Here is a 128,289-nt window from a genome sequence, read left to right as displayed (position 1 = left end):
CCAGGGTGGGAGCCTACTTGAGTTCAGTCGGCAAGATCTCAGCGGCCAGGTTGTCCATGGGAGAAGAGACTCCGTCCAGCAAGGCATCTGCAAGAGGAAGGGGGTGGGGGGGTTTTGTGTGGAGGAGCAGGGACCAGCCCTGACTTGGCAGAGCTCTACTAGCCCCGAGCATTGAGGGGGGGGGAGAGGGATTCTCCTCTGCCCCCGGCTGGGACTAGGGACGCAGAGATCCCAGGCTAGGATCACAACCAGCAGCCTCCTGCTCTGGGCTAGTAGCATAGGCCACTCAGGAAGCTGGAACAACGCCCCCCGTTCAGTGGGAGAAAGTTGAGCCCAGGACATGGCTGGCAGGGGCCAGGGAGGAAAGAGTAAGAATGCCCGCCCCCAGCAGAGAGTTATGAAAATCTTGCTTATGTGGGGAAGGGTCTCTTTCCTAGTGTCCCCCCTCCCCCAAGTTAATGTGCGGTAGCATGGGGGGCTCACTTAGGAATGGGATACAGTTCTTGAATTCAATATCTTGTGGCAATGAGTTCCACAGATTCTGTATCACAGTTAAAAAAAAACAACCCAATGAATTAGAGTTGGTCAGAAAATGGGCTCCCCACCCCAGGGTTGGGGCAGGGAGGAGTTTGAACTAAAATAGATTAACAATTTCAGGAGGTTTGGCCAAAATATTTCAGATTTAGAAGTGCCACTGCAGTGCCCCATGGGAGTTGTAGTTCTGGTGCCTTGTTCTACCACTCGGGCCACACTCCCTGATGGGACTGCATATCACCCACCTGCCCCCATGAGGTGAGATCGGGATGCATAGTCAGAGAAGTAGGCTGGCTGGGGAGCCCAGCCCATGGAGGAAAATAAGGAAAAAGAACTATATCTACACGTCCTCATTCTTCTCTCTTGGCCAGGTTCCGCAGCTGGCCCACATCCCTATGATGCACCTTGACCTCGCCTCATGGAGAGGGCGGGCGGGTGCATCATGGGAGATGAAGTCCAAGGAGCTCAGCCCATAGAGGAGAACGAGGACATGAGGAAACCAAACTTCAGCTCCCACAAGGCACCATGGCGGTACAGCCAATCCGCCTAGTTTGACGGCAATACACAATTTTCCCACGGAAAGCAGGTGCATGTCCCAAAACAAATTTGTTTTGCCCAAACTCCCCTTCTCCACCAAAAAAAAAAAAAAAAAGTTGACCAAAAATTTTTGACCAGCCCCATAACAGACGCTTCCAACAAGGAGCTGGCTCAAATTCCATTCTCCAGTCCCTCGCACCCAGCCGACGAAACGGGAGCTGGAACGTTCCCAGTGGGAACACGCCGTGCTCAGGAACGAATCGAGGTGGATGTGCCCTGCTTGTTACCACTCGCCTTCCATCAGCTGATAAGCTGTCGAGTGTAAAGTTCAGACACAAGGTTGCCACGAGTTTGTGGACGACAACGCAGCTTGGAAGGAGAAAAAACCAAAACATCACGTTCTTGGCTGTGCAGATTCCTGGCCTAGGGAGCGGAGCCGAGTCATGTGGAAACGCAGCCTCTGACCAAGGCCTTGACTGTACTTGGCTTTATTCCTGATCTCAGCTAATTGTCTGAGGCTACATCGGGGGTGTTGGTAGCTGCGTCTCCAGCTCTGGGCCTGCTGCGGTTTGTAAGGGCTCTGAATTACAGCGAGGCCCTGTGACAGCGGGTTTGGTTTGAACTGCGGTTAGAGCAAGAGGTTTGACAGCTTTTTAGGCATCACACGTTTGTGGGCGCTCAGCACCTTGGGAAAGTCAGACCCTGGGTGTTGTGAGTCAGATCCCCAAAAGTCTGAGGGGCCTCCCCCAACCCTCCAAACAGAGGCAACTTCTGAGAGTTTCCCAGCACTTACGGCTTCAAGGGAAGCCTGAAGAAGCCCCAGTGCAGGGATGGCTGCCTGAGTCTGCAGAGAGCCTGAACCAGCTCAGAGGCGCGAACAGACATCTCGTTACGTCTGTCCTCTCCCTGCTCCAGGCCAGGCAGGAGAGGCAGCTGCTGCTCCCGCCCCCAGCCCCCGCACAGCTCCAGACTGTTTCATTTCCAGCACAGCTGCACCCACCTGCTTGGCTCAGGTACGTCTGCTGCACTTGGATGCATCTCAGCTCCTCGTTGGCCTCGCGGAGGGAGTGCCGCTCCTCAATCAGGCGCTGCGGGGTGAGGGAGCAGCGGGGGTCAGCAGAACCCTTCACCCAGGCGGAGAGCAGGATCGCCTCGCTCCCAAACCTGGGACTCCCCACGCCCAGGCGGTTGGCTCTAACTGCTATGTGCCACTCCCCTCCCGGAGCTGGGGATACCGGGCAATTCCAACTCCCAGCCCCCAACCCCCCCCGTCTCCCCCTTTAACCACTAGACACCCCCTGACCCCGCTCCCGGCCTCACCTCCTTCTCCTTCACCAGCGCCTCGAACTTCTCCTTGAGGTTCCTGAACTCAAACTGCCACTTCTCGGCCTTCAAGGCCTCCTCCGAGTGTTTGCTGTGCAGCTCGTGCACCTGTGGGGCGACAGGGATGGGGTTCGACGCAGCCACAGCTTCTGGGTGCAGACCTCGACCCCCCAGCTGGGACGCCAGCAGATCAGGGAAACCCCTCGCACCCCGCAGAGAAGTGGGGAGAACCTCTGCTGGAGACGCCAGCCCCCCACTCTGCCCGGAGAGCCCCAGCCCCGCCACCCACCTGTCTCTTGTGGGTCTCCAGCTGGGAGCGGACGGCATTGGCCTTGCGCAGCTCCTCCTCCAGCTCGCAGGTGCGCTGCATGTAGACAGTGTTCCGCTCCTCCAGCAGCCGCACCTGCCGCCGCAGGTCGCCCAAGTCCTCCAGCTTCTTCTTGTACGTGTCCACCGCGGCCTCCAGCTTGCCCACCTTGTCCGACGAGTGCCTGCCGGGGGCGGAAGGAGCTCGGCCGTCAGCCAGGGGCCCGGCTAGTGCCACCCAGTGGGGCTGCCACTGTACGTGCAAGTTCTAGGCCCTCCTCTGTGGCTGCAGCAGATCACCGGGTCATTGGGAGTGGGCTGGGGGAAGAATACGCTGAGCCCTGGCTCCCAGCTCACCCCCCGGCTCTAACCCACTGGACCCCAGTGCCCCCCAGAGCCAGGATCAGAACCCAGGAGTCCCTGTGAGGACCGCGGCATGCTCTCCATTCCAGGGAGAACGGCCACACTGGGTCAGACCAACGGCCCATCTAGCCTGGTAGCCTGTCTCCCGACAACGGCCGGTGCCAGAAGCTTTAGAGCAGCGGTCCCTGCCATGGTGCCCGCCGGGGCATTTTTGTGCGCCCACAGGACACCGCGCCGCTGAAATACCACCCACCAAAACACGTTGCTGTTTCTCGGCGGCATTTCGATGGTGGGGTGTCCGGCGCCTGCCAGTCTTCTGCTTTAGAGGGAACGAAGAGAGCAGAGCCATTCTCAGGTGCTCTGTTCCCTGTCCCAGAGATTTAGGGACACCCAGAGCGTGGGGTGGTTTGAACAGCTGCTGGGTCCAAGGCCAGCAAACCCAACTCGAGAGCACGGAGCCCTGCTTAGCTCAGTGTGCCAGCCGCGCCTCTAGCCCCATCTGGCAAGTGGGGAATCTAACCAAGAATCCCTGGCACCATAAACTCAGCCGCTCCCTCCGGAGCTGGAGGGGCTCCTCTGTTAGCTAGCAGTAGTAGGCTCTTATCTTCAATGTGGAGTGCTCCTGTGCACACGCCGGGGGTAGGAAAAGAGGAGAGAACAACATGCCCTTAACCAGTGAGATTGCATCAGAATCCCGCAGGGGGAGACTTCCTGCCTGACCCTTGCCCTGGGGCATGAGGGTTACCTCCCCCCACCCTCACACCCTCAGAGTCTTAGGATGCTGTGGTTACCCACCTGCTGGGCAGGTGAGGGGGGGAATCTCATCAGACCCAGGGCTCTCACCTCAGCACATCCATCTCGTCCTTCAGGGCCTGGGCCTCCTCGGCCAGGCTGCTCAGCGCCTCGTTCCGATGCTGTAGCTCCTGCACCTCCCTCTCCAGCTCCTCACAGCGTGTGCGGAAGTCCTCCTTCCCGCTCTCCAGCCTGCGGGGGGTGGGCAGCCCCAGACAAGACACTGAACCTAGCTCCCCAGCTCTAACCCCTAGGCCTCACTCCCCTCCCAGAGCCAGGAACCGAACCCAGGAGCCCTGGCTCCCCAGCTCTAACCCCTAGGCCCCACTCCCTTCCCAGAGCCGGGAACCGAACCCAGGAGCCCTGGCTCCCCAGCTCTAACCCCTAGGCCTCACTCCCCTCCCAGAGCCAGGAACCGAACCCAGGAGCCCTGGCTCCCCAGCTCTAACCCTTCAACAGCACCCCCCTCCCAGAGCTGGGAACCGAACCCAGGAGCCCTGGCTCCCCAGCTCTAACCCCTAGGCACCACTCCCCTCCCAGAGCTGGGAACCGAACCCAGGAGCCCTGGCTCCCCAGCTCTAACCCCTAGGCACCACTCCCCTCCCAGAGCTGGGAACCGAACCCAGGAGCCCTGGCTCCCAGCTCTAACCCCTAGGCCCCACTCCCCCTGCCAGCCACCCACCTGAAAGTCTCCTCCTGCAGCTGCGTGATCTGAGCCTGCAGCAAGAGCAGTTTCTTGCCACCTGTATCTGACTCGAGCCGGTTCTTCTGCTCCTTCAGGGTCTTGTTCTCCAGGGTCAGGGTGTTCTTCTCTTCCATCAGGAGGGAGATCTGCGGGCCGGGAGAGGGAGTCAGACCCCCCCAGCCAGTGGGGACAGGCAGACAGCCCCCCCTGCAGGGCCCAGGAGATACCCCTCGGCCCTCCCTCAGGACATGAGCCTTTGGACTCGGTGCTGTCCCAGAGCCAGCGGCTTCCGCCCACCCCATGCTCTGTGCACTAGTGTAAACGGGGCTCCCGAAAGGGCACACCTGAGACCAGTCAGAGCTGGGGAGGGAACCCAGGAGTCCTGGCTCCCAGCCCTGTGCTCAGACTGGGCCTTTGCAATGCAGAATTTGTGAAGCTTCCACGCTACAGTGGGGCCCTCGAGTGTCGTACCTACCAGCGCGGGGGGATGGCTCGGGACTCAGCTGTGTGGTCCCGGGCTTCCTGGTATCCTGGATTCAGGCTGTCTATGGCCACACTTATGCTGGAGCCCCCCACCCACAGGAGTAGATTCCAGGCGGGGGGGGATACCAGCTCTCCCAAGGGGGTCAGAGCTCCCCTAAGCCTGGCATCCGAGTTAGGTCCTTGACTCAAGGCGTCTAAGCAGAGGTGGCGGGGTGGGCTGTACCCCTTTATGAAAACAACAGATGGGGATACAAAATCAAGGCACTCCCACCCTTTCAGGGCAGGGTCACAGCTCTCCAGGGGGTCACGCCCAGGGCAGAGGACACGGCAGGCTGCCTGGCATGTGCCTTGAGTAGGTGAACCCCAGATACTGGATGCCCTCCACAGCTAGGGAGGAGTGGCCCTAGCTGCTCTAACTCTGGCTACCCTTGTTAGACACACAAGAGGGGACTGGATGCTTCCGATTCCTGCCCAGCTCTTGGCCTCAATGCCATCATGTGGCAGCGAGTTCTACAGGCCAACGACTGGGAAAGAGCACCTTTCTGTTGATCTGCGAAACTGGACGGCCATAAATTCAAATCCGAGCGCCCCGTCACTCTGGTGCTTCTGGAGAAGGGAGAACAGACACTCCCTTCTCTACCCCAGGGATTTTAGATTCGATTTATCACAGCCCCCCTCTCACTGCATCTCATCACTGAGGAGCATCCCGCTCTTTCCACAGAGTTTTCCCAGGGCCTCAGATAATTCTAGTCCCCTTCCTTGGAACCCCAATAATTCAGCAGTATGCTTTTAGAGACGTCGACGCCCCCGACTCTGCAGAGAGGGGAAGACAGTTTGGAGCCCAGAGCTCTGGAAGGATGTGAGTAGGTAAGTGAGCCGCGCCAGGGCCGTTTCAAGCAGGTCCATGACACACATGCTCATGCAGAGGAAACGAACACGACGGGGTGTGCAGCTTTGTCAGTAGCTCTGTTACTGCAGGGGAGAGAGAGGGGTGGGGGCGAACGGCGAACTCACCTTCCCGCAGGGGAACTGCGTCTCCAGGGATACGTTAGCACCTTACGGGAGCAAAGGGGGCGGTTTATGGAGAGTGGGTGGCTGGGGGACCACTGCACTTTGCACCGCAATGGGGGAGGCTCTTGCTATATGGGCATCCGAAGTGGAAACCCACCCCAATACTCTGTAACCGGGGAGCGAGGATTCCCCATCTATCCTGGTCAGTAGCGGGGGCTTTAGAGCCAGCCAGGAGCCCTCTTCATTCTGGAGTCAGACACCTTCCCGCACGCACCCAGCTGGGATCTTGTGCCCCAAAGCTGACAAACCGCTAGGATGGCTACAGAGGCTCAGCTACCTGGGGAACTCCTTGCTGCAGGAGGCGTACCCAGAACAGAGCTGGGTTTCCTTCCCCCCAGTTCAGTTTGCTGCCTTCACATCGTTGAGGATCCGTTCTCATATTAGAGGATGAAGGTAAACAAGAGCCCAATTGGCATATTGCTGCTAATACCGGGTCTCTCCAGCCACTTGCTACCCGACGCCTGGCTCTGCCGTAGCCATGTTGGACCCCCGAGGGGCAGGGAGATGGCCAGGGTTGCCCGGCCACTCAGCGGCAGAGCCAAACAACAGAACCCAGCCACGCAATCTGTGCTGAGGGCACCCCCACCAGAAGGCCTGGGTTCGATTCCTGGCTCTGCTACCGCCTCCCTATTGGAGTCACTTCATCTCTGTCTCAGTTTCCCTCCTCTGAAGCCGGGAGAACAGTCCATCCATTCACCCCACCCTTTGCTCGGCTATGTAGATTGAGCAGCTGTCTCTGCTCAACGTACGTACAGAACCAAGCACAACAGGGCCCCAGCCGTACAGAGAACTCAGGGGTCCTGACAATCTCATTTACATCACGCCAGACCTGATCTAGCCCCCGTCGGATAACCCGCCCCACCCCTCCCAAAACATACCCAGCTCCAAAAAGCAGAAGAGCTACACCACTGGGTGGGGAGAGATGCAGAGGCCCACACACCACGCAGCCCCAGAGCAGACACACTGCAACCACAAGCCAGCCGGAGAGGAGACACCCAGAGAGCACAGACGGGACCATTGGTGGGTGGGCAGGCGGGTTCCTTGGGCCCGCGCGACAGCTGCTGCAGCAGGGATCAAACCGGGGACGCCCGGAGCCCCTACAACTTCAGCTGGAGACTCAAGGGTCTGGAGCCAAGAGGGCAGCTGACCCTCTGGGGGCTGGGCCAAGACACAGCTGCGTTGCCTGGGGTCCTTTTGAAGCCAGCTAGCCAACCCCCCAGGCCTGAGCCGGGTGAGATTAATTCTGGCTGCCCCCAGCCCAGAGCCAAGCCAGTGAGGAGCCCACCTGTTGCTCCAGTTCCTGGCAGCGTTGCTGCATGTCATCCGGCTCCTCCAGGTCCTCGCTGAGGAAATAGTACTTCCGGGACTGCAGGACAGAGGGGGTGACGTTAGAGAAGGGGATCACACAGACAGATCCCAGCACAGCACCTTTCCCACCAGGGGCGGGGATCAGGAGCCCTGGAGCCAGAGATGCTCCACCCCCTCCTGGCAAGTCACAGCCATGGCCCCCGAATTCTCCCCTCTTTTACAGGTGGGGAAACTGAGGCACGGTACCTGGCTATCGAAGTTGCCGTACGTCTCGGAGGCCAGCGTGTCCAACGGGTCCTTGGTCATCAGCTGCAGGAGAGAAAAGGTTACAGATGTTCAGGAGGCGGCTGGCAGGAAGCAGATGGGCCAGCACAAAGCCAGGCAGCAGCTCCACAGTGGTTTGCATTTGGGGGGGGTGAGAGAGCAAGGGGCTGCGGGTCGGGAGGGAGGAGCACCATTGGCATCAGTCTCATACCCATGAGTGCCAGCCCCAGCGAGCCCCCCCATCCCCCAGCAAGCCCCCCCACCCCACTCTCCCGACCCAGCTGGCCGGCCCCAGCTCACCTCCTGAATGGCAGCCATAACCACGTGCTGGACGGACTCCTCCAAGGTCATGATCTGCTGGATGTGCTCTGGGATGGAGGAAGGGCAGTGGCTGAGTCCCTGCCCCTCTTCCACCCGCCCCCCAACCACGCCAGCCTCTCCTCCAGCATGAGCCCCTTTCCCCCTGCACAGCGTGGGGGCCAACCCCCATCCCAGAGGTATGGAGGCCAGCCCCCCGCCCCCCCATGCCACATAGGCTCCCAACCCACATGGCACAGATGCCAACGTCAGAGGCCTCTGTGCCAGGCGCCGTGGGGCTGAGGGCAGGAGGCACAGAGCAGCAGCCCCCAGGGTAATTCCACAGGGGGATCCCTGTGCTGCGGGGAGGGGGAGGAAGATTGAGGGAGGGGAACGCGGGGAGGCCACATGCTCAGGCTCAGCAAGGAGAAGGCTCCTTTGCCAGCCACCTCCCCTGGGGTTCCTGGGGGGGGGAGGGGAGGGATTCAATCCCCTCCCCAGCACTAGCCATGCCACTGGGGAACAGGCAGAGGGAGCTGGGTCTGTCCTGGGAGGAAGGAGGGGGGGGAGATCTGAGCTAGTTTGTGGGAGGGGACTCTGCACATGGAGACCATGGAGCCCTTAGGCGGGGGGAGGATCATGCTGCTTTTTGGGGACCCCATAATGGCACCTTCCAAAAATCACATGCAAGGACACCCCACCCCCTGGCAGGGAGTAACCACCTGCCTCTCCCCCACACTGAGCCAAGCCCCCGTAGTCTCACACCTTGCTTCTTCTCACAGCTGATGGCACACCCCAGCACCAGCTGCAGCAGCTTGCCCAGCTCTGAGGTGTCCGAGAACTCCCCGATCAGGTTGACGTCTGGCAGGTGGCGCTCTGAGATCTGGTGACCCAAGACCTGGGGGAGAGATGGAGGGTTCTGGGGAGGCAGCAAGGGGGCCCAGAGACACCCCCTGCCCCCCACAGACACCTGCCCCTCCTCCCTATGTGCTCAAGCCAGTGCCCAAGGGGGTCGGTGCATAGACCCACCAGACTGGGGCTTCCAGGCTGACCTACCAGAGCCAGCTACAGAGCCCCCCCGGGACCAGGCCTACTGGGGCAAGGAGGCGCCCAGAGGAAAACAGACACTTTAAACCTACCTCAAGACATACAGGGTGAGTGAGGGCACCATCCAGGGGCTGTTAGAATACCCCCCCCCCCCCATCAGAAAGGGCAGCGTGGTCTAGTGCACAGGGCATGGGCTAGGAATCAGGACATCTGGGTTCTAGTCCCAGCTCTGCCATGGACCTTGGGCAAGTTGCTTTCCCTGTGTGCCTCAGTTTCCCCTCCCATCCTGTAGGACTCTAGACCATGAGCTCCGCAAGGCAGGGGGCTGATCTCAGCCGGAGCCCTCTAGGTGCTACCGTAGGGCACCTAATAGCCACCCCCCCGCTTCCCTCGGGGACACTCACATCTTGGGAGTACTCCAGCACGCTCTGCAGGATCTTTTTCAGGTTGCTCACCTGGAAGAGAGAGTGTTGCAGGGTTCTCTTGCCACACGCACCAGATCCAGGCAGAACCCCCCCGCCCCCTCCAACTGGGCTGACGCTGATCTCACTGCGGGCAGGGCTGAGAACCCACAACTCGGCTCAGGCAGCTGCCAGACCAGACCAGACCGGCGCTCAGCAGGGGACTGCAAGGTGGGCGTTCGGCCTGGGAAGGGCACACAAGGCAGCACCATGGCTGGCTCGTAAGCAGGGTGAGGGGCAGCCAAGCCCCCAAAGAGGATGGGAACAGCCTGCTGGGAAGCTGCAGAGTGGGGAGGGGATTCAGTCACTTCGTGCTCGCCAAACCCCATGGCAACCTCCTGCCTCCCAGATCCTACAGTCCCGGGGGAATGGGAACAGATTGAGACTGTCCACACCCAGCCCTGCTTGAGAGGATACCAGGGCCTTCACAATTGGGGTGGCAGGGGACGGGGGGGGGTGAAGAGATGGTTTAAAACTCTCCCCCCATCCACATTCAAGCCAGTTACCTTGAGCCTCCAGTTGTCGCTGGTGTCGTCTTTGATCCGCAGCAGCCAGGTCTCATTGAACCAAGAGGAGTCTCTGAAAGGGAGGAAGGGACAGGGCAGGGCGGAATGGGGGGGGATGTGGAATGGGGGGGAATTCCTGGCCTGACTGGAGCAGCTGCCACCTCGGGGCAGGATCCGGTTTCCCTGCTGGCCGCCCACGCCCAGGGTGGGCCGTAGGCAGGGATCTGGAATCTTGCTGGGACAAGGGGCAGATGTGGGCACAGGCTTCCTGTCAGCTCCACTCTGCCCTCCCTACAGGCCCCTTGCTCCAAAATCCTCCCCCCACCCGGGAGCCCAAAGCACCAGAGATCCAAGCCCAGTTGCCCCCGGGTCTGGTCAGAGAGGGATGAGCCCCAGTCTAGCAGCACCCCCACCCACCCAATCAGCCCTGCCACCCACTCTAGCTTTAGACGACTCCTGTCTCTGGGGGCTGCAGGCCGGTACTTACATCCTGTGCAGGACCTGCGCAATGGGGACCCCGCTGGTCAGATCCTGGTAGGTATGGCACGGAGATGGGACGTGGAAGGTCTGCAGCTGGGGAGGAGGACACAGAGGTGGGTCAGCAAGGCAAAGAGTGAACGAGATTTGCAGGGGACAGGAAAAGCCACCCAGAGACCCAGCAGGGGTAACCCCTGCACACTGGGCAATTGGCCAGGGCTGAGGATTGAACCTGGGACCTCTGGATTCTTAATGCCAGAGCTAGCTGTTAGCCAAGGCAGGAGCGTGGCACCATCCCTCCCTCGCACCCAACACAGCCCCACCCACCAGGGAACACTCCAGAGCAGGCACAGTCTATGGGGCTGATGGTTCGGGACGTCCAACCCCAGCAGACGCTGGAGGGAGACACAAGGAACTCCCCAACCCCCAGGGCAGCCAGCCAGCACCCCCGCCCTCGGGCAGGTTCGGAGCCAGTGCCCCCTAGAGGGGAAAGGCCCCATAGCCCGGTTCAGGTGTCACCCAGAGACAAATCCAGATCCTAGTCACTCACCCTCCCTGCGGGCCGGTCGTGCCCAGATCCTACCCCCCGCCCCGCCCCCCAACCGGCCTTCCCGGCCACGGGGGCACAGACCCACCCTCTCCGGCACGCCGCACAAGACAGGTGCTAGCCCCGTGTTACAGCCTCCCCCGGATCACACTGGGCCAAGGGATGGGACCAGCCACCCCTGACTAACCCAGGTGCTGAAATCCCCCCCCCCCCTCCATCCGCCCCCCTGCCCCACATAAAGCCGGCACCCCACACCAAGAAGGAACCAGCCGCTAGCCCAGCAGCCGAGTAGGATTTCACATTCAGGGCAGCGACAGGACGCTCGATCAAGCTAGTGTCCTCCCACCCGTCCCCCCATGCTGTGACTCCCTCTGTATGCGGCAGGTTCCCCCTTAAACCTACCCCCAGCCTCCTAGAGAGACCCCCCACTCCGGCCTGGGACCCAGCTTCAGTTTCTAGCCACCTGTTGCAGAGGCTTCCTGAGGCCCCCTCCCCCTTTGGGGTGGTGCTGGAGGGAGCGAACTGCCAGCAGCCCCCACCACTGGGCAGGAGCTCCCCCCACCGAGCCCGCTGGCTGAGTCACTGCACTCAGCTGCCAAGCAGGGGCCGGAGGGCAGATCGGGCTACAAAGCCACAGGGCAAACAGGGGCAGGGCCCCTTCATTCCCCTCCCCCCCCCCCCGCTTCGGAAAGGGGTAGAAAAGACACACACCCCCAGCAACAACAGCCCCTCCCCGGCTGGCTGGCTACAGACTTAACCAGGCAGCATCAGCACTCCTGTGATCTCCAGGTCAGACTAGATAATCGAACAGTCCCCTGCAGGTTGGAGAACTACGAATTGCTCCCCCTGGCCCCGGCCCCCACACCTTGGCCCATCCCCAGAGGACCCCCCCACTCCCACTCCTCTAGCCAGGGGCAGTTATCAGTCTCTGGTGCCCCCACGGCCTCACAAAGGTGACCTATGCAGCTCCCGCCCCCATGAACTCCAGCCATGCTGGGGAGTTCGCACCATGGGTTCCTGTCTCACCAGGAGACAGGCTGAGACCCAGAAATTTGTTTAATAGATGGGCCACTGAGCGGTCATCAGCCGGAGTGATTGTCTGTCGTGTTCCCCCCGCGCGCCCCAACAACTCAGAATCAATGCCCCAGAGGGGAAGGCCCAGTACCCCATTCCCCATCCCCTGAGCCAGCCAGCTCCCTTGTCCTGGGGCCAGATCAGAGCCAGCATTCCCTGGAGGGCAGAGGCCCCATACCCCATTCTCCACCCCCGCCCTAAGCCAGCCAGTCCCCCGCCCTCTAGAGGGCACCATACCCCATTCCCCAACCCACCACTACAGCGAGACTCCCCCCGGCCCCAGGCAAATTAACTGCCCTGCTACTGCAGCACGGTCATTAGTTAACAGGGTTATTACAGCAGTGCCTAAGGGCCGGCCGAGATCACGTGTACAGCTCCTAGCGCACCCCTAGTAGCAAACCCCCCCCCCACACACACACACTGAGGAGCTAACCAGCTACGGGATGTTGCTGCCGTGGTTTTATGACTGAGGTGCAGGGCAGTGACTGGCTCGCCCGGGGATTGCTGGGGGTGGGGGCAGGGGGGTTAAAAGGCTGCTGTCAGGGCAGAGTCCGAGCCATTGGTACTGTGTAACTGCCCCGGGATGGTACCAATGGGTTGGGAAAGGTCTGGCTGGAGCTGCCCCAGCTCAGGGGAGGATCCGGTACCTGGCCCACTGACAGGGGTGCCCCAAGGGACCATTTAAGAGTAATGCACCGACCCCATGAATCCGTGACTCCAAGGTGGGGGAGAAGCGCAGAACACACAAGCCCCGGGTGGCAGAGTCCCCGTGGCCGGATCTCCCCTGAGCAAGAGCGGCTCAGCCGTGACCTCCCAGCGCCCCAGAAGCCTGAGCAGGTCTGGCCGGGTTTTCCCAAAACATAGTACTTGAGCGGGGCAGCTTTGATCTCCTGGCCTGATCTCCCAGTTCCATAATCCTCCCTGGCAGAGCTGGGCAGAGACACAGGAAGGGCCTTCGGCTCAGGCTCAGCCATGTGGGCCTTAATCATGGTCAGGGTGGGCCGCCTTGTCCCCCGTCTTCTCTCCTCTGTCCTGGTACAAGTCACCCCTGCTTGTCTTGCCACCAGAAGTATTAGCCAGGGCACTGCTGCAGGGGAGCTCGCAGCGCCAAAGTCTGCGGTTTGAGCCATTGTCTTCTTCCTGCAGACCTGTGCCGAGCTCATCTGTTCTGCCCGCTGGGGGTTGGGACGGGAGGTATCAGGTGTTCGGCCCTTGGAGCTCCCACTGTCTGGCCAGAACCTCCAGTGACCTGGGCCGGTTTCAGCCAGACCTCTCGGCCTATTCACCCCATCCCATCCCATCCCCCTCTCAGACACCTCCCGCCCCGGATCTCCCCCAACAGCAGCGTCCTAACCCACCACGCTCCCCGAATAGCAATCCCTGGGTGAGCCAGTCGCTGCCCTGCGCTCCAGAAAACGCCCCAGCATCCTGGGGGCCAGCCTGTGGCCGGGGGTCCCTGCTTGGGTCCACTCTCCCTTCGCAGCTCCTGCTCCAGCGAGGTGCACCCAAGGCTGTAAACATCAGCAGGCAGTGCCCCAGGGTACTGGGGGGAGAGGGGTGCAGGGGGAATCGGGGAAAACCGATGGGTCTGGAGCACTGTAACTGGGCGCGGTACGGTAGGGCTCTAAGGGAGGAATGGAGATGTGGGGGTCTGGAGGGATGGGGGGGTTGAGCGTACAGACCCCCTCACCCTACACAGGGGGGCGCCCCACAGGACTGGAACTTGGCTGTGATGCTCAGAGGGGCAGGGTGGATGGGGGGAGGGGAAACTGGGGTATAACATGTGTACAAGAGGGGGTCTGTGTAGGGGGGGCATTGCCCATGGCAGAGAGCAGGGGGCTGGAGGAGACCCAGCTCATGAAGGCAGCCAGTACAGACCCATAATACCCAGGGCAGGCAAAAAGGGGGGACGGGGGAGGGGAAAAGCCCAGGATTAGCCCCCCCCCACTGATAGAGAGGGTACAGCCATAAACCAGAGGCAGCCCCCCCTTCCCAGCTCCCCCCCCAGCCCAGTCCTCCCCCCCACAGCGTGGGGGCCACGCCCTCCCCCTAGAGCCCAGGGGGCCACCCCCATAGCCTAGTCCCCCCCCACAGCCTGGGGGCCACGCCCTCCCCCCCACATCCCGGGGGGGGGCGACCCCCATAGCCTAGTCCCCTCCCCCCACAGCCCAGGGGGCGACCCCCATAGCCTAGTCCCCTCCCCCCACAGCCTGGGGGCCACGCCCTCCCCCCCACAGCCCGGGGGGGGGCGACCCCCATAGCCTAGTCCCCTCCCCCCACAGCCCAGGGGGCGACCCCCATAGCCTAGTCCCCTCCCCCCACAGCCCAGGGGGCGACCCCCATAGCCTAGTCCCCTCCCCCCACAGCCTGGGGGCTACGCCCTCCCCCCCACAGCCCAGGGGGCCACCCTCCCAGCCAGGGGGCCACGCCCAGGGGACCAGCCCTCACCCAGGTGAGCAGGGACCCGCAGAGCTCGGCCTTATCCACGCTCATGGCTCCGGCCGCCCCCCGGGGCCAGGCACAATCCGGCCGCCGAGCGCCTCGGTCCACCAGCACCATAGACACCGGGCCCCGCCCCCCGCCTAGAGCGACCCCGCCTGGCGCACGTCGTCCGCTCCGCCCACAGCCGACATCTTTAGCCCGGGCAGGCGGCGCTCTAGCGTAGCGCTGGGCTGCGAGTCTCTATGGCGAAAGACGTTCTAGGGACGTGGAGGGTTGTTCTCTGTGGTCTCTTTGCTGGAAATTAGAGGGGAATATTTATCATAGAAGCTCAGGGTCGGAAGGGACCCCGGGAGGGTCTAGTCCAACCCCCTGCTCCAAGCAGGACCAACCCCAACGACATCATCCCAGCCAGGGCTTAGTCACGCCAGGCCTTAAAAACCTCTAAGGATGGAGACTCCACCACCTCCCTAGGGAACCCGTCCCAGCGCTTCCCCACCCTCCTCGTGAAACAGTGTTTCTAATCCCCAACCTAGACCCCCCCACTGCACCTTGAGACCATCGCTCCTCGTTCTGTCGTCTGCCACCCCTGAGAGCAGCCGAGCTCCCTCCTCTCTGGAACCCCCCTTCCGGGAGTGGAAAGCAGCTATCAAATCCCCCCTTACTCTTCTCTTCCGCAGACGAAACAATCCCAGTTCCCTCAGCCTCTCCTCCTAAGCCATGTGCTCCAGCCCCCTCGTCATTTTTGTTGCCCTTCGCTGGACTCTTTCCAATTTTTCCACATCCTTCTTGTCGTGTGGGGCCCAAAACTGGACGCAGGACTCCAGATGAGGCCTCACCAGTGCCGAGTAGAGGGGAACGATCACGTCCCTCGATCTGCTGGCCATGCTCCTACTTATACAGCCCCAGATGCCGTTGACCTTCTTTGCAACAAGGGCACACTGGTGACTCATATCCAGCTTCTTGTTCACTGTAATCCCCAGGTCCTTTTCTGCAGAACTGCTGCCTAGCCACTCGGTCCCTAGCCTATAGCAGGGCCTGGGATTCTTCTGCCCTAAGTGCAGGACTCTGCACTTGTCCTTGTTGAACCTCATCAGATTTCTTTTAGCCCAAGCCTCTAATTTGTCTAGGTCCCTCTGTATCCTATCCCTACCCACCAGCGTATCTACCTCTCCTCCCAGCTTAGTGTCATCTGCAAACTGGCTGAGGGTACAATCCACACCATCCTCCAGATCATTAATGAAGATATTGAACAGAACCGGCCCCAGGACCGACCCTTGGGGCACTCCGCTTGATACTGGCTGCCAACTAGACATGGAGCCCTACACTCATCTATCTATCTATCTATCTAACTATCTATCTATCTATCTATCCTCATACACCCCCTCTATCTATCTATCTATCTATCTATCTATCTATCTATCTATCTATCTTCATACACCCCCTCTATCTATCTATTTATCTATCCCCATACACCCCCTCTATCTATCTATCTATCTATCTATCTATCTATCTATCTATCTATCTATCTATCCTCATACACCCCTCTATCTATCTATCTATCTATCTATCTATCTATCTATCTATCTATCCCCATACACCCCCTCTATCTATCTATCTATCTATCTATCTATCTATCTATCTATCTATCTATCCCACCTTTTCAGAATCCAAAGAATCTCATACCCAGCAATGAGCGTTAGAGGTAGCATTTGGGAGCAATACCCCGCACCGACACTCCCAGCCCCTAAGGGTGCATCCACACTGCATTGTAAACCTGGGTTTCCAGTTGCTGGCCCCAGGTCTCACAGCCGTGCTGACACGGTCACACTGTGCTCCGCAGCCCTCGCTCGGGTCTGTGGCTCGACCTGCGTCCACACTGCATAGCAACAGGGCTTGGCCCTGAGCCACAGCAGGACTCGCTCTGAGACACACACCCCCAGCAGGGTCCTAGGACCAGGGTCCGAGTGCTCGATGACTCCTCGTGGGCTGATTTGTGTGTGGACAGAAGCTGGTCTTGGGCTCAAACCTGAGTCAGAGCCCAGGTTTAGTGCGAGGTGTAGACAAAACCCCGAGGATCTCACGCTGCCCTGTGGAGTTTGGAGCTCAAGCACAGGGCTGGGGGAGGGAAGGGGGGTGGACACTTCATAGCCTGTTGGTGCAGGGGGCTGTGGGCCCATTGGAGCACGAGGGGGCGCCAGATGCCTTGCAAACTGCCCCAGACAGCAGCAGATAGGAAAGGGGTAGCCGACAAGGAGCTGGTGCTGTGGGGAGAATAGAGTGACACAACGGGGGGGCTCCTTCTCTGTAGGCCCCCAGCACCCCTCCCCTTCCTGCCCCCCTCTGGTGCCAAGTTTCCGAGCGGGGGTGGGGGGAGCTGTGGTTCTGGTGCACTGTGTGTCCCATGGCAGCACCCTGCCATTGGCCGTGGGCTGTGTGTGTGTGAGAATATCAGCTCCTGCCAGAGAGATATTCCCCATCGCACCCCACAGCTCCCCTGCACTGCCCCCATACCCCTCACTGCTCCCACTCCTTGGCCATTTCCGCAATGGTGCACCACCCCAGAGGTGGGTGCATTGCTCTGGCACTCGCCCCAGCCACAGACCAAAGGCCCCGTTGCTTGCAGCCACAGCAGTGAGTCCAAGGGGGGGAGAGTACATGGGGTCGGGGTGGGGCAAGCGATGCTTGCCTAGTGCAGGGGGGTCTTTGACGGCAAGATGCCCAGGAGAGGCTAACGGTTTTGGGGAAGTGGCAGCCCTGGGACTCCCCAGCCTCCTGATTTGCATAGCTGGAGGGGTGAGTCCAGGTTGGGGGGCTTCCCCCAGGGAGCTGTTTTGGGGAAGCTGAACTGCAGGAGTTCCCCGGCAGATGAATCAGAACCAGGTTGGGACTGACCCTCTGCAGGCTCTTCCAGCTCCCCAGTGGGGGCTGGGTGTGTTCTGAGTCCCACTTTGGCCTTGTTCTGTTCTCCAGCACCAGGGGTGTTTGCGAACAACAGAGGGGCAGGGAGCAGGGTGCGGCGGCTGTGGGGTGGGGAGGCGCCTGGGGGCTGGTTACCAATATTCTGTGTGCTGGGACTGACAGATGGGAAAAGCAGGTGGTGTTAGCCAGGGCACTGCTGTGGGGAAGCTCACAGCACCACCAAGTATCAGGGGGGTAGCTGTGTTAGTCTGTATCCACAAGAACAAGGATGAGTCCAACACAGCACTGGGATCTGGACTGATGTTAGACAGGGTACTGCTGCAGAGAAGCTCACAGCACTGGGATCTGGACTGATGTTAGACAGGGCACTGCTGCAGGGAAGCTCACAGCACTGGGATCTGGGCTGGTGTTAGCCAGGCCAGGGCACTGCTGCAGGGAAGCTCACAACAGTATATAGAGAGGCCCTATTTATCCTGGGCATTTAGGGATCCCTATAACCCCCTCCCCCTTCACCTCCCCTGCAGCGCGGCTGGGGGCGGCTGCGGCCCCCGAGAGGCCGGTGCGGAGCCTTGGAGCCCTGCAGGGGGCGCTGTTGGGCAGCCCAAGGCTCCACGCAGAGACAGACAGTGCTGAGCGCTGGCCGCCAGAGGGCAGCACAGCACGGCGGATCGCGTCACTACGGGGTAGGGCCCCGTTAACCCTTCACACACCAGCGTGGGCCACCGCTGCTGGTACAGCCAGTTTTCCCTTACTGCTCTCCCCTCCCCGGCGCTGTGAGCTTCCCCACAGCAGTGCCCTGGCTAACACCAACCCAGATCCCGTTGCTGTGAGCTTCCCCTCAAGAGTGCCCTGGCTAACACCCAGATCCCATTGCTGTGAGCTTCCCTGAAGCAGTGCCCTGCCTAACACCAACCGATATTCCAGGACTGTGAGCTTCCCCATAGCAGTGCTGTGGCTAATATGAGCCTAATCCCGGTGCTGTGAGCTTCCCTCCAGCAGTGCCCTAGCTAACACCAATTGAGATCCCAGCACTGTGAGCCTCCCTGCAGCAGTGCTCTGGCTAATACTAGCCCAATCCCAGGGCTGTGAGCTTCCCCACAGCAGTACCCTGGCTAACAGCAGCCCAGATCCCATTGCTGGCCAGAGGAGACTGCTGGAGGGGGTTTCCATTTAGAGCTGCCTGAGGAAATGGAGGGATGCCCAGAACCAGGGTCTGGGCTCCCTACCCCCCAAGATGGACCTGAGTGAGGGGTCCTGTTCTCTGTACCTACAAGCTCTGTTTTAGACTGTGTTCCTGTTGTCTAATAAACCTTCTGTTTTACTGGCTGGCTGAGAGGCATGGTGAATTGCAGGAAGTGTGGGGTGCAGGGCCCTGACTCCCCCACACTCCGTGACAACTGGTGGCAGAGGTGGGATGTACTGCACCCCGTGGATGGCGCTTACTGCAGTAAGTGACTGGGGAGCAGTAAAGTGAAGGGGGAGTAATGTGAACCAGGCGAGCTGAAGGCTCAGAGAGGAGCGGTTTCTGGAGGCGGAGGAGCTGTGCTTAACCCCGGGAGTGTGTGACCAGCGAGAAGGACTGGTGCAGTAACGGGGTCCTCCTGGGGACTGCGATGAGCAGTTCCAGGTCGGAGTCGTCTGCAGCTTGACCCTGGGAGAGAGGTGATGACCTGGAGAAGGGCTGGCACAATAGGGGTTTTTCCTGGAAACCCTGGGGAGCTGAGAGCTCCCAGGCCTGTGAGTCCAAAACAACTTGAGAACAGCAGAGTGATGGCCTATCACCATCTCCTTAAGAAGGACATTGTAAACCTGTGCAAAAACAGAGGGTTACACGTTGGAAAGTTCACCAAAGCACAGTTAATCGTGCAGCTGGAGGACGATGACCATTCTAAGGAGCAGATTCCTGACCCAAATGGGGCTTCAAGAGGATCTGGGAGCAGCTGGAGTGGTAGCCAGGCATCCCCAAGACTCCTGTCCCCAACCAGACGGGGGTCTCCATGATCAGGTTCCCCATCGGGGGATCGGAGATGGATGGGATTGGAGCTGAGTCCAAACGAGCGAGAGGACTGTGAGAGACAGTGAGAGCCCGACAAAGAGCTGCAGGAGAAGCAGCAGCAGCGTGAACTGGCGGTGGTGGAGCGGAGACGCATAGGGGACCTCCCCGGGGTGAGTGGGGATAGACCCCGGGATGCCAGTTCCGCAGGGAACCTCGATGCTAAATTGCTGCCCTTGGTTAAGGAGGGGGTGTGTGGATGCCCACCTCACTGCCTTTGAGCAGGCTGGTGATTTGAACCAGGGGGACCCTGCGGAAAAGCCCCAGTATCTAGCTCCCTTGCTGGGTCCCAAGGCCAAAGACACCGTTAGCCAGATGGGTGGGGAGGTGGACAGGCTCTCACTCCTGACACCAACCTATATGTCTGCGTGGAGTCTCCTGGGCTCAGGCCCCTTGGACTCCCAGTGGGAAAGGAAGGTGATGGTCAATGGGGAGACATTCCTGGGGTGGCAAGACCCTGGGACAGGGAGAACTGTTGTCAGGCCCTGGGTGGTGCAGCCTCACCAGATGCTGAGGGGCTGTGTGAGCTGGGTGAAGGTCCCAGGGATGAAGCCCCTCACCCTGCCTATGGCCCAGATCCCTGTGCAGACACAGGAGGGGTCAGGTTGGCTGGTCTTTGGGGTTCTCCAGGATATCGGCTGTGAGGTCCTGTTGGGGGATGACTGTGTCTCTCTGGGACAGGATCCAGGCCCTGCTCCTGTATCGGCCGAGGGTTTGAATTTGAATCCAGGGAACCAATCAACTAAGACGGAAATTGCCAGTGAAAATGCAAATGACCTGGCTGGCAGGGATGACCTGCTAAGTTGGGATACCAGCCTGCCTGTAACCAGACCCCTGGGGCTTAGTGGGACAAAGAGATGCTCCCTGCCCCCTTGCACACCTGGGACAGCAAGGGCAGCGCTGAGCCGGGGGGCGCTGAGACCCCAGCTGAGTGGGGGACCCACAGGCAGGGCAGGTCGGCTGCCAACCAGGTTTGCCTGGTCCAGAGGCGCTGCTGGGAAGTGAGTCCACGGCAGGGAGGGAGCGACCAGGGACAGGGCTCAGCGGGGCTGTGACCCCAGGCCCAGCCCGCGAGAGGGAACAGGTCCCACTCCCTCCCCAGCAGCTGAATTCCAGACCGAGCCACAGAAGGATCCCTCCTTGGAGGAGCTGAGGGGACTTGCTGGCCACAGGCTGCAAACGCCCGTGGGGAAGGCTGCAGGGACAGATTGCCGAGGGAGAAGGGATTCCTGTACCGGGAAGGGGCTCCCCCAGGGGAAGTAGAACTGTGGGGGATCAGGAGTCAGCTGGGGGTGCCCCAGAAGTGTCACCGCAGGCTCTTGTACCTGGCCCACGATGTCCCTCTCTCGGGACACCAGGGGATCCAGGCCCCAGGCAGTGGCTGCTGCAGAACCGTGACTGGCCCAGAGTCTGGGACACGGCCCAGCGGCACGGCAGGTCCTGTGACCCCGGCCAGAGCGGGGGGAAGGCCAGGATAAGGGTGAAGCCCCCTTGAGACCCCTGCCCATCATAGAGGAGCCTTTCCAGAAGGTGGCCATGGACATAGTGGGGCCCCTCAGCAAGGCGACCTGGACGGGGAAGAAATACATCCTGGTGGGGATGGATTTTGCCACCTGCTACCCAGGGGCGGGGGCTCCGTCCTCCACCGAGGCAGACACCGTGGCAGACGCGCTGCTGACCAATGTCATGCCAGCCCTGCTCCGGGGCTTGTGGGAGAAATGGGGGGTCTGGGCCCCTGCATATCACCCTCCGTCCAACAGGCAGGTGGAGAGAGTTATGGGACCCTGAGGATGATGCTCCACAGGACTGGGACAAGGACCTGCCCCACCTGCGCTACCAGGGAAGTTCCCCAGGAATCCACAGGGTTCTTCCCTTTCGAGCTGCTGTGTGGGAGGAGAGCGAGGGGAACCCTGGACCTGGAAAGGGACGATTGGGAGGAGAAGGGGGAAGACCCCCTGGTGGATCTCTTCCCTGAGGTGGGAGCCAATCCTCCCATCAGGTGTCCCCCGTCCAGAGTCACTGGGAAAACAGCCCAGAACCCGGAGCAAGAGGTCAAGGACATGCTGGCTTTAGAGGTGATCCAGCCATTCAACAGCCCATGGGCCTCACCCGTGAGGCTGGTCCCCAAGAAAGACGGGTCGATCTGATTCTGTGGGGACTATCAGAAGCTTAATGCCATCACCGTGTCCGATGCCTACTCCATGCCTAGGCCTGGTGAGATTCTAGACAAGCTGGTGGAGGGGGGGCTCATTACCTCTGTACTACGGATCTCACCAAGGGCGACTGGCAGGTGCCTTTGGACCCAGATGCCAGGTTGAAATCTGCCTTCACCACCCCCCTGGGGCTCTTTGCGTTCCTGGTCCTGCCTTTCGACCTCAAGTGGGCGTCAGCCACCTCCCAGCGCCGAGTGGATCTGTTACTGAGGGGGATGGAGAACTTGGCCCTGGCGTCCATTGATGACATCTGTGTCTTTAGCCAGGCCTGGGAGGAACACATGTCCCAGGTGAAGAGGGGGCTGGGCTGCCTCAAGGAGGCAGGACTGCCAGTAAAAGTTGGAAAGTGTAAGGTGGGGATGGCAGAGGTGTCGTACCTGGGCCACAAAGTGGGGAGCAGCTGCCCAAGCCCAGAGCCGGCCAAGGTGGAGATGATCAGAGATTGACCTTTATCGGGATGGCGGGGTACTACTGGAGGTTTGTACCCCCCTCTAGATCCCTAGCTGCCCCCATCACTGAGCTGTGTAAGACGGGGAAGCCAGATGAGGTGGTCTGGACCGAGCCGTGCCAGAGGGCTCTCTGTCGCTGAAGGAGGCTCTAATCCAGGGCCCGGTAAATCTGGTAAACTCAGACAGTGCCAGGCCCTTCTCCGACGCAGGGCTGGGCGTGGTGCTGATGCAGGCCGATGCTAAGGGGGAGAGACACCCCATCGGGTACCTGAGCAAGAAGCGGCTGCCCCGGGAGCAGAACTATGCGGCCATAGAGAAGAAATCCCTGGCCACGGGGCAGGCCCTTAAAAAGCTGCAGCCGTATCTATTGGGCAGCGCGTCACTGGGTACACTGACCCCTCTGCGCCAACGCGGCTGCATCCAATGAAAGGGGCTGATGCCGAGTGACGGGGGACAGAGACACCTGGTTAGAGGGTGGCCAAGGTCAAGATGGGGGCTCTTAACCAAGAGAGCCCGAATCAGAGCCCTCCAGACTGGAGCGCTGGGAGAAGGCCCGATCCCAGTTTGAACCCCAGGGGTTTTGGGGTGGCAAAAGGGCACGAGCCGCATAAACCTTCCCACATGCGGCCTGGGAGTGCCATCGAGCACACCTGACCTAAGGGTGGGCATGAAACTGGAAGGGCCTGGTGTAACTCCCACCAAGGAATGGGAGAGATGCCGGGGCATCCATGGGAACGTTGGTGGGTTTGAACTTCCCGGCTAAAGTGACCCCGCTCAGTTCAGTCTCGAAGCGGGGAGAGAGGTGACGAAGTGGATATGTTCTTAATGTTCTCTCTGAATACTGCATGTGTGCCTCAGTTTCCCCTATGCAGTTCTTAACTATCTAGGTGGTGGGATAAGGGGGTGTGATTGTTGCAGAGCCCTAGAGGGCCAGTGTGATGGTGTCTGCACAGAGAACGGCTGACACCCTATTCCTGGCAACTGATGGCCTGGGCCCCTCCCCTGCAAGGTGCCCACTGAAGGTGTTGGAGAACAAAGAGTTCAGGTGCCCTCCTTGCCCAGGAAAGAGACAAAGGCCAGAGGAGGGGCTGGAGGGGGATTCAGTTTAGAGCTGGCTGGGGAAACGGAGGGAGGCCCAGAACTGGGGTCTGGGCTCCCTACCCCCAAAGGTGGACCTGACTGAGGGGTCCTGTTCTCTGTACCTACATGCTCTGTTTTTGACCGTGTTCCTGTCATCCAATAAACCTTCTGTTTTACTGGCCGGCTGAGAGTCCCGGTGAATCGCAGGAAGTCGGGGGTGCAGGGCCCGGACTCCCACACCCTCCGTGACACCCTGTAACACCCCTCTCCACTTGCAGGAATGGGGGAGGGGCTGTCTCTGTATCAGGATCCCTGCCCTGGGGTACAGGGGACTCCAGCTTTGCCTGCCTGCATGGGGGAGGGCTCTGCAGAGCTGGGGTGAAGACGGGGGCTTGGTCCCTGGGGCCTGTATGGCCCTGGGGGATTTTTAGTGACATGGGGGCCTCTCCCACTGGGGGCCGAGCTGAGATCCAGCAGCTTCACCCGCACTACTGACCTGGGGCTGGTTTGGGCTGGTGTCCCCTGGGAGGGGAAAGGCCCCATGTCATGTTCCCTGACACCCCCCACCTGATTCTGTGCTTGCCAGGCCCGGGAGCAGGAGGAAGGGAGAGGTGGCCCGTCCTGGCTGGGCTGGTTCCCTTTGGCTCTGGACAGATGAAACTAAAGTCTGGCTGAGGCAGAAACCGTGTCCGTCAGCCTGGAGAGAGCTCTGCTGGACCCCACGCCGTCCTGCTACCCCACCCCTGGGCTGCCCCACACCCCAGCTCTGCCGGTGCCCCTCACTCCCAACCCACAGCCCTCTCCTCCCAGCTCTGCCAAAGCACCTCAGTCCTAACCTGCAGCCCCCCAAATGGGAACCTGGTGTGTTAGATACCCCTGTGCCCCAGCTCTCAGCCGCTGAGGATGGAAAACAAACTCCAGGGGGGGCGCGTTGGCTGGGGCTATTTCGGCTGCTCCCAGGGCGGGACGTGTTATCGGGTGCCGTGACTCACGGGCGACTCAGTGACCGTCTGCTTCCAGCTTCCCTTTCCCTGCTTGGGCAGTGCGGGGGTAGCCACTCCAGCACCAGGGGGCATGGCTGCGTCCGTCCCCCCCGCACAGTGATGGGGCTCAGCACAGGGTGGGCTGTAAGGTGGGGATATGGACTGGGCCTGGTGAGGGACAAATCAGCAGCCCCCAGCCCCTTCACCAGCAGCCCCATGTGACTGGCCCCCTCTCAGCCCTGGAGAAGATCCCTGTAGGGCTGAGGCCCAGTGGGCCAAATGAGGTATTCGCCACCTGACATCCTACAGGGCCCTATCACCCAGCAATGAGAGGCAGCCACCTCTGGGGTGGGGCACAGCAACTGGTTGACAGAAGTGTGGCAACAACACGCGACAGCTGAGGACAGGAAGTGAATAACCCTGGGTCCAGTTCGAAGCCCGGGGAGGAATTTCAGGGAACAGGAAGAATGGAATTAGCTCAGTCAGTGTGTGGCCAGGACAGCGGGGTTCACACCCCAGCACTTACAAAGATGCAGCGTCAGGCCCTCAGGTTCACCCCCACAGCGCCCCCTTGTGCCATGCTGGGGCATTGGCGGTTAGCATTGATGCGGGGGGAGAGCGCCCCCTGCTGAACAGCACCCCCTAGTGCCCCAGGGAGGCATGCACTGACTGTAGGGGAGAGCGCCCCCTGCTCAGCCCCTGCCCCGCTCCCTGTAGCAGGTCTCCCTTGGGCCGGCCCAGCCAGTCTGAGCTGAGGGGCGCAGGCCAGGGTGGCAGGCGTCGGAGCAGCGGGTGCTGCAGCCCCAGCAGCCCAAGTCGGCCAACGCCCAGGTGATGCCGCCAAGGAGCCGGACGGGGCTGTTGGGGCGGCTGGGCTCCTACCTGCTCATTAGCTCTGGCTCCATAATGACCTTGAATTGCCTCTAATTACAGCCCAGGCTGGGGCGAGAACCAGGCAGGGATCCAGCAGCTCGCACGATCCCCACATGGGATATCTGGTGGGGCTGGGGGGGGGGCGAATCTGGGGGGGACTCAGAGACGGGGAGGGGTGGGGGAACTGGCCAGCCCAGTGCAGGGCCAGACTCTGGGGGTGTAGTTGCCCGCAGGCGCACACACCCACAGAGACGCAGACACATCCCCTGTCCCCCATCCGGGCATTTCCAGCCCAGCTGGCCTGAGATCCCAGACTAACCTCCAGACTCAGTGGGCGAGGTGATGCCCCCCCACAAGTCAGGGGGAGCTGCTCATGCCTTGGAGAGCTGGGGGGGATTGGGCTCTGTACCCGGCTGCTGCTCTGGGGTGAGCCCCCTGCTCCCCATAAGCACCCCCTCCCTCCCCCTGCACCCTCCCTGCTCCCTCTTCATCCCCCTACACCCCCCGAGTGCCTGCGTGTGGAATGAGTTCGCTGGGCCTCAGCCTAGCTGCCAGCTGGACACCCAGGGGGATGCTGACAACCACACTGGGGGTGGGGAGAGCCGGTGGCCTTGCCCCTTGCCCAGAGGTGGGGCTGCAGGACCGCAGCCAAGTATCCCAGCATCCTCTCTCCCGAGCGGCAGGGATCAGGGTGGGGGTGGCCGCGGAGACGCCAGGCTGGGGAAGTGGCCGCACTTTGCCCTGTGTGTCGGGACCAACCTCTGAGCGAGCTGCTGGCACGGGCAGATCCTGCTGGGAGGGGGGCACCGGCCCCGGCCCCACGGGCCCATCAGCCTCCCTGAACGCCGCAGGCCTCACACCCCCAAGGGGCTGGGGAGAGGACCAGGAATGGGGGAGATTGGGGAGATAGAGGGGTGTGTGGGGATAGATAGATAGATAGATAGATAGAGGGGGGGTGTTGGGATAGATAGATGCATAGGTAGATAGATATGGGAACAGACAGACAGAGGGGTGTGTATAGGGATGGACAGACAGACAGCGGGGATTGTAAGTTGGATGGACAGACATGCAGAGGGGTGTGTATGGGGATAGTCAGACAGAAAGAGGGGTGTGTATGGGGATGGACAGACATACAGAGGGGTGTGTATGGGGATAGTCAGACAGACAGAGGGGTGTGTATGGGGATAGTCAGACAGACAGAGGAGTTTGTAAGTTGGAAGGACAGACATACAGAGGGGTGTGTATGGGGATAATCAGACAGACAGAGGGGTGTGTATGGGAATGGACAGACAGACAGAGGGGTGTCTGGCTGGCTAGATGGTAGTGTCTGCAGCAGAGGGTGCTGGCTGACTGGGGCCCATGCCGGTGGCTGGCTGGGGAGCGGGGGCATGTTTGGGAGATCCAGGCCCAGGGGTTAATGGAGTGGGGGGGTTCTCCCTCCTCTTCCCCGACTCACAGCTGTTTCCCCTGGAAATTCCCACCCTGGGATAATGCCTCCCCCCCGAGCAGGCTGAGGCCACTGGAGAGCTGCAGCGACCCGGTGCTGCCCCGGCTGGCCCAGCCGGCGGATTCCAGGAAGGCAGCTGGGCCTCCTGCCCCGGCTGCTGGGAAGTCTGGGAGCCGTGACTCACACGCTGCCCCCCCTCCAGCCTTGTTCCGTTCCCCAGAGACTGGCGGGAGGGGGTACAAAGCTGCTTCCCCCCAGACCCAGCCGCAGCTGGGCAGCTGGCCAGGCCCAGGCTGCCTTTGAAGTGGTGGCAATGGGAGCCCGGGAGGCTGGGGGTGTGTGTGTGTGTGTGTTTACATCATCTGGGCGGGATGCCAGGAGGCCATATGAGAGGGGACCCATGGGGGGACTTATGGGTCTGGAGGTGAGCAGGACCAGTGCAGGGGGAGGGGGGGGTATGGGGCCAGCTGGACTCAGCCCTGGATCTCCAGAGTGGAGCTGGAAGGACCCACTTCCAATCCCAGCCCCAACCCTGGGTAAACCCCAGCTGGACGCCCCGTCCTGCCCAGTTCCTTCTCTGGCCCTGGGGTGGCGGGGCACGTGTCCAGGGGGGGCTCTGGCTGGAGAGGGGGCGGGAGCCAGGGCAGGCGGGGGGGAAGGGCCTGTGCTCATGGTGAGGGATAGCGAGGCGTGTGCCGCTGGCATGGGGGGGGTGTTGCTGGTGTGTTGTCAGTGTGTGCACTGCCATTGTGTGTGCATGCTGGGGGGGTGTGGCGCGCATGCATGTGTTATGTGGGTCTCCAGGGCTGGTGCGTGTGAGTGTGTGTGTTGTGCCCCGTGCATACATGTGTGTCTGTTGTCAGGCCAGGTTGCCGGTGCGTGTGTGTTGTCTGTGTGCACTGCACTACACGCACGGGTGGCCGTGCGTGTGCCCTGCTGGTATATGTGTTGCTGGTGTGTACTGTGTTACAGTATGTGTGTGTGTCGGCGTGTGGATCCGTGTCAGTGTGTGCGTTGGCATGTGGGTGTGTGGGTCAGCGTGTGTGTTGGCATGTAGGTCTGCATGTCAGCGTGTGTGTCGGTGTGTGGGTCTGGGTCTGCATCCGTGTCGATGTCTGGCTCTATGAGCGCGGGAAGCTCCATGTCTGTGTGCAGATCCATGTGTGCATGTGGCTCTACGTGTCAGCGTGTCGGGTGTGGAGCTGTGTCGGCAGCATGTGGGTCTGCATGTCAGTGTGTGTGTTGGCATGCGGATCTGTGTCGGCAGTGTGTGTTGGTGTGAGTCTGGGTCTGGGTCTGGCTCTGCGTGTGGGTCTGCACCTGCGTCCGTGTCTATGTCTGGCTCTGTGTGTGCGTGTCAGCGTGTGTGTTGGTGTGTGGGTCAGCGTGTGTCGGGTGTGGATCTGTGTCGGCGGCGTGTGTTGGTGTGTGAGTCTGCGTTGTGGGTCCGCACCTGCGCCCCTGTCTATGTCTGGCTCTGTGTGTGGGTCAGCGTGTGTGTCGGGTGTGGATCTGGGTCGGCAGCATGTGGGTCTGCGTGTCAGTGTGTGTGTTGGCATGCGGATCTGTGTCGGCAGTGTGTGTTGGTGTGAGTCTGGGTCTGGGTCTGGCTCTGCGTGTGGGTCTGCACCTGCGTCCGTGTCTATGTCTGGCTCTGTGTGTGCGTGTCAGCGTGTGTGTTGGTGTGTGGGTCAGCGTGTGTCGGGTGTGGATCTGTGTCGGCGGCGTGTGTTGGTGTGTGAGTCTGTGTTGTGGGTCCGCACCTGCGCCCCTGTCTATGTCTGGCTCTGTGTGTGGGTCAGCGTGTGTGTCGGGTGTGGATCTGGGTCGGCAGCATGTGGGTCTGCGTGTCAGTGTGTGTGTTGGCGTGTGGATCTGTGTTGGCAGTGTGTGTTGGTGTGCGGGTCTGGGTCTGCGTGTCGGTCTGCACCTGCGTCCGTGTCTATGTCTGGCTCTGTGTGTGCGTGTCGGCATGTGTGTTGGTGTGTGGGTCTGTGTGTGGCGTGTCTGTCGGGTGTGGATCTGTGTCGGCGTGTGTGTTGGCCTGTGGGTCTGTGTTGTGGGTCAGCTCCTGCGCCCCTGTCTATGTCTGGCTCTGTGTGTGCGTGTCAGCGTGTGGGTCTGTGTTGTGGGTCCGCACCCTGCGTCCGGGTCTGTGTCTGGCTCCGGACCCGTGTGTGCCGGTGGCCCGCGTGTGCGTGTGGACCTGGCTCCGTGCGTGCGTGTCAGCGGGGGGGTGTCTCCCCCTCCGGGCTGGGATTGGTTAACAAACCTTCTCTGACGTAGGCAACCAACCCAGTGACTCCTGTTGCTTAACCCTTCGCGGCCCGGGGCCTGGGCGCCTCCCCTGCGGGGGCCTGCGCAATCCCGGACTGACGCACCTCCCCGGGGGGTCCCAGGCTTGGGGGGGGGCTCCCCCAGCCATCCTGCCCCCCACATCCGTGCATTTATCACCCCCTGCCCGCCCCAGGGCTGCAAGGGCGGCTTGAGGACCCAGGCGTCCGGGCCGCGGAGACCGCCCCCCCGCCCCCGGCGATGGCGCAAGGGGGTGTCACGCGCCGTCACCATGGCAGCAGCTGCTTCCTGCTTTGTCTGGCAGCTTCCAAGAGCTTCCGCCCACATGGAACAAAGACACTTCCCGTTCCCTGCAAGGGGGGGCTGATCCCCCCGCCCGGGGGGGGGGGGGGCTGCCTGGGGGGGGTCCCATTCAGTGCCCCCCCCCAGTCCGTGACCTGAGTTTGCCAGGACTCAGCCCAGGTCAGGGGTCGGAGGGGTCAGCCACCCCCCCTTCTCCCCAGGCGGGGGGAGCCCCCCCGGGGAGGAGGCGCAGGTGGGTGGGGGGCTGCGTGTCCCTGGGCTGGCCCCTGCCTGCCTTCCCCACCCCCCCGGCCGTCTGTCTGGCCACCCCCTTGGGGGCTGATTCACCCCTGGCCCATTTCTGGCCAAGCCGGTCACCAGGGCTGGGGAAGCCCCGAGACCCCCTTGCTGGCCCCCCCCCAACCCCCCCCCCCCGTGACTCAGGCAGAGGGGGGACGACAAGAGGGGACGAGCCCTGTCTCGTGTGACCCATAACTCTCGGCTTCCCCCAGGTCGGGGTGACTCAGGGGGCGGGATGGGGTCACCCCACACACCCCTCTACCCTCCCCCCCCCAGCTCAAGATCATAGCAGCAGCTACAGAGAAGTCCAATGGGTCCATCCAGCCCCATATCCCCCCTCGCCCCCTCCCCACATCAGACCATTGGGCCCAGCCAATCCTGTATTCCCCCCCCATCAAACCCAGGTGCCCATCCAGCCTGGTACCCCTCTGCCCTCCCAGATTACCCCCCTCAGCTTGGTACCCCTGGCTCCAGGCAGGAGCCCTGCAGGGCTGTAGGTTGCGGGGAGAAGCCTGGGGTGTGGGGAGCAGCGTGTGTAGGTGCAGGGCGGGCGGGGGGGGGTGTTGGCCCATCGTCCCAGTTCACCCCGCCCCCGCCCGGATCCACTTCCCCGCTGCGGTCAGCCCACAGGATGCGCCGGCTCCCAGCTCTGGGGGCTGAACTCAGAGAACCCCGCGCCCCCCCTCCCCCGCTGATGCGCCCCCCCGCCGCTGCTGGGAAAGGGAGCGGAGCTGACGCTGCCAGAGGCTGGCCTTGGCCCTGGGCCCACGCGCGCGTAGCTCTTCCCTGGGCAAGATGCTGCCTGGCCTCTGATCCACACCCCATGCGGGGCCTGCTGCCCGGAGGGCCCCAGCTGGGGGGCAGCTGGGCGACTCTGGGCCTGGAGCCCCACTCCTCTGGCCAGGGCCAGCCCCACGGCGTTCGGCCCCCCCCTGCCCCACATGGACACCCCGTGGAGGGCTGGGACGCTTTCAGCCCCTGGCCTCAGGCTCTGGGGCTGGAGCAAAGATGGCACCCCCTAGAGGGGAAGGGGAGCAGGGCAGGGGGCTCAGCAGAGGACACCCACCCTGTGCAGTGGGGCTGACCCCAATGCCCCACTGCGCACTTGGGGGGTCTATTGGTTCCAGCCGACCTCAGTGTCTGTTTCGTAAGTGCTGGGGTGTGACTCCGTGTCCTGGCCAAGTGGCAGGTTGGGAAATTCTAGACCCCTTCCTAAATCCTCCCTGTGGTTTCAATTGGACACAGGCAGCTGCTTCACTTCCTGTCCTAAACTGTTGTGTCTTATTGCTGGGCAACTAGCAAACAGCTGGCCACGCCCCACCCCAGAGGCGGCTGCATCGCCCTGCACTGGGGGAGGGAGCCCGGTATCATCCGCCCTTGCGGCCTATCCCAGAAGCAGCTGCATCCCAGGGCCCGGCGAGGGAGTCTTTTCTAGTTACCCAATTTTGAGACGGGAGTGGCTGGAGTTAGACCCAGTATGGTCAATGCTGACGTCAATCCCAGGGACCAAGCCCGGTGCCTCAGTTTCCCCCCTCCGCACGCGCAGATCCCCCACCCCCTCCGCTGCCTTCCAAACCGTCCCCATCTGCCTCTTTCTATTCCTCTTTCTACACAGCGGGAGATTTCGTCAGTGCCTGTTCGGGGGAGCTTGTCCCATACAGGCTTCCGCGGCAGCATTCCCGAGGCTAGTGGTTAGAGAAGCGGGGGAAGGGGGGAGTCAGGACTCTTGGGTTCTCTCCCCAGCTCTATCACTGACATAGCCTGGCTGCCTCATCCCTGTGCCCCACCAGTGCCCCATAGGGCGGGGTGGGGGGATGCCCTGTCCTTTCAGCAATGTCTGCTCCTTCCCCCTCGCTGGCCTGCTGTGTCTGGGGGTGGGGGGGAGGATGGCCAATGTGGGGTGAAACCCTGTGCGGGAGAGGAGGGAGAGAAGCTAGCTGTGGCCGGGGGGGGGGGGGGGGGGAGGTGCACACCGCCAGGGATCTGAGCGAAGGCTCGAAACCCACAAAGGCAGCCTGACCTCAGCCATTCATAGCTGCCTTCCTGTGCCCCAAGCCTCAGCCGCATTCAGAGAAAGAGCGAGCTTCCAGGAGACGCTGCGGGGCCCAGCCCTACCCCCAAACCCGGCCCTGTGCCGCATGCAGCCCCCACCAGTGCTAGGGGGTGTCGGGCTGCGGGAAATGGGGCGGGGGGCTCAGCAGGGGGCGCTGGGCTGCAGGGAGTGTGTGTGTGTGGGGGGCTCAGCAGGGGGTGCTGTGCTGCAGGCAGTGTGTGTGTGTGGGGGGGCTCAGCAGGGGTTGCCGTGCTGCGGGGAGTGGGGGGAGGGGGGCTTGGTGGGGGGGCTCGGGCCCACTGCTGGTGGGGTACTATGCTGCAGAGTGAGCAACTGAGGGCTCTCTGTGCCCCCAAACACAGGGGAGGCAGCTATATTTGGGGGGTGTGGGTGTCCGTCCTGTTTTGCTCCTTTTCCCCCTTCGCCCCTCTTTCCTTCCTGTGGGAGATATTCCCACAATGCACCACTTCTGAGTTACTTCCCCCGCTGCCCCCCGCTCCCATCCCTGCCCTGTTCCAGAAGCCTGGGCTGCTCCTAGCTCTGCCCAGCAGGAGGCGCCGCTGCAGGATTCCCAGGAGGCTTGTTTGGCAGGCAGGAGAGCCAGGTTCGCCCCAGGTCGGCCACCTCCTGTCTTGGGAGCTGGCCGGGTGCGTGACTCAGCTGGGAGCAGTGGGGTAAGGGGTGAGGCCGGGACACAGATCAGAGCCCTGCCTGGCAGCGACACTTCCAGGTGTGTGGGGAGGCAGCGGAGGCCTTGAATTCCTGGGAGGGTGAGGGGCAAAGGCCGACCCCCGTTAGACGATCCTGCACCCACAGTACCCATCCGCAGGGCGCCCGTGCAGGGATGACAGTACACATGCGTGTGACATGCAATGCTCACGCAGAGCATGCCCCGGGGAAGCGTGCCAGCGGTGAAACATGGAGACAGGGATGTATTGCAAGGAACATGCATGTAGCATGCATGTGGGTGGCGTGCCAAAGATTCACGCAACACGTGTGCAAGGCAGATCGTTTTGACACACACGCTTCGCCATGCAAGAAGAGAACTAGAGAGCTGTGCAACATACATGCTGTGCCTGGCACACAATTCAGCCACGCCACGAAGCACAGAGCCTCTGGTCCAGCCCCTTGCAACATGCATGCAGTCCACATGCAGGGCACGTAACAGACGATCACACAGCATACCTGGAAAACATGCAATGCACATGCATGCAACACGCACGGGGCAGGCAACGGGCATGCACACAACACACATATATTCAGCAGACATGCAATGCACATATGAACAGCACACGTGCAGGGCACACCCAGTCCTCTCTGGCAGGGGTCCCCCATGCTCCCCGAGGGCCGCAGCTCTCTGACTCTCCTCCCTGTCTCTGGGATCCCCCCCCCCACCTCCATCGCCACATGTCACCAGAGGCCGGAAGTTCGTGCATCGAAAGCCCGGGTGGCGCCCGAACGGTTAAATCCGTTTTCTCGCCCGCCGCGGGTGACACGAAGTGAGAGGCGCAGGGGGGGCTGCGGCTGGCGGGCCCTGTTCCCCGTTCCCTTGATGACTCAGCCCGGCCCCGGCGAAGTCCGCTCGGGGTTCAGTTGTGGTCAAGAGCGAGAGGAGGGTTGGGAGCAAAAAGATTCCCACGGGGGGCTGAGGGTTACCCCCAAAAGCGACGGATGAGTGAAAGAAAGAGAGCCCTGGAACCAGCACTTCTGGGGTGACTGGGTGGGTGGACCCGGGGCGGGGGACACAGGAGCAGCTCTGTGGAGATCGGCCCCCAATGTCACTGCACTGAGCGCCCCCCACTGCCCCATCTCCCTGCACTGAGCACCCCACTCCCCCATCTCCCTGCACTGAGCACCCCACTGCCCCATCTCCCTGCACTGAGCACCCCCCACTGCCCCATCTGCCTGCACTGAGCACCCCCCACTGCCCCATCTCCCTGCACTGAGCACCCCCCGTCTGCCCCATCTCCCTGCACTGAGCACCCCACTGCCCCATCTCCCTGCACTGAGCACCCCCCACTGCCCCATCTGCCTGCACTGAGCACCCCACACTGCCCCATCTCCCTGCACTGAGCACCCCCCACTGCCCCATCTCCCTGCACTGAGCACCCCCCGTCTGCCCCATCTCCCTGCACTGAGCACCCACCCTCTGCCCCATCTCCCTGCACTGAGCACCCCCCCACTGCCCCATCTGCCTGCACTGAGCGCCCCCCCACTGCCCCATCTCCCTGCACTGAGCACCCACCCTCTGTCCCATCTCCCTGCACTGAGCGCCCCCCCACTGCCCCATCTCCCTGCACTGAGCATCCCCCACTGCCCCATCTGCCTGCACTGAGCACCCCCCCACTGCCCCATCTGCCTGCACTGAGCGCCCCCCCACTGCCCCATCTCCCTGCACTGAGCACCCACCCTCTGTCCCATCTCCCTGCACTGAGCGCCCCCCCACTGCCCCATCTCCCTGCACTGAGCATCCCCCACTGCCCCATCTGCCTGCACTGAGCACCCCCACTGCCCCATCTCCCTGCACTGAGCACCCCCGACTGCCCCTTCTCACTGCACTGAGCACCCCCACTGCCCCATCTCCCTGCACTGAGCACCCCCGACTGCCCCTTCTCACTGCACTGAGCGCCCCCCACTGCCCCTTCTCACTGCACTGAGCACCCCCCACTGCCTCATCTCCCTGCACTGAGCACCCCCCGTCTGCCCCATCGCCCTGCACTGAGCGTCCCCCCACTGCCCCATCTCCCTGCACTGAGCACCTCCCACTGCCCCTTCTCACTGCACTGAGCACCCCACTGCCCCATCTCCCTGCACTGAGCGTCACCCCCACCCCCGCCCAGCAGTTCCCTGCTGCTGATTCAGCACCTCAGCGAGTCTCCCTGCCATGCACCCCGCGACCTGCCCTGGGACTCCTTTCCCTGCAGAGGGCAACGGGTTCACCCAGGCTGGCTCCCAGCACGGGGAGTCCTGGGATCCACCCCCAGCTCCCCCGCCCCCCACGGATGTGAGCAGAGCCCCAGGAATGAGGCTGAACCCGTTGGGCCGGTCCCTGCCCCCTGGCCCCGGAACTTCATTCCCAAGTTCTGAGCCGGCTGGGGCCGAGCCTGGGACATTGGGGCGGGGGATCCCCAGAGGATGTGGGGATGGGGCAGGGGGCAGCCAGTCTGGAGTGTGGGTCCTGGCCTTGGGGAGACCCCTGCCTCTGGCCCGTATGGGGCAGTGGGAGGGCACAGCCCCCCAGCAGGGATCCACCAAGGCCCTTCGATCTGGGACCCCCAGGGGATCTGAGCCCATCATGCCAGGGCTGAAGCTCATGGGGGCTCGGATTCCTGGGTTCCATCCCGGCTCTGGGGTGGGAGTGGGGGTCTAGTGGTCAGAGCAGTGGCAGGGTGGGACCCAGGCGTCCTCCCCACCCTGGCCCCAACACTGCATCCAAGAAGGGGTTCCAGGTCTACTCTGGGAGGATCTGGGGCTCCCCGGGGGTGCGGGAAGGATGTCTGGGGGGCATCCTGTGAGGGGAGGGGGCCGGTCAGTAACCCGGCCTCATGTCTCAGTAGCTGGGCTCCAGGTGGGGCAGGGACCTGGCGGGGGGGACCCGGTGGAGCGGGAGGGGTTAAGAGAAGAAGTGATGTGATCGGATCAATCCGTTTAGATTTAGGGGGAGCCAGGCCTGGGCTAGCAGGGGGCTGCGGGTCAGGAGTGAGGGGCACCGGCCGAGCTGTGGGGGTGGGGAGCCAGGCCTGGGCTAGCAGGGGGCTGTGGATCAGGAGTGAGGGGCACCGGCCGAGCTGTGGGGGTGGGGAGCCAGGCCTGGGCTAGCAGGGGGCTGCGGTCAGGAGTGAGGGGCACCGGCCGAGCTGTGGGGGTGGGGAGCCAGGCCTGGGCTAGCAGGGGGCTGCGGGTCAGGAGTGAGGGGCACCGGCCGAGCTGTGGGGGTGGGGAGCCAGGCCTGGGCTAGCAGGGGGCTGCGGTCAGGAGTGAGGGGCACCGGCTGAGCTGTGGGGGTGGGGAGCCAGGCCTGGGCTAGCAGGGGGCTGCGGTTAGGAGTGAGGGGCACCGGCCGAGCTGTGGGGGTGGGGAGCCAGGCCTGGGCTAGCAGGGGGCTGCGGGTCAGGAGTGAGGGGCACCGGCCGAGCTGTGGGGGTGGGGAGCCAGGCCTGGGCTAGCAGGGGGCTGCGGGTCAGGAGTGAGGGGCACCGGCTGAGCTGGGGGTTGATGGGCCCTGACCTTGAGTTTGAGCCATGAGGCGACGTCCCCACCCCCAACTTCCTCTTGGTTCCAGTCAGTATTTGACTCCGGTGCAACGGGGGGGGGGGGGGGGTCGTTCCTCATCTGCCCGGGTGCAGGGAAGCTGGGCCAGGGCAGCTGGGGAGACCAACCCCCTCCCCCGCCCGCTGGCTCTGAACCAGCTGCCTCTGCCCCTGCCCGCCAGCCTGGGCGCTTCGCGGGAAATGACTCCGTCACCCACCCCCGGTGCTTCCTGGGCACGGGCTGGCAGGGAAGGGGGCGTGGGGGGGGAGAGACAGCAAGGGGGCAGCATGGCAGGGCGGCTGGCTGAGTCAGGGAGAGAACCCCGGAGTCCTGATGCTTCCCCCTCTCCCGCCGCTCTAACCACTAGACCCCACTCCCCTGCCCCCCACCTCCTACCACAGGACTCCACCCCCCTCCCAGGACTGGGGAGAGAACCCAGGAATCCTGACTCCCTTCCCTGCCCCTCCCCACAACCACAAGACCCCACTTCCCACCCAGGGCTGGGGAGAGAACCCAGGAGTCCTGGCTCCCAGCCCCCCTTCCCACTCTAACGGAAAGACCCCGCTCCCTTGCCAGAGACGAACGAGTCTCTATCCCCACAGCGGCACATGCTGGTGGAGGAGGCCGGGGATTCTGCATCCACCTTTGTTGCCTCCTGGAGCGGGCAGGGGCAGCAGCCCCGGGATCCCAACTCCCCTGGGCACCCCCAGAGCGGGAGCTGCCTGCCCCACCTGCTTCTCCCTAGGGACGAAGGGGTGTCCCCACACTCCAGTCAGCCTCTGGCCCTTCCACTGGGGCTGCCTGATGGGCTGGACTGGGCTGGGACCTAGTAACTCATTTCACCACACAGGCTGCTGTATGTGAGGGGAGTGCAGGCTAGTGGTTAAAGCGGGGGCTGGGAACCAGGACTCCTGGGTTCTATCCCCAGCTCTGACTCTGACTCCCTGTGTGACTTCATTTATGTCCCTCCCCTGCTCAGTGCCTCAGTTTCCCTAGCCCTAGGATGAGGCTGAAGGGACGGGCAACTGAACGTAGTGATGTCTGGCCCCATAGTAGAGGCAGAGCTGTGGATGGTGGGGGGTGGGGGGGGGAATTAGTTGGCATCGCTGGGGATGGGAGGAGTAAAGACCTCAGGGAGGAAGGCAGAAGTGCTTCTGGCCAGCTCTGGGGTGGGGGTGGGGGACCCTGGGCACCCCATGGAAAAGCAGCAGGCGGACCCAGCCCCACAGAGGGGCACACAGGATGGGTCCCCCAATTTTCAGCTCCTCCCCTGCCTCAGTCCAGGATGTCCTGCCCTACCACCCAGGCTGGAGACATCTGTCTGGGCTTTGACCCTACCGCCTCATGGTGGGGGGCGACACCCCATAAACCCTGATGCCTCGAAGGCCCCTCGCCCGGACTCCCCAGCCCATCGGCCCAGCAGGGATGGGGGGAGTGGGGGAGGGGCTCTGGCTGCCACCCAGCTCACAGCTCAGCAGGCTCCCCATGGCCAGGGCTCTCCCAGGGGCCTGGGGATTTGGCCAGACAGGAGCAGCACTGTGTGGAAATCTGGCAGGGCTCCCCAGCCCCCTTGCTATCAGTTATGGTGTCCCAGGACGCCTGGGTTCTATCCCCAGCTCTGGGAGGGGAGCGGTGTCTAGTGTTTAAAGTCTGGTGTGGTGGGGGGGGGCTGGGAACCAGGACTCCTGGGTTCTATCCCCAGCCCCGCCCCAGCTCACTGTGTTGCAAACAGGCGGCAGGTAAGTCTTGTCCCAGCTCCCTGCCTCAGTTTCCCCCAGTTATAACAAACCCAGCTCCCCTTATTGGCACCCGGAGCCCCTCTTTGAAATGACATTAGCCCAAGTCAAAACCCTCTCCCTGGGCCCCCCAGGGTCACTGCCAGCCAGGAGCCCCTCCCTGCCCCCAACCTTCCCCCCACCCCCACCACCGCAAGGCTGAGATCCTGGCTCCCGGCACTGAGTCACGGGATATTTATAGGGAAGGAGAAGTCAGGCGGGAGGGAAAAACACATGGCCCAAAAGCCCCTAGAATCCAGAGTGGAGGTTGGGGGGCAGGGAATGGGATGGGGGGGCTGAAGCTCCATAGCCATGGGCAGCTGTAAACCGCCTCCCTCCCCCCATCCTAGCCCAGGGCTGGCTGCAGGGAGCCCCGGATGGAGCAGGGTGGGTGCCACATTCCCCCTCCCCCCATGTCCTATGCCTGCTGGGGGAGGGGACGCCTGGATAGTTGTGAGATCCCATCAGCACAAGCACGGCTTGCGGGGAGTGGGGGCGGGGGGAGCCCAGGACTGGGCTAGCAGAGGGGGTCGGGAGTGAGGGGCACCGGCAGGGCTGGGGGCGGGGGGAGCCCAGGGCTGGGCGAGGAGGGGGCTGCGGGTCGGGAGTGAGGGGCACCGGCAGGGCTGGGGGCGGGGGGAGCCCAGGGTTGGTGAGGAGGGGGCTGCGGGTCAGGAGTGAGGGGCACCGGCAGGGCTGGGGGCGGGGGGAGCCCAGGGCTGGGCGAGGAGGGGGCTGCGGGTCGGGAGTGAGGGGCACCGGCAGGGCTGGGGAGGCAGGGAGGGGGCCGCAGACATCTGTCTGGTTTCCCAGCGGCACCAGGACACGGGATCTTCCCCGCTGGGTGCCCGGCCCAGCCCTGGCGAGAACCTGCCCGTGCAGAGGGCCCAGGCCGGGACGCTGCCTGGCCGGGCTGGGCCCAGCGTGGCGCCAACCTGGCGCTGCCACCTGCCACGCCGGGCAAGGGGCCCCGAACTGGCTGGGCTGGTGCCACGCGGGATGCAGGGGGAGGAGCTCGACTCAGCGCGTTAAACCCTTTCGCCGGCCACACCTGGCGCTGCCTCCCGCAGGAGCCGCTGAGACAGCAACAGCCCTCGCCCCCGGGGCCGTGCCAGCGCCCCTCACTCCCGACCCGCAGCCCCCTCCTCGCCCCGCCCTGGGCTGCCCTCCCACGAGCTCTGCTGGTGCCCCTCACTCCCGACCCGCAGCCCCCTCCTCGCCCCGCCCTGGGCTGCCCTCGCCCCCGGGGCTGTGCCAGCGCCCCTCACTCCCGACCCGCAGCCCCCTCCTCACCCCGCCCTGGGCTGCCCTCCCCCGAGCTCTGCTGGTGCCCCTCACTACCGACCCGCAGCCCCCTCCTCGCCCAGCCCTGGGCTCCCCTCCCCCAAGCTCTGCTGGTGCCCCTCACTCCTGACCCGCAGCCCCCTGCGACCCCAGCCCCGCTGTACAGGGCTGTCCCTGACCCCTGAGCTGGAACGTCTGGGTCTCCCCACCCAGCTGCTCCTCTGCTGGGAAAGTCCCATCCCCCACCCCTGTCCCGTCCCCGCCTCCCCCCCACCGATCCCCCAGGGACTGGGCCAGGTGCTGCCGACTCATCCCCTCATTAGCATGGGGAGACAGAGCCACTGGGCCCAGACGCCAGGCCCTGATGCTGCCCTGCAGGGAGGGAGGGGAAGGAATATTAGTGGGGTGGGCGGGGCAGAAGTGGGGACATACTGGGGGGCTGTAGAGGGCAATGGGTTTGGTGGGGGGGCTCTGTGGGGGGATGGTGTTCGGGGGGGCTTGGGAGAGGGGTCAATGGGGGGCGGGGTAGAAGGGGGGGTTGAGCAACAGGGGAGTGGGGGGAAGGCAACTCAGTAGGGGGAGGGGAAATTCATCTCATTGGCGCCTGGTTCCAATGTGGGGTCAATCGGGGGCCTGTGGGGCCATGACCCCCAAGCCCCCCCCCCCACTGTTCCTCATGCCCCCTGCCCTCCCCCACCATCTGTCCCCAGTACTGGGACGTGCCCTGGCCTGGCGGGCGGGGGAGGGGATGGGGGACCCCGTGAGCTGGGGTGTGTCTGGGAGCCTGGGCTTGGTGCCCAGCTGCAGCAGGTAGAGACGTGCCCCGGCGTGTGGGGGAGGTGGGGGAGGCGGGGGGGCACACCGGCTCCTTCCGCTGCCTTATATGGGCCTGAGTCACCCTCGGAGCAGCTCCGGGATGAGCATCCTCGTGCAAGCGGGGTGGGTGTGCAAGAGGCCGCGGAGGGGCGGGTGCGTGAGTACACGAGTGTCTCTGTGGACGGCTGGGCACAGCACAGGTGAGCGGCTCCATGTGGGCGTGTCCCCAAGCGTGCACCGGTGCGTGTGGATGTACATAGGAGTGTGTGCTGGTGTGCACACGCGTGTGCATGGGGCGTGTAAGTGCATGCGTGAAGGTGATCACGGGCACACGTGTGTATCTGTGCATTTCCATACGTGTGGCTGCGGGTTAACCCCCTTTCGCCTGGGGGGGGCCCAGCCCCTCCCCCTTCCCTTCGGAGGTGTACAGGAGCCTGGGCAGGGGCAGGAGGGCGCGGCCCGGCCCTGCCCGGGGACAAGTGGAGACAGGAAGCATCCGATTGTAAAGCTCCTCCTAGTGGCTTCAATATCACTCCTGCCCTGTGACCCCGAACCCACCTGCCCTGGCCCCTTCCCCGCAGACCCTCCTGACAGGCCCAGAGGAGGGAGTCCCTGGGGGAGGTTTGGAGCACTCTGCGCGGGGGGGGGGAGGGGGAAATCAGGCCATGTCTGACACCAGAAGCAGCAAATAAATCCAGGGCTCTGTCACTGGCTCTGGGAGGCTGGCTGGGAGTCAGGACTCCTGGGTTCTATCCCCAGCTCGGCCTCTCCTGCCTCAGTTTCCCCTCTGTAACATAGGGATAATAATACATGCAGGCTGGAGTGGGTAACCAATCTGGGATGAACTGGAACCAGCCTGAGACTTGGACAGGAGCCCCCCGCTGTGTCACCCATTCTTTCGCCCTAGCTCCAGCCTGCCTGTGCTCTGGGTCGGGGCCACATCCTGGCAGAGCTCCCAGCTGGGCGTGGGCACGGGCATGGCTCTCAGACTCTGCTCCCTGCTCCGTGCCTGGCTCTGCCATTGCCACTCCCTGATAACGGCCCAGCCCATCCTGCCACTTGGGGCTGTCTGCAAACCAAACCTGCCTGGGCTGTTTATTTCCTGTCCAAACAATCCCAGCAGCGAGGCCTCCTCTGGGCACGGCCCGCCCCTAGAGGGCACCGCCCAGGTGAGTGGATCCCCTGCATGATGGGCACCAAAGTGGATCCTTGGTCCTGTGAGCCCTGTGGGAGAAGCCAGAGTAGATCCCCGAGCAGAGCTGGGCCCAGAGAGGGTCATAATACTGTGTGGTCTCCTGCAGAGCAGATTTCCCTAGCCTTAACCCTAGGGAAGGGCCTGACGAGCCACACAAGCCCCACGCCAAAGTTGGCTGCATCCCAGCTCCAGATGAGGGATCCCTGTACAAACAGCCCCTGCGCCCCACCCCAGAGGTGGTTGCCTTTCAGTGTCTGTGATACAAACGGTACATCGCAGAGAGGAGCGTGGGAGTGAGCAGGTTTTAAGGAGAAGGTTGACCAGCCCCTGGGGGACCCGGCGCTGTCAGGGCTGTTCCTGTCACCCGCGAGCCCAGAGCACTTCCCAAACAAAGGCAGCAAAGGCCCTTTCCCACATGGGGAAGCTGAGGCACAGAGTGGAGAAGTGACTCACCTCACTTCACACTGTGAGTCAGTGGCAGGGCCAGGAATAGAACCCAGGAGTCCTGGCTCCCATGCTCTAACCCCTAGACCCCACTCTCTTCCCAAAACTGGGATTGGAAGCCAGGATCCTGCTCACCAGCATTACATCCTGTCAGGTCCTGCAGTACTGTCTGAGCTGTCGAGTACAACAGGTTAGTACTTTATTAAAACGCTGGACATACACACTCACATACTGTAGCATTGGGGTAAACACACAGGAGTGTATATGATCAGCAGTACCCCAGCCCGTAGTTAGAGCCCTGCAGGGCACTCCAGCGTATAGCGGAGATGAGCGTAACAAACTGCAGAGGGCTCGATTAGAATATTGGACGGTGCTGCGGTATATATTGAAGAATATTGGTGCACAGGAAAGTATCAGGTCCTGTAGTACGTTCTCAGCCTGCTGCTAGGTGCTGTAGCAGAGCTGGCAGAGTCCTGCAGTGTACCCCGCTCAGAGGCTGCAGTCTCTCCGCACACTGCCGAGTACTGCAGTGCACCCCGCTCTGAGGCTGCCGTCTCTCCGCACACTGCAGAGTACTGCAGTGCACCCCGCTCAGAGGCTGCCGTCGCCCCACACACTGCAGAGTACTGCAGTGCACACTGCTCAGCAACTGCCGTCTCTCCGCACACTGCCGAGTACTGCAGTGCACCCCGCTCAGAGGCTGCCGTCGCCCCACACACTGCAGGGTACTGCAGTGCACACTGCTCAGCAACTGCCATCTCTCCGCACACTGCTGAGTACTGCAGTGCACCCCGCTCAGAGGCTGCCGTCGCCCCACACACTGCTGAGTACTGCAGTGCACCCCGCTCAGAGGCTGCCATCGCCCCACACACTGCAGAGTACTGCAGTGCACCCCGCTCAGAGGCTGCCGTCTCTCCGCACACTGCAGAGTACTGCAGTGCACCCCGCTCAGAGGCTGCTGTCGCCCCACACACTGCAGGGTACTGCAGTGCACACTGCTCAGCAACTGCCATCTCTCCGCACACTGCCGAGTACTGCAGTGCACCCCGCTCAGAGGCTGCCGTCGCCCCACACACTGCTGAGTACTGCAGTGCACCCCGCTCAGAGGCTGCCATCTCTCCGCACACTGCCGAGTACTGCAGTGTACCCCGCTCAGAGGCTGCCGTCGCCCCACACACTGCTGAGTACTGCAGTGCACACTGCTCAGCAACTGCCATCTCTCCGCACACTGCCGAGTACTGCAGTGCACCCCGCTCAGAGGCTGCCGTCGCCCCACACACTGCAGAGTACTGCAGTGCACACTGCTCAGCAACTGCCATCTCTCCGCACACTGCCGAGTACTGCAGTGCACCCCGCTCAGAGGCCGCTGTCTGTTCTCCGCACACTGCTGAGTACTGCAGTGCACCCCGCTCAGAGGCCGCTGTCTGTTCTCCGCACACTGCTGAGTACTGCAGTGCACCCCGCTCAGAGGCTGCCATCTTTCCGCATGCTGCAGAGTAGTGCAGTGCGCCCCGCTCAGAGGCTGCTATCTGTTCTCTGCACACTGCAGAGTTCTGTCCCCCGGCCTGCTGGTGAGTGGGGTATTTACTGATCAGACACTGCAGCATTTAATCCGCCAGCCGGCCCAGCCGAGAGTAAGGGGCCCCTGCAGTCCTCAGGGGCCAGGGGCCCGGTGCTGGAGGAGGAGTCCCAGGGTGCTGCACTGACAGGCTGCTGCAGGATCGCCCATGACCTAAGGCCTCTCCCATCACACAAGCCAGGTCCCTGACCCACAGAGGGTGTGGTCCACACCCCACCCTACCTTCACCCCGGCACCCTGCCCCGTCTGGAGTGAGCTGGGCAAACAGGCGGTGGTTAAAGGCTTGCCAGCTCGGGATGGGCTCTTCCTGTGCTGGAGAGATGGAGCAGCTCCCCTCCCCTCTCCAGCTGGAGGAGTCAGTTCATGTGAAGGGGGGGATCCAGTCTAGCCACCTTCCCTATAGCTCCAGCTGCCCCCCCGCCCATAGGGCCCTGATCCCCCTCCCCAAGGGCCCCCCATAGGGTCCTGATCCCCATCCCCCCAGCCCATCCCCAGGTCCCACTCCAGGTTCTGTACCCCCTCCCCCCACATGATCATGGCTGAATTCACATGTGGGGGGGGGCACAGGGAGCAGGGTGGGGACCACAAGGGGGAGCTGTCTGGGCTAGCAGGGGGGCATTGTTGAGAGCCACACCCCCCCCCACGGCCCATCCCTTTTTAGGGGTGTCTGCCGGCAGATAGGGGGCCCCGGGGCTGGCGGGGAGGTCTTGGGTGAGTGTGTGCGGATGGAGGTCTTCAGGCATGCAAATGTTCACAAGTGTGTTTTGTCAGTGAGTTCATGTCTGTGCACACATGCAGGGGCCTGATGTGTGTGTGGTGTGTCTCTGAGTATGGCAGTGTGTGCGTCTCTGTGTTTCGACATGTGTGCATTGCTGTGTGCCTGGCTACGTTTCTTTGTGGTTGTGTGTTGCTGTGTCTGTATGTTTGTGTGTGTCTCTTATTGTGTGTGGTTGCGTGTCTATGTGTTGCTCTGTGTCTGTCTCTGTGAGCAGCTGTGTGTCTCTGTATGTTTGTGTGCTGCTGCTGTGTGGCTGTGTGTCTGTCTGTGTGGTTGTGTGTCTGTCTGTGTGTGGCTGTGTGGCTGTCTCTATGGCCGCATGTGTGTATGTGCGTGTCTGTCTATGTGTGTGTGTGCCGCTGTCTCGCTGGCTGTGTGTCTCTGTGTGGTTGTGTGTCCATATGGTTGGGTGTGTTGTTGTGTGTCTGTCTCTGTCTGTGGTTGTGTGTCTCTGTCCCTCTGTGCCTGGTTGTGTGTCCCTGCGTGTCTGTCTGTCTCTATGGCCGTTTCTGTGACTGTCCGGGGCTGCATGCCCATCTCTATGTGTGGTTGTGTGACCGTTCATTTGGGTGTGTTGTCGTGTCTCTGTGTGTGTGTGTCTCTGTGGACGTGTCTCTAGGTCTGTCTGGGGCTGCGTGCCCATCGATGTGTGTGGTTGTGTCAGGAGGTTCGGGTGTGTTGTTGTGGATCTGTGCGTGGGTGTGTGTCTGTCTGTCTCGGTCCGTCTCTCTGGCCCCGCCCCCTGTGACGCGCAGCCCGGCCCCGCGCCGCGCGGGCCCTTCCCAGCAGCCACGGGGCTGCCCGGCAGGCGGCGACGCGGCCACGCCCCGCGCGTGGGGCTCCGGCGCGGCCCAATGGCGGCGCGTTTCCGCCCGCCGGGCCCTATAAAGGCTCGCGCGGCGCCGCCAGCAGCTGACTCAGAAGGGGACAGAGCCGGAGCGCGATCGGAGCCGCCTGCTGCGCCCATCCCCGTAGCGCCGAGCCTAGCGCAGCCGCGGAGCCCCCGCCCGGTACGGTACCCGCCGCCTGTCGCTTCCCACGGGGCTAGAGAGCAGGGAGCCGGGCCGATCGCCCGCCACGCGTGGGGGCTGCGCTTGGGGAGAAGAGCCCGGCCGGGGACCCCCCCGCTACGCAGCCAGGAGGAAGAGGAGCGAGGGGGCGAGGAAGCGGGAGCGTTTCTGGAAGTGAAACCGAGTCGTGGACTGGTCTCCGGGCGCCCTGGGAGGGGAGTGTGTTGGATCTGCCTTAACCCCCCGGCCCTGCCCAGTGAAACCAGCTTTCCTGCCTCTGGGATCTGCACCCCCCTCTCCCTGGTGCCCCCTCTATCTGTCTAGGCCGGGGCGCTGTGTGCTGATCTGGGGTCGCGTGGCTGATGTGTACCAAAATGGAACAGCCGTTCTATCATGATGACTCCTTTCTTTCCGGCTACGGGCGTGCAGAGCTCAGCGGGCCCCCGGACTACAAGGCGCTGAAGCAGAACATGGCTGTCAACCTCTCCGAGCCCTACCGGGGCCTCAAGGCACAGCTGCACCTCCGGGGCCAGGCGGCCGAGGAAGGAGGCGCCTTCTACACCCCCGCCGGCCTTGCCGAGGCGGGGGCCAACTCTTCGCTCAAGCTGGCCTCGCCGGAGCTGGAGCGGCTCATCATCCAGAACAGCAATGGGGTGATCACCACCACGCCCACCCCGGGCCCCTATTTCTACCCCCGGGGGGCCACAGAGGAGCAGGAGGGCTTTGCCGACGGCTTTGTGAAGGCCCTGGACGACTTGCACAAAATGAACCACATGACCCCGCCCAACGTCTCCATCGGCGCAGCTGCCTCGGTGGCCAGCAGTGTCTACGGGGCCTCCCTCCATCAAGAGCCGCCCCCCGTCTACACCAACCTGACCAGCTACAACCCCGGCACAATGACCACCTCCTCCACCTACCCCACCGCCAATCTCAGCTACCTGCCCCAGACCCACGCCTATGGGGGTCACTCCTTGGCCACCTCTCTCCCGTCCAGGGTGCAGGTGTTCAAGGAAGAGCCTCAGACTGTACCAGATGTCCAGTCGCCCCCTGTGTCTCCCATCAACATGGAAGATCAGGAGAGGATCAAGGTGGAAAGGAAGCGGCTGAGGAACCGGCTGGCGGCTACCAAGTGCAGGAAGAGGAAGCTGGAAAGGATAGCCCGGCTGGAAGACAAAGTCAAGACGCTGAAGACTGAGAATGCGGGACTGTCCAACACGGCTAATGTCCTGAGAGATCAGGTGGCCCAACTCAAGCAGAAAGTCATGAATCACGTGAACAATGGTTGCCAGTTGCTTTTGACTGTTAAAATGCAATCCTTCTGAACCCCCCCCCCCCCCCCGAGCCCCATCTTATTTAAGAGACTTGCGTGTAACTGGACTCCCTGTTGGAAAGTTTACATGAACTTTAGCTGGACTTCTGTAGCGTTCTCATGAGTCGGACCAACCTCTGCATGCGACTTTGAAGATGATTCTCGGCCTCCTCCTGTTTGCTGATGGTTGTATTTTTATTTTATTTTTTTGGATGGGAGGGGGTTGTATTTTGCTCTCTGCTGGATTCAGAATATGTGCGTATTGACTAAAATTTATGTGTATATTGTGTGAGTGTATTTAAAAATGGAACAAACCAACAAACTTGTTGCATAGCTGGACAGTGCGGCAAGAGGTACTTTGGCGAGGAAACCATGTAATAAGGGAACTGTGTGTCTGAATTAAGGGGCCAGGACTTTCCTTAACTTAAAACTGAACAAACAAAAGAATCTGATACTTGACATTGACAGATAAGAGAAACTGAGTGCCACACCATAGAACTGCCTCGCCCATGAAAGGAAATATGGCTTATTTACTTTACTTTTTTGTGGTGTTTTTGTTTTGTTTTTTTTAAAACAAAAGTCCTTGAATTTGTTGTGTTTTTAAAAAGTTGATTGTATTTGTGTTTTTGACTTTATATTGACCTTTATTTAAGTTTAAAAAAAAAAAAAGTTCTCTGATCTCCTCTCTGAGGTTTGGCTTGGTTTCAAATCCTTCTTGGCCCGGACATTATTTCAGGCGGGGGGAGGGGACTGTGTCTGGTCATAAAACAGGATCTGTTCTGTATTTTTTTAGGTGAGGCTTTTACAGTCGAAAGGTCTAAACTAGAAATTTTTGCTGTCCGTTTCCCTCACCTCTTTCTACAGGACTCCCTCTGTATATATTGTTAACAGATCTCTGATTCTTCATCATCCCTTTTGTTTCTGGGGTGGCAGCCTTTGGCTCTGTGTCAGGGGCTGGGACCTCAGAGTGCTGTACAAAATCTTTACCCCCTGCCCCAGCTTGGAGGAGGTGTTTCTGGCGATTCCCCCCAGCCGGAGTGGATTTGATGGCTCTCAGCTGATCTGTGTTTTTCCTCCCAGTCTGGCTCCAGGGCCTGTGGTAGCCAAGAGCTCAGCCTGGCTCATCACACGGGGCCTTGGGGCTTCCACAGCTCGGAATCTCTCTCTAGCTCGTCCCCTCCTGCAACCCCACCCCCGCAGCCTGGCGCTTTCCCAGGGGGTCTGACTTTTTTTCGGGGGCGGGGGGGGGGGGGAAGAGATCTGTGTTTCTCCCCCCTCCTCCTAGCTCTGATGTCAGAGCGCAACGCCCTGGAGGCCCTGCGCGACTGTTTTTCGCCCCAGGCCAGGGTTAAAAATTCCCCCTGCGCGGCGCTGCTTCCCCCGCCCGGCTCCGGCGCACGGGAAGGGGGCGGGCGGCAGGCGAGGGGAAGGGTTTTCCCAGTGACGCAGGGGAAGATGCCCATATATGGGCCCGGGCTGGCTAGTGACGTGCCCGGCCCCGTTCCGGGAACCCCCGCCCACGCCGGCTGCCCGGCAGAGGGGGCTTGGCCTGGCTTCATTTCCAGCCAGGGCGGCAGGCACCAGGGAGGGGTTTTTCCCAGGGGCCGCGGGGGAGCGCAGTTGGAGGCCGCTGGCTCGAAACCAGCCCGTTCATTTCCAGGCCGGGGCATCTGCAAAATCCCCCCCTGGGTGGGGAGGGGGCAGGACGAGCCCACGGGGGAATTGGACGTGTCTCTCAGCTGAGGCCGGAAAGACCCTGCCACGTTCCCGCCGCTCAGACCAAAGGCAAAGAGAATGTTTTCCTCACGCTGGAAGTTGGAGGTGTTGTTCCGGGGGTCAAGGGAGCAGCTAGAAGCACCCACCTTTTGAGATGGGGATCTAATAGGTGCCTTACGGTAGCACCCTGCTTTTGGGGGGGGTATTAGGTGTATAATGGTAGCACCCCCGTGTGAGAGTGGGGTCCCACCAGAACGCTGCACGGGATCGGAGGAAAAACGGTTCCAGGTGCTGTTGCATCAGCCTGTGGAACTCCCTGCCACAGGACGTTGTTGGGGCCAAGAACTGAGCAAGAGTCAAAGAGGGAGATGATGAGCTTCTGGACCCCAGAGGTGAAAATTAGTGCTGGGAGATAAAGTCTAGGGCAGCGGGCAGGCCCCGGTCTAGCAGGAATGAGGCAATCTTCACCGGGGGCTGTTTCCCCTACATCTGTCTTCTGAGAGGTTCTTACACCTCTCTCCAAAGCAGCTCCTGCTCCCCTGTTGGAGACGGGACAGCAGGGGAGTGAGAGGCAGCCCCCGCCCCACAGATAATAGACAAGACAGATGCAGGGAGGGATTCTCACCTCCCATTCCACAGAGTGGGGAACTGAGGCACGGGATGGTGAAATGGCTGAACCAAGGTCATTCAGGGACATGGTGGCAGAGCTGAGAGTTGAACGCGAGAGACCGGAGCGATGCCCTGCTGAAGCCCAGTGAGCTGCCATAGGCCTGGGCCCTGGCTGAGCACTTGTGCGGGGCGGTCTGTTCATCCTTGGGGTGAGCAGATGCTCACCAGCTGCGCAAGCCCCATTCCAGGCGAATGCCTAGAGATGGGCCAGAGGTGGGCCCCCAGTGGCCTTAAGGGATCGCTTGGGACCCCCTGACCAAGCCTGGCCCTGCCATGTGCCACCAGCCTCTTAGAAACCCCACACCCACAGGGGGCTGGCAGGCTGTGATGGCAAAGGGGGGCACCGAGAATACACCAAGGGGTGCGGGTTGGGGTGTGTTAGAGTGGGGGTGCCAGCTGACCTAGCATGCTACACGCATGGGTGTGAGGAGGAATCAAGGTAGAGGCCGTGGCAGGTGCTTTGGGGTAGAAGGGGGGTCCCTGCGTCTCCAGCCCTGGGGTGGGGCAGGCCTGGGAGACGGTCACCCTTTATTTCCCAGCTTGGGGTGTTCTCAGAGTAGCCCCCTGCTGCGTGACGGCGCGAGGCAGCTTCAAAGCGCTTCCTTGGCAGCCGCTGGTCCCCGGGGCCCACGGAGCGTGCTGGCGGCGGGCGAGTTTGTGGGGGGAACGCGAGGGAGATCAAGGGGGCTGGCGTGAGTCACGGATGACACAGGCAGCTGCTGCACCAGCTTCCCCCACACAGCAAAACTCACTCCCGACCCGCAGCCCCCGCAGCGCTGCCGCAGCCCCCCAGCTCTGCCGTTGCCCCCCACTCCCGACCCGCAGCCCCCCGCAGCTCCGCCGCTGCCCCCCACTCCCGACCCACAGCCCCCCAGCTCTCCCGCTGCCCCCCACTCCCAACCCGCAGCCCCCCAGCGCTGCCGCTGCCCCCCCACTCCCGACCCGCAGCCCCCCGCAGCTCTCCCGCTGCCCCCCACTCCCGACCCGCAGCCCCCCAGCTCTCCCGCTGCCCCCCACTCCCGACCCGCAGCCCCCCAGCGCTGCCGCTGCCCCCCACTCCGGACCCGCAGCCCCCCCAGCTCTGTCAGCCCTGGGCTCCCCCCAGCTGATGCCCCTGAGTCACCGCCACTAACCCAGCCCTGGCTGCCTGCAGACGCGCTGGGCGTGCCGGGGCCGGGAACAGCCTGTGCCGGGAGCTCCGGCCAGCGCGGGGGTGGGAGCAGCGCCCAGGGACGTGAGCAGGAACACACGGGCGGCAGCTGCACGCGCCCCTCCCCCGCACCCCCCCCGGCACCCCCCCACACCCGCCGTGTACACCCCCCCAAACACCCCCCCTGCAGCCACCCTCCCCCCCATCCACCCTCCCCCATGCCCCTGCCACCCCTCACACACCCCTCCCCCTCCAAACACCCCCCTGCAGCCACTCTCCCCCCATCCACCCCCCTGTCCCCCCATACACCCTCCCCCATCCCCCTGCCACCCCTCTGCCCTGTAGACACCCCTCCCCCTCCAAACACCCCCCCTGCAGCCACTCTCCCCCCATCCACCCCCCTGTACACACCATCCCCCTCCATACACCCCCCCCTGGAGCCACTCTCCCCCTCCATACACCCCCCTGTACACACCATCCCCCTCCATACACCCCCCCTGTAGCCACTCTCCCCTCCATACACCCCACCTGTCCCCCCATACACCCCCCATCCCCCTGCCACCCCTCTGCCCTGTACACACCCCTCCCCCTCCAACACCCCCCTGCAGCCACTCTCCCCCCCCATCCACCCCCCTGTACACACCATCCCCCTCCATACACCCCCTGTCCCCCCATACACCCCCCCATCCCCCTGCCACCCCTCTGCCCTGTAAACACCCCCCCTGCAACCACTCTCCCCCCCATCCACACCATCCCCCTCCATACACCCCCGCATCCCCCCATACACACCCCCATCCCCCTGCCACCCCTCTGCCCTATACACACCCCTCCCCCTCCCAACATCCCCCTGCAGCCACTCTCCCCGCCATCCATCCCCCGGCACACACCATCCCCCTCCATACACGCCCCCTGCAGCCACTCTCCCCCCACATCCACTCTCCCCCATCCACCCCACTGCACATCCTCCTGCATCCACCTGTCCTGTACACATCCCCCAGCATCCACCCTCCCCCATACACCAATTCCATGCACCATTTTCCCCCCTGCATGCACTGCCCAGTACACACTGCAACACCCCTCCCCCCACATCACTTCTGTGAGCACATTGCACCCCCCCCATACACCCCTTCTGTACAATCACCAGATGCATGCACCCCTGCATACACCCCTTCTGTACATACACTGCAACCCCCCATACACACACTGCAACACGCCCCTGTGCACACTTCCCATACAAACCCATTTCCCATACACCCCCCCACCGCATGCTTCTCTCCCAGCACCCCCTCTGCAGACTGATGCCCACAGGGTACCCTCCCCTGCCCCCTCGCTTTGACTCATTTTATGTCTGAGTTGCAGCCCCCCCAGCTGAGCAACTCAAGCAGGGCAGAATTCCCTGGGGGGGGATGGGGGGGGGAAGAGAAGAGAAGGGGAGGCAGGCTCCCCCTCCCCCCTGCATGCCAGGCTGATGGTGCCAGACCAGACCTGGCCAAGGGATGGACCCCAACAGCCCCCAGGAGAATGGTGTGGCCATGTGCACAGGGTGGCTGTGGGTGCAATCAGGTGTGTGGATGGGGGGGGGGCAGGTGCAGGGCACCAGAGGGGCTGTGTGCAAAGGCCAGTGCTTATGCCCAGGGCCATGGGCGGAGAGGTGCAGCAGCACCCGTGTGCACCCAGGGCTGTGTGCGTGCATGCGTGCATGGGGTGGCTGTGTACATAGCTGTGTGTGGTAATTCTGCACAGCCCTGTCCGGGCATGCAGGCTGCCGGGCCGCCTCCCAGCCCTCTGGCCCCAGGGGGAGCCCAGCCCTCATCCTCAGGCCAAGACTGGAACCAGCCGAGCCCAGCCTGGGGAACAGAGCAGGGGCCGGGAGGGAAGCAGGAGCACAGGGAGCTTGGCTAGCGTCTGGGAGCAGCTGGGGAACATGATGTCCCAGCCAGGAAAGCACACCCAAGTCAGCCTAACCCCTGCAGCACCCACCCCCATTCCCTCCCTCCCCATTAAGGCCAGCACTGACCCAGCCACAAGAGCACCCCCCACTGAGTCTCCCCCCCCCCCTTCAGTGCAGCCCTGTGAGCTCATACCCCCTACCCAGCCATCACTCCTACACCCCCCTGACCCCACTCTGAGCCACAATGTCCCCATCTCCCTGGCCCCTCTACACAAACAGCTCAGCCCTTAGGAATAGCCCCCAGGGAGGCCAGCTCAGGGTGCAGGAAAAGGGGCCTTTCCCCTGCAAGGGGCCCTGGCTCCCCTCTGGCCTCAGGGCAGCTGCCAGGCCACGCTCCCAGCAGCTGATGAAGTCACAGGCAGATCCCAGCTCGCCTCCTCCAGGCCCAGCGCTGGCTGGCGTGGGAGGGGAACGGACGTGTCTGGCTCATGCACTGCTCCCAGCACACAGTGTCTGGGGCTGACTGGGGCAAGGTGCCCCCCATATTATGTACCAGGGCAGGCTGGAGCCCCCAGCACCAACTGTCAGAGGAAGGGGGTGTCAGGACTCCTGGGTGTCCCCCCACCCCCCATAGTAGTTGGAGCTCTCTGGGGCAGTAGCTGCAAGCCAGGCTCTTGGTGGGCAGGTAGCACCCCCTGCTGGCACAGCACCAGCCTGAATGATGACTGGGCACGGTGGGGGAGTCGCAGAGGCTGGACATGCCTGGAGAGCCCCCTCCTCCCCAAGCAGCAGGGGGCTGGCTTTAAGGGAGGGGGGCAGATGAGCACACTGCTCATAGCAGGAGCTGGGCCCAGCTCAATGCCCTGCCCCCACCCCCTCCAAGTCCGACACTCCTCAATGCCCCATCCAGCTACCCCACCCCCTGGATCCCAGCCCCCTCAGAATCTGGCAACCCTGAGCCAGGACCCTCTGGGACCAGGAATCCCTGCTCCTTCCAGCCTGGGGGCAGCTGTGCTGCGAGTGGGGGAGGGAGAGAAGCCAAGAGCCCACAAGGGGTGTCCCCCAGCAGAGAACCCCAGGCCCTTCAACTGGCTCCCCACTAGGGCAGCTGACTGGGATGTTCTAGGAGACCTGGATTTGCCTCCGCAGAGCTGGACGCACACCAGGGAGCTAGCTAGATGCAGCCAACAGCACCACCTAGTGGTGCAAAGTGCTACAGCACCCACTGGGACCAAGAGACACCTGGGGTCGATCAGAGGTTGGATGGGACACGCCCTGATCCCCAGAGCTTGGATGGGACATGCCCCCAGCAGGGTTGCCCCGACCCCCCCATTCAGGATCAGAGACAAGCCAGCTCCTTTTCAAACAAACCCTTTTACTTTAGGTCACAAGCATCTTCTTGGATTCCCCCTGCCCCCAAAATATTCCCATCCAATGGGGTGGGGGGGCAGAGGGAGGGGCTCCTTCACAGTAGACCCCATTCTCTGTCAGCTGCTGCTGCCCCCCTCAGGCTCAGTGCTGCTTGGCAAAGTAGTCCTTGCTGTCCTTCACTGTGGGCTTGATGGTGTCGCTCCCAGGTTGCCAGCCTGCCGGGCACACTGGAGAGAGTGGGGGAGGGAGGTTAGGAGACCAGAGGCAGGAGCAGGGCATCCCTGCTTTGTATTCCCCCCGCCCCCTGCCCTTTGCAGATAGGGAAACTGAGGCAGAGTATAGAAAACCTGGGTTTGATGCCAAGTCCTAGGCTAGTGCTCTAACCACTAGGCAACCCTTCCCCTCCAGCTTGGAGGTCTGCCCAGGGCTGGATGGAGCAAGCACTGTAGGCCCATGCATGGGGCTCTACCCCACCTCTCCTGCCTGGCATGGGGGTGGGCGTGTGCATGCGTCTCTAACCCTTCGAGAGAAACCTCCTAGTACAAGCAGAATCTGCAGCCAGCTGGAAACAGCTGGGGTTGAGAGCCCCCCCCCCCCCCCACACACACACTTTGCCCCCCAGGAACAAACTCAGACCTGCTGTCCCACCCCCCAGCTGTGGGGCACCCACCCTGTCTAGATACACTGCCGCAGTTGGGCCCTGCCTTCCCCCTATCCTGGCCTTGGCCTTTACCCTGCCCCCCCCCCCCACGAGCTCCCCCCGCCAACCCGTGCGGAGGCTGGACCCAGCCTCACCTTCCCCATGCGTGTCCGTGTACTGGAACGCCTGCACCAGGCGTAGCGCCTCCTCCACCGAGCGCCCCACCGGCAGGTCGTTGACCGTGATCTGGCGCAGGACACCCTTGCTGTCGATGATAAACAGGCCCCTGCGGGGATGGGGGGGGAGGAAGAGGTATCACACCCCAATGGGAACCAATGGTGGGGGTGCACCCCCCCCAGCCCAGATAACATCCCAGATCTGTCACAGTGGGGATCCCAGGGGATCACAGAGCCTGCAGCCTTCCCCCCACGGGATGTGGGGCACCCCCACCCGACACCTGGATGCTCAGAGCCAGCTGTTGCTTAGTGGAGACCACCCCCGCCCCCCGCCCCCCTGGGAGACATACCCAGAGATTCAGTTGGGTGGGGAGTACATCAGCTCCAGAGATAGGAAATCTCTAGCCTCAGTCAGGGCAAGACTGGCTGTGGGGATACCAGAGTGACACACCCAGCCTGGCATCCCATGGGCCTCTTTCCACCCCACCCAATATACCCACCCTGGTGTTCCCACACACTGCCCCAGCTCCCCAGTCAGCGTCCCGTTCGCCAGACGCACTCACCCTTCACCAGCCATGGGGGTGGGGGTGTCGTTCGACACTAGCTGGCACTGCTGTGAAGTTAAGGGGCAGAACTCCAATGGGACCCCAAAACCGCCACAGGGAGACCGGAGTGGGGACCTCAGCACAAGTGACCACCATTCCCCTCCCCCTCCCCCAGCCAGAGCAGACCCTGGAAGCTCACACACAAGGGCAGTCAGTCACCGCCCCCCCCCCCGCCCCACACACCTGTAGGCGATTCCCTCATCCTCCTTCAGCACCCCATAGTCCATGGCCATGCTGCGGGTGAGATCTGACAGCAGAGGGATCTTTATGGTGCCCAGCCCCCCCTCCTTCCGCGGGGTGTTGACCCTACCGGGAGACAAGGGGGTTAGTCTCATGCTGTGGTATGCCCCCAATCCCAGCCACAGGGACCCCACATCTAGATCTGTCCCCCGGCACCAGCTCCCGCCCAGGGAATGAGGCCACCTGGCCCTAGTGCATCAGGCCCCGTCTCCCACTCAGGGGGCCCATGGGGCAGACCCCAGCCTGCAGCAGCATGGCTCACATCCGGGCTTGCAGCATCGAGGGCTGGGGGGCAGCTGGTCCTACCAGACTCCCACAGAGCTGCTAGTGTGGGGGGGGGAAATTTCCCCTCCTCCCACAAACCACCAGAAGACAGATACCCAGGTTAGACACTAAATCAGAGGATCTGAGACAGTGCTCAGACGGGGGGGGGGGGGGGGGGGGGGGGGGGGGGGGGGGGAGAATGCTGATGAGAGCCCTATTCTGGAAGGGGGGAGAAGAACACCCCCACCCTAGAAGATACATGCCAGTTTAGCCAGCCACTCCCCACCCCCCCATTACAGGCCTGTCTCTGGCTGGCCCCAGCCCCCAGTGGCTAGGGGTGATAAGGCTTCTCTCACAGAGTGTGCCCAGATAAAGCCAGTAGGGGCCCACCCTGCCCCACCCCTCTGGGACAGCTGGTAATGTCTGCTGGATTCTAGCCCAGTGTCTTCCCCACAGCAAGGGAGGGATGGACCCCACCCCTGCCCCCTATCTGACCAGGGAGCATGGGGCTTTTTGATAGCTTGTGAGGCATTGGAACTGGTCTGTGGGGCGATTCCAACCCCTGGCACCCAGGGGCTCTGACCCCTCCCCTCCCTAGAGGCCTGGTACCAGGTCCAGATGGGTTAAGGGACTAGACAGGCAGTCTTCCCAGCCCCCCCTCCCCACAGGTTTCGCTCCAGATCTCATGTACCGATTGCATTGGGGCATCTGGGGCAGAGCAAGCCAGCAGTGCCAGGCCTCTTGTGCAGGGCTGGCAAGATCCTGACCTCACACCCATCACAAGGGAGAGCAGAGGGGTGTCTAGGGGGCATTTTGGTCACTGGCCTGAGACACTGTCACATGCTGTGGGTCTCAGTCTCCTTCCAGGTGGAAACCATGGTTCCTGATGCATTAGCTTGGGTTGCAATCATAGCCAGCCCCCCACCAATGTCTCATTCCCTGCCCCCTGAGCCAGCTACTCCCCACCCCACCCCACGGGCCAGATCAGAGATGGGCCCCCCTGACCCTGCCAGTCCCCGCAGCCCAGGGCTGGATTGGAGCTGGCACTCCCTAGAGGGCGGCGAGACCTCACCCATGTCCCCCCCCTCCCCCCGCACCAGGCCAGGTGGGTGAAGTGCGAGTCCACGGAGGCCCCCAGGACTTCGCAGTGCAGCTTGCGGAAAGCCTCGGCATGCTCGCTGAAGGCGATGATCTCGGTGGGGCAGACGAAGGTGAAGTCCAGCGGGTAGAAGAACAGCACCACGTACTTGCCTGGGGGGGGGGGAGAACCGGTCAGCAGGGGGAGCTGCCATGGGATGGGGTGTCAAGAGGTGGAGCCATGGGCAGAGACCCTGGGCTTGGCTCCCCCCCAGACCCAGTCGCATGGCTGGAGGCCTTGCTTGCCAGCCAGCTGATCTGGTTACAGGGTCTCCCCCAGGAGGTGCTGGGAATGTCCCCCTCAAGCCCAGGCTCAGCCAATCACAAGCCAGCTGATTGGATTATACACAGGGTCCCCATTTATCTTTTAAAGAGACAGCACTGCACACTTGCCTGCCCAGAGGCAGGATGGTAAAACTGCAAGGTCCCCCTCTCTCCACAGGACCTTAATCCTGCCCCACAGGGGACCCCCCCCCCCCACCTTCCTTTAGGGCAGGGGTGGGCAAACTTTTTGGCCTGAGGGCCACATCTGGGTATGGAAATTGTATGGCAGGCCATGAAGGCTCACAAAATTGGGGTTGGGGTGTGGGAGGGGGGTGAGGGCTCTGGGGTGGGGCCAGAAATGAGGAGTTCAGGGTGTGGGAGGAGGCTCCAGGCTGGGGCACAGGGCGAGGGGTTGGGGTGCAGGAGGGCGCTCTGGGCTGGGACTGAGGTGCTCAGAGGGGGATCAGGGCTAGGGCAGGGGGTTGGGGTGCAGGAGGGGGTCAGGGGTGCAGGCTCCAGGTGGCGCTTACCTCAAGCGGCTCCCGGAAGCTGTGGCGTGTCCCCGCTCTGGCTCCTATGCGGAGGTGCAGCAGGCAGCTCTGCACGCTGCCCTGTCCGCAGGCACCGCCTCTACAGCTCCCATTGACTGCAGTTCCTGGCCAATGGGAGCTGCAGAGCTGGCGCTTGGGGCAGGGGCAGCATATGGAGCCCCCTGGCTGCCCCTACATGTAGGAGCTGGAGGGGGGGACATGCCGATGCTTCCAGGAGTCACATGGAGCCACAGCACATGCGGAGTGGGGCAAGCCCCGGACCCTGCTGCCCAACGGGAGCTCGAGGGCTGGATTAAAATGTCTGAAGCGCTGGATGTGGCCCCCGGGCCAGGTTTGCCCACCCCTGCCCTAGAGGTGGTGACCCTGTTCCCCATGCAGGCAGACGCCCCTGTAGAGTGCCCCCAGTATTCCCAGCATTCGCTGATGCACAGAACATCCAGCTAATCCAGTACCAGCAGGGGGTGCTGCGGGGAGCAGGGCAGGAGCACTGGCTATGGGGGGAGCTCCCAGCAGCCCCACTCCCAGTGTCTGGGGAAGCTGTAAAGACCTCCCTATTAGCACGGGCTCAGTGCAGAGCCGTCAGCAGGTTCCTCTCACCTCTGTAGTCGGAGAGTTTGATCTCTTTGAAGGCTCCGTCCACCACGGCCATGGCGTGGAAGCCTGGGGCTGGCTTGCCGATGTGAGCGTTACCAGAAGCCATGTCCTGCAAGAGAAGCCGGGGCTCAGGACAGGTGGCACTGGTTAGTGGGTCTGGCCAGCAACTGTGAGGAGATTCTCCCGTTCTCTGCAGCAAGCAACACTGCACGGGGGCAGCTTGGAGATGGACCAGATGAGCTGGTAGGGGGGCCCTGACTTCCATGAGGTCTCACTGCACCAGCGCCTGGATTTCTGAGCCGATACCAGCTCCCAGACCAATCCCAATCTTAACTCCCCCTTCCAGCCCACCCCAATCATCTCCTTCCCAGCGCTGATCTGCATGAGCAGACAATCCCAGCTCCAAGCCCCCAGTCACAGGAGCATCACTCACATCTCACAGCTCAGAGCACACTAGCTGTTCTGGGTTGGCACTGGAAATGCTAGACCCACGGGCACCCCCCTCCCCAGCACAGGTACAACCCAGGGACTGCCAAGCTAATGCAGGCTAGAGAGATCTTTGGGGGAGGGCAAAAGGCTGGAGGCATCTCCTCCCCATGTGCAGACAGGCACAGCTGTGCTAGTGTGAACCCACCCAGCCGACCAATCAATCACAATTAACCAGCTCACCCCTCTTACAGCTCGCATACAGGAGGCTATTTTGCACACACAAAGCACTTTTCATCCCCCAAATCGTGCAAACCAACACCACTAATCGGTGATTCCGCAAACTGGGTCAGTGCAAAGCTGGGGATAGAGAACCCAGGAGTTCCGACTCCTAGCCCCCTAAGCACTAGACCCCTCTCCTTTCCCACAGCTGGGGACAGAACCCAGGAATCCTGCCTCCCAGGACCCCACACTTACAGCATTAAAAGTAACAGTCCTGCTCTCAATCTCTTCTATTTGAAAGGGCAAGGAAAGGACCCCCAAAGCTCCCATTATCTGGAGCAGACCTTGGCTAATTTCGGCTCAGAGACCTGAAAAACGTGTGGCTTCACTGCTGGATGAGGCCAGCTAAAGCAGCGGGGAAGAGATATGGGCTAGCAAGAATTTTATTGGGGTTTTCTTCTGTGGCTGTACCGCACCAGGCCTGGGGGGCCCCGCTCGCTACCATGAGCGACCAACAGATACCACAAGCAAGAGTGCGGAGCCGTTGCAGGACATGCAACTCTGCTGGGGGGGTTTCTTCAGACAAGAACCGCCCTACTCGGGGTGGGCAGAATGGCCCCAAAGGGCACCAAGCAATAGGGAGTTCCCCCAGTGACACTAGGGCAAAAAGCACTCTCTCTCCCTGCATTGCGAGCCGCCACCCCAGAGGCAGCCCCATTGCAAGGCAGTTGGCACAGCACCCGGGATTTGCCATCATGGGGCAAGCTCGCGGTCAGCACAAGAGTCTTTAGAGCTGAAAGCAGGTTGTGGTCTAAAGACCTGGGTTCTGTCCCTAGCTGGTGTGGTGAGTTACCTTGGGCAAGTCACGTTCAGCTTCATGCCTTGGTTTCCCCTCCTGCCCTTTGTCCTGTAAGCTCCTCAGGGCAGGGACCGCTTCTCACTCGGTGTCTGTGGCGCACCAGACACAACAGCATCTTAAAGCCACCTTAGCAGAAGAAGCGGGGCCACCTCCCAGCAAAGGGGAATATAAAAATAACAGGCCTCCAGCTGCCATTTTCACTAGCCACCTGAAGTCGCTCGGTTCCCTGCCCCCTTAGAAGCTTCGCGTAACCGTCCAGAAGCAGGACATGGGGGAAACTCACTGGACAAAACCCAAGCACGAATTAAGACCCACAAGCCAAGTCACCTCTGTGCTCCCGTCTGGAGAGTCCTTAACGGCACAAAGCGAAGGCGAAATGCTCCCACCGCAGGAAGGCGGCGGTTCACGCACCAGGACAGCAGGGAATTAGACAGCAGCCTAGAATTCACCCTGCTAGGGCCCCACTGATGGAGCAGCCCCTCTTCTAGCCCCCCCCCCGCCCAATTGTTTCCAGGGGTGCAAGACAGAGACACTCTCCCATAGAGAGTTTCTTCCCTATGCAGCCACTTGAGAAAGTTACACATTGCCCAGCTCTCCGGTGTCAACCCACTAGCACCACCCAGGAAAACCCTGATGCACCATTACAGCGGTTGGCACCTGCTGGAAGAAGTGAAGAGCTGGCACGTAAGTGAAGGCAAGAGAGGGGCCCAGGGCGAGTCAGGATCCACGCCCTCGCCCCCCCGCAGTTGCTTTCGAAGCCACGAAGCAGGGAGCCGCCAGGGCACGCGAGACAGCGAAACATCGAGGCTGCAGCCTAGGTCAGGGCCCTCCAAAAACAGCAGCAGAGACTGGGGGGGATGAGGAGGACGAAAGGCCCCTTTAGCATTGCCAGGCCCTGGCTGGAAACAATACCCTGCCTGGCTCCTCCTGCAGGATTTGCACGAGGGCTACAGGAACCCGGAGCCGACCTCTACAGCTGAAGGCAGCGATTCCAGGTGGGGCCCAGTAACCTTCCCCACCCGCGGTCTGCTTCCGAGCAGCCACTTTGCAAAACAGAAGCTCCCTCCTGCATGCGGCTGCTCCAGGCCCGGGGGCTGGAAATGCCCCCCCCCCGGCTCCCGGGCCCACAAAAGCAAACCCGGCCTGCAATGCACAACCAGGAGCGTGCAACACAAAAGCACCCACCTCGTCGCTGCGCGCTATCACCGCAAAGACACCCTCGACCTCCGCGGCGCGTGCACGGCTCGCTGCCAGCCTGCAGCCGGGTCTTATAGCCACCCCCTCCACGCCCCCGGCCGGGCTGGGCTGCTCCATTTGCAGCAGAGAGAGGGGGGAGGTGAGGACGAGAGAGATAAAGCCAGGGGTGTGGCAGGGCTTAGACCTCCAAGGGGATTCCCCGCATTGCCCGCGGAGGGTGAGGTTCGGGGGGGCCCCCCAGCATTGCACAGAGGTGAGCGGGGTTATGGGCTCTCTCTGCCTTGCACAGAGGGGGGACAGGGCCATGTATGGGGACCCCCGCGTTGCAGACGGGGGCGGGGCTATAGGCCCCCCCAGCATTGCACATAGGGGGGTGGGGCTAACACTCCCGTGCTCCCCGCTACAGTGCAGGCCAGGTGGGGTTGCAATGCTGCTCTGGAGGAACCCCACAGCCCAGGAGGGGGAGGCTCCCTAGGGGTCTGGGGCCAAGCTCTGGACCGAGCTGGGTTTATTTATTTATCACTCATGACTCTGCTGAGTCCGTTTGTTTATGGGGAATTTCACCCCAGCCCCTGTGCCTCAGTTTCCCCACTGGTGCAATGATCCCAAGCCTCTGAGGCTTCCGGAGGGTCGGCGGAGCTGGGGAATTAGGGCATAATTGTTAGGACTGTTCCCGAGGGTTTGTTTATGGCTTTATGAATGGCCTTGTGAACTGCACAGGATTTTACCCACGTACATACCCCTGAGCCCACAGAACCCGCACCAAACACATGACCCCCCCTAAGTTACCACCACATACAGCCCCGCCTTCACTCCTAAATGCTACCCCGTGCCACGCACAACCACAGGTGGGGGATGTGGGAAGGGGAGGGACATGGATGGGGCCTTTCCCCTCCAAGGGACATGAGCTCTGATCCAATCCCAGGGGCTTCAGAGCCCGGTTCTTAGAGACTCCTAATGGGATCTGTGGAGCTCGGGGAGGGGTCCCAAGTTGGCCCCCACAATCAGTGGCTGCTCTTAGAAAGTGGCGACGAATGACTAATTCCAAGGTAATGCAATGAATCTGGTGTAAATGGACCCAGGAGTCCTGACACACACACACACAAGGCAGGGGCAGAACCCAGGAGTCCTGCCCGCCACCTACCAACCTCTTCCTGCTCTAACCACTGGACCCCATTCCCCTCCTAGAGCTGGGATAGAACCCAGGAGACCTCACCTCTGACCCCCCCCCCCCCCCCCAGAGCTCAAGCAGGGGGCTTCCCCTCCCCTAGAACTACAACTCCCAGGTGTCTGTGCGAGGCCGGCCCCGCCCCCTGGGCCGGGCTCGGGGCCTCGCCCTCTCCCGCGCGCGGAACATGGAGCTGGGGGAGTTCGAGCGGGACAACGCGGGCAGCTGCCGCCTGGGCTCCCCCGTGCCCGAGCTGTGCCGGGCCGGGCCCTGCTGCCTGGGCATCGATGAGGCCGGCAGGGGGCCCGTGCTGGGTACGGAGGGGGACCCCCAGCATTGCACGGGGAGACCCCCAACTTTGCATGGGAGGGCTGGGCGGGGGGAACCTCCAGCATTGCACGGGGGGAGGGGCCGGTGAGACCCCCAGCATTGCATGGGGGGGACCCCCCAGCATTGCACGGGGAGAGCCCCCAGCATTGTACAGAGCAGGGACCCCCCCAGCGTTGCTTAGGGGTGGGGATAGGGGGCCCCCCATACTGAATGATAGGGGCGGGGCCCTCCCTGTCTGTGCTCCTGAAGGGGGAGCCCCTGGTACAGTGAGGAGGGGGTGATGGGTGGGGGAGCACAAGGCATCTCACAGGATTCCCCCCCCCCCCCGCCCCACACACACAACTCCCTGCCAGGGAGGTGGGTCCACCCGCCCTGGGGGAGAAGAGCTTGGAGCCCTGTAGCTGGCAGGGGGGTTAGACGGGCCCTGCCCAGTTACCCCTCTCCACATAGTGCGGGCAGGGCTGATTTCCCCGCCCCCCCCCGGTGCTGTGGGTGGGAGTTGCGGAGTAGGAAGCTCTTGCACCGGCTGGATCGGGCTCGGCTGCCCCCCCATCTGTGCCCTTGTCCCCGCCATATGTGCCTCTGTCTCCCCGTCCAGGTCCTATGGTCTATGGTGTTTGCTACTGCCCGCTGGCCAAGCAGGAGGAGCTGGGAGCTCTGAAGATGGCCGGTAAGGACAAGGGCATCGTGGGGGTGGGGGGCTCAACTTCCACCCCCGGCCTCCTGTGATTTCCCCCCCGCCAGAGAAGGGGCCCAGGGATCTCAGTGAGGGGGATCAGGGGGTGGAATTCCAGAGTTCTGGCACTGACAGAGCAACTGCAGAGAGATGGGGGGGTCAGGAGAGTTGAGGCTTGGGGGATGGGGGAGGCAGGGGGGATATGGATCTCAGTGAGGGGAGCAAAGTGGGGACAGGGGATGGGGACAGCAGTGGGGAAGGGCCCCACAGAGGGAATGTTATATCATGAGGGGGCCCCCCCCAAGATCTCGAGGAAGGCCGAGGCTTCCTCTGGTGGCCAACCCTAGTGTCTTCCCCCCCCAGACTCGAAGACACTGACAGAGGCCGAGCGGGAGAAGCTGTTTGGGACACTGGACAGGGCCAGGGACTTCGTCGGCTGGGCCCTGCACATCCTCTCTCCCAATCTCATCTCCACCAGCATGCAGCAGCGGTGAGAGCCCCAGGGAACTGGATTCGCACGGGGGGTCACTGGTGCCCCCTAGTGGGGAAAGGCCCTGTGTCCCATTTCCCCCCTGAGCCAGCCAGGCCCCCCAGCCTGGGGCCGAATCAGCCAGCGCTCTCTAGAGGGGAAAGGCTATGTGTCCCCCTTCCCCGCTCCTGTTAACCCTAGGAGCCAGATCGCTGGGTGGGTGAGGCAGCTGGAGAGTTTCTAGGGGGTTGCTCTGTGTCTGTGCAGCGCCTGGCACAGTGGGGCCCAGGTCTCTGGCTGGTAAATATTAACCCTCTCCTCTCCCGGCCAGGGCGAAATACAACCTCAATGCCCTGTCCCACGACACAGCCATCGGGCTGATACAACACGTGCTGGACGCGGGAGTGCATGTGGCAGAGGTGAGCCGGCTGCAGTCTTCCCCCGCGCCTCAGTTTCCCTGTGGGGCAGATTTCTGTCCACGGGGTGCCCCGATCACAGACTCAGCCAGGGTTGGCAAAGGGGACCACTGTGGGCATAGTGCTGACAGGCACCCTTGCTCCCCCCACTTCCAGCCAGCCTCCCCGTGCCTCAGTTTCTCTATACGGCAACAGGGCAGCTGCCTCCCCACGTGGTGCCCTGATCCCAGCACAAGGTGTAGCGGGGGGGGAGGGAGGGGATCTGACACCACCCCCCCACATCTCTTGCGGGGTCCCCCCAACCCTGGCAGGTCTTCGTGGACACGGTGGGGCCAGCAGAGAAGTACCAGGAGAAGCTAAAACGGCATTTTCCGGAGCTCGAGGTGACTGTGAGGCCGAAGGCCGATTCCCTCTTCCCCATCGTCAGCGCAGCCAGCATCTGTGCCAAGGTGAGCCTCTGGGGTCCCCCCTCTTCAGGGGGCCTGGTGGGGAACGAGCTGGATCTTACTGTGTGCTTAGGAGTCACCAGGCTCCCTGGAGCAATGGACCCGGGCGGGTCTGTGGAATATGGAGACACCCTAGCTTCACTTACCGTCCCGTTATTGGGATCTCCTGGGTGAATTAATAAGGGGCTTCCATTGGGCGTCCCTCAGTCGGCTCCACGCTAGCGGATTCATCCTCACTTCCTGTCCCAAATCCTGCGTGGCAGTTTGACAGCTCTTGTGCCCCTCCCCAGAGGCGGCTGCATCTCAGCCCTGGGTGACGGATCCCTGTCAAAACAGCCCAGCGCTAGGGGACCATGTTCCGAGAGGCACCGCCCCGAGCTGACTCCTGTCTGTGTTGGCAGGTGGCACGGGATCGTGCTGTGAAGAACTGGACGTTCCCGGAGGATCTGGGGGACGTGAGCGTGGAGTATGGGTCTGGGTACCCCAATGGTAAACGACACCCCCCCCCCCGTAATTCTCAGGGGCAGTGATAGGTCTGACCACAACGTGGCGCTATTTGGGTATATAGGAGCTGAAGATAAACTGAGGCTGCCCCCTGGGCCCATCTAGCCCGGTATCCTGCCTTCCACCTGGTTCCTAGATTGCACCGGCTCCGTCTCTCTCACCCAGCTCCTACTGGCCAGCTGTGTTCGGTTTCACTCACCAGAGGGCGCACGTGACCTGGGATCTGCGCCCGTCTTTCACTGGATCCTCCCGCCCTGGCTCTTGCATTGCCTAGGGGTGGGGGCTGTGGTGCCAGGCTCCGAGCCCCCTCCCAGCCCCCCGGGCCTTGGCCTTCCTTTAACCCCCTCGGCTGCATCGGGCTGGATTTCTGATCTGCCTTCCAGAGACCGAGACGGAAGCTAAGTGACGTGCTGAGGTCATGGGGGACGGCAATGGTGGAACTGGGGATAGAAGCCAGGAGTCCGGGCTCCCAGCCCCCCCTGCTCTAACCACTAGACCCCCCCACCCTCCCAGAGCCAGGGATAGAACCCAGGAGTCCTGACTGGTTTGAAAGCTGGCAGGTACCCCCGTTTGCAGTCAGGGAGGTGGGGCTGGTGCATTTGGTCCCCGCCCTGACTCTCATCTCTCCCCCACTCCTCCCCCCACTCCCTGTCCCCCAGATCCCAAGACCAAGGAGTGGCTGGCGCAGTGCCTGGACCCTGTGTTCGGGTACCCCCAGTTCGTGCGCTTCAGCTGGAGCACGGCCCAGACCATCCTGGAGAGCAAGGCAGTGCCCGTGCGCTGGTAGGTGAGGGGGGGCCGGGACGGGACTGAGGGTACCAATCTGTTAGACCCCTGCAAGGGGCCTGACCTCAGTCTGACCCCCACTTGGCATTGATGGGCTTGAACGAGCTCCCGCGGGCGCCGTCCATAGCGGCGCAGAGGAGCTGGCTCTGATGCCAAGCGACAGCCCTGCCACCCCCGATTATGCCCTGGCTGCCACCAGGGCCCTGCTGGGGGGAAGGGCAGCACCGCATGCTGCTAACGGGGCCCTTCTGCTGCCGTCCCCCCCGGCATGCGTGGAGGGTGCTGGGCGCAGCTCCTCTCCCCCTCTGGGGTCCCCTCGCCACCCACCGGCTCGTCCTGCACCCAGGTGTGGGATGGGGGAACCCAGGGGGCTGTACTGAGAGCAGCATGGCTCAGTGCCTCCCAGGCCTGGCCCCTCCCCTTCCCAGGTATGACCTTGGCAGCTGGGTGTGGACCCCTCCCGAGGGGAGAGAGGGCAGAGGAGATGGGGGTTATGGGACTCTGCACCCCCTCAGACGCGGGGGGTCCACTGTGGGCGTAGGGGGGCTCAGAGGGGCCCTGCCTCATGCTGTTTCATTATCTTCCTGTGCCGGGTCACAGCCCCCACATCCCACCCCAGAGGTGGCTGCATCTCAGCCCTGGGTGGAGGGATCCCTGTATAAACAGCCCCTGCGCCCCACCCCAGAGGTGGTCACATCTCGGCACCAGGCAAGGGGTCCCTAGATACATCGGTCCGGAGTAGACACCAGCTGAGCCCAGGACACCTGGCTCTACCCATCCCGCCCCTCCCCACCTGCTCTGGCGCCTGCCTCCGCCCTGGCACCCTGTGTGTGTGTGTTGGAGAGAGCTGAGCGTTAACGGGGGGGTGCCAGGGCCCTGTTAACTTCTTATTCCCTCCCCAGGGACGACAGTGAGGACGACCCTGCTCAGAAGGGCACCCGCTCCGTCCTGTCCTTCTTTGCCCGCAAAGAGTCCTCCAAGCGCCAGCCCCACCGCTTCTTCCACGAGCGCAAACTGGAGACAGTGACTGGGCTGTAGTGGGCACCGGGGGCGGAGGGCTGGCCCCATGCCCCCCCCCAGCCCCATGGCCCCCTCAAGTCGGCCCAGCTTGACTTAGAGCGAGAACTTTTGACTCACAGCATCTGGGGTTGTATTTAATCGTGGTGCCAGCTGATCTGAGCCCCCCTCTCCAGAGGCTGGGAGGAGCCCAGCCGTAAAAGGGGCTTCTAGGAACCAGCTGCCCCAGTCTCGCCGGCGCCTCCTTGCTGTGGATTTTCCACCCACAGTGAATCTCCCCACCCCTCCCCCCAATTCATTTTAGTTAATAAAACATTTTGAAACATCTCTGGAGTTTGTAATAGGTGTGTTTCTCCCCCCCGCCCCAATGCGGTGTGTCCCGCTGTGTCCCTGAGCCCTGCAGCCACCTCTGGGGTGGAGCTGACTAGAAAAAAGGGGAGGGGCCAAAAAAATCCCATGGACCAAATTTGAAAGGTTTTTATTTTAGTTTATTTCTTTCCACAGTTTCATCTGCTTTTCAAACAGCATTTTTCCCCTTGTAATCCCAGTTTTGGGGAGCAAATGGGCAAGTAAGGGGCAGGGGTGGCCCCGTGGGAACTGACGCTCAGAGCAAGGGGGTTGAGTCCGGGGGCAGGGTATATTTCAGAAGGTTTGGGGCTGCTTTGAGGGCGGGCTGGTTTAAAACACTGGCACGATCTTCCCCCTACACCGCCGATTCCCCTTCTCCCCCTGCCGGGGGGGCAGATCCTTGCTTTGGGACGGAAGCCTCTGGCTCCTTGGGCTCTTGCAGTGTGGAATGGGTGTCCATGGTTTGCCCCACCAATCTGTCTGCACAGCACCCCCTACTGCTGTGCTGGGGCCCTGAGGTCAGCACAGACTGCTCGGGGAGAGAGCCCCCACCTCGCAGCCCAGCATCCCCTAGCGCTGTCCTGGGTGGGCATGCCGTCACCCTGCCCAGCTATATTCCCGCCTGCTAGCCGCAGCAAAGACATGGCAGGTTCTGTCTACACTAGCTTGTGAGGGGTTGCAATAAGCTTTAGCGTGCAGGCTAGGTGCAAATGCTGTTGCTTGGGCTGGGTGGAATTGACAGAGGGGGCCCCTACAGAGTGTCCCCGAGCCTGGCATTGGGGTCAGCAGTGACTAATGGGGAGAGCGCCCTCTGCTGCCCCTGTGGTGTCAGTGGGCTCTTTGTCACCCCCTGCTGTCTGACTCTCGTAGAGCAGTTAAGGAGTTGGCCCAGCATGAAGCAAATGGACCTGGCTTATCATCAGCTCCTCCGTGTCAAGCGGTCGATCCCCGTTGGTGGGGAGTGTCAACCTGGAACCTGCGCAGCATTCTCCCCTGCCCCGAGCCTTTGGCCAGCAGCCGCTCCAGGTCCTGGCCTGCACGAGAGAGCCGAGCCACTACACTGAGTTACTCTCAGGTGTCCCCACTCTGTGCCTCAGTTTCCCCCTCTGTAGTATAGCAAGAGGATAATACAGCTGCATCCCTATGTGACTGGGGCCTGGGGGGAGCTGGTGGCTAGCAGAGACGCCCTCTCCGGGAAGTCGGGTGCTTGGGGAGGGGGAAGCTAACACCCCTTTGAGCTAGGCCCTATGGCTGTGGCGGGAGGAGGGCTATGTGGGTCCCCCCCTCCTGTAGGTGGCTGGATGGGGTGCAAGAGGAGCTAGAGAAGCAGTCAGAGTTTGCGTGGGGGGGACAATCATAGGGGTCAGGGGTTTGCATAGATTACAAGCATTTCCCGCCCCCCCCCCGGCACCTGGTGCGGGAGGGGCTCTCCTAGGGAGTGGGGGAGCTGGGGCGGGAGGGGCCAGCGGCTCTAGAGCCCGCTCCCGCTCCCCTCCACGTCCTCCATGAAGACGGAGCGCTTGTGCAGGCCGCGCCGGAGGAGGCTGCTGGCCGGGCAGGGCCCCCGGGGGCTGCCGGCTTTGGTGGAGTCAGGCTCCTCCGAGCTGTCCCCGTCCTCGGGCAGAGGGTCGGTGTCGGAGCCTGTCAGGCTCAGGCAGGGGCAGGGCTCCCGGGCGGCCACGAAGGAGTCGCCCCAGATGTTCTCGCAGAGCTCCCTGCCGTCCCGGTACATCTGGGGGGCAGAGAGAGGGGAGAGGTTAGGGGGTGAGACCTGGGGCCTTTCCTCTCTAGGGGGCACCGGCTCTGATCCAGCCCCGGGGCAGGGGAACTGGCTGGCTCAGGGGGGTGGGAAATGGGGCATGGGGCCTTTCCCCTCTAGGGGGTGCCAGCTCAGATCCAGGGCAGGGGGAGGAGAGGTTGAGTCTCAGGCCAAATCCCTCTGCCAGTCTCGGAGCACAGAGAGGGCAGGGACGCTCACGCTCCGTCCCCAGGAACAGGTGCTGGGCCTCATGGGCACCCCTTGGTGGTGGGGGCTGCCAGGCAGGGGGCCCTGCCAGCGTTTGCAGCTCTGCTGCCCCCGGTGTCTGGGAGCCGCATGTGGGCCAAGGCAGCAGCCTGTTGGGCTGGGCCCGGGGAGATCTCCTGGCGATGGCTGGGGTGGTGCCAGCTCCCCCCCAGCCCCCTGACCTGCTGCCCCGGCTGTGGGCACATGGGGATCAGGAGTGGGGATCTCTATCCCCCCGCCCAATTCACCCAGTCCCAGCCCCCTCTATCCATCCCAAGTAGGACAGCACCCTGCGGGTTTGTCCCTCTGAGCCAGCCAGCACCCCGCCCTGGGGCTGGATCGGCGCTGGCGCCCTCTAGAGGGGAAAGGCCCCGTGTCCCATTCCAGCCCTGCATGCCAGGAGTTGGACGGGTCTCAGCCCAGCTCTGAGGTGCCTGTACTACAGAATCCGCCCTGCCCAGTTGGTGCCAACCCAGCAGCCTGAGCAGGGCAGCTCAGCCATGAGTCCCAGTCCCCCACTTCCCCCCCCCGGCCTTCCCCCAGCAGGGCTGAGCCAACCCCCTCCCCCAGCAGCAGAGACCCCTCACCTGGCTGTAGGGCACACAGTCCCGGCTGCAGTTGTTTCCCTGGGGACCCCACTGCCAGTCACTCACCCAGTTGCGGGCACAAGTCAGGTCATCCTTGCAGGCTTCATACCTGGCGGGGGGGAGCGGTGAAAAGGGGGGAACAGGCTGGAATTGAGACAGACTACGGGGCTGTTCAGCTGGGGTGTTCCAGGGCCAATCTATCCCCGTATTGCCCCACATCAGACCCCTGCGTCCATCCAGCCCAGTAGCCCAGCTTTGCTGCTGCACTCCAGCTCCTTGCAGCAGGGAGTTCCACCAGTCCATTGGGCCGCATTAAAGGGGCAGCTCCCCACAGGTGGAAGATACCTTCCGACCAGCCCATCCTGGAGCTTGTCATGGGGACTGGATTCTCTTTTCCCCTTGGCCATTGCTGCCTGGAGTCACAGGTGAATTCACACCCTCCCTAGGAATAGCCTGGCTCCCAGCCCCTCCCCCCACCAACCACTAGACGCTGCTTCCCTCCCAGAGCCAGGGATAGAACCCAGGGGTCCTGGCTCCCCCTCCCTTCTAACCACTGGGCCCCACTCCTCTCCCAGAGCCAGGGATAGAGCCCAGGAGTCCCGGTTCCCAGCCCCCCCTGCTCTAACCCGGCCAGGAAGGTGGAGGAAGGTGCATTGACTTACCACGCCTCACAGAAGCTCAGGCAGAGGGGCACCTCCAGGACAGCTGTGGGGCGCTGGGGGTGGGGCCAGCGGGCGGCGCTGGGGGAGCAGCGGTAGAAGCATTCAACCCGCTGGAGGTAGTGCTTGCACCTGGGGAGGGAGAGCGGGGAGAGGGGGCATTAGAGTGGGGAGGCCCACAGTGGTTGCACCTTGAGCCATGCACTGGCAGGATGCTGCAGGGAGTGGGGCGGGGGCGCAGCAGGGGGCGCTATCCCCCAAGCAGGCAGTGCTGGCCCCAATGCACCAGGGCGGCACTAGGGGGCGCTATCCCCCAAGCAAGCAGTGCTGGCCCCCATGCCCCAGGGTGGCACTAGGGGGCGCTATCCCCCAAGCAGGCAGTGCTGGCCCCAATGCCCCAGGGTGGCACTAGGGGGCGCTCTGCCCTGCTGGTCCCATCTGTTTAGGTTGGGCTATAACTTAGGTCTTTGTGTAACCCTCGGCTTCTAGGCTAGAATTTCAAATTGAGTGTGTGTCACCACCCACCACCAGGGCACTGCTGCGGGGAAGCTCAGAGTCAGGGGAAACAAGACACGGGCATGGCACTGCTGCAGGGAAGCTCAAGCCAGGGGCAGCTGGATGCTAGCCGGGCGCTGCTGCAGGGAAGCTCACAGCTGGGGGTAGCTGGGTGCTAGCAGGGCACTGCTGCGGGGAAGCTCACAGCCGAGGCAGGCAGAGGGCGGGGTCAGGCAGTCCTACCTGGGGCTGAGGCTCCTGCAGCGATTCCAGGAGATGTCGTTGACCTTGGCGAGTGGGGCGCTGGAGATCTCCTGGGCCACCTTGGGGGAGCAGCAGGCGTCTGGGAAGAGGCCGTCCATCAGCGCCACCCATGACTCCTCACCCAGGGCCCTGACCCCCCACTGACCCGGCCCACCCCGTGCCCAGGGGCTCCCCAGGGCAGGGCCTGGCGTGTGAGGGGTGCTGGGCCCCTCTCGTTCTCCAAAGCACAGGGATCCCCAGCAACACGGGGGCAAAGCCACTGCTCACTGGGGTCTAGTGGATAGAGCGAGGGGTGGGTTGTGGAGCCAGGACTCCTGGGTTCTAGCCCCAGCTCTGGGAGGGGAGTGGGGTCTAGTGGTTAGAGCAGGGGGCTGGGACTGGAGAAACCCCTTGAAACCACCTGCTCTGACCCAGTTTCATCCTCCCCAAACCTTGGATTTTGTGGCCTACCCGCTGCACACCCCACCCCATCCCGGGCCACCCCATGCCCATCACTCACTGGCAGCGTAGAGCTGGCAAACGCCCAGCTGCCCCTCGGGGCTAGGGGCCACCTTGTGCTTCCCTCCAGCCAGGCAGCGGCTGTCCAGGCCCCCGGCGCCTCCGCACAGCATGGCCAGCGCCCAGCCGATGGCCAGTGCCCACACACTGCCCCGGCCACTCATGGCACCTGGGAACAGAACCAAAGCGGGGGGGGTTGGTCAGAAGGGAAAGACTGGGGGCTCCCCCAGTAGCCTGCCCCTGAACCGGACAGACCGGCCTGCCCTGGGAGGTGGGGGTGGGGTTAGGAGCGGGATGGGCTGGGGACTCTGGGGGGGACAGTAAGGCTGGCTGTGGGGGTTGGGAGGTCCCCACTCTGGGACCAGCTTGGCTTGGGGAAAGGCAGGGGTGATACTGAGTCCAGGGAGGGGGGGAGGCGGTGTACAGTGCTGTCTCTCTCTACCTCCCCACCACCTGCCCCATCTGGGTCTCTCTCTGACAGCCCAAGTCCCCTCTGACACGGCTCCTTTGGGTATTATTCAGCCCCCGCAGGGCTCGAGATTGGGGGCTGCGGACACTCAGCAGGGACAGTCGGTCGTTGACCCCCAGCCGCTTTGCCCTGTGGCACTGGGCTGGCTGGGAAGCTGCACAGAGTCCTTCCTGACCCCTGCAGTGATCAGTGCCCTGGAGCATCACAGTGACTGACCCAGAATTTCCCCAGTAACCACAGACCATCCCCTAGGCCAGGAAAGGATCCAACCAGCCTCAGTCCTCACATCTAAGCTCTCACTGGCTGCCCTAGCCCCCGGGCTCTATCTCTGCTATAATTCCCACCATGCTGGGTGAACTGCATCTTTCCAGGGTCGACTTGACTTCCAGCGGAGACTGTATCAGGGGTTGGAGCAGGGGGGGCTGCGAGCCAGGACTCCTGGGTTCTAGCCTCAGACCCTTCCTTGGCAGAGGGGCTCATTCCTGTGGGTGACGTTAGACCCTCATCCCCTGCGAGGAGCTGGGCGGCTCACATGCTGGGGAAGGTGCCTTGGGAGAGGCTCAGCGCATCTGATCCGTGCCCCCTAATTGGATTTGAATTAAAGACCTGGCTCTAAGTTGGACTTGGCAGCTTCTGCCCCCGAGGCCCAAGGTGACTCCTGCTTACGGAGCCAGATCCTGCCTTCCCCAGCGAATTAGGCCGACGGGGTGAAATTAGACACGGCAGGTATGTGTGTGGGGGGGCACCTGGCTCTGGCAGCATCCTCCCCACTGGGAGATCAGATTACCCCCCCCACACACACACACACACCCCGTGCTGCTTGCCTAGGAGAAACCCAACTCCCTGCTCTCCCCAAGGGCAGCTGGTAAAAGTGCAGCTAGGGCCCAAACCCAGCCTGGCTTCCAGCCCCTGCTCTAACCGCTAGACCCTGCTCCCCTCATTCCAGAGCAGGGAACAGAACCCAGGAGACCTGGCTCCCCGGCTCCCCCCACTCTAACCACTAGACCCTGCTCCCCTCATCCCAGAGCTCGGGAAAGAACCCAGGAGTCCTGGCTCTGAGTCACATCAGAAAGGACTGGTTTTCCTTCCCAGAAGGACAAATGCTTGCATGGGTGGGGGAGGGGTGCCATGTTACCAGCCCCAGCAATGTGTCACCCCCCCCCCCAAAAAAACCATGAGAAATTTAGAAAAACCGGGGAGTTATTTTTGGACGTGGGGGGTGGGTTGAGTCTTTGGGGAGTCGCATTTTCCTGCTTTTCATTGGCAGCGTGAGGGCTGGATTCTGGCTTTTGAGGAAAACAAACAGGAGGAGAGTGCCCCCCCCGCCCCCCCAGGAGCTGGGGCTTGCAGGAAGAGGACGAGGCTCCGAGCCGTACTGCACACCGTGCCGGAGTCAGCGTCTATCTGCTCCTGTCCTTACCCCCGGAACCGCCGGTGAACGGGAATTATTGACACACCCCTCGGGTGGCACTTTTGGTTTTGTTCTGTTTTTTTAAACTGATACAATTTCAGCCAAGTCAGGGTCCCATTATGGTGTGTGCGATATTAGCAGCATTACGGTAGCACCTGGAGACCCCCACCACCACCATGATCAGGGCCCCATTGTGCCGGGCGCTGCACAGACACCTCTGAGGCAGTCCCTGCCCCAAGCTGATCTCAGTCTAACTAGACCAAGGAAGGATCATTATCCCCAGTCAGATGGGGGAAACTGAGGCACAAGGCAATCAAAGGATTGACCCCAGGAGCCAGGACTCCTGACTGCTAGTCCCAGTTCTGGGTGGGGAGTGGTGTCTAGTGGTTAGAGCGAGGAGGGGCAGGGCTGTGAGTCAGGACTCCTGGGTTCTATCCCCAGCTCGGGGAGGGGGAATGATTTAGTGGTTAGAGCTGGGGGCCAGGAGAGCAAAGGAGGAGAGCCAGCAGGTGCTATTGAGAGCTAACAGCCTCCCTCCTTCCTATCTCCCCCACCCCCCAGGTCCTGCTGGGAGCCAGTGGGGGCCAGGCAAGTTGCATGTGACTATGTAGAGACAATTTCTCCTGGAGGAGAACCATTCCCCCCCCCCCCCCGGGGTAGGTTACTCCGGGATCATCTATTAGGGCATTTCTTGCACCTTCCTATGAAACAGCTGGACTTGGGCCCTGCAGTTGATAGGGTAAGGGGCTGGATGGGCCCAGGTCTGATCTGGGGCAGCGATCCCATCTGAGCCCCCCCAAGGAGCCGCCTAACCCAGGCAGTGCCATGCTCACACGGCCCCAAGGACCATAGATCAAACCGCTCAACCTAGAGCAGCCTTGCGACAGGCTGCAGCGGGGTGCAAAGAATGGAAGCAGGAGGCCTGGGTTCTATCCCCGGCTCTGCAAGGGGAGGGAGGTCTAGTGGTTAGAGCAGAGGACCAACAATCAGGACTCCTAGAATGCGGCGCCCGGACGTGGGCCCAGGACTCACTGGGGCCGAGCAGAGCCAGACAGTGACCTCCCGTGTCTCGCTAACGCACCCCGGAGGGTGCTCGCCACCTTTGCAACTGGAACCGCATCCGGCTGTTGACTCATAGTCAGTTTGTGACCCCCTGTAACACCAGCCCCTGTTCAGCCCTGCTACGCCCTAGCCCGCTCGTCCCCACTCTGCAATTGTGAACCAAGCACTTTGCAGGCATCCTGGTTGAATTTGAAGGGGGTGGGGCTGGCAGTCAGGACTCCTGGGTTCTATTTCCAGCTCTGGGTGGGGAGTGGGACCTGGTGGGTTAGAGCAGGGGGAACTGGAAGTCAGGACGCCTGGGTTCCCTTCCGAGCTGTGCTGCACGACTTTTGGGGAGTCATTTCCCTACTCTGTGCCCCCCCTTCCTCACGTGTAAAATGCCTTTCTACAGCCCTCTCAGCACTCAAGGTGCCCTATGGCAGCCGCTCCCGGCCTTTCCAGACCACCTGCCCCCTTTCAGGAGCCTGATTGGCCTCGCATACCCCAAGTTTCACCTCACCTAAAAACCACTTGCTTACAGAATCAGACATCAAAATACAAGTGCCCCAGCCGGACCATTACTGAGCAACTGCCGACTTTCTCCTTTTAACCAGATCATGGTAAAATCAACCCACTGGGACAGAAATATCCTGCTTCCATTTCCGGGGCTAGTCTGTCCAGCGGTAGAAACAAAGCATCGTCCTGTGTACTGACTGGGCCAGTGCCTTTCATGTCCCCTGTTATAAACCTGGCAGGGCTCCCCGGACCCCTGGCTGAGAACCGGGGCACTACCGGGGAGCTGAGTGGTGGTGGGGTTATAGAGGAGGGAAACTGAGGCAGGGAGAAATTAAAGTGACTGGTCCCAGCTCCCAGGGGAAGCCTGTGCCAGAACAGGGCGCTGAACCCAGGAGTCCTGGCACCCCCGCCAGCTCTTTAACCTCCCCCCAAAGTCACGATTTCCATAACCCTGAAATCACGCTTTCTCCCCCCAATAAAATCAAAGCCACCACCCCTCGATGGGGCTGGACCCTCGCCCCGGCCCCCCACTCACGCCAAACTCTCCGCTGCTTTGATTTACCCGGCAGCTCTTCCGCCGGGGCGCGTTTTCCTTCTCCTGCTCTGGACTCGTCTGGCTTTGACCCGGGTGGGGAGGGAGCCCGGCTGCCGGGGGAGGGGTAGATGGGGGGTGGGGGCGGAGTGAATCGGGGGGGAGGGGCGGAGTGAATAGTTCTTCGGGTGATTTCAAACTTGCCACCCACGCGAGGGACAGAGTCCGGTTCTCACTCCGTGTCCCTGATTCTCTCCCTCCCCCACGCAAGCCGTGCCCCCCCCCCAAGTTATAGGGGCCGCCTGCGCTAGCAAGGGGCTGAACTCCGTGACCCAGGAGCCCCCCTTATAGCCCCATGTTCTGATGTGATAACCCCCCACCCGCACAGCAGCCGCTGGGATTTCTATGGGGGGGGGTGGAGCCCCCCATCTCCACTTCCCAGCCCCCCCGGCCACGGGCGACTCTCAGGGGCAGAACCAAGCCCGCAGGATTGGGGGCGTCGGGCTCCTCTGGGTCTGCAGCGCCCCAGAGTGGATGTGTTACCGCCAGGGGATGGGGGACCCCCGCACCCCCTTCTCCCTAGTGGCTGCAGGAGGGTGGAACTGGGCCACCAGACCCCGCCCCCCGCACCTGCTATAATAAACCAGGGGGGAAATCGACCCTTCCCACCCCACCCCACCCCACCCCTTGGGCCTACCTGAGCTGGCTGCTGGACTGGGGGGGTCTTGCCTGGGTGACCGGGGGGGCGATCTCCCCCTTCTTCCACCCCACTGCCGCCGCTGGGCAGGGGAGCGGCGCCTCAGCTCGCCTCCTCCTGCTCCGGCTGCTGCAAAGCAAATCCCTGCAGCAGCCACTCGCCCGCCGGAGCGGCGCTGGGGTGAATCCGGAGTCGCCCGCGTCACACTGGTGTACGCCCGGTGGGGCCGTGGGGGGCGCTCTGTCTCTCCCGCTCCTTCCTCCCACATCAGATCGTCTGGGGCCTGCTCTGGGCCCGGCCCAGGGAGGGACGTGGTCAGCTGATGTAAATTAACAAGGCAAATCCGGGGGAAGCTTCCATCAGGTTTTTCCCCAGGGCCAAAAACTGCTCCCGGGCGGGGACGTGACCCAGCGTGCGCGGGAGGGGCCGGGCTCAGGCCAGTGTTTGGAGCATGGATCTCTGCAGCTGGAGACGCTGCACGGGTAATGGCGAGCGACTCTTTCCGTGGGAGCCATATATATATAATGTCATAGAATATCAGGGTTGGAAGGGACCTCAGGAGGTCATCTAGTCCAACCCCCTGCTCAAAGCAGGACCAATCCCCAATTTTTGCCCCAGATCCCTAAATGGCCCCCTCAAGGATTGAACTCACAACCCTAGGTTTAGCAGGCCAATGCTCAAACCACTGAACTATCTCTCCCCCCCCCCCAAGCCAATGTCTTGCTATCCCCCCGGTGGTCGGGCAGGACGCAGCTTATTCGCCTGGCGCTGAGATACAGCCACCTCTGGGGTGGGTGCGGGGCCCGTTTATACAGGGGTCTCTCAGCCAGTGCTGTGATGCAGCTGCCTCTGGGGTGGGGCATGGCGGCTATTTAACAGTGAAATGCCATCCTGTATCCAACTGAACCAGCAGGGGGTGCTGGTTAGGGAGGCATCCTGGAGACAGGCACACAGGGCTTTCTCACTGCCACAATCTCCTTCCCCGTGTGCCTGGGGCATGGGCCACCCTGGCACAGACGGAAAGGGAATGCCCTCTACCAGTGCATCCAGGGAAGTAGGGGACCCTGAGACCCCCATCTTACTCCCCGCACACACACCACATGAGGTGATCTCTGAGTTCCTTCTGCCCTTTTAATGGTGATTAACTGGCAGGGGCATGGCTAAAGCCCTGCGTGGCCTTGAGCCCAGTGGCCTTTCTGGGAGCTGCCGGGCAGTGGGGGGCCCTGGCTGCGGATCACTACTGCCACCTAGTGGGCTGCGTGCTCTGGTGGGTGCCAGGCTCTGGGGTGCCCATGGCGGGGGCCGGTGTTGTGACCTACATGTGCCATGAGGGAACAATCCCAGCCTGCACTTCAGGGGTCCCCAGGGCAGCTCTGGGGACACGGCCACCACCCCTGAGATAGGGCAGGAGCCACATCCCCCCGCGTTACGGGTGGGTTAAATGGCTCTTGTGTTGGGGGTGAAAGTGGGGCTCGAGAACACATGGGATTGGGAGGCAGGTTCCTGGGGTCTGCTCTGAGTCAGGGAGAGGGACTCCAGTCTCCTGGGTTCAATTATGAGATCGGATAAGAGAGTGGAGTCTAGTGGTTAGAGCAGGGGAGGCTGGGAGTCAGGACTCCTGGGTTCTCTGCTGAGCTCTGGGAGCGGAGTGGAGTCTAGTGGTAGGGACAGAGGAACACAAAACCAGGTTCCCAGGTTCTCTTTCAGGGCTGAGTCACAGTGAGTCTGCGTCTCATGCCCTTGCTCCATGCCTCAGTTTCCCCCATGGGATCCATAGCTGGGCAGGGCTAGCAAACTGCATGGTATTACCAGGGCTTTGCCAACGGCTGTTTGGCATAGCATGGGGGAAATTGCTCCTTCTGTCCTCCATGCCCTCAGGGTTGGCCCATGCCCTGGGGACCGGGGCTCTGCCTGGCTTGCTCCGGACAGGTGTCTTCACCGCTGTGACCTCAGTGCTCCCGGCAGGGAACTGACCTCCACTAAGCGCCGGATGGGATTAGCAGGTAGGGGTTAGGGCCGCTGTGGGTAGGGGAATTAGACCAGCTTCTGCCATCTGGCTGGGGCCAGCACCTGAGGGCGTGGGCCCAAGGCAAGCGCTGGCCCCAGGGCCTTCACCTGTTCTGGATTGTCAGCGAGCAGGCAAAAGCTGGGTTCTTGGGCTGCCTTCTCCCGCGGCCCAGCCCCGCCCCTGCTTTAAGCCACTAGGACCCCCCTCCCCTCCCAGAGCCAGAAATAGAACCCAGGAGTCCTGCCTCCCTCCCCGTCCCCGGTCCCTTGCGCTCGCCGTGGGGACTGAACAGAAGCTCTTGAAGCAGGAGTGTCAGAGAACCCCGGTCCCCCAGGCTCTAGTACAGGGACTGGCCACTAGAGAGCGACAGAGCCCCGCGGCATTTCTGTGGGGCCCACCAATATTTCACGTGTCCCCAGGGATGATTCTTAAAGTGCTGTGTCTGGAAGGGGCCCAGCGGGGGTGGGGGGAGGTCCGGGCTCTAAGCGGCTCCGCTGTTCGCACCCCCGGGCCCAGAAACACAGCGCGGTGGGGTCTTTCCACCCCGGCAGCCCGCGGGAGGCGAGAGAACCCAGGAGTCCGGCCCTTGTATTGCTCCCAGCCCCTGTCCTTCAGCACCAGCACCATGGACAGCGCAGGGTCCAGAGCAGGGCATGTCCCGCAGCTGTGACTGGCTGCAACTGTGTGTGGGTGAGTGTGTGTGTGTGGGTGAGTGTGTTACATGCCTCTCCCTCCTCTGCCTGTCCCAGGCCCTCCCCCTCCATCACCCCGGGCAGAGTTCTGGGCTGTGGCGGCCTCCTCCCAGGCTAACCCTGCCACTGCCGGCTTCCGGGTGAGAACACGCATCACCCAGGCACGTACGCCAGGCTCGCCCACGCTCGCCGTGCACCCTGGCCCAGGGTCTGGTCTCTGCCCCATCCGGTAACCAGTCTTCTGGAAGTGACCCTGTTACTGGGCCGGGCACCAAGGACCCATGTGGTTCCAGGGGGCAGGCCCATGGCCTCCAAGACTCTGAGATTGGGCCTTCGGCACCAGTGGCCCCGTTTCTCTCTCCCTCTCTCTGGCGCCCTGCTCACCATCCGTTACTGCACACCACAGCCACTCCCTCGTCACACACCTGTGCACACAAACACAGCTTCATGCACACACACTCCCCACCACCAGCCAAACACCTTCCCCTGCAGGCAACACACACACACACACACACACACACAGAGGCCCTCTCTATGCACAAACACACCCACGGCTGCCCTCCCCATCCTAGCCTGGCGCACACACACACACACACACACACACAGAGACGCCCGCCTCTAGGCCCTGTTCTGCCGGCTGGGCCCAGCCCTAGCTATTGATTTCCTTTAACTGTCCCATTAGGCCGCGGATCGCCCTGGCAGCCCATCAAGTGCAGTTACGGCGCTGGCCCAGCCCATCGACCCGATGCTGCCTGGCCGTCCGTGCTGAGGCTGGCGCAGGACGGGGCCGGGCGCTGGCCCAGGCCACGAACTGCCCTGGAGACCAGACGCCACCTGTCACCCCCGACAGCTGCCTGCGCCAATCGCCGCAGAGACCAGAGTCACCCCGGGCTTGCGTCTCCCCAGAACCCAGGCCCCAAGTTGATGGATCTACTTGACAATGAGAGTCCCATGGTCTCCAACCCCCCCGGCAGCAGGCGACCCACCTTTGCAAATCTCCCTGGCTTACGAAAACTACCAGGGGATCGTTACGGGCCAGGCCCTCTGCTTTACAGCTCCTCTGAAATGCAGCAACTCCCTGCAGCCCAGCGCCCCCTAGTGCCACGCTGGGGTCAGCCCTGACTGCCCAGGGAGAGCGCCCCCTGCTGAGCCCCCATCCTGCTCCCTGCAGCCCAGCGCCCCCTAGTGCCGCACTGGGGTCAGCCCTGACTGCCCGGGGAGAGCGTCCCTTGCTGAGCCCCCATCCTGCTCCCTGCAGCCCAGCGCCCCGTAGTGCCACACTGGGGTCAGCCCTGACTGCCAGGGCAGAGCGCCCCCTGCTGAGCCCCCATCCTGCTCCCTGCAGCCCAGCGCCCCCTAGTGCCGCGCTGGGGTCAGCCCTGACTGCCCGGGGAGAGCGCCCCCTGCTGAGCCCCGTCCTTTGAAGCAGCAGCCTCCTCTGCAGTGTGGTTCCGTGAATTCAGAGCATGGGGCGGGGGGAAAAGGGGCAGACCAGAGCCAGACCGCCATTGAGCAGAGCCCCCCTCCCCAGGAGCACCCCGCTGCCCACCCCGGGCCATGCGCCCAGCGGCCTCCCCTGGAGCAGCCCCCACCACACCGCTCCGTCGCCCCCATGAATATTTCATCCCTGCTCATTTCCCTGACGTGGCCGCGGACGCGGCTCCATTAGCTCTGGAGCCTGGATTTTTCTAGGCCTTGGGGAGGGAGGGGGAATGGGGACGAGCAGGAGGGTTATGCTCCCCCTCCCCACAGAAACTGACCCCTCTGGCATCGCCAGAGCCCAAATTCCCTACTGCCAGACACCAAGGACTAGCCCCCCAGCCTCTTATTCCAGCCCCCCAACTGCCCAATGCTGGGGACCCCCAGCCCCTTATTCAGGCCCCCAAATGCCCAGTGCTGGGGACCCCAGACCCTTATCCCAGCCCCCCCACTGCCCAATGCTGGGGACCCCCTGCCCCTTATTCCAGCCCCACAACTGCCCAATGCTGGGGACCCCAGACCCTTATCCCAGCCCCCCCACTGCCCAATGCTGGGGATCCCCTGCCCCTTATTCCTGCCCCCCAACTACTCAATGATGCAGACCCCCAGCCCCGCAACTGCCCAATACTGGGGACCCCAGCCCCTTACCCCAGGCCCCCTCGGGCCTTCCCCAGCCAGGTGGAAATTCCTGAACGAGCCCCCGTTGTGGGGAAGGGGGGCAGAAGCAACAGCTTGGCAGCTCTTCTAAGAGCAATGACAGCCCCCCCGCCCCGGCCCCCCGGGACCAGACACTGCCTGATCAATAATGCATCCGGCTCTTAACATATGTCAGGGCTGGCGGGGGAGGGGAGAGACGGGCAGGCGGAAGGGGGGGTCGAGGCAAGTGGAGAGTGGGAGCGAGGCCACGGGGGGGGAGGGGAGGAGAGAGAGGTGGGGGAAGAGGGGGTGGCTGCAGGAAGGGGGAAGGGGAGGCCTCCTCGGGGAAGGGCTTAGAGGCCGGAGGAGGGAGGGCTGCAGAGGAAGGGCGGGGGGAAGGGATGGGAGGAAGCTGCCAGGGGAGGGGGGCTGGGAAGAGCTGAGCTAGCGTTACTGACTCCCTGGCAGTCTTTCTGCCCCCCCCAGGTTCCCTGCACTGTCAGCTGACGAAGCCAGCCCAGCTCAGGGCACCAGATGCTGCGGACTCCTGGAGGGAAAGGGTTAACAATTAATCCTGCCCTTAATCCAAAAGCAATTAGCCTTGGGAGGACCTGGCTCCCCACCCCCAGCCCCCTGGAGCTTCCTGGGGTCCTATTGGGACCAATCCTGCAACAGGGGAGGAAGGGGCTGGGAACCCAGGACTCCTGGGTTCTATTCCCAGCACCACCACCGACTCCATGGGTGAGCCACTTAATCACTCCGTGCCTCAGTTTCCCTTTCTGTACAGCAGGGATAATAATTCTTCCTTTGGCTGCATGGGTTATTGAGCTGTTCAGGAGAGGGACTGTCTCTCATAGGGGGCCCTGATCTCTGGTGGGGGTCTGTGCCGTGCCCGGCCCAATGAGGGCCTGATCCCAGTCGGGGTTTGTGCATTGCCTGGCACAAGGGTGCCCATATAGATTGGTAACTCCGCAATACAAACAACAATAACCCCGGGGTCGTCGAGCGCTGCTGGGCCCTCGCTAACCCAGGAGCTAACACCCCCGGACTGCTGTCTACACCCGTGCTTGCAACAGTGTAGAGGGAGGAAAATAGGCTGGTGCAGAGGGAGAGGCCGCAGGATTGCCAGCATGGGAGGGGTGTGTGTGAAAATTGCATGGAGAGAGGGCCAGAGTTAAGGGGACTCTAGGGGCAGGGTCTGAGGGAAGGGGGGGCAGTGGGGGGCACACGGGCAGGGGGCAGGGAGTGGGGATAACACTGGGGGCAGTGGACGTGATGGGGGCGTGTGGGGTTGGGGGGCAGCCGCAGGGGGAATGGTGGGGGCTCATGGATGTGTGGGCAGGGGGGCACATTGGGGGAGCGGGTTGATGGGGCAGTGGATGGTGGGGGGCACACTGGGTGGGGGCACATAGGGGGCAGAGGGCGGGAGGCACACGGGGTGAGGGCAGTGGGGGGGGCAGACGGGGGGGGCAGGGGCTGAAGCGGAGCTCAGCGGAGCTGGGCCCTGGGGGCTGCGGGGCTGGAAGGGTTAAACCCCCGGCCCCGGGCGGGGGGGGGGTGTCCCGCAGTTGCCGCAGCAGCGGGGAGCCGGGCGGAGCAGCCCCCCAGTCCCCGGGGGCCATGGGCTGGCGAGGCCGGGCCGCCCAGCCGGGATCTCGGCCCCCCCTCGCCACCGCGCGGGAGCGGAGCCGGCGACGCGCAGAGGCGGCTGCATCCCCGGGAGCCGGGCGGGCGGGGGCAGCATGGGGGGGGCGGGAGGCCCTGGGGCCCCGGGACCCCCCAGCTAAGCGGGAAGCCGGAGCTCGCCGGGGCCGGGCGGTCGGGCGCAGGCGGCGGCTGGCGAGGATGGAGCCGGGCGCGCACCTCGGCTGATCCCCGCGGGGGGCTGCGGGGCGTCTCGCGGAGCCTCGGGGGGGCTGAGACCCCCAGGCGTGGTGGGGGGGGCACACCTGAGCCGCCCCGCCCTGCCCCCCCCGCGCTGGGCAGCTGGGCCGGGAGCCGCCGCTGCCAGGGGCCTGGTCGCTGCCAAGTTTTGTGGCAGGAGACGCGAGTGAAGGATCCTCGCTCCCCCCCCCCCCGCAGCCAACTCCCCCCCCCGCAGCCACCACCCCTCCCTCGGCTCCATCGCTGGCTCGGGGGCGCCCGGGGCCTGCTGGCTGGGGGGAGATGGACGACTCGGGGATTATCCGCAGGCGACGGCTCCAGGTAAGGGGGGCTGGGACCCCGCGCCTGGCATGGGAGGGGGTGCTGTGGTTTTGTGGGTGTCTGGTCCCCCTCCCCTGCTGGCTCACGGACGGGGGAGGAGCCCTGACGGATCCAGGGTGCCACCCCCTCCCCCCGCTGCTAATGCACCCTGCAGTACAGCCGTGTGGGTCTGTCTGGGTGCCCCCCTCCCATAGATCTCCTCCCTGCCCCCCCCCACGCTAAGATGGGGACATTGGGCCCCGGGACCACGTTTGGTGGGCGTCCTTGGGGTGAGGGGGCTGTTTGGGGTCACCCCACCCATGCATCCCCTCCTGTGGTGGGGTGCTGTGGTATCCGGGGGTCTCTCCAGGCTGTTTTCCAGGTGTCCCCCACTTTGAGAGACCCTCCCCCATCCGAGGCCATGAGCCCCCCCGCCCCGGGAAGTTTCTAGGGCGCACAGGGGCTGTGGAGCAGTGGGCGGGTGCTGCAGGGCGTGGGGTGCGTGAATGGGGCTCTGGGGGGTGGGCACTGCCGGAGTCGGGCATAGCAGGCTGGTGGAGAGAGAAAGCGAGGGAGTGGCGAAGGGTGAAATGAGGGGGCACAGCTGCTCTGAGCTCCCCACTGCGCCTCGGGGTGCCTGGGCGGAGCTGGCTGTTCGGGGTGGGCCGCGTCGAGCGATGTCGAGAGGTCTGGCACCGAACGGGGCAAGGCGCTCCCTGCCTGCCATGAGCAGGCGATGGGGTCCATTCTGAATCTGGTGTTTGGCTGGTGGGTTCTGATGCCAGGTCAGCTGGGAGTGTGTGTGTGGGGGAGGTGTTGGCAGAGGGCAGCTAGGTGGCAACATGCCCAAATGGTCTCTGTCTGGCCACTGAGAGGAGAATGGGGCCTAGTGGTTAGAGCTAGGGGTGGGATGGGAGTCAGGACTCCCGAGTTCTATTCCCAGATCTTCCCCTCCTCCATGCCTCAGTTTCCCCCTCTGTACAGGGGGGATAATGACCCCAGCACCCCGGGGTGGGGCAGAGTCATGGAGCTGATCTGAGTAATGTCTGTAAAGTGCATTGATCTGGGTGGGGCAAGCGCAGCCCCCATCTGTGATTATATATGCGGGGGGCACGGGGGAGGGGCCAGAGGCCCACCCCCCTGTCCCCAGGCCCAGTGTGCAGCATCAGGATCCTCCCCACCCTGCTAGCACCTGGGATGGAAACCTCCCTCCCGCCGTGGGGCTCGCAGGGCCCTCGGGACCGGCCTGTCGGCAGCTCTGCCAAGGCGGTAAACGTGTTTGTTTCATTTCAGTGCCTGTGGATCCGCGCTGGGCTGGGCTGTGACGCACAGCGGGGATCAGAACCGCTGGCCCAGCCCGGCCCAGTCCAGATCCTCTGCAGTTGGGGGTGTGAGTCTTGGGCCTGATTCTGGCCCAATTCCAGAGCGGGGGAGGTCACTCCAGCTCCCCCAAATCCCCACCCCACTGTGCAGTTGCACCCAGAGCTCGTATTCTTCACTTCCTGACTAGAACTGTTAAAAAAGCCCCCCGCCATGCCCCACTTTAGGCTCCCTCTCTGCATTCCCCATAGTCCTGGGCCATGTCCCATCCCCTTGTGCAATCCAGAGCAGCCTCGGGGCTGCTCTAACATCTTCCCCTTGCTGCTGGGAGGCAGAGAACAGCCAGAGCAGTCAGCTGGACTGCAGGGCTGCCAGCTGGAGATGCCCCCCCCCCTCAGGGATGATCCTGGGGGGGGCATTCCCCCCACTTTCAGACTCCTTTGGGCTGCCGGAGCGGCCTAGAAGAGTGTAAAGGAGAGTTGGGCCTAGAGAGAGCGGGAGTGACGCGGCTGCAGTGAAACACAGGGGGCAACACCCACCTGCCCCCACTGCGGGGCCTGCTTCTGGGATCCCCAGAACCAGCCCCCCGCCCCCTCCCCCCACCACTGGACAGCGCCGAACCCTCTGGAGATCAGAACCCACGGCACCAACTGCACTGAGCTGACCCCAGGAAGTTAATGGCAGGGGGTCCAAGACATCCTCTTCCCCTCCTGCTCCAGGAGGACAATCCCCAGAATGCCTCTGGGCTGAAACTGACCTGTGGGACTCACGGCCACTTGTGCAGCCATTGGCGGGGGAAACCCCCACCTCCCTCGTACGGAGGCTTCCGCCATTTCTTCACCGGCGGATTCAGGCCCAGAAATTTCCAAAAGCGGCCCCTGGTTTGGGGTGTCAGGTTCTCCCCAAACCAGAGCCAGCCCTGGAGAGGGGTAGGGAGGCTGCTCACGATGGATTGGTGTAACAGCGGAGCCCAAGAACCAGAGGCCAGGGTGCCAAGTGCAGGGCAAACAAGTGACAAATGCTACAGGGGGCTGCTGGGCAGGGTCCGTGGGAGGTGTGAGAACCCTGCAGCGCACAGGGTAATCTGCCCCAGTGACCTCGCCTCCTGACCCCTGGTGACTTTAAGCCCTGAAACATGATGATGACCAGCCCTCCTAAAATTGCCCTTACTGTGAGTGGTGATTACTTTGCTCCTGCGGAATCAGGTGGCTCTGCTGGATTTTTAAAAAAGTCTCCCTTCATAACCCATTCCCTCCCTCCCCCCGCCCTCCCCTCATGAGTTTACTTTGCTTTTCTCTGGGCCTCTTTCCAGTTCAACAATACTTGATCAGGAAGCGAGCAGTTAAAAGGGGCTCTGCCTTTTGAGATCAGGGCCCTGCCTTGCTTGGCCTAACAATCTGGGGAAACCGAGGCATGGAGTGGCAAAGTGCTTTGCCTAAGGCCGTCCCGGGAACTGAACCCAGGACTCCTAGCCGTTTGCCTTGAGCACCAAATTATCTTGATCGGCCTCCAGAGTCTCAGAGCACAAGGTGGAGCTGCTCTGACTAAACGTGGGATGTTGGAAATTCGGATCTATATTGTTTTTATTATTATTAGGTGCATTACGGTAGTGCCCGGGAGCCCAGTCGTGGCCCAGAACCCCACTGGGCTGGGCGCTGTATGCTATTTATTAGGAGCATTACGGTAGCACCTAGGAGCCCAGTCGTGGCTCAGAACCCCATCGTGCTTGGCGCTGCACAGACACAGACCAGACGGACAGGCCCTGCCCTGGGGAGCTTCCCAGCAAAGTAGAAGACAAAGAACAACAGGTGGATTCAGACAGACGAGGGAGCCCCCAGGGAAAAGGGTTCTCAGTGTTGCACCCGGGTTCCATCTCTGGGGGGCAGAGCTCCTGGTGCCGGGAGAGATCCCAGATGCATCGTTGGCATGGTTCGATTTCCATGGCTGCCTGCCTTCTGCCGGAGCCGGGAGGGGCCGGGCTGGGGGCCGGAGATGAGCCGCACCGGAAATGTGCGGCTGTGCATCTGGCGTGACAGGGATCTTCAGCTCGGTGCCGCCGTCACCTTTTCGTAGCAGGGCTAAGCTGCGGGGGAGGAGGGCTTCTGCCCCTCTTGGCTGTAGACTGCTCTGCCCCATAGGGCAAGCAGGTCCGGGCTTGCAGCAGTGGGCCTGGGCGCGGGGGAGAGTCTGCGGGGTCACAGCCTAAGCTGGGCCTGGCCCTGTTTGTTTTGTGGCTGGGTGACACACACACACACATTTTGGTGATTTAGGTCCCTTGGCATTTTTTGTAAGAGAGCAGGGGGAAGTGTCAGCTCCAGGGTCCTGGCCAGATTGGAGCAGGGCAAATTCTAGTCACGATTCCCCCAGTTGTGTGAAGGATTTTAATACATTTCCTGTGCTGAACTCCTGTCTTGTGGGGCTGTGAAAAAACTGCCACACCTCGCCTCCAGAGGTGGCTGCATTTCAGCACCAGGCGAGAGATCCCTGTATAAACAGCCTCTGCACACCACCCCAAAAGTGTCTGCTTCTCAGCCCCGGCTGATGGATCCCAGTATAAACAACCCCTATGCCCCACCCCAGAAGTGGCTGCATCTCTGTACTGGGCAAGGGATGACCGTATAACCAAATCTTAACTCTTACTCCAGAGGTGACTGGATTTTGGTGCTGGGTGAGGGATCCCTATATAAACAGCCCCACCCCAGAGGCAACTGCCTCTCCTCACTGAATGAGCATTCCCTGGGGATGCGTATCTATATAGAGCCTGAGGAGTCACACTTCGCTCTTAGCATACATGGATCGCAACGTGCTCGACAAAGGACAGCTGTGTCATTATTCCCATTTAGTAGATGGGGAAACTGAGGCACAGCGTGGGGCTTGCCCAAGCCTACCCCACTGGCCAGAGGCAGAGCTGGGGGGTCAGTTACAGACCTGGGAAGTTGAAGTGGGGGTGGGAGGACATGGGAGGGGGGGTCCATGGGGACGTCAGGAGGTGTGAGCCCCATTGCTGGTGGCTGGTGGGGGGAACGGCAGGCCCATAAGTAGTAGCTTTGGGGACTGGGAGCCCCAAGACTGCTGGCTGTTGGTGGCACAAGCGGATTGTATGCAGTTCTGGGGGGCTGTGTGGGGCATTGGGGAACTGTGGGGCAGTTGAGGGGGTCATGGGGGGGCTGTGGGTCATTTAAGGGGGGTAGGGACAGTGCAGAGCATGGGGGCTGTGGGGAATTTGAGGGGTCATGGGGGGATGTGCGGGTGGTGGTGGGCTGTGGGGCATTTGAGGGGGTTGTGGGGGGCTCTTCAGGGTGTGGGGAGGCTGTGGGGCATTTGAGGAGGTGTGGGGGACTGTGCAGGATGACGGTGGGCTGTGGGGGGCTGTTCAGGGTTTCGGGGGGGCTGTGGGGCATTTGAAGGGATTGTGGGGGGCTGTGCGGGGAGTGGGGGGCTGTGGAGCATTTGAGGAGGTTTAGGGGGGCGATGTGAGATGTGGGGCAGGGCTGAGGAGTACTCAGAGGGTCTGTGGGTGCAGTGCGAGAAGTCTAGGGGCGCTGGGAAGGGACATTTGGGGGAGGTATTATCCCATTGCTGGAGGGTGGGGAATCAGATGCCAGCGCAGCCCTACCCACCCCCCCCCCCCCCCGCCCAGCTGTGTCTCCCGCCCTGGGGGGAGGGATCAGATGGCGGGGGGGCAAGTTCCCGGCAGCGGGCGCGGTTTTGGGAACTTGCGGGCACAGCAGCTGCTGGTGCTGGAGGGAAGCCCAGTCCCCCCCCACCCCCCCTCCTCTGGAGTGGTGGGGATTGGGAGAAATCTGCCCCCATCCCGAGGAAGTCCTGGGGCTCCCAGCAGGGGGTCTGTGGGGAGCGGGGCAGGAGCTCTGGCTGTGGGGTGGGGGTGTCTCCTGGCTACTCCAGTCCCGGTTTCTCCCAGCAGGGGGCGCTGTGGTGGGGCTGGATTTAGGGCGGGGGCCCCATATTTCGGATAATGACCAGGTCCCAGCAACGCCCCCCCTCCATCCGTGTGCGGGGGGTGGGGGGCGCCTGTCCCTTTAAGGCCTGTGCTGTCCGCACACTGCGGGGGAGGGGAGCCCACGGGTGCTGCAATGCGACTGGAGGAGCCGGGTGGCAGCGCCGGGGCCCCATCCTGCTGGGGGCTGAGCATCTTCCCCGCACCCCGCCGGCCCCGTCTCCCTGGAGGCCTGGACCCCAGGGAGCGAATTAACCCCTGCAGTGCAATCTTGGGGTCCTGCGGCCCATGCCCCCCCCGAAATGGTCTCAGCTGTGGGGATCAGTGGGGAAGTGTGTGTGTCAGAGACGCGGGTGGGGCTTTCTTCTCCCAGCTGGAGTGGGCTGGTGGGAAGGAGCACCCTGGGGTGGGGGAGCGGGGCACACGTGTCTGGGGGTGTTGTACACCCAGAGGGATTTGTTCTACGCGCAAACACAGAGAAATGTTACACACAGACACACAGAATTGTTCTCCACACAGATCCACTGAAATATCTCACACACCCGGACACGGAATTTTTCCACACACACCCAGATACACACAAGCCGCGGTCCTGGAGTGTGACACGCCTAGGGAAATGTTACACACAAAGGGAAACGCTGCACACACACGATCGGAAATATGACCCACCGAACATGAGGAAGGAAGGTAACTGGGGAATTGTACACATGACACACGCGCGCACACACCAGGGAGTGTTCCCCATAGACAGACCCACATGGGGTTGTGACACAGATTTCCCACTTCCACCTTGCACGTTCTCCCATGTGCACATTGTACACTTCATACTCATGTGCCCCCCCCCAGGGGGACATACGCTAACACTACCGCTTCCTCGTCTCACGCCCTCTCGTCCACACACCTGCTCTCGCACACCCATGCCACTCACACCATCTTGTGTGTACACATTCTCACACATCCTCCCACTCTCATGTACATGGGCAAATGCTCACCCACCCTTGTTTTCACACTCACACACATGATTACACTCATGAAGGCACTCACACCCACATAGGCACACATGCTCACACACATACACACACATGCCCACCAACACGCAAACATACACATGACCAGACACAAAGGCACACCAACACACACATGCACACTTGAACAGATACACGTACACACACGCATGCACATGCATGCAAATGCACACGTGCACAGACACACACCTGCATAGACGCATGCACACACAAACACGCACATATGCAAACACACACGTGCACAGACATCTGCACACAGAGCTATTTTCTGTCTCCATGGGGGGCAGAGTACAGGAAAGGGGCCTGGAGTGAGTCCATCCCCTCTGCCCCGCCCCGTGTGTCTCCTGCTGAGATTCCCTCCTGGGCCCCGGGCCCCGCAGCCGGCAAGCAGAGACGCCCTGGCACTGCCCTTCCCAGAGCCGCACCAATTCCAGGGCTCGCAGCTGGAAGTTACGCAGGGTGGGTGAGTGGTTGTGGGGAGAGAGCTGTTCTTTCAAGTCTTGGCTCAGGGAGGGAAGTAGGGCCTAGTGGTTGGGGGGGGGGCTAGGAGCCAGGACTCCTGGGTTCCACCCCCAGCTCTGAGAGGGGAGTGGGGTGTAGTGCTTAGGGCGGGGAGGGGTTCGGCATCTGGTGCAGTTGGCCGCATCAGCCCCTTGCACGTCTGTTGAGCGAAGTGTCCGTTGGCCTCAATCAAGGCTCTTTGAGAGATTTGATTAATTTTTTCCTCCTGGATCTGAGCTTGAGACACTTGGGTCCAGATCCTCCAATGTGCGGACATATCTCCGAGGATCTGGGCCTTAGGGGGTTTGGGGAGGGGGGCAAGTGAACTTTGCATTAGGAGTGGGGGGGAGCAGGGAACAGATTCCCGGATTCCTTCCAGGATGGGAGCATCCCAGAATGTGTCGTCTGCGGAGCCCCTGGCATGCCAGCTGCTGGGCACAGTGCCCTACAGACAACCTGGGCTCCCAGGACAGACTGCCCCCCCCCCGCTGGCCCCGGCTGCAGCCAGGAGGGGACTCAGACAGACGGGCAGACAGAGTCAGACAGACAGGGAGAGTTGCTGCGGCTTGCTAATGCAATCAGGCCCTTAGCGGCCAAATGCCCCCCTGGCTGCTGCAGCTGCTGCTGGCCAAGTGGAGTCTGAGCTTGGAGGGGAGAGTCCAAGGGTGCAGGGCGGGAGGCTCAGCAGGGGGCGCTCTCCCCGCTGTCCTGATCTCCGGGTGGTGCTAGGGAAGGGTGCCCTACAGGGAGCGCGAAGTGGGGGTCAGCGCGTGGCACTTTCCCTCGCAGTCTGCCCAGTGCAGCACTAGGGGGTGCTGGGCTGCAGGGAGCTGGCTGGGGGGACTCAGTAGGGGGCGCTCTCCCCTGCCTGGCAGTGCTGACCCCAATGCCCCAGCGCCAGGCTAGGGGGCGCTGTGTGGCTGTTGCCGTTCAGATGCGCTGTAACCCCAAGGCCCCGCCTCCATGACCATCGTCAGTGGCTTGTTCGCGAGAAGCGGGGTTTTGATACCCAGGTCCTGGATTGGTTCTAACTGGGTTCACGCTTGCTTGTACCCTACCCTGCCCCTTGCTGACACAGGAGGACACAGGGTTTTCTTTGTATAAACAGCCCCCTTGCCCACCCCAGTGGCAACTGCATCTCAGTACCAGGCCAAGGGTCCCTGTATATACAGCCACCGTGCCCCACCCCAGAGGTGGCTGCATATTAGCGTCTGGCGAGGGATCCCTGTATGAACAGCTGCTGTGCCCCACCCCAGAGGTGGCTGCCTGTTAGTGCCAGGCGAGAGATCCCTGTGTGTGTGAACTACTATTAATTATTTGTACTGCGGTGGTATCTAGCAGCCCCGGGGATGGGCCAGGACCCCATTGTGCCTTGTGCTGCACTAACCCAGTAAAAATGCTCCAGTCTCTTCAGACAAAAGGGATTGTAGAAAAGAGATCAGCCCTGGGACTCCATCACCTTCTGACGATGATGCAGGGGGCAAAATCCCCTCTGCCCCCCTTCCCCCCCAGGGGCTAACTTCCCGTCCCCCATCTTGTTTTGCAGAAGGACCTGCCGTTGCCACGGAAAAGCAGCAGGTAAGCCCCTTCCGCTGCAGTGTTTGTGTGTCCCGGGATTGGGGTGGTCACCCCCCCACCCCAGACCTCCCTGCAGCAGCCTTGCAGGCCTGAGATGGGGGGTTCACTCCCCGCCTTGTGAGCCAGTGGTCAGTGTCCCGCTACAGACTTCGCACGGGACTGATCCAGGCGATTCCCTCGCTGGCTGGCTGGGGCAGAGGGGAGCTACGAACCAATCCCAGGCAAGGACCTGGCGACGTGGCCGTGGGGCAGGGGTTAATCTGCCCCTCCTGGGTCACCTTGGGGCTTTGCCCAGATCTGGCCTGGCACATCCCAGGGCCCGTGCTGGGCTCTTCCGGGTCTTTCCTCCTCTCCTGTGTTTTGGGTGCGGGCGGGCGGAGGGTTGGTTTGGGGGCGAGGTCTGGGAATGCACACCAGGCTATGCACACAACCAGCCACGGAGACACCCACATGTGCCATCGCATACATATGCTGTGTGCACAACCACACCCTACACACCCCCATACACACCACGCTACACGGAGTCTCACGTGTACTTCACGCATAACCACACCAGGCATGCACCCGGACAAACAGTCCATGCGAAACCACACACCACATACAAACTCAGTCACAGACACAACCCCATGTGCATACCCACCTCCCCCCCAGATATAGCCCCATATATAGACACACATCCCATACAGACAATCATGCACCCAGCCAGATAAATACACCCTATATACACAAATATACACTCATACAAAATAGGGACAACCGCACAGCACATACGTACACTACAGATACACACTATCTGTGTTTTGGGGAAGAGGGGCCTATACACACACACTCCAGTAACACACACAGTAACACTCACCATATAACACATACTGTGTAACACCCCCCACACACACCGTAAACACATGCACGCACACCATGTCCCCCACCCAAACAGAAACACACACAGACACACTCTAGTAACACCCACACATGCATTCTCCAGTCAGTAATATACCACACACACAAATAGACACACACACACCCGCACAGAGATGTGTCCTCGCAGAGATCACAGATGTGAAATTCATGCCAGCCGCAGATGGCAAAGGCCCCACCGCACCCCGCCGCCCCGTCTCCCTACACCCACCGCAGGGGCCAGGGATCAGCCGGGAGCTCGCTCCAGGCAGCTGGGGCTGCGTCTGTTTGTGTGTGTGGTACCTGTGTCGTGTGTGTGTCACAGCCCGGAGAGTGCACGTGTGTGTGTGTTACTAGGGTGTGCGTGTCTATTTGGGGGGATTCCATGGGGTGCATGCGTGTTGTATGGGGGGGGGGGTTGCTGGAGTGTGTGTGTTTCTGGAGAGGTTGTGTGTGTGTGTGTGTTACTGGAATGTGTGTGTTATATGGGGGGGGGGGTTGCTGGAGTGTGTGCGTGTGTGTATCTATCTCTGATCCCGCCCCCCCCCCACCCCCCCGCCATGGTCCCTTTGCCCCAAACAGCATTTCCAGCTGCATCATCGCAGCGGCCCCGGGACCAGAGCGCCCCCCCCCACGGCAGACACACCCCCAGCCCCCCTCCCAGCGCCCCCGACACACCCCCAGCCCCCCACCGCTCCCAGCGCCCCCCGACACCCCCCCAGTCCCCCACGCTCCCAGCGCCCCCCCCCGCCAGACACACCTCCAGCTCCCCCCGCTCCCAGCACCGCCCCCCCCGACACACCCCCAGCCCGGCCCCTCCCCGCTCCCAGCGCCGCCCCCCGGCTCCCCGCTCCGGCTTCTCGGAAGCCGCTCGGCGCGCTGGGCTCGGCCCCATGGCGGCCCCGGGGGGCGATGTCTGAGCCCCCGCGAGCGGCCCCGGCCGAGCTCCCGCGGCCCCGGAGCCTGGACGGCAGCATGTTCCGCCGCACCAAGAGGTACCGGGTCCGAGACACCTGCCCCCGTCCCCGCTCCCCCATCCTCCTCCATCCCCCTGCCCCTCCCTTCCCCCTTCCTCAGCCCCCCAGCCCCCCTGCCCCTCCCTCCTCCTGCTTCCTCAGCGCCCCATCGTCCTCCATCCCCCCATCATCCCCCTCCCGCTCCCCCATCCTCCTCCATCCCCCTGCCCCTCCCTTCCCCCTTCCTCAGCCCCCCTGCCCCTCCCTCCTCCTGCTTCCTCAGCGCCCCATCGTCCTCCATCCCCCCATCATCCCCCTCCCGCTCCCCCATCCTCCTCCATCCCCCTGCCCCTCCCTTCCCCCTTCCTCAGCCCCCCTGCCCCTCCCTCCTCCTGCTTCCTCAGCGCCCCATCGTCCTCCATCCCCCCATCATCCCCCTCCCCATCCCCCTGCCCCTCCCTTCCTCCCCCCATCCTCCTGCTTCCTCAGCCCCCACTCCATCCCCTCCCCTCCCTTCCTCCCCCCTCCTTCCTCAGCCCCCATCCTCCTTCCTCCTCCTGCTTCCTCAGCCCCCACTCCATCCCCTCCCCTCCCTTCCTCCCCCCTCCTTCCTCAGCCCCCCATCATTCCCCCTCCCGCATCCTCCTTCATCCTCCCTTCCCCCTCCCTCCTCATCCCCCTTCCTCCCATCCGCCATCCCTCCATCCCCTCTGTCCTGATCCTTCCATCCTTATTCCTCTCCCTTCCTCATCCCCCCTCCCCATTCTCCTCTTCCTCCATCCCCTCCCCCATCATCCCCCTCCCTCCATCTCCCCTCCTCATCCCCCATCCCCCCATCATCCCTCCATCCCCTCTGTCCTGATCCTTCCATTCCCATCCCCTCCCCCATCCTCTCCCTCCTCATCCTTTTCCCCCATCATCCCTCCATCCCCATCCCCCTCCATTCTCACCGCTCCATCCCTGTCATCCCCCTCTCCAGCCCCTCTGTCCCACCATCCTTCATCCCTCCGCCGCCCTCCTCCTCACTATCCCTCCATCTGCACCTCCTTCCCTCCATCCTGCCCTCTGGCCCCATCCCTCCATCCCACTCGCCTTCTCCTGCCGGGCTTTTCCGTCTCTTTCTCTGATGTCTTGGGGATATTTTTGTTGGGGGGTGCCAAGGATCCAGCTTCATTTTGTCCCCCCCCCACAGTGACCAACAATGATGGGGGGACAATGATGCATTCAGGGCTGATGTGGGGGTGGGGGGGCAATGTCTTTGGAGTCGGGGGGGCAGAGGCTGCTAGCTGGGGGGGTATGTTCAGAGCTGGAGGGGGGCAGATTTGGAGTGGGGGGATTCAGAGCCTGGGGGGGGGAGGCTGGGGTTATGCTGGTGATGGGGGAGGGTCCCCTGACACACCCCTCCCTCCCCCTCCCTCCCCAGATACACCTCTCCCTCCCCATACAAGCCCTCCCTCCCTCCCCCTCCGTCCTATGACACACCCTCCCTCCCTCCCCATACACTATCTATCTATCTTTCTATCTATCTATCTATCTATCTATCTATCTCACATACTCTGTTCTTTCTCAGTAACACCCCAGATCCACCCATCTCCTTGGCCCTCCAAGCTCTGCACCCTGCTAGGCCCGGGGGGCGGGACCCAGCTCTGGGGTCTGAGGGTTGTTCAATATTTCCAGCCCCTGCCCCATGGCGCCTCCTGTCTTAGGGGCCGAATAGTGTATGGGGGGGAGGGGGCTGGAGACATACATTGGAATCACAGCAAAAGAGAGCGGCCTTCCCCAGCCACCTCTAGTCTTCTGCCCCCCAGCCCCAGCCATCTGCCCCCCAGCCACCCTGTCTCCATCCACCCCCCAGGCACCTCCCTCACCTGCCACGTGCTGCCTGGCTGCTTGGAGGGGCTGGGGTGGGAGTGGGGGGCAGGGGCCTTTGGGATCAGTCTGGGGAGCATGGGGCGAGACGGGTGTGGAGCCGAGTTGGGTTCTGGTTGGTGACGTGGGCATCTTTGGGGGAGTTACACTCTGTGTGTGTGTGTGTGTGTGTGTGCGCGCGTGAGGAACAGCTACTGGTCCCTGGAGAGAGCGTGTGTTACTCCCTGTATGTGGTGTTGTGCAGTGTAATTGGTGTTTTTGTGATAGTGTGTGTGGTGGGGGAAGGGCTGATACATGCTTGTGCATTCACTGACACATGTTCACGCCCTGATGCACACCCTGACACATTCATGCACACACACTGATACCCTCATTCACACCGACACACAAGCACACACTAATGCGTACACTGACACGCTTGTGCACACGCTGACACGTTTGCACACACCCTGACACACGTGCACACCTGGACACACTTGCACATGCACCGACATGGCCTTTGCCGGCAGGGCTTGTTCTGATTGAGAGCAACCGCCCCAGCTTCCACCCATTGTTGGGTTTAAGGAGCTTCTTGGCCGACTGCATCGTCATGGAGACAGATGGACAGGGCATCACCATGGAGACAGGAGACAGACAGACAGGGCATCTCCAGGGAGACAGGGCATGGAGACAGGCAGACACCAGCTACACATCCTCTAGGACACAATACATGCACAGAAAGACACACACACATCCTTAGCCACACTCACAGCCAGACCTGACCTGGACACAACACACACAGCCACTCACACTCAGGTGCAAGAGCTCCCCCCTCCCTCCCCCCGACGCCCACCCCCCACCCCGTCACACCAGACAGGTCTTCTCATGCACACCCGGCCAACCAGAGGGGAGGCAAACACACAGCCACACACGCTCTGACACACAACAGATCTCGCTCACCCTGGTTTCAGACAAACACGGACACCTACACACTCAAACACACTGAGACACCAGGCAGACTCAGACTCCGTCAAGCACGCACACACAACGCAGACACAGCGGGAATATGTGACCCTGAGAGCGGGCTGTGGGTCGGGACGGAAGGGCACCGGCTGGGCTGCGGATGAGGAGAGCCCAGGGCTGGGCTAGCAGGGGCTGTGGGTCGGGATTGAGGGGCATCGGCGGGGGTGGGGGAGCCCAGGGGCAGGATGGCAAATCCCAGACCTACCAGCGCTCACACTAATCCCGTTGTTAACGAGCAGGCTGCTGCTAACCGACCACAGAACAATGGCTGATGGTTGTTTCAAGATGGCGGCGCAGGCCCCAGCCCTGGGGGCTCTGTGTCCAGGCTGCCCCCCTTGGTCCCAGGCTGGCACCAAAGTCACCAGCCAAGGGCGCCCTTTCTAGGGGGTGGGAGGAGCAGGGCACAGGAACCAAGGGGGCTGAGGCCAGGGTGCTTAGGGGATGGGACAGTCTAGGGTTTGGCAGTTGCCACATCATGGCCTAGACATGGTTCTCCGGTCCAGAGCTGGGGGGGGGGGATTGCCTCTGTGAAGAGCAGTGTAGGGAGTATGACACATGGCTGAGGATGCTCGTCCCAACCTGGCTGTATCACAGCAGAGGGGAGCAGCCAGCATTCCCATAATCCCCTGCTCTCCCTGGCTCTCCCGGCCCCCTTTTCCCCTCCATGGATTGTTGACTCTGAACCCTACTGATAGCCAGTTACATGTCAGCGCCGTTAAGGGTTTCACAACTGAACAGAGCAGAGGAGAAAGGAGAGTGAGCGTCGGGGGATTGGCACAATTGCTGGGCATGCTCTTGCTTCAGGGATGTGGGTGGGTGGGGCTTGGCTTAGGAGAACACGTCTATTTTATTGTCCCCAGTCTGTCCCAGTGCTGTGAGCCGTTCAACAGCCCCCACCCCAGAGACAGCTGCATCTCAGCACCCAGCAAAGAGCGGGGACAGATCTAGGTCCCTGTCAGTGCGGTATCAGAGAGGCTCTGAGCTCTGTGTATGGGCCAGGTGTTGCTGCCCGCCCAGCCAATGGGCACCAGAGCCCAGCCGCTAATAAATAATCCTCAGTGAGGCAGATGAATTACCCCAGAAGAGGCATTGGCTAGAACTCTGCAGGGCCCCGTGGGCCGAAGCAGCGACCGGAGCTGATGGTGGGCGAGCAAACTGTCAGTGAGAGACTGGTAGGGCCACGGCTCTGCGGTGCCCCTTGCTCCGGACCTGCAGCCCCCTGCCTCCCCAGCTCTGCCAGTGCCCCTCGCTCCTGACCCACAGCCCCCTGCTATTCCAGCCCTGCCCCCCCAGCTCTGCCAGTGCCCCTCGGTCCTGACCTGCAGCCTCCTGCCCCCCCAGCTCTGCCAGTGCCCCTCGCTCCCGACCCGCAGCCCCCTGCTATTCCAGCCCTGCCCCCCCAGCTCTGCCGGTGCCCCTTGCTCCGGACCTGCAGCCCCCTGCCTCCCCAGCTCTGCCAGTGCCCCTCGCTCCTGACCCACAGCCCCCTGCTATTCCAGCCCTGCCCCCCCAGCTCTGCCAGTGCCCCTCGGTCCTGACCTGCAGCCTCCTGCCCCCCCAGCTCTGCCAGTGCCCCTCGCTCCCGACCCGCAGCCCCCTGCTATTCCAGCCCTGCCCCCCCAGCTCTGCCGGTGCCCCTCGCTCCCGACCCGCAGCCCCCTGCCCCCCCAGCTCTGCCAGTGCCCCTCGGTCCTGACCTGCAGCCTCCTGCTATTCCAGCCCTGCCCCCCCAGCTCTGCCAGTGCCCCTCGCGCCCGACGCGCAGCCCCCTGCCCCCCCAGCTCTGCCAGTGCCCCTCGGTCCTGACCCGCAGCCCCCTGCTATTCCAGCCCTGCCCCCCCAGCTCTGCCGGTGCCCCTCGCTCCCGACCCGCAGCCCCCTGCCCCCCCAGCTCTGCCAGTGCCCCTCATTCCTGGCACTCCCCTTCTCCATCTCTGTTTATTGCACCTCAATCCTGATTTATCTCTGGGGTGTTTCTCTGTGGGGGGGAAGGGGGAGGTCAGGACTCCTGGGTTCCATTCCCAGCTCTGTCACTGACTCCCTGTGTGACCTTGGGCGAGTTACCTCGTTCGTCACCTCGGCCATGAGCCGGCTCTGGGGTGGAGCCTGGCAGCTGGGTAGGAGCCCAGAGCAAGGCAGGACCAGCAGTAGAATGTGCGTGATGGGGCTGGGGGAGGGGGGAATGTCAGGGCCAGATAATTTAGGCAGGACCCTGGGGTCAGCTTGTGAGAGACGTCCTGGAGTCTGTTCATGACAGGGCATGAAAACACAATGCAAGAGTGAGGGAATAGAACCCAGGAGTCCTGCCCACCCCCAGTAGGCCCCACTCCCCTCACAGAGCCAGAGATAGAACCCAGGAGTCCTGGCGCCCAGCCCCTCCCCCCACTACACTCCCTTCCCCTCGCAGAGCTAGAGATAGAACCCAGGAGTCCTGGCTCCCAGTGCCCGTCCCCCTGCCCCCACTGGGCCCCACTCTCCTCGCAGAGCTGGAGATAGAACCCAAGAGTCCTGCCCCCCTGGCCCCCCTCCCCTCACAGAGCTGGGACCGGATGCAGTCCCCCTTTCTGAAGCTGAAGTGAAGGATGTAAGTCGATGGGGAGCCTGGCCCTGGGAGAAGAGTGATGTCTAGTGGTTAGCGCAGGGAGGGACTGGGAGCCCAGCAGCCCTTGCCTTGGTGCGGGGTGGGGGGAATCGGGAGTGGCGTCTGTCCCCATCACTGCCCCACCCCCAGCTGGTCTCGATTCATTTTGTCCATTCCTGCACTGGAAATAGCACACGAAAAAACTCCAGAGCCCAGAAGAAATCGAGATGGGAACGGCTGGGAGGGGCCCTACTGCTTAGTGTGGGGGCGGGGGGCTGGGAGCCAGGACTCCTGGGTTCTATCCCTGGTGCTGGGAGCAAAGCAGAGCTCAGGGTTTCTAGTCCTGGGCCTGAGGGAGTAGAGAAGACCCTGAAGGGGAGCTGTCTCTTGAAATTCCCTTGATCCCATGCTGGCTTTGGGACTGGGGTCAGACTCCATTTCCCCCTAGCCCCCGAGCTGGCCCACTGAGTCCGGTCCCCCCTTCTCTTGTTCCTTCCCTTCTCTGCAGCTGCCGAACCAGTAACAGGAAGAGCCTGATCCTGACCAGCACGTCCCCGACACTGCCGCGGCCCCACTCCCCCATCCCGGGTCACATCGGTGAGTTCCCCCAGCCTGGGACGCCATCCATCCAGCGTCGCCCCAGCCATGCTGCTCCGTAGCCAGCAGGGGGAGCTCTTGCTCGAGGCATCACAACTTGCCCCCACCAAGGGCGGCTCCCTTCCCGCACTAAGCCAGCCCTGCCAGGGGCCCAGCTGGGCCTGGGGCTGCTCCCATCACCCAACGGCTGCTCAGCTCTTCGTCTAGCTCCATCTCTGGAGCCTAGTGTCTGGCTTCCCATCCATCTGTCTGGCTGTCTATCCATTTATCACAGCGTCCATTGATCCATTCATCAGTGTATCCATCCATCCATCCATCCATCCATCCATCCATCCAACCATCTCTTTCAATCCATCCATCCATCCATCTCTTTCAATCCATCCATCGATCCATCCATCCACTCATGAGTCCATCCATCCAACCATGTCTTTCAATCCATCCATCCAACCATCCAACCATCTCCTTCAATCCATCCATCCATCCAACCATCCCTCCATCCATCCTTCTCTTTCAATCCATCCATCCATCCAACCATCTCTTTCAATCCATCCATCCATCCATGAGTCCATCCATCCATCCAACCATTTCTTTCAATCCATCCATCTCTTTCAAGCAATCCATCCATCCATCCATCTCTTTCAATCCATCCATCTCTTTCAAGCAATCCATCCATCCATCCATCTCTTTCAATCCATCTCTTTCAATCCATCCATCCATCCATCACTTAAGCAGTGTTGCCATCCTTTTGTCCATCCACTCATCCATCTGTCTACCAATCCATCTCTCCATTCTTCCATCCACTGTCCACCTCGCTACAGTCCATCCATCCATTCTTCTGTCTTTCAGATCGTCCATCCATTCATGAGTCCATCCATTCATCCATCTCTCCATCTAGCCTTCTGCCCATCTATCTACCAGTCTATCCATTTGTCCATTCTTCTGTCAGCCCATCCATCCATCCATTTATCTATCTGCTAATACAGCTGTCTGTCCATTGACAGAGTCTCCATCCATCCATCTCTTTCTTATGCCCCCATCACCACTTTCTCCAACAGCCAACACATCCAGGCTCCTTTGCCTAGCATTAGTGCCTCCCACCCCATTGGCTGCTCTTGGGAGGAAGTGGGAACAGCAGCCAATAGCAATCCAGTCCACCCCCCTGTGGCTCTGCCCTCTTGGGAGGGGTCTTGGAGGATGAGTGGCTCCATGGGGGCAGCATGTGATGTTGGTGGCAGCGGTGGGATGCTATCTGTTGGGGGATACTAACATACTCTATGTCTGTCTGTCATCCCCTGCTCCCTCTCCCTCGCAGGCAGCAGCCCCCTGGACAGCCCGAGGAACTTCTCCCCCAACGCACCCGCCCACTTCTCCTTCACCTCTTCGCGCAGGTAAGGGCTGCGCCGCCCCCTTGATGCCAGTCTCTGGGGAGTGGAATGAGTTTACCGGGCCTCAGCCCAGTTCCCAGGAGTCTTCACCATAAACAACCCTCTCCCTCCACAGCTAGCTGACACCCTCCCACCTTGCCAGCAGCCTCAGCACTGAGACTGAGGCCTCAACTGGCTCTAGAGCTGGAGAGAGAACCCAGGAGTCCTGACTCCCATCCCCTCCCCCCCACTCTACCCATTACACCCTACTCCCCTCCTATAGCTGGTAATAGAACCCAGGAGTCCTAGCTCCCAGCCCCCTCCATGCTCTAACCACTAGACCCCATGCCCCTCCCAGAGCTGGGGATAGAACCCAGGAATCCTGACTCCCATCCAATCCCCTGGCCCATGCAACACTTGGGAACGTAGGAGCCTACGCCCCATCTGCTCCCTGCTCTGATTACAGCCCTGCCCGCCCACACCAGCCCCTGCCAAGAGCCCGGGAGAAATGGCACCATCTCCTCCTGGAGCAGCTGGGCTCACCTGGCCGGCAGGTCCCTGGCTGTGGGGTCCTGGCGTCCCTCGGACGAACCAACTGGTGGGAAGTGCCTTTCCCTTCCCCATTCTGGCCCATGGGGCGCGAGGTCTGTCCCTCCGCATGGCCCCGGCGCTGGGACAGGGCGAGGGACTGGTGGAGCCTGCTTGGGCCAAATCCAGGAAGGGATTGTGAGCAGGACAGGGCCTGGGAGCCAGGACTCCTGGGTTCTGTGCCCAGCTCTGGGAGGGGAGTGGGGTCTAGTGGTTAGAGCTGGGGTCTGGGAGCTGGGACTCCTGGGTTCTATCTCCAGCTCTGCGAGGGGAGGGGGGTGTAGTGGGGGGAGGGGCTGGGCACCAGGACTCCTGGGTTCTATCTCTGGCTCTGCTAATCCTCCATCTCCCAATGGTTAATTAACACCTCTATCTTTCCCAGTGGCCCCTTGTGTGAGCCCCGAGCCCTCAGGGGTCCCCATGTAGCTGTTGCGGTGGGGCATTGCCTGCCACCTCTGCTCAGCCCCGTTCTCCCACATCCCACATGCCAGGCAGCAGCTCCAAGCCCCTGGCACTGGGGGCGGCTGGGCTGGACTGGGGCTGCGGTCCTCGCTGCTCTCTGGAGACTGGATCCCCCGGAAGGGCTGGATCCCCCTAGACTGGATCCCCTCACGCTCCCCTGTTTGGTCCCCTCAGGGCAGACGGACGCCGCTGGTCTCTGGCTTCCCTTCCCTCGTCCGGATATGGAACCAACACCCCCAGCTCCACCGTGTCGGTGAGTGTCATGCCCCCAGACAGGCGGGTAGGGCCCCGCTGGCCCCTGGCGGTCAGTGCTGGCCCCTGTGAGGTGCTTGGGGGCCTGTGCGGCAGGGAACGGGGCAGGGAGTCAGCAGGGGGCGCTCTCCTCACTCTGTCAGGGCTGGTTTGGGTGCAGCACTAGGGGGCGCTGTGCTGCAGTTACAATAGGACGTTGGAGCCTCATTCACTTCTTCTCCTAAGTGGCGGTTAATTACCTGACACGCCCCACCCCAGAGGTGGCTGCACCTCGGTGACGGGTCCCTGTCGAACCCTCCTCTTTCTCTCCCTCCCTAGTCGTCCTGCTCCTCCCAGGAGCGGCTGCACCAGCTGCCCTACCAGCCCACCATGGACGAGCTGCATTTCCTCTCCAAGCACTTCGGCAGCACCGAGAGCATCACGGACGACGATGGAGGGCGGCGCTCCCCCGCCGTGCGCCCCCGGTCCCGGAGCCTCAGGTACTGCAGGAGCAGAGGGGACGCCCCCATCTCCCCAGCCCCTGTTCCCTTCCCCCGGGCCCCTTGGGCTGGGGTCACATAGGAGACTTGCCATGGAAATCTGTCTGCTGTAGGGGCAGGGGGCTCAGCAGCGGGGCACCCTCCCCCCGGCAGTCGGTGCTGGCCCCAGTGTGGTGCTAGGGGGTGCTGTGCTGCGGGAAGTGGGGTCTCAGTAGGGGGCGCTCTCCTTTCGTAGCCAGTGCTGACCCTAGAGCCGCAGCAGGGTGATAGGGAGAGCGATCGAGGGCTTAGCAGGGGGCGCCCTCCCTTGTGCAAAGCCTTTCTGGTGTGACAGCTACCAGGTCTCCACCCCAGAGGTGGCTGCATCTCAGCGCCGGGTGGGTGGTTTCTGGGAGGTGGGAGGCTCTGGGGGGAACACGGTGGGGAGCACGGAGATGTAACACCATGTGACTCCTCCCTTCCTCTCTGCCGTGCAGCCCGGGCCGCTCCCCCTCCTCTCACGACAATGAGATAGTGATGATGAACCATGTGTACAAGGAACGGTTCCCCAAGGTACGGCCCGGGTGTGGGGTGGGGGGGAGAACAGGCCCTGAGGGCAGCGCAGGAGACAAGGGCCCAGGGGTACAGCAGGGGTGGGGGCCCGGGGGCCTTGCAGAGTCCAGCGGACAGGGGCCCAGTGGTACAGCAGGGGTGGGGGCCTGGAGGCCTGGCAGAGTCCAGCGGGCGGGGGCCCAGGGAGCAGGGGTGGGGGCCCGGGGGCCTGGCAGAGGCTAGCGGACGGGGGCCCAGGGGCACAGCAGGGAAGCCCTGTGCCCTGGTGTGGGATTCACCAGCGAAGGGCTGACAGGGCCTGGCCAGGGAGAGGCCTCCGAGGTCCCTGCAGCGCCTGTGGGTGAAGCTCCCAGCTGTGAGTCTCTGGGCGAGGGGGATCGGGCAGGACGGGCTGAGCAGGACCCTGGGGTCCCCATGGGGAGGTGGGGGTGTCCAGCTGAACCCTCTGGGGGGTCCTTTGGGAAGGGAGCCCTCTAGTGGTGATATGTGGTACAACCGCTGCCTGCTCCCTCCGGGGATTCCATGGGGACCCTGCCCCACATTCCCCTCAGTGTCTCGTTCACCCCTGGGACCAAGGGACAGAGGTCTGGGGGGGTCTAGCCAAGGTTCGGTTGCAACAGGCCAGGTGACGCCTTCCCAACTCTTGGGTTCCATCTTGGCTTGGGGGTGGGGGTGGGGGGGGAAGTGTAGTGGTTAGAGCAGGGGGCTGGCAGCCCGGACTCCTGGGTTCTGCCCTGGCTCAGGGAGGGCAGTGGGGTCCAGTGGTTAGAGCAGGGGGCTGGGAGCCAGGACTCCTGGGTTCTGCCCTGGTTCAGGGAGGGCAGTGGTTCCTGCTCAGAGCAGCCTGGTCTCTGGGGTAAACTCCCCCTGGCCCCCGGTGCCGGCTCAGTAGAGTCTCCCCATCTCCCACCCCGGCCAGGCCACGGCGCAGATGGAGGAGAAGCTGCAGGATTTCATCACGGCCTTCGAGCCAGACAGCGTCCTGCCCCTGGCCGACGGGGCCCTCAGCTTCATCCACCACCAGGTGATCGAGCTGGCCCGGGACTGTCTGGCCAAGGCCCGCGAGGGACTCATCTCCAGCATCTACTTCTACGAGCTGCAGGAGAACATGGAGAAGCTGCTGCAGGACGTGAGCGGGGGGTGGGGGGGCTGCCAGGGGGTGTGGAGCAGGGGTGAGGGGAGCGGGGTGATGGGAGGTGACGGCAGCGGGGTGGGGCAGCGGGGCTGTGACAGGAGTGGGGTGGGGGGTGATGGGGCAGTGGGGCTGTGATGGGGGTCACAGGGATGCGATGGGAGCAGGAGGGTGCCGGGGGACATGATGAGGGCCCTGGGCGTGAAGCGAGTGGCGTGGGGGGTGGTGGCTAGGGGCATTGGGGGCGGGGCAGGAGGGCAGGCTCTCTGGGGCAGGCCGAGGACATAGGGCCGGCATGGGCTGCCTCTCACCTCCCCTCTCCCCCGTCCCCAGGCCTACGAGCGCTCGGAGAGCCTGGAAGTTGCCTTCGTGACCCAGCTGGTGAAGAAGCTTCTGATCATCATCTCTCGCCCAGCGCGGCTCCTGGAGTGCCTGGTGAGGGGGGCGGGAGCATGGGGGGGGGGAAGCTGCCCCCCACTCCGCTGACCCCTGCGCTAGGGTCCGGGGCTCTGCTCTGGGACACCCAGCTCCCAGCCCTGCTGCCCGTCAGAGTGACATGCTGCTACCATCCCTGCTCTGACCCTAAATCCTATGCCAAGCCCCAGCTCTAACCGCTAGTCCCCGCTCCCCTCCCGGAGCTGGGAGAGAACCCAGGAGTCCTGGCTCCCAGCCCCCCTACTCTGCCTACTAACCCCCGCTCTCCTCCCGGAGCTGGGAGAGAACCCAGGAGTCCTGGTCTCCAGGCCCCTGCTTTAAGCACTAGACCCCCCTGCTCGTCCCCCAGAGCCAGGGGAGAACCCAGGAGTCCTGGTTCCCAGTCCCACCCCCACTCTACCCACCCCTCTAACTCCATTCTGTGCCTGCCCCCCAGCTCCCCCACTCACACCCCTATGCCTGCCCCTACCTGTCTATGTTGCCCCATAGCCATCCCCAAACCTGGCACCCATGCCAGCCAATCCGAGGGCACCCAGCCGGTTACCCTGACAACAACGAGCTAGCCAGTGACTGGGCTGCTGCCTTGGCCCAATGGCGAGCAAGCTGGCAGCAGGGGGCGGTGTGGCATTGGCCAAGGCAGGTTGCTGATGCGGCCTGTTGCTGTGGCAACAGCCATCGCTGCCCAGTTGCTAGAGGGCCGTCATGGCAACAGAGACAGGCAGAGGCATCCTCCAACGGGGATCTTCCCCCCCTCACCCCGCCATGGTTTTGATGCTGGGAATAGGGGGTGGGCATGTAACTAGCCCCTCTGCCCTGCACCCCGAGAGCCCCAGCCGTCTACCTCGCCAATCAGTGAGTGACCCCCGCTTCACCCCAGGACATGGGGCGGGGAGAGCCAGGGGGAGGGTCTGGCAGCTTCTGAGACGGTGACAAAGGACACAGCCGTGTGTGTGTGTGTGTGTGTGTGTGTGTGTGTGTGTGTGTGTGTGTGTGTGTGTGAGAGAGAGTCCCCTTACAAACACCCAAAATACACCCACCAACACCCCCGCACAAAGACACCTGAAACACCACCACACCCCCCCACCAACATCCGACACACAAGAAGAGCTCTGTGTAGCTCGAAAGCTTGTCTTTCTCACCAAGAGAAGTTGGTCCAATAAAGGATATTTCCTCACCCACCTTGTCATGCTACACACCCCAACACACATACACCCCTGAAACACATGTACACCCCCCACACACGTGACACCCCCCCACACACACCTGAAACAGACACACACACACCAACACACGTCCAAATCCCTGAAACACAAATACACCCCCCCCACACACCCAAAACAGACATGCACAAATACCTGAAACAGACACAGAGACACGCCAACACCCCCCCCCCCAACAGAAGTGTGCACAAATGCCTGCAAGGCCTGATCTGACACACCCACACCTCTGAAACACACAAAGGCACAAACACCTGATACATACCTGCACAGAACTGCCTGACACACACTCACTCACATACCCACCCCTGATACGCCCATACAGACTGATGCAAACACTGGCACCCCACCCGCTGTGCCCCCGGCTGGCAGTCCCTGGTCTGCCAGCAGGAACGGGTGTGTAGGCAGAGCCCCAGTGCCCCGCTCCCACCCTCACCCTGCTCGCTGACCTAGTAACCGCCCTCCTCGTGTGCAGATCCGAAGTTGGGGCACCCCTCCCCAGTGCCTGCTCTCGGACACAAGGGGAGCCCTGGGGTGTCTCCCCAGCCTGCAGGGTCCCTATATGGGGGTGTGGCCCCCCTGCCTGCCCATTAGTGACGGGGCTGGGTGGCCCTGCCGGCGTCTTGCAGGAGTTTAATCCCGAGGAGTTTTACCACCTGCTGGAGGCGGCTGAGGATCACGCCAAGGAGGGACACCTGATGAAGACGGACATCCCCCGCTACATCATCAGCCAGCTGGGCCTCACCCGCGACCCCTTCACAGGTAACCCCAGCAGGGGAGTGGGGCATGGGGACCGGTGCCTGCTGCAGCCAGCCCTGTGCTAGTGAGCATGCGTGTTGCCATTGCACAAGTGTGAGTGATGGCGTGCGTGTGTCTTAGCATGCATGTGTGCGTGATTGCGGGTGCGTGTGTGACTGTGTGTTAGCATTCATGTGTGTAAGATTGCACGTGGGTGTGTGACTGCACGTGTGTTATCATACGTGTGTGTGTGTGTGATTGCATGTGGGTGTGTGACTCTGTGCGTTAGCAGGCATGCGTCTGCGCTTGCATTTCTATGACTGCATGTGTGTTAGCATTCATGTGGGTGTCTGAAAACATTTGCAACTCGGCGCATGTGTCTACATGCATATGTGTGACTCCATGTGTGTATGTATGACGGCATGTGTGTTTGCAGCCATGTGTGTGTGCCTGTATGACTGCATGCATGTGTCTGTGTGTGGGCCTATACGTGATTACATTCATGTTGGCATGCACACATGTGTACGCGCCTGCCTCGTCTGGGACTGAATCTGCGTGTATATCCCTGTGCGTATGTCCATGGGTGTGCATGTGTCCGTGTGTGTGTGTGAGTGTGTGTGGCTGCCCGCGTCGCCCTTCCTTCGTTGGCTCCCGTGGCCCCTCTCCTCAGTTGATGTCCCCCCCCAGACATGGTGCATCTGGAGGAACACGACAGTGGTGGATCCAACACGCCCGAGACAGACGAGTTCACGGAGGTAAGTGCCCCGCCCCGGGATACATACAGCACATGGCCATCAGGGCTCCGAGCTGTGGGGGGTGGGCGGCGTCTGAGGGCTGGGTCTGGTGCCCCACAGCTCTGGATCTCTACTGATGGGGCCATAATAATGTGGGGGACTTGCCATTCCACTGCCGCCTACTGGAGGGGATTGGAACAGCCCTTCTGTGTGTCAGAACCGCCCCAGTCCCCTGGGGGAGCCCTGGCCCGAGGTGCTGTAATGGGCGCAATCCCGCTGGGTCCCACTGGGTGGCAGTATGGCAAAGGGCTTGGGGTAGGTCCCCGCTGCCTCATCTGGGGCATTTTGTTAACACACAAATGCATTTGCCCACCCAGAGATACAGACGCACAACAGAGGCAACACAACTGCACGCCCACACAGCCACACAATGCCCAGACACCCGCACGCTCCCGTACATGTTTACAGAGAAACACACACAGACTGGTGTGCAACACAATCACACACACCGAGAGGGACACAGCCCCAGAAACAACACGCACACAGGCAACCGCAGAAACAACACACACAACTCACCCAGGAGACACACACATCCTTCCCTGTCACACACCCTCCGAGAACCAACCCTCAAAACAACACAGTCCACCCCAGACACACACAGACCAGCATGCAGCATAATCACACAAACCTAGAGGAACACAACCCCAGAATCAACCCACACAATCTATCCTGGAGAGACACAGCTCCAGAGAAACGACCCCCCAAACAACACCCCTGCTGAGACACACAACTCCAGAAACACATTCCCCATGGGCACACATGCCACAGCCCCACAAACAAACAACACCAAATGCTGCCGACAGTCACACACCCCAGAAGGACACAGCCTGAGAAACAACATCCTCCCATACAGAGACGCACACTTTCCCCAACCTCAGGAACAACACAACCCACCCCAGACACACACATACAGACACTCACAGTGTCTCACAGACACACCACACCTGAAACACAGCACTCCCCATAGAGCCATCCCCCCTCCACAATCACACCCCCTACAGGGGCACAACCTGGAAATAACACACACACACCCCAGACACACACACACACACACACACACACACAGAGCTCCAGAAACACCTACCCACCCAGAGAGAGACACACAGATACACAACCCCAGAAGCAACACACACTCTGGACACAGACACGCACACACAGATACAAAGACCTAGAAACAACACACCCCACAGACCCACTCCACCAGGGACACCCAGCCCCACAGCTACACGCACAAACACAATCCCCAGCCCCCTGTGCCCGGGCGCTAAGCCGAGTCTGCCCTGACTGGCGGTAGCCCAGCATGGGAACACCAGGTACCTGGTGCTCTGGGAGGTTGGGGTCTAGTGGTCAGAGCAGGGGGCTGGGAGCTGGTGGAGCCTGAGGGCTGACATGGGGGTGGATCTGGGGGATGGGGGCTCCCCCTTTCCCACCCCCATCCTCATGATGCGTGTGATTTATTCCAGGGCCGGGGAGCTGCCCTGAAACACAAGAAACCGCCCGGAGAAGGGGACTTTGAAACCATCAAACTTATTAGCAACGGAGCCTATGGGTGAGAGAGTGTTGGGGGAGGGGTTGACCCCTGACCTAGCCCCCCTCCTGCGGCAGTGGCCTGCACCCCTTGGGGGTCGGGGGGAGGCAGGAGAGATCTGGCTCCTCCCCTCACAGCCCCACTGCTCTCTGGAAGGGATCAGCACCCCCAAACCCGCCCCCAGCCTCACAGAGACTTGGAGGGGGGAAGGGAGAACACTGGACTCCTGGGTTCTATCCCAGCTCCGAGGCAGCAGTGAGGTTGAGTGGTTAGAGTGGGGGAGGACTGGGAGCCAGCCTGGGTTCTCGCGCCAGCTGGGGTTCTCGCGCCAGCCCTGGGAGGGGAGCGGTTAGAGTTGGGGGGTTGGTTCCAGGACTCCTGGGTTCTTGCGCCAGCCCCAGGAGGGGAGCAGTTAGAGTCGGGGAGTGGGGGGTTGGCGCCAGGACTCCTGGGTTCTTGCACCAGCCCCAGGAGGGGAGCAGTTAGAGTTGGGGAGTGGGGGGTTGGCGCCAGGACTCCGGGGTTCTTGCGCCAGCCCCAGGAGGGGAGCAGTTAGAGTTGGGGAGTGGGGGGTTGGCGCCAGGACTCCGGGGTTCTTGTGCCAGCCCTGGGAGGGGAGCAGTCAGAGTTGGGGGGTGGGAGGTTGGCGGCAGAACTCCTGGGTTCTCACTCCAGCCCTGGGAGGGGAGCGGTTAGAGTTGGGGGGTTGGTGCCAGGACTCCTGGGTTCTCACTCCAGCCTTGGGAGGGGAGCAGTTAGAGTTGGGGAGTGGAGGGTTGGCGCCAGGACTCCTGGGTTCTTGCGCCAGCCCCAGGAGGGGAGCAGTTAGAGTTGGGGAGTGGGGGGTTGGCGCCAGGACTCCGGGGTTCTTGCGCCAGCCCCAGGAGGGGAGCAGTTAGAGTTGGGGGGTGGGAGGTTGGTGTCAGGACTCCGGGGTTCTTGCGCCAGCCCCAGGAGGGGAGCAGTCAGAGTTGGGGAGTGGGAGGTTGGTGTCAGGACTCCTGGGTTCTTGCGCCAGCCCCAGGAGGGGAGCAGTTAGAGTTGGGGAGTGGGGGGTTGGCGCCAGGACTCCTGGGTTCTCGCGCCAGCCCCAGGAGGGGAGCAGTCAGAGTTGGGGAGTGGGGGGTTGGCGCCAGGACTCCAGGGTCCGCACCTGGCACCAGTGGCTGGAGCCGGAGCCGAGCGCTGCTCTGTGTTTCAGGGCCGTGTACTTGGTGCGGCACAAGGAGACCCGGCAGCGCTTTGCCATGAAGAGGATCAACAAGCAGAACCTGATCCTGCGGAACCAGATCCAGCAGGCCTTCGTGGAGCGGGACATCCTCACCTTCGCCGAGAACCCCTTCGTGGTCAGCATGTTCTGCTCCTTCGAGACCAAGCGCCACCTCTGCATGGTCATGGAGTACGTGGAAGGTACGGCGGGCTGGAGGGCGGGGGGGGGCACGCCTGGGGTGGGGGGCCACGGCCCAGCCCGCCTGGGGATGGGACACCGACAGCAGCCCTGAAACTGGCTCTGCTGCCCAGCCAGCACTGTTGCACCTTGGTGGGGCTGGCGAGCACGTGTCGTGTCACAACCTGATGGCGTTGCGTTGTGATAGGGTGGGGCTGCCTAGCAGTGTGCTGTGTCACAACGCGGTGGTGTTGTAACATGGTGGAGCTTCCTAGCAGTGTGTTGTGTCATGACATGGTGGTGTTGTGATGTGGTGGAGCTGCCTAGCAGTGTGTTGTGACATGGCGGAGCAGTGTGTTGTGTCACAACGTGGTGGTGTTGGATCATGATGTGGTGGAGCTGCTTAGCAGTGTGTTGTGTCATGACATGGTGGTGTTGTGATGTGGTGGAGCTGCCTAGCAGTGTGTTCTGTCACGATGTGATGGAGCCGTGTGTTGTGTCACAACATGGTGGCGGTGTGTTGTGATGTGGTAGGGCTCCTTAGCAGTGTGTCGTGTCACAACACAGTGGCGTTGTGTTGTGAGGTGCCCCTTCTGCATAGCAATGTGACACGTCCCAGCATGGGGGTGTCATCTTGTGACCTGCCCTCTCTGTGCAGTGATGTGGCCACGACATGGTGGTGGTGTGTCGGGCCGGGCTGTCTCTGCATGATGGGACATGTCATGGCGTGGTGGTGTGTTGGGGCATTCGGCCTCTGCAGGGTGGTGCAGCATGACGTGGTGGTGTGGCATGATGTGCTGACTGCACAGCGGGGTGATGCCATGTCATGGCGGGGGGGTGGGTGTTGGGACAGGGTGACATTGGGTCATGACGGAGCAGGGTCTGCGTTGCATCTCGATGGGGTGGAGTTGTATTGTAATGAGGGGATGTGATGGGGAGATGTTGCATCATGACAGGGCAGCACCTTATCAGGCCAGGGAACACTCGTGGCAGGACATGGCATTGCTGTGTCACGACAGGGCCGTGTTCTGTCCTAATGGCGCTGTGGTTTAGAGTGGCAGGGTGGCATTGTGGCATCATGGGGCAGTGTCGTGTCCCGACGGGATGGATTTGTGTGGTATCGTGACGGGTCGGCACTGTGGCGTGCCAGGGTGCCATTGTCTTGGGACAGGACAGTGGTGTGTTGTGACAGCACCGTGTTGCGTTTCACTGGGGCGATGTTGTGACATGCCAAGCTGCACGTGCATGCCTTGCCTCACATCCTCCTGGCACAGGCTTCCCATGGTGAGAACCCAACATCACCGAGAGACTATTTTAGTTACTTCTGGGGGAATTCTGCGCCAAAAAAATAAAATTCTGCACACAATATTTTAAAATTCTACAAAATTCTGCATATTTCATTTGTCAAAATAACACAATATAATCACACCAGTTTCAATTATTTTGGTAAGTTATTTCAAAATACCTCTCAGCGTGTATGTCTGTAACAATACAGGCAACAAAAAAGAGTCAGGAAATGTTTTTTGACAAATAGATTCCTTACTAGGCATATTAATACAGAACTCTGAGTAATAATTCATTTTAACTACAGTACAGAACCGTATTTCCCGCACCTCTTAGAAGCAGTGCAAAAGGCTTCGAGGAGTCAGGGGTAACGGAGAAGCTGAGGGAGAGGGAAGTCATTACTGGGAAGGAGCTTGGGTGTGAACTTGGAGGGTTGTTGGATATGGGTGGGAAAAGTATGAAATGGTGTTTTTTGGGCGGGGGGGATTGTTGGGGAGCTTCCCCCATGCAGACCCTGGCTGACCCCTAGCCTCTCCCATTCATCAAGCTCATCAGCCCCTGTCCCCACGTGTCCCTCCACCCCCGCTCAGACACCCCTTCCCCCCATCCCCATGTGTCTCTGCACCACTCCTGTCCCCATGTGTCTCCGTGCCCCCACTCAGACAACCCCCTTCCCCCATGTGGCCCTGCACCCCCTCCTCCTGTGGCCCTGTGCCTCCACTCCCATTCAGCCCCTGCCTCAGCTGGTCCTCCCCCACTAGTCCTTATGATTCCCTATCTGTGACCTCCCAGCAGCCCCATGTGCCCAACACTGTCTGTCTGCCCATATCCCCTGTCTCCTGACCTGGCCCGACAGGTGTGGTGAAGAAGGCACTGCAGGCTCTTTCTCTTCCCCATCTGCAGCTGGGGCTGGCTGGGAGCAGCTGCTCTGTTCTAGCACCACAGCGCCCTCTGGTGGGCAAAAGGCGGAACTGCAGCAACTTTCCAGCAGAAGTTATTTTCTGCGGAAAACAATAAAAATATGCATGGCACATGAATTAAGTTCATGCGCAGTGGTGCAGAATTCCCCCAGGAGTATCTAAGTGCATTGGGGCTGGAAGCTGAGATTTCTGGAGAAGGTCTGGGGCTCCATGCACCCCACCATCCACAGGGCTCGAGAATGCTCCCTGCTCTAGGAGTACGAGGGGAACCCTCCTCCCAGGATAAACAGGGTCTCCCTGGCTCCCCTGGCAGGTGGGGACTGCGCCACGCTGCTGAAGAACATTGGGGCCCTGCCCGTGGAGCTGGCACGGATGTACTTCGCTGAGACCGTGCTGGCCCTGGAGTATCTGCACAACTATGGCATTGTCCACCGCGACCTCAAACCCGACAAGTACGGAGCCTGTGGGAGGGGGAGCAGAATGCCTGGGTTCTCTGCCCAGCTCTGGGAGGGGAGTGGGGTCTGGCGGTTAGAGCAGGGTGGGGGGCTGGTAGCCAGGACTCCTGGGTTCTATTCCCAGCTCTGGGAGGGGAGTGGGGCCTAGTGGCTAGAGCGGGAGGCTGGGAGGCAGGACTCCTGGGTTCTATTCCCGAAAGGAGGCAGCTTCTTCATTTGCTCTTTCATCCCCCTCCCTCAGCCCCACCTGGGGCCCCCCTAGCTCCTCCCAAGGATGGTGTGGGCCATGCGATGTGGTGATCTGGGACCCAGGAGTGGGGTGGGGGCCCCAGAATCCTCCCTCCTCAGCCCCCGCTCTCAGGGGCTCCCTGTCACTGTCCCCCCAGCCTACTCATCACCTCCATGGGGCACATCAAGCTGACGGACTTCGGCCTCTCCAAGATGGGGCTGATGAGCCTCACGACCAACCTATATGAGGGCCACATCGAGAAGGATGCCCGCGAGTTCCTGGACAAGCAGGTGAGGCCATGGGGCAGGGGATGGGCTGCAGTGGGCGGGGCCATAGGGGTGGAGCTACAGGGGCCCCTGATGGGGGATGGGGGTGGATCAGGCAGGGGTTGGGCATTAGGCCAGGGCTGATGGGGCTCAGTGTATATGGGGAGCTGGGGGCACTAGCCGAGGGCTGATGGGGTGGGGGGCTCAGCGGGGGGCTGGGGGCACTAGCCAAGGACTGACGGGTGCCCCCGGGCAGGTGTGCGGGACCCCCGAGTACATCGCACCCGAGGTGATCCTGCGGCAGGGCTACGGGAAGCCGGTGGACTGGTGGGCCATGGGCATCATCCTGTACGAGTTCCTGGTGGGCTGTGTGCCCTTCTTCGGGGACACCCCCGAGGAGCTCTTCGGGCAGGTCATCAGTGGTAGGTGGGGGCGTGGGGGGCACAGACATCCTCAGGCTCGGGGAAAGTTTGAGGGCAGGTTCATGGAGGGGACAGTGTAAATTTGGTGGGAAGGGTTGGGGATGGGGCTGAGATTGGGGGGGAAAGGTTGGGGGTGGGGCTGAGTTTGGGGGGGAAGGGTCGGGGGTGGGGCTGAGTTTGGGGGGATGGGTCGAGGTGGGGTTGAGTTGGGGGGGAAATGTTGGGGGTGGGGCTGAGTTTGGGGGTGGGGCTGAGTTTGGTGAAGGGTTGGGGTGGGGCTGAGTTTGGGGTCCAGCTCTGACCCTGACCCCATCTAACCCCCCCCCCAAGACGACATCCTGTGGCCGGACGGGGAGGAGGCCCTGCCCATGGACGTCCAACACCTCGTCTCCTGCCTGCTGCAGACCGACCCGCTCGTCCGCCTGGGGGCCGGTAAGACGCTGCCCCCCCTGGCTCCCCCCACGGGGCCCAGCTGGGGACGGGCTCTCGGGCCCGGGGCCAGGACCATTGCACCATGGACCTGCTGCAGCCATGGGCCCCGCTCAGCTAATGCTGTGGTGTAACCCCCCAGCCTTGTGCCCCCCGCATCTCTGACGCCCCAGAGCCCCTCCCGCCCCAGGTGCCCGCACCCGACCCCAGTGCCCCCGTGCTGACGGCAGCCTTTGGCCACTATAGCTGGGCTGGTGCCCAGCAGCCATGGGCCCGAGCAGCTCTGCCTGCCCCCAGCCAAGGGCCCTGCTCCCCGGGCTCCCCCTTGCCTGCCCCCAGCCAAGGGCCCTGCCCCCCAGGCTCCCCCCTGCCCTGCCCCCCGGGCTCCCCCCCCTGACGCCCCGCCCTGGCGGGGGTCGGTCTCCGCAGGTGGCGCCTTCGAGGTGAAGCAACACAACTTCTTCAAGGAGCTCGACTGGGCGGGGCTGCTGCGCCAGAAAGCCGAGTTCATCCCCCACCTGGAGTCGGAGGAGGACACCAGCTACTTCGACAGCAAGTGCCACCCCACTGTACCCCCTGCTCCTGCCCCCCCCCCCCGCCAAGGGCACTGCCCAGGCAGCCCGCCGTGGCCGAAGCATGAGCCAGCCTGGGGTCCGGAGCTCAGGGAATGGGGACTCAAGAGACTCGTGTATCTAGAGCCATGGGCCTGGGGGCTCAGGTTCTATCCTGGCTCTGGGAGGGGAGTGGGGTCTAGTGGTTAGAGCAGGGGGGCTGGGAGCCAGGACTCCTGGGTTCTATCCCCAGCTCTGGGAGGGGAGTGGGGTCTAGTGGTTAGAGCGGGGGGGCTGGGAGCCAGGACTCCTGGGTTCTATCCCCAGCTCTGGCAGGGCCGGGGGGGTCAATCCTCCATGCTGCCACCAGGGCGCTCTACATCCCATTTCTTTTGAAGGGGGTTTGGGTCTGGTGTTCTCTGCCTAGTCAGTGGCTTGGCAAGCTGCCCACGCTCCATGCCCACGGGCAGCGTCTCTGGCCGGGGGCAGAAGGGACCTCGGTCTCCATGGCCTGTTCAATCCCTAGTCCCTCTGGGGTCCCATTAACGCCAGGCGGGGGAGGGGAGTTCTGTTCCATGGGCGCCCGGCCTGCTGGGAGCCGTGCTGAGAGCCTGCAAACTCATTGTGCTGGGGTGGGGGGGCACTTGAGCAGCAGGGAATGAATGGCAGGATCAGGGACCCCTCGTCCAACACTGAAATGCAGCCACCTCTGGGGTGGGGTGGGGGGCTGTGTATACGGGGACCCCACATCCGGTGTTGAGATGCAGCCACCTCTGGGGTGGGGCGCAGGGGCTGTTTATTACTATCTCCCTTCCCCCTCCAGCTCGTTCGGACAAGTATCACCACATCAACTCCTACGACGACGACGACACCACGGAGGATGAGCCGGTGGAAATCCGGCAGTTCTCGTCCTGCTCCCCCAGGTTCAGCAAGGTGGGACCCCGTAACTCCGAGGGCAAAGGGCTGCCCCGTCTGGGGCCCCTGAGGCAGTGGCTGTGCAGGAGGAGTTTGTGTGTGTGCGCCCTGTGTGGTGTGTGTGATGCCTGGGACCTGTGTGAGCTGTTGGACTTGGATACATGGGAGCTGTATCTGTGGGGCCAGGTCCGTGGGTGGGATCCGTGGGCTAGGGACGCGTGTGTGATCCGTGGCACATGTGCGATCCGTGGGGCCGTGTGTGTGATCCGTGGGGCCAGAGGCGTGTGTGCGAGCCGTGGGTCTGGGGGCACATAGAAGATCTGTGGGACCGGGAGCGTGTGTGCAAGCTGTGGGGCTGGCGGTGTGTGTGATCCATGGGGCTGGGGGAGCGCGTGCGATCCGTGGGGCTGGCAGCTTGTGTGATCCGTGGGGCTGGGAGAGCGTGTGCGAGTCGTGCGGCCGGTGGTGCATGTATGATCCGTGCGGCCGGCGGCGTGTGTGCGATCCAGGGGGCCGGCGGTGCGTGAGAGAGCCGTGCGGCCAGCGGTGCATGCACGATCCAGGGGGCCGGCGGTGCGTGTGCAAGCCATGTGGCCGGCGGTGTGTGCGATCCAGGGGGCTGGTGGCGTGTGTGATCCGTGGGGCCAACAGTGCATGTGCGATCAGTGGGGCCGGCGGTGTGTGTGCGAGCTGTGCAGCCGGCGGTGCATGTGTGATCCGTGGGGCTGGGAGAGCGCGTTCGAGTCGTGCGGCCGGCGGTGCATGTACGAGCCGTGCGGCCAGCAGTGTGTGTGCGATCCAGGGGGCCGGCGGTGCATGTGCAAGCCGTGCGGCCGGCGGTGTGTGTGCGATCCAGGGGGCCGGCGGTGCGTGTGTGATCAGTGGGGCTGGGAGAGCGTGTGAGTCGTGCGGCCGGCGGTGCATGTACGAGCCGTGCGGCCAGCAGTGTGTGTGCGATCCAGGGGGCCGGCGGTGTGTGTGCAATCCAGGGGGCCGGCGGTGTGTGTGCGATCCAGGGGGCCGGCGGTGCGTGTGCAAGCCGTGCGGCCGGCGGTGCGTGTGCGATCCAGGGGGCTGGCGGTGTGTGTGCGAGCCGTGCGGCCAGCGGTGCATGTACGAGCCGTGCGGCCAGCAGTGTGTGTGCGATCCAGGGGGCCGGCGGTGCGTGTGCGAGCCATGCGGCCGGCGGTGCGTGTGCGAGCCAGGGGGCTGGGGGAGCGTGTGCGATCCAGGGGGCTGGCCGTGCGTGTGTGATCAGTGGGGCTGGGAGAGCGTGTGCGAGTCGTGCGGCCGGCGGTGCATGTCCGAGCCGTGCGGCCAGCAGTGTGTGTGCGATCCAGGGGGCCGGCGGTGCGTGTGCAAGCCGTGCGGCCGGCGGTGCGTGTGCGATCCAGGGGGCCGGCGGTGCGTGTGCGATCCAGGGGGCTGGCAGTGTGTGTGCGAGCCGTGCGGCCGGCGGTGCATGTCCGAGCCGTGCGGCCAGCAGTGTGTGTGTGATCCAGAGGGCCGGCGGTGCGTGTGCGATCCAGGGGGTCGGCGGTGCGTGTGCGAGCCGTGCGGCCGGCAATACGTGTGCGAGACAGGGGGCTGGGGGAGCGTGTGTGAGCCGGGCGGCCGGCGGTGCGTGTGCGATCCAGGGGGCTGGCGGCGCCTGCCCTGACCCTCGCCCCCCCCAGGTGTACAGCAGCATGGAGCACCTCTCCCAGCACGAGCCCAAGGGCCCGGGCGTCCCCAAGCGGGACCAGAGCAACAAGCACAAGGACGAGAAGCTCAGCAAGCGCGAAGGCCTGGGCAGCTTCACCCTGCGGGACAAGAGCTGGCGCAGCGGCTCCCCGGAGCTGTGAGTGGCGGGGGCAGGGGGAAGCTCCCCAGAGCTGTGAGTGGGGGGGGCTCCCCGGAGAGGTGAAGGGGGAAGGGAGGGGGCTGAGCAGGCTCTCCCCCAGAAACCGCAGTTCATCCCAGCCTGCAGCGCCCCCTGCTGGGACAGTCCCAGAGACCTTCTGGCAAAGGCTGGTTCTGGGAGGGCGGGGGGGGGGGAGGGTCTAGTGGTTAGAGCAGGGGGGGCTGGGAGCCAGGACTCCTGGGTTCTATTCCCAGCTCTGGGAGGGGAGTGGGGTCTAATGGTTAGAGCGGGGGGGCTGGGAGCTGGGACTCCTGGGTTCTCTCCCGGCTCCGGGAGGGCAGTGGGGTCTAGTGGTTGGGGGGGGGGGAGCTGGGAGCCAGGACTCCTGGGTTCTCTCCCGGCCCCGGGAGGGCCTTGGGGCCTCACCCGCCCGCCCCGTGTGTGTGCTGCAGGAAGCGTCTCTCGGCCTCGGAGTACACCTGCCTGGAGAGCGAGTCGAGCCCCCCGCTGGGCGCCCGGCGCCGCTTCTCCGCGCTCATGGACACCAGCCGCTTCGCCGCGCCGCTGGAGGACGATGACGAGCCCCGGGCCAGGGGCCCCGCCAGGGAGAATGGGGGCCCCGCGGCTGCCCCCCAGGCCCAGGGCAAGGAGGGGAGCGTGGGGGGAGCCAGGGACCCCGCTGCCCCCAGGGACGCCGAGGCTGGTGGGTAGGACCTGGGGCTCCCAGCAAGGAGGGAGGGGAGCCAGGCAAAGGGTTAAATGTGGCATCCCCCCCAAACCGGGGTAACTTCCCCCTCGCCCTGGGTAATTGCCCCCGCTTATTGGCCCCACTAGGCAGAGCAGGGGGAGGTGCATTCTGGGTAACAGGCTGGAAAGCTTTGGGGGGGCAGTATATTGTGGATACCAGCTCTACGTAACGGGGGGAGGGGCAGAGAGAGGTGCATTCTGGGAAAGGGCTCTGAAGTCCATGCTGAGGGAGCAGTGCATGCTGGGTAATGGTGCCACCATTGTGTGGGGTGGAGAGGTGCATTCTGGGTAAGGAGCCATGGGCTGCCCTGCCCCATGGCCCTGCCCCCAGGCAGCAGGGGTGCCAGGGCGGAGGCTGAGACCCTCCTGTGCCCCCCAACCCCGTTGCTCTGTCTCTCCCCACAGGCGATAGAGTGAAGGGGGGCGATGCCCAGGCCCCGAAGGACGCGGACCCCCAGACCCCCAAGGCCACTAGCGACCTGGTTCTGCGGCGCGCCCGGCACCAGCAGCTGTCCGGGGAGTCGGCGGGCGAGAGGCGCAGCGCCCGGGCGGGGGGCAAGGTCATCAAGTCTGCCTCGGCCACCGCCCTGTCCGTCATGATCCCCACAGGTACCCCCCAGCCCTGTCCGTCACGATCCACACAGGTACCCCCCCACTGATACCTCCTAACCCCCCCTGCCCTGTCCATCGCGATCCCCACAGGTACCCCCCTGCCCTGTCCGTCACAATCCCCACAGGTACCCCCCAGCCCCCCCTGCCCTGTCCGTCATGATCCCCACAGGTATCCCCGGGCTACCCTCCTGTCCGCCATGATCCCCACAGTTACCCCCCCACTGATACCTCCTAACCCCCCTGCCCTGTCCATCGCGATCCCCACAGGTACCCCCCTGCCCTGTCCGTCACAATCCCCACAGGTACCCCCCAGTCCCCCCTGCCCTGTCCGTCATGATCCCCACAGATACCTCCCAGTAACCCTGCCCTGTCCATCACGATCCACACAGGTACCCCCCTGCCCTGTCCGTCACAATCCCCACAGGTACCCCCCAGTCCCCCCTGCCCTGTCCGTCACGATCCACACAGGTACCCCCCTGCCCTGTCCGTCACAATCCCCACAGGTACCCCCCAGTCCCCCCTGCCCTGTCCGTCATGATCCCCACAGGTATCCCCGGGCTCCCCTCCTGTCCGCCATGATCCCCACAGGTACCCCCGCACTGATACCTCCTAACCCCCCTGCCCTGTCCATCGCGATCCCCACAGGTACCCCCCAGTCCCCCCTGCCCTGTCCATCGCAATCCCCACAGGTACCCCCCAGCCCCCCCGCCCTGTCCGTCATGATCCCCACAGGTATCCCCGGGCTCCCCCCCTGACCGCCATGATCCCCATAGGTACCCCTCACGATATCTCCTAACCCCACCAAGCTGCCTGTCATGATCCCCAGAGGTCCTGCGCCCTGGAGAGCAGGACCCCTGGGTTCAATCCCCGGCTCTCGGATGGGAGTGGGACCTATTGGTTAGAGCAGGGAGGCTGGGGCTCAGGACTCCTGGGTTCTCTTGGCAGGGCCCCAGGGGGGCCGTGCTGGTCTCACTCACCCCATCTCTCTGCAGTGGAACAGCACGGCAGCTCCCCCCTGGCCAGCCCCATGTCGCCCCGCTCCCTCTCCTCCAACCCGTCCTCTCGGGACTCCTCGCCGAGCCGCGACTACTCTCCCGCCGTCACCATCCTGCGCTCGCCCATCACCATCCAGCGCTCCGGCAAGAAGTACGGCTTCACGCTGCGTGCCATCCGCGTCTACATGGGCGACAGCGACGTCTACAGCGTGCACCACATCGTCTGGGTACGGCCTGGCCGGGCGAGGGGCCCCGCACCCATAGGGGGCAGTGCGGGCCGGGCGAGGGGCCCCGCACCCATAGGGGGCAGTGCGGGCTGGGCGAGGGGCCCTGCACCCATGGGGGGGGCAGTGCGGGCCGGGTGACGGGCCCCGTGCCCCATGGGGGGGGCAGTGCGGGCCGGGTGATGGGCCCCGTGCCCCATGGGGGGGGCAGTGTGGACTGGGCGACAGGCCCCGTGCCCCATGGGGGGCAGTGTGGACCGGGTGACGGGCCCCGTGCCCCATGGGGGGGGCAGTGCGGGCCGGGTGACGGGCCCCGTGCCCCATGGGGGGGCAGTGTGGACTGGGCGACAGGCCCCGTGCCCCATGGGGGGCAGTGTGGACCGGGCGATGGGCCCCGTGCCCCATGGGGGGGGCAGTGCGGGCCGGGTGACGGGCCCCGTGCCCCATGGGGGGGCAGTGTGGACTGGGCGACAGGCCCCGTGCCCCATGGGGGGCAGTGTGGACCGGGCGATGGGCCCCGTGCCCCATGGGGGGGCAGTGCAGGCCGGGGGCAAAGGGGGCAGTGCATGCTGTGAAAGGGATCTTACACCCCACAGGGGAGCAGGGTATACTGGGAGAGGGGTCTTGTGCCCACTTGGGGGCAGGGCATGCTGGGTAAGGGACTTCACACTTTCCTGAGGGTGCGGTGCATGCTGGGAAAGGCTGGGGGCAGGGCATTCTGGGTACGGTCCTCACACCATCCTTGGGCGGGGGAGGTGCATTGTGGGTAAAGGCTCTACAGCGCTGGGTGGAGCGTTGCATTCTGGGAGGGGCCCTGCGCCTTTGGTTGGGGCGTTGCATTGTGGGTAAGCAGCACGGGCCAGCCCTGACACCTGCCCCCTGCCCGGCAGCACGTGGAGGAGGGGGGCCCCGCCCACGAGGCGGGTCTCTGCGCCGGGGACCTCATCACCCACGTCAATGGGGAACCGGTGCACGGGCTGGTGCACACGGAGGTGGTAGAGCTCATCCTGAAGGTAAGTGTCGGGGAGCGGTGCATGCTGGGACAGGGGCCTTGCGCCCCATCGGGGAGCGGTGCATGCTGGGAAAGAGGCCTCACGCCTGCCTGGAAGCAGTGCATGCTGGGACAGGGGCCTCGCGCCCTGCCGGGGAGCAGTGCACGCTGGGACAGGGGTCTGATGCCAAGCCCCTGCCCCACCGTTGCGCATGGAGCCCAACTGTGCCCCCAGGTGCCGCCCACACGGCCCCAGGCCAGAGGCAGGCCTTGGCTAATGGGGATGGGGCGGGGGGTTGTTTCCTGCTCCCCCCCCCACTCACGTGGCCCGTCTCTCATGGCAGAGCGGGAACAAAGTGATGGTGACCACGACGCCCTTCGAGAACACGTCCATCCGCGTCGGGCCGGCCCGCAAGAGCAGCTACAAATCCAAGATGGCGCGGAGGAACAAGAGGAGTGTCAGCAAGGAGGGGCAGGAGAGGTGGGGGGAACAGGAGGGGGTGCTGGGGCAGTGGGAGGGAGAGGGGGATGCCGGGGCCCAGAACAGGAAGGGGTGCTGGGGCCGGGGGAAGGAGGTGGGTGCCAGGGCAGGAGGGACAGGAGGGGGGACTGGAGCGGGGGCAGAAAGGGGTGCTGGGGTGGGGGGGACAGGAGGGTGTGCTGGGGCAGTGGGGGGAAGGGTGCTGGGGTGGGGGACAGGAAGAGGTGCCTGGGCAGGGGGGACAGGAGGGGGTGCCGGGGCGGGGGGGAGAGGTCCTGGGGTTGGGGGCAGGAAGGGGTGCTGGGGTGGCAGGGGGCAGGAAGGGGTATGGGGGTGGGGGGGGATAGGAGGGCATACCAGGGCGGGGGGAAGGAGAGGTGCTGGGGTGGGGGGGCACAGAAGGGGGAGCCGGGGCGGCAGGGGGCAGGAAGGGGTGTCACAGTGGGGGGGACAGGAGGTGGTGCCGAGGCAGGCGAAGGAGGGGTGCCGGGGGGGCACAGGAGGGGGGGCTGGGGCAGGGGGAAGGAGGCGGGTGCCTGGGCAGGGGGAAGGACGGGTGCTGGGGTGGGAGGGACAGGAGGGGACACCGGGGTGTGGGGGAGGGGTCCTGGGGTTGGAGGCAGGAAGGGGTACTGGGGTGGGGGGACAGGAGGGGGTACCGGGGCCAGTGGCAGGAGGGGTGCTGGGGTGGGGGTGCACAGCAGGGGGTGCTGAGGCGGGGGAAGGAGTGGTGCCGTGGGGGACAGGAGGGGGTGCCGAGGCGGGGGAAAGAGGGGTGCGGGGAGGACAGGAGGGGCGTCTGGGGGAAGGAGGGGTGCCGGGGGATCCCCCCCCCTGCACTGACCCTCTCCCCGCAGCAAGAAGCGCAGCTCGCTCTTCCGGAAAATCACCAAACAAGCCAACCTGCTGCACACCAGCCGCAGCCTCTCCTCGCTCAGCCGCTCGCTCTCCTCCAGCGACAGCCTGCCCGGCTCGCCCACCCACAGCCTGAGCGCCCGCTCGCCCACCCAGAGCCTGCGCGCCACCCCCGACTCTGCCTACCTCGGTACTGGGTGTGGGGCACCATGGGGGCACTGGGGGGCAGAGGGTGTGGGGGCACCATGGGGGCTGTGGGGGGCAGAGGGTGTGGGGGCAGGGGGCACCATGGGGGGCACTGGGGGACAGGGGACACCCTGGGGTGGGCTGGGGGTGGGGCGCCACGGGGCGGCACTATGGGGTGAGCAGGGAGCATGGCTGAGGGGGCACAGCAGGTGGGGGCTGGGGGCACGGCAGGAGGGCACAGCTGCAAGGGATCACCAGGAGGGAGCGGGGGAGACAGGGACATGGCGGGATCTCTGTTACCGCCTCATCCCTGCCCCCCCTGCCAAAAGGCATGGTGCAGGTGAGGTGGGGGGCGTCAGAGCCACCTTCCTGCGTCCGTGAGTCAGGTTCTGCCCCACTCATGGGGGTGGGGGGAGCAGGTGTGGGGCTGGATTTAGGGGTGGTGGAACATCTGGGGTGTCCGTGGGCTGCACGGGCTTCTCCCTCCACCAGGTGGCGCCCCAACCCCGTTCAAGCCCCTCCACGCCCTGGCTCTGTCAAGGGGCATCTCCCCTGCCCGGGCACTGTGCCCCCACGTCAGCCGGTGCCCATGGGCAGGGGGGCAGAAGGGTGAGGGGGAATCCAGGCCCAAAGCTCCAGCAACTAGAGATATGGGGTGAGCTGAGTGCTCCAAGAGAACTGGGGGGGCCCATCCCACTCATCTGTCTGTCCATCCTTCCATCCGGGGGGCAGCCCCATCACACTCGTCTGTCTGTCCATCCATCCATCGGGGGGCAGCCATATTCCACTCGTCTGTCCATCCATCCATGGGGGGGGGGCAGCCCTATCCCACTCGTCTGTCCATCCATCCATGGGGGGGGCAGCCCTATCCCACTCGTCTGTCCATCCATCCATGGGGGGGGCAGCCCCATCCCACTCGTCTGTCTGTCCATCCATCCAACCATCCATCCATCGGGGGGGGGAGCCCCATCTCACTCATCTGTCAATCCAGCGATGGTGGGGGCAGGGCTCTCCCCACTTCTGCTGATCCAGAGCAGGCTGAAACACAGCCTGTATGCCATGGGGGGGCTCCTTCAGGAATTCCCCCCCCAGGAAGTAGGGGGGATCAGGCTGTGGGAGGGAGGGCTGTGTGACGGGTTCTCCTCCTGGGCTGCCCCCCTCAGGGCGTTCAGAGGTCCTGGTCTCCAGGGGTCCGAGCCGCCCCACTCCGGGATCTCACCCCCTGTCCCGGTCTCCTCTCTCTGCAGGCGCCTCGTCCCAGAGCAGCTCCCCAGCCTCCAGCACCCCCAACTCCCCGGCCACCTCCTCCCACCACATCCGGCCCAGCACCCTGCACGGCCTGTCGCCCAAGCTGCACCGCCAGTACCGCTCGGCCCGCTGCAAGTCGGCCGGCAACATCCCGCTCTCGCCCCTGGCCCACACCCCCTCGCCCACCCAGTCCTCGCCCCCCCCGCTGCCCGGCCACACGGTGGGCAGCTCCCACACCACCCAGAGCTTCCCTGCCAAGCTGCACTCCTCCCCGCCCGTGGGCCGGCCCCGGCCCAAGAGCGCCGAGCCGCCCCGCTCACCCCTGCTCAAGCGGGTGCAGTCGGCCGAGAAGCTGGGCTCACCCCTGGGCTCGGAGAAGAAGGGGGCCGTGCGCAAACACAGCCTGGAGGTGACGCATGCTGACTACCGCAAGGACTTCCACCCCGAGGCCGGCCTGCAGAGCCTGGCCGAGTCGGACGGCGAGAGCCCGGGGGCCGGCGACGGGGCTGGCAGGCAGGTAGCCGCCCGGCGGCTGGGCCGGCAGGAGTTGGCCCTCAGCTTCGGAGCCGGGGAGGCGGCAGGCACGGCCGGCGGGGGCCAGACGTGCCCCAAGGAAGGCCTGGCCTGTGCTGAGGCGGCCGGCAGTCCCCGCGACCCGGCGGGGGGCGTCAGGAGACACCAGGGGGTTCAGACCGAAGAAGCCTTTGCCGCTCCCGCCCGGCCCCCGGCCAAAGCCTTGAGCCCGGTGCAGGAGCATGAGCTGGGCCGGAGGGGCGAGGCAGAGGGGGCCCCGCGCGGACCCCTGCCCCTGGTGGTGGAGCCCCAGGGGGGCGCCGCCGGGCAGGGGCTGTGGGAGAGGAAGGCCGAGGGGCCCCAGGGCCGGCAGCCCCCCAAGTGCCCCCAGAACCAGGCTGGCTCCCCCAAGGAGAAGTTGATCCTGGAGGTTGTGGAGGAGCACACCACCCTGGGGCCCCGAGCCAAGCCCCCCTCCCCCAAAGGCCCCTGCCCTGAGGGTTCCAAGAATGGGCTGGCCCCCCCCCGGAAAGGCCTGGTTGAGGCAAAGACGCTGGGAGTGATGCTGCCGGCGGGGGTGGCCCCTGCCCCCCAAGTCCCACCCCCTGCCGCTGTGGAGAAAAATGGGGCGGGACACTGAGAAGAATGGGTGTGGGGGGGGCAGGGTGCCCCCCCCGGCGTGTACACGCCCTGCAGGAAAACAGGGGGACACCCCTGAATTTTGGGAGACATGGTCGGGGGCCCCTCTGCCGTCCCCCCAAAAGGACTCTCTTCTGTTTTTGTGCGGGGAGTGGGTGGGTATGGGGGTTACAGAATGCCCCCCCCCCACTCACAGCTGCTTCCATCGGTGGGGTGAGGGGCACCGAGCCAGGAGGAACCCCCCCCAGTTCATGGGGGAGTGAAGGCAGTGCCCCATTGTAATCCCCCCAGTGAATGGCATGTCCTGTGTAAAGTATCTATACATATATATATATATAATATATACGCGCAAGAATACCACGTACACTGAAGGGTTAATACTGTGATTTCCCCCCACCACCACCAGGTTCCTTGCCATGGCCCCAGTCAGGGAAGGGTTAACTGGACCCCAGATTCCCTGGGGGTGGGGGTGGGGAGCTTGCTCTGGAGCCTTCCAGGGATTGGGGGGGGGCAGTTCTTGGCCTGTCACCCCCCCCCCCCCCCCCCGCCACACCTGGTTTATACTTTGCCATGGCAACCAGCTGGCCTGAGCCAATCTGGGGCCTGGCTTGCTGAGGTCACTGAGCAGCCCCTGTAGCATCATCAGGTGGCCAGTGATGTCATCAACAGGCAGCCAATGGTGCTGCAAGGGCATGGTCCAGCCTGGGGAGCTCAACCCCACCCCCGCCCCCCCGTACTGGCATGATGATGTTGTCAAGCCATGGCTGCTTGTGTGATGTCATCAAGGTGCTTGTGTGATGTCATCAAGGTGCCTAGTGCCCTGATGATGGCATCAAGCTCCGCCCTTGGGCACCGCCCCTCCCTACTGGATGTTGGTGGTATCATCAGACCAGCCCTGGCTGTGTGATGACATCATCAGGGCACTGCCCCCGCCCTCCCAGTGCTGATGCTGCCCTCCCCCCGTCATGTGCCCTGGTGGGGGCGACCCCGATGGGCAAGGTTCTCGCTATGCAAATGCCCGGTGCTGCCCTGAGAGCAAATCGAGCTGTTGGGGGCCTCACACAGCCCATGAGGGGGGCGGGGGGGCATCGCTGTCTCACGCCCCCCCCCCAATATTTCCCCACCAACCAAGCCTTAATGGACCCTGCATGCCATGGGCACCCTGCTCACACACATTCACATGCCTGCCCCATGGCCTGTGCACCCCCACCCGCAGAGAGACCAGCAGGGGGCGTCTTTCCCAGTGGGAGACAGCCCCCCCTCCCACTCAGGCCATGGGGGGCATTCCTCATGGCACGGGGTCCCCAAGCCCCGCTCCAGCCTGGGGGTCAGACAGGAGACTGAGAGTTGGAGGGGGGGGGGGATCCCAGTAACAGTGCCTCCGCAGGCCGGGCCAGGAGATAACCAAGGAGGGGGATGGTGGGGGGGGAAATGATCCCTTATAACCCCCCCCAAAGAAAGGTGCTATAACCCCTAATCACTCTGGCTATGGGGAGGGATGAGTTCCCGCCCCCCCCCACTCCAGAGCCCCCCATGTATATGAGAGGGCCCCACAGGTGGGGGCATTGGCTGCCCAGGAGATGTTGGCGGGGGGGGGGGGGGGACAGGGACACACTGTGTCCAGCCCTCAAGTGGGTCCTAAAGCAACCGTGTGCTCATGTAATAATAAAGACTGTACAGCACATACTCCCCCGGTGTGGTGTCTCATTGTGGGGGGGGGGGGTTGTCTACATAGCCCTCCCGCTGCTGCATTATCTGGGGTCGATTGTTCCCCCCGCACCTGTAGCAGCATCGTGTCCCCCCCACAACCCTCCTCACTGCATGATCGGGGGGGGCATCCCAAACATGCCCCCCCACCACCATCTGCTGCACTGACTGGACGGGGCTCAGCCTGCTTGCTCTGTGGCCCCCCCCCATAACACAGAATGGGGGCACTAACTGGAAGATTGAATTGGGGTGGGGGTCAGCACCTACAGCCACACCCCACTTGAGATGACCCCCCCCCTCCAACTGCACCCCCCACGTGGGCCTCCAGTTTTCAGGTGCTTCATCACCCCCCCCGCCCCAGGGCATTCGGCTCCTCCCTGCACTTGGCCAGTGGGAGGGTGTCGTGGTTTGGTGATCGGGTGGGGGAACCCATCAGCCTGGCTGGGTGAAATCGAGGGACACCCCCCCACATAAACAGCATTAATCACTATTACAGGGAGGCAGGGGCCAGTTCTGAGCCCCCCCCCGCCTCCCAGATCAGACCCTCTCCCCCAGCCGCCCCGTGCCATCTAGATCGCATGCCCCATTGACGCCTGGTTCTGCTCCGGCCCCATGCCAGGCCTCCCGCGCAGCCCTGGCCCCGATCCAGCTGCCCATGGGGCCGGGCGTTGCCAGTTCTGTACGGGCTGGTGTGACCAGCTGCGTTCACGTGAGGCTGGGCTCACACGGGCCAGGCTGGAGGAAACAGGCCAAAGGTGTCATGGCGGAGTCACCCCCACCCACCCATGGGGCAGCGGCCGTGGGGTTCTGATCCGCCACCCGGCCCGGCCTGTGGGTTCTGGTTCAGCCCATTTGAGGCCTGAGGGTCTGGATCCAGCTGTAGGACCCCCAACACCATCTGTCATCCCAACATCCCAAATCCCCCCCCAACTGAGACCCCCCGCATACACACTCCCTTGCTGCCCCAAACTCCCCTTCCTGAGAACCACCACCCCCGCAGCTGAGATGGCCCAAAGAGGATCCCCAGCCTCTTTGGCACCAGTGGGAACCCCCCCCCAACAAGCTCCGCTGTGGGGCTGCCCCAGACCTCGTGCCCCTTTCCAGGTCAGGGTGGGCGCTGCTCCGGGGTGGCTGGCGAGCTCTGTGTCACCTATCCCTTGGCGAGGGCCTTCTGGCACAAACCCTGCAGCCTCCCCCACTGGCTCCGCCCACCCCAGGATGAACCTGCCATGGGGCAGAGGGGCCAGGACTGGGCACTCGTATGGCCCATGAACCAGTGTCTCCCTCCAATGCCTGGGGGGGCAGTGGGGCAGGTGTCCAGGCCATTGTCTCCCTGAGCCCTGGGGACTCCCCCAATCTATCCCCCACCCCCACTCTGACCACTAACCCCCACTCCCCTCCCAGAGCCTGGACTAGATACCAGGAGTCCTGACTCCCAGCCTATCCCCCCACCACACACACACGCTCTAACCACGAGACACCCCTGTCCTCTCCCAGCTCATAGAATATCTGTGGGGTGGTCGGTTGGGGGCACATTCCCCTCTTCAGCCCCAGCCCAGAGGCGGCATCTCTGTTCCCACCCTAGTGCTGAGGACTCCTCCCACCCCCAGGGCTGTGTCCATCCTTCTCTGAGCCCAGGACCTGAGGGGCCAAGGTTAAACAGAGCGGGGCCAGGACTCCTGGGTTCTATCCCCAGGTCTGGGAGGGCAGTGGAGACTAGCAGTTAGAGGAGAGAGGCAGGGGTGGGGTGGGGTGGGGTGGGGTGGGAGGCAGGAATCCTGGGTTCCAGCCCAGCTCATGGAGGGGAGTGGGGTCCCATGAGCCCAGTTCCCCTCCCCCGCATGCATCCCCCCCTGCGCCATCAATGGCTAGGAGCTCAGAACCAACAGCCCCAGCAGCTGGGGAGGCCACGAGGGGACCCTCCCAGGGTGCATTGGGGCATCAGAGCGGGATTATGGTAGTGCCCCCCCATCCACCCTGCAGCATCACAGGGGGGCCCCTGCCCGCTATAGCATCCCATGGGCCCCCAGCTCCCCACAGTGTCATAGGGGATCCCTGCTCTGCACCCCACAATCACAATCCCACTATTGCATCCTATGGGACGCCGGTACCCCATCTCCCACCGCAGCATCACAGGTCCCTCCCCCCCCTCGGCAGTCCCAGCCCTGTAGCATTGCTTGGGCTCCCCCCGCCCATTCCCAGCCCCCCAGCCCCCCGCCCCCGGCTGTCACAGGCTCTCCCTGTCACTGATCCCCGCCCCACCCGTCTCTCCACCCCGCGCCGATGAGCCCCCCACCATGAAACCTCCCTCCCAGTGGCTAGGATGCGAAGGGACTGCCATGGCAACAGGACGGGCAC

At 62.8% G+C, this 128,289-nt stretch overlaps 6 protein-coding genes across 10 annotated transcripts in view; 3 read left to right on the top strand and 3 right to left on the bottom strand.

The window, feature by feature from the left end:
• The window catches only part of HOOK2 (hook microtubule tethering protein 2), a 22,375-nt gene extending 7,572 nt beyond the window's left edge, over positions 1-14,803 (bottom strand). For both annotated transcript variants that reach the window (XM_037887965.2, XM_037887966.2), the window contains exons 1-14: positions 14,524-14,803; positions 10,465-10,550; positions 9,978-10,050; positions 9,415-9,465; positions 8,729-8,861; positions 7,967-8,034; positions 7,649-7,711; positions 7,380-7,460; positions 4,538-4,686; positions 3,907-4,047; positions 2,684-2,885; positions 2,392-2,502; positions 2,072-2,159; positions 18-87 (exon numbers count right to left, since the gene is read on the bottom strand). In XM_037887965.2, coding sequence (XP_037743893.1) covers positions 18-87; positions 2,072-2,159; positions 2,392-2,502; positions 2,684-2,885; positions 3,907-4,047; positions 4,538-4,686; positions 7,380-7,460; positions 7,649-7,711; positions 7,967-8,034; positions 8,729-8,861; positions 9,415-9,465; positions 9,978-10,050; positions 10,465-10,550; positions 14,524-14,634 — 1,427 coding nt within the window. In that variant the 5' untranslated portion in view covers positions 14,635-14,803. The remainder of the gene's footprint in view (positions 1-17; positions 88-2,071; positions 2,160-2,391; positions 2,503-2,683; positions 2,886-3,906; positions 4,048-4,537; positions 4,687-7,379; positions 7,461-7,648; positions 7,712-7,966; positions 8,035-8,728; positions 8,862-9,414; positions 9,466-9,977; positions 10,051-10,464; positions 10,551-14,523) is intronic.
• Positions 14,804-44,486: 29,683 nt separating this feature from the next.
• On the top strand, positions 44,487-46,595 carry JUNB (JunB proto-oncogene, AP-1 transcription factor subunit). Of its 2 annotated transcripts, XM_043532750.1 has the most exons (2): positions 44,487-44,596; positions 45,026-46,595. In XM_043532750.1, exon 2 carries the CDS (start codon positions 45,067-45,069, stop codon positions 45,916-45,918), a length of 852 nt encoding a protein of 283 aa, XP_043388685.1. In that variant the 5' UTR covers positions 44,487-44,596; positions 45,026-45,066; the 3' UTR covers positions 45,919-46,595. The 2 variants fall into 2 exon arrangements, with proteins under 2 accessions (XP_043388685.1, XP_007058263.1); XM_007058201.4 differs by having other exon boundaries at positions 44,488-46,595.
• Positions 46,596-52,686: 6,091 nt separating this feature from the next.
• Positions 52,687-60,109, bottom strand: PRDX2 (peroxiredoxin 2). The gene is made up of 6 exons (XM_037887835.2): positions 59,866-60,109; positions 57,177-57,282; positions 55,725-55,878; positions 54,307-54,429; positions 53,498-53,628; positions 52,687-52,929 (listed from the first exon to the last, which is right to left on the bottom strand). The coding sequence occupies exons 1-6, from the start codon at positions 59,992-59,994 to the stop codon at positions 52,844-52,846; spliced, it is 729 nt and encodes a 242-aa protein (XP_037743763.1). The 5' UTR covers positions 59,995-60,109; the 3' UTR covers positions 52,687-52,843.
• Positions 60,110-61,156: 1,047 nt separating this feature from the next.
• Positions 61,157-66,016, top strand: RNASEH2A (ribonuclease H2 subunit A). Its single transcript, XM_007058223.4, has 8 exons — positions 61,157-61,359; positions 61,974-62,045; positions 62,415-62,541; positions 62,852-62,939; positions 63,248-63,385; positions 63,784-63,871; positions 64,546-64,669; positions 65,575-66,016. Exons 1-8 carry the CDS (start codon positions 61,233-61,235, stop codon positions 65,708-65,710), a joined length of 900 nt encoding a protein of 299 aa, XP_007058285.2. The 5' UTR covers positions 61,157-61,232; the 3' UTR covers positions 65,711-66,016.
• Positions 66,017-66,338: 322 nt separating this feature from the next.
• Positions 66,339-75,716, bottom strand: RTBDN (retbindin). Of its 2 annotated transcripts, XM_043533118.1 has the most exons (7): positions 75,212-75,317; positions 74,518-74,627; positions 70,547-70,714; positions 70,027-70,126; positions 69,292-69,420; positions 68,630-68,738; positions 66,339-67,769 (listed from the first exon to the last, which is right to left on the bottom strand). In XM_043533118.1, exons 3-7 carry the CDS (start codon positions 70,707-70,709, stop codon positions 67,509-67,511), a joined length of 762 nt encoding a protein of 253 aa, XP_043389053.1. In that variant the 5' UTR covers positions 70,710-70,714; positions 74,518-74,627; positions 75,212-75,317; the 3' UTR covers positions 66,339-67,508. The 2 variants fall into 2 exon arrangements, with proteins under 2 accessions (XP_043389053.1, XP_037743947.2); XM_037888019.2 differs by lacking the exon at positions 74,518-74,627 and having other exon boundaries at positions 75,212-75,716.
• A 6,153-nt stretch (positions 75,717-81,869) lies between these two features.
• MAST1 (microtubule associated serine/threonine kinase 1) lies at positions 81,870-125,904 on the top strand. 2 transcript variants are annotated; one of them, XM_037888090.2, is made up of 27 exons: positions 81,870-82,231; positions 90,561-90,592; positions 98,403-98,491; positions 99,804-99,879; positions 101,080-101,158; positions 101,476-101,636; positions 102,113-102,188; positions 103,108-103,317; positions 103,654-103,755; positions 105,602-105,734; positions 106,398-106,465; positions 107,968-108,053; positions 109,234-109,442; positions 111,937-112,075; positions 112,465-112,597; positions 112,830-112,995; positions 113,326-113,427; positions 113,854-113,976; positions 114,799-114,908; positions 116,567-116,730; positions 117,186-117,436; positions 117,886-118,089; positions 119,085-119,314; positions 120,202-120,324; positions 120,647-120,783; positions 121,641-121,828; positions 123,072-125,904. In XM_037888090.2, the coding sequence occupies exons 1-27, from the start codon at positions 82,193-82,195 to the stop codon at positions 124,223-124,225; spliced, it is 4,584 nt and encodes a 1,527-aa protein (XP_037744018.1). In that variant the 5' UTR covers positions 81,870-82,192; the 3' UTR covers positions 124,226-125,904. The 2 variants fall into 2 exon arrangements, with proteins under 2 accessions (XP_037744018.1, XP_037744017.1); XM_037888089.2 differs by lacking the exons at positions 81,870-82,231; positions 90,561-90,592 and adding an exon at positions 92,335-92,481.
• Positions 125,905-128,289: the final 2,385 nt, after the last annotated feature.

Source organism: Chelonia mydas, chromosome 20, assembly GCF_015237465.2.
Source record: "Chelonia mydas isolate rCheMyd1 chromosome 20, rCheMyd1.pri.v2, whole genome shotgun sequence".
Taxonomy (NCBI): domain Eukaryota; kingdom Metazoa; phylum Chordata; order Testudines; family Cheloniidae; genus Chelonia; species Chelonia mydas.
Note: the sequence above shows the minus strand (reverse complement) of the source record. Positions and strands in the feature narration are given on the sequence as shown.

Bases quoted from the DNA above. Each gene is read 5' to 3' on its own strand.
- JUNB (XM_007058201.4), top strand. From the start codon at position 44,959: ATGTGTACCAAAATGGAACAGCCGTTCTATCATGATGACTCCTTTCTT.
- PRDX2 (XM_037887835.2), bottom strand. From the start codon at position 59,994: ATGGAGCAGCCCAGCCCGGCCGGGGGCGTGGAGGGGGTGGCTATAAGA. The intron at 55,879-57,176 runs GTGAGAGGAACC...CCCCCCCCCCAG, and splicing joins CAAACTCTCCGACTACAGAG to GCAAGTACGTGGTGCTGTTC. The intron at 54,430-55,724 runs GTGCGGGGGGAG...GTCTCCCGGTAG, and splicing joins CACTTCACCCACCTGGCCTG to GGTCAACACCCCGCGGAAGG.
- RNASEH2A (XM_007058223.4), top strand. From the start codon at position 61,233: ATGGAGCTGGGGGAGTTCGAGCGGGACAACGCGGGCAGCTGCCGCCTG. The intron at 61,360-61,973 runs GTACGGAGGGGG...CTCCCCGTCCAG, and splicing joins CGGCAGGGGGCCCGTGCTGG to GTCCTATGGTCTATGGTGTT. The intron at 62,542-62,851 runs GTGAGAGCCCCA...TCTCCCGGCCAG, and splicing joins TCCACCAGCATGCAGCAGCG to GGCGAAATACAACCTCAATG.
- RTBDN (XM_037888019.2), bottom strand. From the start codon at position 75,479: ATGTGGGAGGAAGGAGCGGGAGAGACAGAGCGCCCCCCACGGCCCCAC. The intron at 69,421-70,026 runs GTAGGACTGCCT...CTCCCTCCCCAG, and splicing joins TGCAGGAGCCTCAGCCCCAG to GTGCAAGCACTACCTCCAGC. The intron at 68,739-69,291 runs GTAAGTCAATGC...CCCCCCCGCCAG, and splicing joins CTGAGCTTCTGTGAGGCGTG to GTATGAAGCCTGCAAGGATG.
- MAST1 (XM_037888089.2), top strand. From the start codon at position 92,399: ATGTCTGAGCCCCCGCGAGCGGCCCCGGCCGAGCTCCCGCGGCCCCGG. The intron at 98,492-99,803 runs GTGAGTTCCCCC...TCTCCCTCGCAG, and splicing joins CCCCATCCCGGGTCACATCG to GCAGCAGCCCCCTGGACAGC. The intron at 116,731-117,185 runs GTGAGTGGCGGG...TGTGTGCTGCAG, and splicing joins CGCAGCGGCTCCCCGGAGCT to GAAGCGTCTCTCGGCCTCGG.